The sequence below is a fragment of the Paramormyrops kingsleyae genome, chromosome 14 (assembly GCF_048594095.1).
Source record: "Paramormyrops kingsleyae isolate MSU_618 chromosome 14, PKINGS_0.4, whole genome shotgun sequence".
NCBI lineage: Eukaryota > Metazoa > Chordata > Actinopteri > Osteoglossiformes > Mormyridae > Paramormyrops > Paramormyrops kingsleyae.
Window position 1 is genome coordinate 3153328 of NC_132810.1, and position 123641 is coordinate 3276968.

Sequence of the window (123641 nt, forward strand, 5' to 3'; positions counted from 1 at the left end):
TATATTAACTAAATTTTTGCCGTTTTTTCTGCTGCAGTTTATTAACAGTTACAGGATCAAGTCAACAATGCAGTGTTTTAAACGCTTTTAAACTGTCATTGTCTCTCTGTTGCAATGGTCTCCTTTTTTGTTTGTTTATTGTATTTTTTTAAACCAGGCATATAATTGCTTTCTCTCTAGTGCCTCTAAAGGTCACTTACATCTTAAAATATTTGCTCTGTGTTCCTTCTGCTGTCTCCACTGCATGCATACATGATACCATATTTTTCTGGACAATTTCCTGTGTCTTATTTTATGCAGTCATCACATGACAGGTGGCACTGAATCAATGTTTTTGTTTTAAGGTTAAGGTCATGGTGTATCCCCGGTAGCACTGCTGTTTCATATTTCCAGGGTTGGGGGTTTAAATTCCACCCTTGCATGCCCTCTGTGTATTTTGGGGGCTCCCTCCAGGTGCCCCAGTTTCCAACTGCAATGGTAACAATGGATAAGAGTCTCATTCAGACTGTACTCCTGCTATGTGCTCTACGCTGCCTGAATTGTAAATGCAACATTCATTCTATGTTTACTCTAGGCCAGTTTGGTGAGCGTCATATTCGGTTAAACATTCAATAAAAATGCTCTTATTTTTAGACTAAACACTCACCGTGGCCCAGTACTACATAAGTAGTTTGGAAAATGGGTAGATTGCCCAGTCAATGTCGATTAGGTTACTAAATGTTACTTGGGTTATGCATCATTATCATTAACATATATTTAACAGATGCTTTTATCCAAATGGATGAAAAAGTGAGGCATATAGCACATTACAAACATGCTGTGGTGGAGTGGACTAGGCATAAGTGCAGCTAGGCTGAGCTTCCAGTGTATGCCCAGGTGGAAGTGTAAGCAGCACTGGAGCAGGAGTTACACATCATCCAAACAAAACAAGAAACTGATGACTACTATTACATTAGCAGAAAGTGCATCACTAAGAGCACTGAGGGAACACGGGGTAGTAACCAGCTAGTAGAGGTGTTACTGGAATAGATAAGGCTTGAAACATTTCTTGAAGGTGGAGAGGGAGTCTGAGGACCAGATTCGGTTTGGCAGCTCATTCCACCAACGGGGGACCACATGTGAGTAAAGTCTGCAATGCCACTTCTCACATGGTGAAGGGAGCTCCGAGCAGCATTGGACTGAGTTAGTTTATTCTGTTATTAATGCATATACATCAATATATCACTTTGCAAATAACATATGCAATTAAAAATTGTGAGGCTGTTTGCGTCATTTGTCACACTCAAAATTAAAATGAACAATAAATGCAATAGGTAATTCTAATTAAAAATGCATACTATCAGCCTAAAGAAAATATGTCTATTTTGTCTGTTTTCGATCATCAGAAATACACACTAGAAAATAGGCCCATTTCATACTGTACAACTATACATACTTCAAGTGAGATAATTTCTAGGATTCTTTTGCTAGTAAAGGGTTATTACGTGCCTCAAATATAGCCATATTACAACTCAGCTTTCATTTGCCATCCTTTGTACGTCGACGCGTGTGAGAAATCACCGAAACGCACTCCACTGACCATTACGCGGAGAACGCCGCGCGAAGGCGCGGGCATGTTGTTGATACACATGTGCACTAGCGAATGGGAGTGCGCGTTCGCTGAGCGTGCTGTTGCGAGGGGCTGAAGCGTTGTGAACGAGCGCGCGTGCAGGCTCTCTCTCTCTCTCTCTCGAGTAGTCAGTCACGTCACAGAGCTGCAGCGGGCGAGAGATGCTGAGGTGACAGAAGGAGAAAAGGGACGATTTTGTAGCCAATCATTTTTATATTCTTGCTTTATGACAAATGCCGGCGTAAACAATTTGGACGTCGTCTGCGAAGCCGCCACCTTGTAGAGACCGTATATGTTCATAATGGGATTAAAGAAGGCGCCTCGGTCTTTAATTAAGATACACATAAGGGATTCCTTTTAACCACACCCGGCTCCTTGTGGATCAAGGATTGGCGATATTAAGGTAGGGATACTACGCAATTAGGGTAGTGCACAGCATCAAAGAAACAAACATGGTTCCGCATGCGAAACCGGCGACGGCCAGCAGCATTTTCGAACTGGCATATTTTGGTAGCGTGACGCTGCCAAGGTCGTCATGTGGAGGCAGCTAGTTTCATGTCTCAGTGCGGCTTTTTTTCCCCAGGATTTGCAAGCCGTAACCTAGGGCAGCTAGTGTGCTTATAAACGCGATCCCAGGCGGTAAATCTGAGGACGTGGAAACCCGGGCCAGTAATAAAGCACGAGCCTTAAGTGTAGCGTCCAGAAGCGTAGTATCGGGCCCATTCAAGAGGCGTCTGTGTGCTAATTACCGGCGTGACATTTGCGGGTGAATTAAATGCTATTGCTTTGTTATCTGAGCAGTATATTGGGCTCATGTTTTGTAACTGTAATACCAAATCATTGACATACAAATAACAGAGCGCGGCTGATTTTCAATGAAGCAGTTACGATAAACGCCAGCGGCGTAAGGCTGCAAGCTGTTTAATTACTATTTATTTATGGGCAGGTATTTCATATTAATCTTAGGCGTAAATGGATTGAGGAATTACTGACGATAGGGAGAGCAAGTGCCAACCAATAATGGGGCAAGAAATATAAGCGCGCATATATATATATATATATATATATATATATATATATATATATATATATATAATTGTGCGTGCGCGCGTGTATATGTGTGTGTGTGTATATATGTAGTATGTATATGCTTATCACAATATGTATATATGTCATTTGTCATTTTCGTTCCCAGCCAAAGGAGCGAATAATTTCTACAATTATTATTTTGTTTTGTATCTATTTTATTAGACAGTCGGACTATAATTGACAGTGAATGTGTCCATCACTGTTTATTGAACATCAACGGAAATTAAATCCAGATGATTCCCTGCTGGACTTGGAATATGTGTATTTTAAGTTCATCCACCAGCTTCCACAACAATCACAAGTTGGTTCTGGAATTGTTTGGCTTGGGGTTAACAATTAATAGTGTTTGTTTGTGTGTTTGCTTATTGGTTCTGTGATCAGCGAAATTGATCAGTATCATTAGAAAAGTGTGATATTTAACTAGAGCATTTTCAGAAAACTTTGTGCATGATGCTATCCACATCTTCTATAATGTGTGTGCATTGTAATCCACAAATCCTTAAAACATATTTCTGTTGATCTGCTCATGCATTGTCAATATTAACTCATTTAGTTAGGGTTGCAGAATCAGTCCTGGGAAGTGTTTCTGGTACGGTAGGGTACACCCTGAGCATGGTGCTGACATCCGTAATACATTCAGCTACATAAAGGGGTATTTGTTCCTATGGACCTGCTTTATTCCCTGTGAATAGTGGGGTAACTCTAAAGCAATTAGAATAATCAAAATGTATTTAATTGTATGTTTATTTTGTCATAATTGAACAGCATCTAACTCAAAAGCATGAATAATTCTTGATTCAAAACTGGGAAATTGTATGTTGGAATATATTTTGTACCGACTGGTGTTTACACTGTCTAAAAGATCCAATAAGGTTCCGTCTTGGGTAGGGTTACATTTGAGTTATTTTGGGGGGGTATTATGTTGATAAGTGGTTAGTATTGTTTAATGTCCCCTCATCCTATACAGATTATGTGACAGAAGTATGATTAAAAATAGCAGTGGCAACACTGCCCTGCTGAACAAAATGTAAACATTACTCATCCGTAGTACTCTGGGAGGAGACAGCATTGGTTACATTTATTAAGTTAATGCGTTAAGACCAGCAATGTGAAGCCGATGGCTGCAGATCTCAGATGTGAATTCTTAGTACTGTCACTGTGACTACTGTACCTTGTGTAGTCGAGTTGCATCTCACTTTCGGGAAGTCAGGTAAACAATAAATAGGATGTACTCGGAAGTATATTACTTAGTATTCTTTTGTAATTAAGTTATGGGAAGTAAATAAATCCTTTCAGATACTTTCAAAACATTTTAATGGTTTCTCATAATTGATATGAGTAATAGAAACGCTACTAACTTAATATTTTTATCTTTATCTGAGAGAAAATAGCTTTGTATTTTTCTGTTTATGCCAGATGTAGACAGAAAGTGGGTCCTGCTATGGTAATCATGTCTCCTAATAAAATATTGTGTCTTATTCAGTGATGAGATGCACTGTATATGCAGTGATTGTTGGCTTCATACACTACAGACAATATGACACTGAAAAATTCCCACAATCTACCTGCAAACTTGTAACACTGTATAACCAGCCATATACTGTAGTTGTTGTACTCGAATAGCCCTTCTTTAGCTTCATGTTTAAATCAGCCACCAGTGTTTGTTTACATCCATTTCAGGATTATCCCAGTTCATTTAACCATATTGGGCAATGAGTCTTGATGAATACTAAATCGATCAATATGAAATCAAATGCACCTGATTGAATTATACCACAGACTTAATAAATTCCAGCTGATTTCTTTCTTTACCTGGCTAATACAGCGTAAACTTTTTTCATTTGGATTCAGTTACACAGCGAGGAACCCAAAACTACGGAATGACCTTTACCTCACATACATCAGTGCGTTTTGTCATGCTGCTAACTGGTAGTCACAAATTGTTATTTTTAAATAATCTCTGACGGCTTTGTCCTACAGGATGGGCTAGAGTCCTCTTGAGAATTTTTAAAAATGCAAAGGTATTCCTTTAGAAGGAGTGTCCGTTTGTGTGCAGCTGAGATGTGTTTCAGAGGAGGTTCCTATGGGGACAAACATGGCATGGAGTAACACGGGAAGGAACAAGGTTCGCATAATAAGCAGCTGCTTATTGGCACTTTTTAGATTCATCTTAGTGCAATATAACAGTGACTGCTGACATATACCATAAAGGTTTAAGTATGTTAAGTATTAATTACGTATAAGTACAGATGTTCAGGTGCTAAATTTGTTAAGTCTAGCTGTTAAGCGAGAGCTGGCTCAGTTAGCCTGCTGTGCTTATGAAGCAGTTGGGGATAAATGCTACAGGATTCGAACCTGTGGTCTTCCAGATGTGTGCATGGATCCCTGTGCGCTGAACTTTCTACAAATTTCACAAGTAGAACATTTTTGAGTTGATATTTTTGTGCTTGTAGGTTTCGTGCTGTAAAAAGATTACTTGAGAAATCTTACACAAATGAGCGTCATGCAGCCAGAGACTAAAATTTTAGTACAAACTGTCATTTTCCAACACACATTCATAAGTGTAGATCGCGAGCACAAAACGTGCCATGGACAAATTATTATTCATGAATATGGATTCTGATTAATGGACTCAAAATGCTTTGGCAGTCTTTCAATCATTCCTTCCCCTCCCACCCAAAAATTCTCTGTACTTGGCTGTTGAGTCATTGTTTGGTCATGGTTTGATAGTGCTAATCTGAAGTCCCTTTCAATCTTGCAAAGCCAATCCATTCTTGGTGTTTGTGTCCTTATGTTGGTGAGATCATCAGACATACATTAAGAAATGCATTCATATATTAAGAATACATTAAGAAATATGATCCATTAAAATAATCTTTTATTTAAGAAGTTTGTCATATGTACAGTAAAACAGTCAGTTACCCCATATAAGTAAGTGAAAATCTTACTCTGCATGTTCTGTCTGAGCACAGTTGACAAGTATCAAACATGAGATACAATATCAAAGACAGACAGAGTGCAGTGTAAACATAGAAACATAAAGTATGAGACAAATATACATGATACAGTATGTCAATGGGATATGAGGAAAAAGAAATTCCTCAAGTAGATGCAGTTGTGCGAAGTCTGCAGCGTTGTCCTGTGCGTGTGTGTGTGTGTGTGTCATGTTCATAGTGCTTGTGAGGTACATTTTCAACTAACGTTGTATAAGACCTTCTATGCTGTGTGATGTAATGCTTCCTGAAACATTCTGGTGCCAACGGGAAACAAATGAATAAAAAAAAATTCAAATATGGAGGTCTTGTACTAGACCAGTCAATATTAAGAATGTAAAGTAACCTAAATTGAATCTCACAAGAAAATAAAACAAGATGACGGTATTGCTGATTACTCGTGGAGTTCTGTATTTTATTGGGATAAGGAAAATCCTGATTATTCTACCTGATTTTTCGATAGCATTGAATATCTGCCCCCTTAAAACTCTTCACTTCTGGGTAATGACACACGACAGCAGTGATGTCAGTGCTGTACAACAACACAGGACATACTTAGGAGCAGATCCCTGTTACCCTGCACACCTATTCCAAACCAGTGCATCTGTGCAAAGAATGGCAATATAACAGGAGTGGAACGGACTGAAGGACTGAAGCTGTCAGTTTTCACTGCTGATATTATCAGAGGAACAGTTTGAGTTCTTGAGGGAATGTAAATTATGGTCTGATTTCTTCATTATGTATAACCTTCTCGTGAGATTTTAGGTGATTTGTGCCTATGCAGCAGTACGGAGGGTATTGTTGCGTGCTGCCTGTGTTGTAGGCTGAAATCTCACCACCGGTAAACATGCGCTCTCAGTGTATTCATAGGTTACTAACAACTCACTATTATTTCCCCTCACAGTTCAAAAACATGCAATTGAAGTGTATTGGCAACCATGAATGGTCTGTACACCTTTAGCCTACCTATTGTAGGATTAATTCTATATCACTGTAACCCTGATTAGCTATGCAGCAATTACTATATATAAAGATTTTACTACTGCAAGTGTGCAGAGCAGGGAAAGCAGTCTAATGCCTGATGTAGTATTAAGAATAAGGTGCTAATAATTTGTTTGAAAATAATTTACCTACTCATCCTAATGGGATCACTATTACCTTGGCAAGTTTCTGCACAATTCTACTGACTTTCCACTCAGCTGGGTCTTCAGTTTCTATTTGTTCTTTTTCCCTGGTGTGCATAGGTACGAAATTTAGTAACTTAGTAACAACTTTAAAACTGTTCGATTTTACTGCACTGTTTGTTGCAATACATCTGCCCTCTGCTGTACAACTTCAGATGGACCCTGTGTGCCCACGGATAAATGTAGTATGGATGCAAGAGTCCATGAGCCCAACCGTGGGTGGGACCGTAATTGCATATGGCAAAGTATAAACTAAGCTTAATACACCAGCAGTAACATTGCTAGGTGGTGATTTCCTTACACACGATTTCCGCAGCAAACTGCAAAAATATAACCAATCGATGACAATTTGTCGTCATCTATTTTTATTACTGATTATTATCGTTATCGATAATAATTATCAATTAGTTGTTGCAGTCCTACATATGAATTTAACAAGTTATATAAATTAACTGGTTTATGTGGAATTGCTTTCATGAGCTATTGACTTTTTTTTTTTTTACCTTTTGTTGTTTAAAATAAGTAACACTAGCTGGTTGAATCTGAACAAACAGAATATGCTTGTCTCTTCTGAATGGGGACCTGCTGGGGATAGACTTTCATTACTAAGCTGTAGCAAGGTTATGTCCTGGGGTGTGGCTGGTATGCCTTGACACCGTGTCCCGCGGGGCTCTAGTGTTCCCTGGCAGTGCGGAGAGCTGAAAGGAGAGCGGCTTGGCCAGACGACGCGACAGGTGCGGCAGCTGCAGTGGGCTGAGGCTAGAATCTCACAGGCTCTGCGTCAGTCCTGCAGTCCGTTCCATCTGTCCACGCTTTGACACTTATGTGTGCGGGTGCTTCAAAAGCAGGTGTTGCTGAACTGGTGGTGGTGGTGGTGTTGTTGTTTTATTCCAATTGTTTGACCTGATCCTTCCAAATTGCCATGACAGTGTGTGAATCAGGATGACTGTGCCTTTTTCTCCAGCTGTTTAAGGCAGGTAACTGTTGCTCATATCATCTGTAACTCTACTGTTGTTTATATTGCATTGCTTTGTAAATTCTAGGGTGATAAATGGATTACACGTCACACAGAAAATCAAATTATCTTGCCCTGTGATATAGGTCACATAAGATGCAAAATCTGTGTATAAATGCAACAAAAATCTATTATATATGAAGACCTTGCCAACTTATTACATTTTTTTGTTCTCTGTGCTAAAAGTACACTGGACACATTCTCATCTTTTTAGCCAGATTGAATGAACTTGATAAATTTATTCATTTATGATTCATGGAGACCCTATTTATTACTTGTTAGAGGATGGATGGATGCAAATATATTTTCTGAAAAAAAATGTTAGCTTTCTGAAAAGGTGGGCTGGTGAAACTGAGAATATTTTCAGGTGACCCATAGCTGGATCCTAACATGCTTGCAGTATCTTATGTAGTCCTTGAAATACAAATATGCATGACTGTCTCACAGATACCGCACTATACATGTGAGAGACAGACATTGCTGTACATGATTGTATTATAATCTGATATTTTACTGTTTTGAGGCTGGAAATTGACCAGAGGTGATACAAGCTTCATTGCCACTGTTTAGGAGTATTCCAGTTTCCATGATATATAACCCACCTTATTTCAAGAAATATGCAAAGCAAGATGAGTACACTTGGTCACACGGCGGTTTGCCTGGTGCCTGTCTGTTTTGGTCCAGGTAGCAATAAACATTTAATCCGTTAAACTCAATAACAATGATTTATTTTCATCATTTAGTGGGGCTGCACAATACAACATCACAGTATCACATTGCGATATTTGAACTATCCCTCAGTAATATTGTGCTATAATAAAACAAAAAGGAGATTTTTATGCTTTTAACAATAACTAGTAGCACATTGATTTGCAATCTTTGCAAAAACAAAGTTTTTAGAGGTGGAAGTAATGTTTAGTGGGAAATCCCACTAATCATAGCGCACGCAAATGTGCAAGACAATGCAAGCAATATGAAAACAGCAATGGATGACTTGGGAGTCGCTAGCTTGGGCTGTTTTGCGCAATCTCTGCAGCTGCTATCGCAGCGAAGTGTAAGTGATTCTGGTGCCAGTCGGAGAAACATTGTGGGGCATTTTAAGCATTCGCCACTTGCTCTTTATACTCACTTGGAAGATATTCAAACTGAACTGCAAATGCCTCAGAAGCGCTTAAAACAAGACGTATAAATGAGTTGGAACAGTACGTTATCTATGTTTCTCTTAGCTTAATTAAAGCTTTTTAGGGATGCATTTTTCATTTGTATTTACTAGTTTTTTTTTTTTTTTTTTTTTTTTAAATTGAGCTCTGGTACTCATCAGCCGACACCTCTCTTCAGGTATCAGGGATCGTAGCAGCACTGAAAAAGTGGCATTAAAGTAAAAAAAGCTTGTATTGGAATCGGATCAGAACTGAAAAAAATGTGGATGGGCCCGTGCCTAGTTATTGGCATAGATGGGTTTGTAGCTGGTCAAATGCTTCCTGTATGTTGCTCTAGGTCGGTAATTATGAAAGAAAATATGGAGTACGTAGTAGTTCAGTGTTTGGCGCTTTATACAGTTCCATATCTCTCTCTGTCTCTTTGTCTTTGGAAGTGTCTATAAAAGGGCCTTCATGCCTGGCCCTACCCTGCTTTGGACATCCTAGAGGAAGCACTCAGTGGACTCCGGGGTGGCAGGATGAATGGAGGGGTGGAGCAGGCTGATATTCTCACTGTGGCTATAGTCGTCAAGGAGCGATGGAAAGTGGTAAGTTCCTGGAACCTGCGTCCCGTCTGTCCCTCCTCCGTAACCCTTTGCGGAGCGTTTCCCCGTCTTCAGTCGGCTCTCCCGTCCTTTCATGCTCTTCACTGCACTCTCTGCTCCCACGCTGTCTTTGCCCATCAATCGGGTGGCTAACTGTCCCTCTTTATCTGCCTTAATATCCATGTCTTAGTGTCATGTTTATCTTATGTTCGTATGTCTCATTATTTATATTTTATTCAGTAATTCTCACTTGCACTATGACCAATGAGAACAGTATTTCACGTCAGTGTATGACGCATGAAATATCTGAAGCTGACAAAAAAAAAGATACTTTGACTTTGTCTTTCTTGTGACTTATTTCTAATGACATTTGCAGAAATGTTAACAGATAAATCATTTCTAGTGCCATGCCCATCAGCCATGCTCCTGAAGAGAGGTATTGAGTTGGTATCATGTATTGCATGAATTACTGTTCAGTAATTTAATGTTCAGCATTAAAAAAACTGGTTTCAGTGGTGTTTGGGATTTTAATATAATCAAGATGCTTGGGTAGGTTTCATGTAATTGCACAATTGCATTTTGTATTACATCCGGATACGATCTTTATTGACAATTGTCTTGTATAGAATAGTATCTAAAACCAGCTTAATAGGGGCTCTTTAGGACAAAGGCAGCATCCACAGAGGCTGTGTTTGCATTGTGCTGTGAGTAAAAAAATCTTGCCTCTGACTGAACTGTGTCACGGAGCTGTTCCACTACAGTGCCGAGGGTGACATTGCAGCGGCCGTCTCCGCGGCATTAAGCATGCCTCTGCGGGCTCTTGATTTAGATTGCAGCACGCTATTTGCGGTAATCCCCAACCCCGCCTCTTTCACTGCTGACAAAGTGCCGTGTGAGGTCGCTGTGTTCCTCTCCCATGGGGAAACATATTGTGCAACTCCAGCTATTGTTAATATTAGATAAAACGCTGCTTCTCTGGAGCAAAACTGGTCGAGGAGTGAGTGTTTCTTATAACAAACATAATAATTGATTTTTATTTTGTTTGTTTTTTTTCTGGCAGTGGAACAGTTCCGTGAAGAATTATTCGAAATCTAAATGCCATGACTGTACAGGTGTAGACAGGTCCCAAACCTGCTCTTTTCTTTTCAGCTGAAGAAAATTGGGGGCGGTGGCTTTGGGGAGATCTACGAGGCCCTGGACTTGCTGACGCGGGTCAACGTGGCGCTGAAGGTTGAGTCCGCCCAGCAGCCCAAGCAGGTTCTGAAGATGGAGGTGGCTGTGCTGAAGAAACTGCAAGGTGATTCCCGGGCTCGGTCACGATCATTCGCTGATTGTTCTGCTCTGGAGTAGCGCAATAAATACCTACAATAACACTTTGTTTTATGACATAGTAAACACTGATCCATCAATCTTCTAACCACTTATCCAGCTGGGTTGTAGGGAAGTCACTGGCAGCACAGGGCTGGGGTACACCCTGGACAGAATGCCAGTCCATTGCAGGGCACAAAGCAGAGACACCCTGGACAGAATGCCAGTCCATTGCAGGGCACAAAGCAGAGACTGCATGTTTTTGGATCGCAGGACAAGTGGAGTACCCAGTAAAGTATGACAGAACATGCAAACTGGGACGTAGTGGTGGACATTGTCATCTAGCTATTTTTCCCAGAAAGTAAAAATACAGACCAAGATTTTGTTTCAACCAACCAGTGGGAATTAAGGAGTCACAGAGTACTCAAGTGATTAGTTGGATCAAAATCTTGATCTGGATTTTTACTTTCTGGACTTGAAGTGTCCATCACTGTTGGGATGTGAACTCATAACCCTGCAGGTGTCAGGTGGCCGTGTTTCTCACTGAACCACCATGCAGCTTATGGTCGATACCTTTAAGGAAAAGCTATTAGAAAATGGGGAAAGTACAGAATGAATAAGCAAACAACCTATTATAAAACAAATTGCATTGACGTAACAGTTAAATGATTTTTGTTTATCTTCCAACCCCTTAATCCATTACAAAGTTTGTGGGTTTCAGTAATTTAGTAATTATAGAATATACCACTATTTGATGTGAATATTCCATCAGATTTTAAAATGTAAAGAACTGAAGTACCCTACACTAAAACAGTGCATGGATTCTCAGAGACTTGCAGCTTCTGTGACGGGCAAAGCTCTCATGTTAAAATGGAGCCAGGCGGGATGGAGAGGCCAGTAAACATGAAGCCAAGGAGGGACATGGAGCTGCTGAAATGCTCCTTCCTGATCTCCTGTTCTGGGCAGAGACTCAGCAAAACCCATTAGGAGATTTCCAGTGGGGGAATCGTTTTTCTTTTCTTTTTTTGCCTTTGCTCACTCCCCCCATCTCCCCTCCCCCTTCTGCTCCCTAACTGGCTGTGGAAAAATCAATACGCTGGGCTCGGGTTTGCTGGCTAATAGGGGCGGTGGTCCTGAAGGCAGCGGGCTGAAAGTTGAGAGTCCCTGTCCTGGACTAACCCTGGCTCTGTGTGGCAGGAGGATTCGGCTGAAGCAGCCTGTCTCCTTCACGTCGTCCCCTTCGTCAGAGGATGTGGCTTCCATGGCAGTAACCTACTTCTTGTTGGTATAAAAGCTCAGTGGAGGCCAGTCAACCTGCACATACTCTGTGGCCACGTTGTTGGGGTGTCCAACTCATCTAGCACATGACAGGGGCCCTCGAATATGTAAAATGAAATGGAAAATTATAGCTCATGGGACTTTTATTTGCACAAAAATAAAGGTGACATTTTGTGCCCAGAATTCCAAGGTATCTCGTAGGGTATACCTAAGTAGGACCATTTTCCGTTAATGTCTCTTATCAAGGAGATGTTTTCATTCTGTGTAAACTCTAGACACGGCGGCGTGTAAGAATCCCACAGAGGTGGCTATTTTTGACAGGATGGAACCACCGCATCTGCCACCGACAGTCACGCCACATTGAATATCGCTTAGATCGAGCATCTGAGCTCTTCTAGCGCTTAGCCAAACAGTAACTGAACCTTTTGCCTCGCTCTGTGCGTTTTCTGTACGGAGAAGCCTGCTGCTTGTGTTAACAAGCCTGTGTACTTAATAAGTTGGCTGCCAAGTGGAGGTTGTCAATAATCCTATGCTTTAAATAGTTTTTATGTGAAACCCTTTGAAATGCGTTGTTTAGTCAGCAAGTTCTGGCTTCTACCCCGTATTTAGTGTTTAAGGAGAAAAGCACATAAACAGCCATATACAATATTCTTACAATATAAAATGTTTTCTAGCAGATGCACAAATGTGATTAAGGGTAGTATTTCTAAATCCTGTCCTCTGGGACTCGCAGTCTGGCAGGGAGCTGGGAGGGAGCAAAAAACATGGACTGTCTGGGGGTCCCTGAATACCGGGTTGGGAAACACTGGTTAAGAGAGAAATTCCTTGTTTTGTGATCAATAAGATCTATGCAAAGTTGGCCCTTACGAAAGGTAACAAGGCTAAGCAGATAAAGGCATGTGTATATATACTAATTTATCCAGCAGTTTTTATAATTTAGGAAGTAAAATATTTTTTTTGATTGCTTACATGCCTTAATGGTTTGAATGTCCAGATTACTAGGCACACTAGATGACATCATCCACAGGAAATGGCATAACGTGGATGCGGGGGCCATAGATCTCTGTTTAAAATATCTGCCTTATTAGAGCTGAGTAGTTATTGTTGTGTGCTGGCGTGGGAAGCCTCACAGTGCTCAGTCGCTGGACTCAAGGGGGGAATTAAGCAGGGTGTAATTTGTTTGCCTGAGCTGAATAGCCAGACCACCTAAGATGGAGTAATGTATGACAGACTTCTGTACACGTCCCATATATTTTCTACAATCTCACTCTGTGGGCTTGTAGCATCAGCCAGATTGGACCTTGGAGAAAACTCCCTGCTACCCCTTCAGTTTCTCATTTGAATATGCCTGATTTAGGGCCTGATTTCAGGCCTGATTTAGGGCCTGATTTCAGGCCTGATTTAAGGCCATGTTGTCTGCGTTTGCACATCTTTCACCCTCTCCTTGTTATTGTGGTATGATGAGCTCCTTACCTCCCTTTCTGCTTCATTTCCCATTTTATAGCTTATTGGTTTTATTTTATATAAATGTTTTATAGTTCATTTTATAGTGTATGGTTTTTTTATTTATGCTTCTCGCTTTACATTCTATTGGCAACCGAGAATTATGAGGGCAGAGTGAGTGAGAGGGGCCCTTCCGTGGTCTCCATAGGGATTGGCGTGGAGACTGGCTGGCTGCCCTCTGGGTCCCTGAGGAGCTTTAAATACGGCCTGTAAATCTGCTGGGCGACAAGCAGGGGGGGTCCAGGCCGAATGGGGGAGGGGTGATGGGGGGGGAAGCATGCTATGGCCTCTGAAAGAAGTACATTTGTTGACAATGGATGCCCCGTTTCCCCTTCCCCAGGAAAGGACCACGTGTGCCGCTTCGTGGGCTGTGGCCGCAACGACCGCTTCAACTACGTGGTGATGGAGCTGCAGGTATGGCTCGCTGGCCCGGCTCCGTCCCTCGGTACCCCCATGTGGGCCCCCCCTTGTGTGGCTGAGTCTCCAGTCTAAGTGAGCTGCCGTCCGTCCATAGGGTCGGAACCTGGCGGACCTACGGCGGAGCATGGCCCGTGGCACCTTCACGGTGAGCACCACGCTGCGGCTGGGCCGGCAGATCCTGGAGGCCATCGAGAGTATCCACTCGGTGGGCTTTCTGCACAGAGACATCAAACCGGTGAGAGACGGGGTGTGATGCAGACGCACGAGGTGGATATGCAGGATCATGGCTCTGGTGCATTCATCTGTTGGTCTTCTTCTTCCCCTAGTCCAACTTTGCCATGGGCCGGTTCCCCAGCACGTGCCGGACCTGCTATATGCTGGACTTTGGCCTGGCACGTCAGTTCACCAACTCTTGTCAAGAAGTTCGGCCGGTCAGTGTCCCAGCTTCCACTCCTGTTTTTCTTCGTGGTCGTAGATCAGTGTTTCTCAAATCGGTCCCCCGAGATCCCCAGACAGTCCACGTCTTGCTTCTTACCAGGGACTGAGAGGGAGCAAAAATGTGGATTGTCTGGCTGGGAGGTGGGGCGGAGCAAAAACGTGGACCGTCTGGGGTCCCCAAGGACCGGGTTGGGATAAACCGATATAGATGGTTTGTGTCGCGTGTGTAGAGCTGTTACTGGACAGCGGGTTAGGGCACTGGGCCAGTCACCAATTCAAATTCGCAGTTGGGCTGTTTAGCAAGACCCTAACCCATCAAATGCTCCAGGAATTGCCTGACCCTACTTTCAGTTGCATGTTTAGATAATTGTAATTGTAATTGTAATTGTAATTATCTTCCTTGCTGATCTGGTCTGTATTTTGTTCCCTTGTAGCCTCGCCCTGTGGCCGGGTTCAGGGGGACTGTGCGCTATGCATCCGTCAACGCTCACCAGAACAGGGTACGCTCATGCACTCATCCCTCTCCCACGCTCATGCACTCATCCCTCTCCCACGCTCATGCACTCATCCCTCTCCCACGCTCATGCACTCATCCCTCTCCCACGCTCAGGCACTCATCCCTCTCCCACGCTCATGCACTCATCCCTCTCCCACGCTCATGCACTCATCCCTCTCCCACGCTCATGCACTCATCCCTCTCCCACGCTCATGCACTCATCCCTCTCCCACGCTCATGCACTCATCCCTCTCCCACGCTCATGCACTCATCCCTCTCCCACGCTCAGGCACTCATCCCTCTCCCACGCTCATGCACTCATCCCTCTCCCACGCTCAGGCACTCATCCCTCTCCCACGCTCAGGCACTCATCCCTCTCCCACGCTCAGGCACTCATCCCTCTCCCACGCTCATGCACTCATCCCTCTCCCACGCTCATGCACTCATCCCTCTCCCACACTCCTGCTTCCACGCTGCTGCTTCCACGCTCCTGCTTCCACGCTGCTACTTCTCAAACTATTCTTCAGCTATTTTCACCTGCCCTGTGCTGACATGTTCCTGGCGGTGGGGCTTTATCTCTCCAGGAAATGGGTCGGCATGACGATCTCTGGTCCCTCTTCTACATGTTAGTAGAGTTCATAGTCGGCCAGCTGCCTTGGAGGAAGATCAAGGACAAAGTAAGTTCTGAGGACACTCCTGTGATGATGGCTGTCTGGAGACGTTAATTAAGGTGATCCGTGTGCGTGTGTGGGTGCGAATCCCTGATTCTGTTACTCCCGCAGGAGCAAGTTGGCAAGCTGAAAGAGACCTACGACCATCGGCTCATGCTGAAACATCTGCCTTTGGAGTTCAGTGTATTCCTGGACCATATCTGTAGCCTAGACTACTTTACTAAACCTGACTATCAGGTAAAAGGTTTAGTTGATGCTTATATCCCATAATAATTTTTCCGACGCAAACCGCCACATCTGCGCCACTAATGTCTGTTAGTGCTGTATTTGTGAACAGGTCTGGGACACTCTTAACTGATTGTAACTGGTTTGTTGCAGCTATTGATGTCAGTGTTTGAGAACAGCATGAAGACCTACAATGTGGTAGAGAACGACCCATATGACTGGGAGAGGAGCACGTCGGATGGGACCTTGACCATCAACACCACGGCAACCACACCGCAGCACCACACCCGGCTCACGCCAGCGCACATGGGGTATGACGTCATCAGCACCCCAGTCCCCAACAGCCTTGGGGTTTCCTCCTGCTCTGCTAAGCTTATCAGAAGATTGTTAAATATGCCGAGATTTACATTTCTCAACAAATCACATCGTTGGGCATAGTTTTCAAAACTGAAAATAAAATATAATTTATCACCCTATTAGAAATAATCTCCATGATGGTACCAGCATGCAAATTATCATAAATGAACTATACCTATGTTGTCTGTTAGACCCAATGGATACTTTATGTGAGAGATTAAAGGGCACCAGACTTTACAGAAGCAATTATTCCACATCAGATTAGCTTCTCTACAAAAGTGCAACCACGAATTAGAAGCAAGACTGAGCCCCAAACCATTATGTGACCAGCAAAATTTTGACCCTACAGTAATGGTGATGTTTTGTCCCTGTGCAGGATGGCAAATGCATCCTTAGTCCCAGGAGACCTGCAGAGGGAGAACACAGATGAGGTTCTGCAAGATGAGCAGCTGAGCGATGGGGACAACAACTGTCTCCCTGACAAGCAGGTGGGCCTGCCCCTGTGCCCCCAGGAGGCCGACGTATGGGAGGAACGGGACCGTAACCGCAACCGGATCCGCCCCATCGTCTGGAAGGTACAACCCGCTTGCATCCGTGACCAAGAGAAATACAATAACTCAACATTGACTTTTGCGTCAACGACCTTCCCTTGTCACTTTGGGACATGACATGGTAAAATGTAAATATGAATAGCATAAATAGCAAAAGCTTTCTGTTTGGAACATGCTGTCTCCTTCCCATCACAGGCGTTGTTTAACCCAGAGGTTTCCAGACTGGGGGCCGTGAAATTACCACGGCGGGGGCTCATCCCGACAGCTGAATCATCATTCATTTCACTGACAAAAACTATGACGAAAATTCATTGACAAAAGATTTTTCAACGACAGAAATGAGATAATATACAATTATATTATGGCAAAATGTACTGATACTTTCATCAACAAATAAAAACAAGATGAAACCTGCAACGGGGAACCTGGTAGACAGACAAAGTCTGAGAACCACTGACTTCACCTCTGACCACCTCCTTTGCTTTTCTCCCCCAGGCAGCGACGGAAGAAGAGCATAGCCAGAACCAAGGCAACCAGAGCCCGTATGCCGGGCCCAGCCTGGGTTCTCCCGTGCGGGTGAGGTCTGAGGTGGTGCCGTCGGATCTGGACGCGCCACTGCTTAGGAAACTGCGTAACATCCACAGCTTCGAGCTGGAGCGGATGCTGACTCTGGAACCCAAACCCAGCACCGATCGCTTCCTGGAGACATGGTCAGTCCCAGTCAGCACCCCAATCCGTTATGGCTTAGGCATTGAGTATTAATCATGTCTGTTTTGTTGCTGCTTTTTTCCTTGCTTTGTCCCTTAGCAGATTTAGCTCACAGTTATCCACATTAGTCTTTAATTCCACTATGAATTATTCCTAAATAATTTCAGAGGTTACAATAAGAAGGCCTTAGGTCTCGAACTTCACTCTACCCTAATATTAAAAGCCTGCATTCCTAGCCCAGAACATTATGCACTGCTCTTAAAATGCTCGAGTGGGTTCAGAAAAACCTGCTATGTTTAATAAGTTGTCAATAATTACAAAAACCATCTTTATTTTGAATCTAAATGCTTCTAGGAAATGCACCCTTAGGATGATCTGAATATAGTAATGTAATTCATAAATATTAAGTATCTTAGCCCTGATTTATTAATGTGAGATCTATTATTAATGTCAAAAAACAACTCTTTATGGTAGAAGTTACTCAACAGAAGGCCATTTAGTCTCAACAAGCTGTATCACCATGTTCTTCATTATTTTTGCATTATTTTTGGGAACGTTTGGAAAAGTTGAATTTCACCTGATCAGAGCCTTTGACTGCTACTTAAAAAAGCAGCTTTTCTGTATGTTAACTCCGACGCTTGCTTTACGTTCCACCTTCTCCCTCTGCTTCTGTCACCCGGCCAGTTTAGGGAAGCCGCAGGATAGAGACAGTCAGGCTGGGTTGGGTCTGACTGTTCCCGGCACGCGCGGGGAACACGTGTGGCATTACGACGAGGAGTTCGTGTCAGGGGGGGGCTCCCCCAAGCCTGGCTCTCTGGGCTCACTGGAGCAAGGAGAGGGAGCGGCTAGCAGTGGCTTTGTGGCTGTGAATCTGAGCTCGGGCCAGCAGGATGTGGATTCCCGGGAGTGGGTGGTGATCGAGCGCGGACGGGACCTCCAGGATTTTGGGTCCAGCGGGACCGGCCACCCCAACGGCATCAGGGTCTCCAGCAGCCCCTCAGAGGAGGAGCCAGAAATATTACAACCAGGCAAAGACACATCTAGTGGGGGTAGGGGTAGCAATGGCTCTGCCCCAGTACCCATAACCACCTCTAGAGGCGGAGCCAAAGTGGAGAGGCTGGACCTGAGCATGATGCACCCTGGGAACCTGCCTGCTGTGACCCCCACTAGCCCAGCGGAGGCCATGGCTGAGGGCATCCTCACCCAGGTAAGGGCCAGATCTATGACCGGAGCCACGAGATTTAGTGGGCCTGGTTTGAGTTCTGCGGCGAGATCTGTAAAGTTCACAATGGAGTGGATTCTGGTTACGTACATGCTTCTCTAAGCCTTTGAGCAGAGCAATATGTAGTTGCTTATACATTCCAAGTGGTATAGCGAGTACAGAACATTAATACAGGTCTGGTCAGTACTGCTTGTTAAAATCATAATATCTTTAGGTGTTATGGGGATATCTGGGTACAGTAGATATTTATTGACATCTGTATTATTTGGGCAGCCTTTGAATTGAGAGTGTCAGTGAAGGTTTCAGTGCTAGAAAACGTGGCGTCTTTGCTAGCCAAGGTCTCTAGTTCCAGAATATTCAGTTAGGTTGGGTTCTTGGGCCCTCGGGTGGATTTTTCATAAATCTGGGGCATCTGTGGTATTTAAGTACAGTATGTGACCAAACTCAGCGGTGGTGGAATGTTACTATTGTTGGATTTTGCTGCCACCGATTCCCTGAACTGAGTGTTTTTTTGAACGTTTTAAGCTATATGCTTTATTACTTCATACTTTGTTGCTGCGATTTCTCTGCTTTTTCTTTTATCGCTGATTTTAAAAGACATTTTTCATGCTCTTAGGACTCCTTACCAACCCCTTATCAAATCCAATCATCAGATGCCCGAAAAAGAACACATTATATGCTTCAAAAGGTTATTCTCCATATTTACGTTTTCTGATCTTGTTTACATATTGCATATTTATTTATATAAAGCATATCAACTGAATAGTGTTAATATTAACACTAAAGTATAATAGTATTATGACTTGTTAACATTATTAAAAGCAGATAGGCTTCACTGATTCATATCTGTTTAAACAGCAATGACAGCTGCATACTCTAGACTGTATGAAAAATGCCTTTAATTCAGCTTATATTGCTGATGGGTCTGCTAAATCTCTTTATTTAACATTGCTTGAGCATTTGCTTTTCAACAAACCATCGCCTTGCTTTTATCGTGACATTCTCAAAATCAAAGCCTTCCTCAGTCTGCGTATCTAGCTGTGTCGACTCTGTCGAGGATGATCTTTCCGCGTCTCTGAAACCTCCTGCAATATGCTTCTATGCACCAGTATATTAACAGTTATAAGCAATAAGATTTTATATGCTAGTTTACGTGATATTGCAGAGGTGAGACCACACATTAATTCTACATTAAGCGAAAACAGATTAAAAAGATATTAGACATGTCAGATGCTTGTAGATACAGTCCTAGCTAAATTTGGGACGCTGTAGGCCTTCAGTAAGTCAGTACAGACCAGCCCTGAGCTCTGAGTTACTCTCTCCATCAGCTAAAACATTCCGTCCTGTTCCTTGAGGGCGCGATGAGGGAGATGAAAGGTGACTCCATCCTTCTCAGGGACATGCACTTGATGCAGATCCACCTGAATATTAATGTCACTCAGCTCCTGCTGAAAATACGACGGATCCAGATGCCGGTGCATCGCTATCTGGTCTCAGAAGAGTAACGCCTCCTAGAGCTTGGGCATAAAATCTAGCAGGGTGGGGGATTTATGATTATGTTGTTAGGAAATTTTAGCTTTTGCCTAATTTGGGGGGAGGGGGCCAGTTTAGCGTTGTGGACCACCTCCTGCACACAGCTACTTTCCCGCGGTACGCCCCCTTCCAGTCATCCCATTAAGAGCCTAAATGTCTGCTGCTATCTTCCCACCGCTTTTCCCCAAACCCCCCCCACCCCCGCCCGCCACAGCTCCCCACCTCTCCCCGGTCCCTCCCCGAGGAGCTGGTCGCCCGGACCTCCAGCCCCCTGTTCCTCCGCTCCCCCAGCCCACACACCCTCCTGACCACCCTGTCGGACCCTCTGCACCAGCGTGCCGGCAGCCTGCGGCGCAGCCAATCAGCCGAGCAGCAGCGTTCCCCCCCCGGCCGTAGGAGGCTGCCCGCCTTACCTGCGGCCGTGGCCAGCGCCAAGCTCCCCTCTGTCATTCGCATCACTCGGGCTCAGCTGCAGCAGGTGAACACCACCTCCTCCACCACCCTCCCCTCCTGTTTTCTCACCCCCCCCATTTCACTGTGCTTTTGAACGGCTGCAGGAAACATGCGACCCTCTTTGACATGCTGAGCATGCTGCCATGTTAATGGTGTTTCTCCCTCAGGCTTGTGTAGGATCGGTGCACAGGGCCCCCACACACATGGCTGTGTATAATGTGTGCGGTCGTGGTTATGGAAATCATGGTGACTCCTCTCATGTATTGATTGCCCCTCTGGTTTCCCTCCTGTTTCTATACTCCTCTTCTTCTTTGGTGTGGTTTTCTGCCTGCTTGAGATCCGATTCTCTCATTGGTCTGTCCTTTCATCTTTGCTGTACATTTCATATTTATTGGGAGTTCGTTTGGTCATTAGTTACTAATTCTGTCTGTTGCTAGTCATGGGTCTGTATGTGATCATTTCGTATTCTTTGCTGTGGTTTTGTAAATGGCGTTAAAGGTGATTTCATAATGCGAGCGAGCTGTGTGACTTGTTTGGTTGTATTTTATGGTTTCTCCTGCGAATGCTGTGTCTCATCATTTGAGTGTCTTCTGCTTGGTCTTCTCCGTGTGCTTCAGTGGTCCAAAGGTCCAGGAGCGCTGAGGAGCGCTTTATTTCTCAAACCCCTTACCGGAGTGGCTATGCCTGCTTTTCGTTCTCCTTCCTCCTCCTCCTACAGCTGACGGTGCCGCGTCCCTCTGTGCTGTCCTCCCAGTCTGCCTCTGACAGTGTGCCACAGTGCCTCCTGCTGGAAAAACGACACACTGACCTCCAGCCCCTAGACAGCACAGCTGACCTGCACTCCCCCCAAGAGCGCCCACCCACCCAGCCTGGGAGCCCCAGCGACCCCCTTGGGGACAAGCTCTTGAATGGAGACGCCTTCCAGAAGGCGGGCAGCCCTGTGCTGAGCCTGGCCTCCTCCCCCCGCTCCCCCCGTTCTCCCCGCTCCTCCCGATCTCCCCGGTCTCCGCAGTCGCCACGCAGCCCCATCTTTGCCAACGGCCATCTGTCGCCCCCAGTGGCGCCGGAGCTGAAGGACCCTGAGAGTGACTCTGGGTATCCTGACCGCTCCACGGAGCCCAATCCACAAACGCTGGAGGAGGTGGATCGAGGCGGAGTGGAGAACACCGGGCAGAACCTGTCGCCCCCGCCGCTGATGGCACGCAGAGACCCCGCCCGGCGGCTGAGTCGCATTCCCATCCTGGAGCCGGGCAGCCTGCTGGACTCCCCCCCCCCTGGCTCTGCCAAGGAGAAGCTCCTACAGAAGAAGGCCCACCACCACGGCACTACGCCTTCCTCACCTTCACCCTCTCCATCCCTTTCCTCCGACAAGCGCCCCCCTGTGGCCACGCTGCCACGGGACCCGCTGTCCTCCACGTCTGACCGTTCCCAAGATGACGAGTCTTACCTGGGGTCTCGCTCTGACCGCCAGGGGGACGACGCCCCTTCTCTCTCCTCCTCATCCAGTCCGCTGTCCCGCAAAAGCAAGATCCCGCGGCCCGTGGCCCCCCTGCCGGTGCCGGAGCGTTTTTCTGCCCAGTTCTTCCCCCGCCCCCCCCCAGGGAAGCCCCCCAGCCGGTCTGTTGTCGATGGCAGGTGAGTCTGCTCCTCGCACTTACTCTGCAAATGTACTGCAAGTAGCCAGACACTGTCACATGACATGAGTGAAATGACGGTGGCAGCTGATTGTGTCAGTCAGAGAGAGGGATGATTAGATCACCCATTATCACACTGTTCTACGCGGTGTGAGGTCACGTTAAGCCACTGTGCCACGATACTGATAAATATGATAGCTAGTGTCTGTGCGGCAATTTTAATATTTTGGGTTTTTTTTAGTATATAATTTCATCACTCTTAATTTCTCTGTAGATTTCATTTTAATTTGAATATATTTATAGATGGCAGTTTGCACCAAGAAATCTCTAATTTTCTGCTCACTTAGAGCAGAACATAAAGTAATTTAAGCTCTGCTCAGTGCTCCTCCTCGTCCCTCACATGGTGGGTTAGTTTGATGGTGATTTGTGCTGGTGTTGGAATATAGGAACATGCAAGTGCTAAACTGACTTAAGTCAGTTTTGTTCCTGGTCCATTTTACCACTATTTTCCCGTGGTATTATTATTAAAAATACCCCTCGTCTCACTTCATCCGTGTTAGGCAAAGCCGGCACTGTCTTCTCTGGGGCTTTACTGCTGAGGCCTCTTCCAAGAAAACTGGTGGCCATTTCACTTCCTCCACAATGCCAGTGGATCAGGGGTCGTGTTCAACTGCCTGTTCTGCTTGCAGCAAGACCCCTGATGTTAGGAGTTTTGGATTATGGCCACTTATCTTATGCTCTGAGAGCTAGTTTTAGCTAAGTTTTACACGCCGTCGTCGACTTACGACCTCGATCGGTTCCGACCGACAGGACACAAGTCGGCCCTTTATTAAATACGCAAAAATTATAAGTAATAAAATTATACTCTGCATTGTCTTTGGGTTATATTGTTTGGTGTTTTTTAAACTTTTTGTTGCCATTTTCTTAGTTGGTTGCTGCCAGCAGTTAGGGCAGGATTTGTCATACAGTGAGGCTGGACAGCACTCGCCCTGCCAGACGCGCTGCAGTGACGGGCTCGGGTTTGCCGTCTCAAAACGATCGATCAGTCATAAGTTGCATAGGTCGTGCTTTTAAATGAGGGAAACAACGTCCCCTTTTGTTATTGTGTCTCAGTGTGTGTATAACTCTGCTCCGGCCAGAAGCTGGAGCGCCATAGCGGGGGTGGAAGTTAGGACAGTTCCGAGCCCCCCTGAGTTACACGGGTCCTAGATGTTTTGGAACATAATCAGATTGCTCTTAAGTTGGGGGTCCAATTTGATACGCTTTCATAGGACCCAGAATGTCTCGCAGCACCCTTGGCCACAGGTACTGTAATCAGCATTTCGCTTCCCTCTTTCTGCCGTCTCTCCTCCAGGCTACGGCGGTACCGCATCCGTGCCGGTAGCACCAGTGATTCTGATCTCCTCACCTGTCTGGCCCAGCTGATGCATAATGGTTCTCCAGTGCGAGGATCCTACTACGGCCGCTCGTCACTGCACGGTGGCTTCCGGGGCCCCTACAGTGGGCCGTGCGCTCCCCAGCGCAGCGCCAGTGCCTCCCCGCGCGGCTCCTTCTCCCTCCAGCGCTCCTCCAGCTCCTCCCCCTCCCGACACGAGCTGCGGGGGGGCGGGATGGGAGGCGGGCCCGGCGGCTGCTTGAGCCGAAGCCGTTCGCCGCCCAGCTTCTCGGGGTCGCCGCCGCTGCGCCGGGCCTACCCTCAGGAGGGCTGCTGTGGCCGGCAGGCGCGCTCAGGGTCCTGCTACAGCCCCCGGGGCAAGAGCTGCAGCCGTGAGGGCAAGTGCCCCAGCAAGCTCAGCAGATAGTGCCCCCACCGCAGTGCCGTCGAAGCGGAGGATGGGAACAATAATGCTGATGTCTGTGTTGGGGGGGGGGGGACCATGGCTTTTATTGAAGCCAGTCTTGATGGATGTTATCAGAACATTTTAGAGGTTTTCTCACCTTTCTCCTTACATCACAAATAATGACTGCATCTCTTTCTGCTCTTCCTGTTCTGCTGATGTCTCCTTTGGCATTCCTTTGTTTTCTGGGATTCCTTCATCTCCTACATGCTCTTATTTAAAACCTTGCTTGAGTGAAAGCTTGGTAACACTTTACTTAAAGCACTCATTTATAATGCATTTTAGATACCTTCGTAACGCATTATAATGCATTCATAAAGTATTATACACATGGCTATAACTATTTATAAAAAGGCATAACATATTATAGCCATGTTTATTGTATGCTCTATGAAGCTCTCATCTTCCTCACCTGACTGGCCCAGCTGATTCATAATGGTTCTCCTGTCCGAGGAATGTATAATTCACTATATCTTCATAATGCATTATAATGCCTTATGCTAACCATTATAATGCATTACGAAGGTGGTATGAATGCATTATAATGCATTATTTAAGTATTTATAATGCATTATGATGACTGCTTTAAGTAAAGTGTTACCAAAAGTTTTTCTGTTTGCAAACAAAGCTGTATATCCTGGCTTCTTGATCCACATTTTATTTATTATGCATACACTATTTTGTAAGTGACATACCTGTTTGAGATAGCAGGGACAGACAGGCTCTGAAGCAATTTGGGCGTTAAGTATTGGGCAGCCTCTCCAAAGTGACTCAGAGTGAAGTTCCCCCTAATAGGGCCTGAGCATGGGCAGGGCGTCTGGGGTCGCTACCATACTCACATGATATACTACCATACTCATATGGTATACTACCATACTCACTTAATATAGATGCATATATAGGCATAGAAATCTGATTTAGCTCAGACCTCAGTTCTACCGTAGGATGCAAGTGAATATGTATTTATTGAACTGTATGTATAATGCATTGTCAAATGTATAAAAACATTTAGGTATTTACTGACTGCATGCTGTACTGGTAGCGTTCATCACATTCAGTTAGTCTGCTAATGTGTTGTCAGGCAGTGAGTGCATGGGCATGAGTGACCGGGGGCAGAAATCCACCTTAAACACCTTGTTTGTAGATCCCTGCTCCTTGCTTATGTAGGCATTTGGACATTGGACATCACCTTTATGTTCTGAGGACCTGTGCAAAGAGGCTGAAGGTAGTTAGGGCTTATTTTGCCCACTAGGACAGAACTGGGCTCCATGCTGCTCCCATGTAAGAAATAATGGGGCTTCACTCTGAGTGCTGTGCGGTTTAGAGGCCTTAGATATTAGACACAATGTATTCCATGTAATGATTCATAGGTATCAAAATAAAAGTCTCTTACAATATTTTATGCAGAATTTTATTTACATGTGTGACTTCTGTCTAGGACAGGGGAAAAGTGGAATCCAAATTATTTGGAGTCTCAGATCCGCCTTGTGCTGGCGCCTGCCCAGGGTTGGGTCCCGCCTGCGCCCATTGTTCCCAGGATAGGTTCTGGTCCCCCCCGCGACCCCAGTTGGGATTAAGCGGTTTCAGAAAATGGAAGGATGGCTGCAGTCTCAGACTTGTTGTATTGCTTTCAATTAAAATGATCACTGTCGACACAGAGTAAAACTATTTGTTTGTAGCTGTTTTTCTTTCCAGAGCTAAAGTTTTTTTGGTTCTCTTTGTCCCTAATTTAAAAAGACCGGAAGACATTTGAATACTGACTTCCTTTTGGAATTACTGCTTTTTTATCTTTTACTGTAAATGTGTAATTTACACTTGAAGCCATTAAGAAGCTACTGTAAGAGTTTACTTAAGAAACATCACGTTTATAATGAGGTGGAGCTCAAATGGAAAACACTAATTTTCAAAGTAGAATTTTTGTAAAGACTGATAGTACAACATGCCATGTGTTTCAAGGAAAGGCTAAAACCAGAATTTTGAAGGCCTTATTATTGATTTTCGGATAAATATTAAGTTAAAACAGGGTGGAAATCTGCTTCCTTTAAGAGAGCTGCAGTTTGGTTTGCATTGCGAATGGTGCAGCATTTGAGTGTTATGGGCCTCTTACCTGCTCAGATGTGATTCTGTTGTACTTGCACTATAAAGAGGCGTTTTTGCTTTTTCTTCCTTTTTAATTTTCTTATTTTAGTCACATCGAGACAATTCATTAGCAAAATGATAGTTTTCAGAGAAATGTCCACCTACTCATAAACCTGTACCCTGTACATGTAAGATACTGTAATATATATTCTGCTAGTTACTCCTACTCTTTGCATGCTCTACACATAAAGAAAAATAATACAACATGCCAGTCTTCATATGCTTCATCCATTTTGAGTGTAAGTTAGGAAAGCATTCATATATATGTAGACACTGTTATTTTAAGTAACATAGTTACTTTTAGTTTCTGATTGGTCAGTTCTTCCAATCACGTGATTGATTAGTATCTCCCACTACTTTTCCTCCACTTTCTCGCTGTACATCTCACTCCGCACTTTTCCCCAGTTGTAGCTGTGTCCCTTTCAGGTTTTCCTGTGGTGTGCATCAAAGCAAAACTCCAGGGCTTGTACTCTGCTTAAAACGGCGATAGATTTTGCACTAACCGAATTCATGTATGGTAAACATTTGGGATACCTTCATACCTTAAAAATACAACGCAAGAATGATCATTTTATTAGCATTAATCCAATACTGTGTGAAACTTACATGAACTGAATATAATTCTTTGTAACTTAGAAGTTAGATTGTATTATATCTATTGGAATGAGCTGGACTTTAAGACTTCAAGAGGTGACTCAAAACCAGCAGACCTCTGTGGTTTTTGAGGACTGCAGTTTGCCCTGAGGATTTGTGTACTGTAGTGGATATTGGGTTTTGTAGTCCATTATGCAGTTTGCTGCTTTACTCGGCATTAAACGGTGTAGTGACACATTTACAGAGAATGGCATCGCCTCTGTAAAACAGTTAACATATAGTCCCAGTGAGATGAAAATGCTTCTTTGATCTTTTGGTTACTGTGTTCAAAGAACTTTTCCTGGAAATTTGGAGTGAAATGTACTACTTCAATGAGCACTGTGACATGGTTGTTCTCTGCAACTATACCAACAATTCCAGGTTTTCGGAGATGGTGACAGAAAGGAGTGAAGTACTGGTAGTTTTCTGTCACCTGTAGTCCAACGTCAACATGGACACAGTTTGATAGAGTTGTGAATTGGAATGTGTTTTATATTTATGAATAACTAAATAAGAGTAATCATAGTACAACACAGTGCTAAAAGGAAAGGAAATGTCTGAAAAGGGGAATTTACAGCATATGATATTTTATCTATTAAATATTTCTGGACTGTGTTGTCAGTCACTTGCATACTTTTACATAACAACTTGATTATTGTTATTAATTAAACAGAAACTCGATTATGTGTTTCATTCAGGTCATAAAAGTATCCCACCATCTATGTAATAGTTGGGAGTTACAATGACATCCCGTTTTAGAATTTTTTGTATTTATAAAGGTTACATTTCCTCTGATTTTTCTCTCGAATTGTGATCTTAGCAGCCTTAGATTTTGTAGCTGTAGTCTCTTAATGAAAAGAAAGGAGTGTACTGTATGTGTGTGTCACTGAGAAAATGAATACCCACTGAAAAATGTATTTTTGAAATCTGAAAGCCTGGTGGTCAATTTCCATTGCGTGTTTTTAACCAAATTCCATTCAGTCCCATTCACAATTGGTATGATTCTGAGCACTTTGGCTATTTGTGCTCTAAACGGCAGGTCTATAGCCACAGTGTAGTCTGCTTCCTACACATCTTCACTGGAGACCATAATAATGGTCCACGTTCCAGGCCCATTTTGGGAGAAAATACCTCTTGTATTATTCTATTGATAACAATTGTATCTTTTAATGTAATATTTACTAATGATCCATCAGTATACCTACTGCCTGTATTAGTTAGACCTGTATTAATTTGATTAATTTCCTATAATGGTAGTATTGTTTTGAGTCATGTTACAATGTTACAATGATAAAATGTAACTGTACAGCTATAAGGTAGGAATGTAACAAGCTGAGGAACTACAGTGTACATAACTGTAATTATTTATGTTTATTTTTCATCTGTATCATATCAATGCCTTGTACAGTGGTTTTGTTTGTTTTCAAATTATTTTGTATTTTATTTTTATAAACTGGTTATAAATAAAAATATTCATTCCGCATGCTGACAAAATCGTCTACATTTACTCTTTGTATTCTTAATTTAGTACATTAATTCAGCACGAAATAGACCATCGCTATTTTTATTAATATCCCAAAACTGTCTGGTGATCTAGTTATCTTAGATTCTTTCTAAGAAGTAGCTGATCGTGTGATCGCTTCTCTTTCACCGATGCATGGCTGCTGTCTTTATCAGGAAAATGCTCCATTCAATTTCTGCCTGGCGTTTTTAACCAGAAACGCTCATCCGAAGATCTTTAGCTAGAAACTATTTGAATGGGATGGATGTTAGTCGTTGTTAATACACGAGGAATGCAATGTATTTATTTCAGAATATCTATTGCGATGGGAAACCCTACTAACAATCTTTCCTACAGTATCTACATGAAACCTAAGGACGTGTTAATGTTGGCCTACTGTAATACCCGGGTTTTTAATTTGACAGTTACGTAAAATTTTCCACGGAAAAAGATATGCTGAACATTATAAGGAATAGTCATATACAATAATTTGGGACCTATATAGGAACAAGAGTAGTAGAAATCGAGCAGTGGACAATGTCGTGCACTTGATTCTGTATTAGAAATGATCTGTGTAAATTTATCGCGTTTACAATCGCGGGCAAGCGTTTTAATATTACATCCATTATTTTACGTAAGCTGTAACTCGCATATAGGGAGCCCAAACGCATCGACAGTGAAGCGCGCTGCCGAGTGCATTGCGGCAGCGTATAGCGTGCGCGCTCCCGACCGCGGCTCCGGCCCTGTCAGCCCCAGTCACGGCGGCGCGTGCTCAGTACAGAATGGCGGCTCTTTTGGAATCGCTGCTACAAAAGAAGGTGGAGGCGGAGGAGGCCGTGCGGTGGCTCAGGCACGGTCAGGTCAGTAAGGGAGCCGCGGGGTCGCCGGGGACGCTCAGCTGTGTCTCGCTGACAGTACTGCGAGAAAAATAGGAAGTGACATGTATATTAACGACATGCACTTCTGTGCTATAGATTGCCATGTCCAGTTTGAGAGATGGCTAAAGCCTGATTAGCTAGCTTGGAGCTGGTTAGGTTATCTATTTAGCTTTCGTCTTAACAAGTTGTGGGCATAACAGCTAATTAATAAAATAGCATCATGCATTGAAAACAGAATACCACGAGTTCGGATAAATATACACCTCCGCTTCTGAATTGATCTTAGTTGCAACACACGTATAACTTGCTACTAACTGAAGTATTTAATGTTCTGTTTTCTGGCGTTTCTCCCTTTTAACTTACAGTACGAATGAGTATTCGGATACAATGATGCCTCGCTGAATTAAACTAGTACAGCTTACTTATATACGGAATACGGAAATGTTGATTTTCTGATCGTTTCGATTCTAAAAAGTGACATGACACTATCTCAAAGCGTTTTTCATCATTTGCGGCGTAAGGAGTACAAGGTATCAAGGAGGTACAGCAGAACGCCTAGTTAGCAAATCTTTGCAGAGATGGGGCCACAAAAATGTCTCGTTTGTTTGGTACATTTGTTTTAAGAAAGGTGAACCCTGTCTGAGTGTGTTTAGGGTCCTGCGTGTGCATGTACTTTATTTATTGTGTGTGTTTTGGCAGCAGGGTGAAGAACTCTCCCGGTGTAAGGCCCTGGTGATAGAAAGGCTGCAGAGACAAGAGTTTGTACCGTTTCTTTTGAACTTCCTGAGGGAGCAGAGCAGTCATGCCCTGGCCAATGGGCCAGCCACCCCTGCAAAGATGCCAGGCTCCTGCCCCATTCGTACCCAAGGTTTCTCCAGTGAGCGTAGGGGATGCAAGATTGGCACCGGCTCTGGACTCCGTAGTACCAGCCGGGTACAGCTGTTTTCTCCAACTCCCTCGCTTTCCCCCGGGAGTGGCACCGAGGGGGATAATCCACAGGGGGCCCTTAGTGGCATCAGTGCCATGAGCAGTCCATCCTTCAGCTCGGGATGGAGTCCTGGCCCCAGAGCGCCCCCTTCAGAGCGCCGCTCAGAGCAACGGCCCAGCCTGGGCGACTTTATGCTGTCGCCGCCAGAGGTGCAGGGTCACATGTCACAGCGGCGTGGACGGCGGAGAAGCAGCGGGACAGTGGCCCACCAGGGGCGGCAGTCGGGGGGGCGTGGCTGGTCTGATGATGCGGGGAGGAGGAGTGCTGGCGGGGCGGGGGGCAAGATGAACACCTCGTTGTCGCCTACGATTGTCCAGTTGAACTTCAACAACCTGGAGGATTTCCCGCCGGTTGGAGCATCTACTCCCTCGCCAGTGTGAGTAAATACACATTATTTCTATACTTGTATCATTCTGATTTACTTACACTGCATGCTCTTGTATTAGACACTAGAGCTGTAATAGTGCACATACTCGTCATGTACGGTACGCACAATGAAGTGAATGAATATGTTTATTGACACGTGGGCGGGTCCTAAATTCACACTAGATTTTCAGCACAGAAATAATCATGCTAATTGTGGCGGTGAGTTGTTTACAGTCGCTCATTATCGGCAGTTAGTGGACATTTTAGTTTCCCAATAAATTATACTGACATTGGATGGAGAGTAGCTGACAAGACTGTCTGTTGGCTCTGTTATACTGAACTCGGATATGTTGCACCCAGTGTGAGAACTTATTTGTGCATACAACCAAAGTAAAGGCAGAAGCTGCGTCTGCAAATCGGTGTTCCCTTGGCATTTAATGCACATTTGCCAGAAAATTAAGACCAGGCTAAAAAAAAAAAATTTAAATCACGACAATAGTGGTGTTTATTGCTACAGATACGCAAAGATACTCGGTAGCAGAGAACACAGGATTTAGTTCATTGTAATGATGATGTTATATTTGTGATGTTTTTCTTTATTTCACATATTTATTTTTGCAATGTGTGAATAAGCATCACTTAGGTTTCGTTATTCAGACGCGTTGACATTGCCTTTGGTTTGCAGCTTTATAATTGTATTTGCAGTTTTAATAATAAATAACTTTGCAACAAATTCTGTTTTCCCTGCTGTAATGAAATTGCACTGAACTGCGAACCCAAAACTGAGGTTTGTACTGAATCGTCAATATTGTCGACCGTTACGCCCCTAATAGACACATTATGTTAATAATAATTAAGCTGCTGGTGATTGTGTTTGTTTCTCCCAGGTTAATCAAACCATCTCGCCGCATCAATCCCACCCCAGTCAGCGGAGAGCGTCCGCTCTCCAAGCCCAAGAACTGCTTCACCTCCACCCCCTTCAGAGAGCCGTCCATCCCTGCCACCGTCCCGGGGGGAGCAGAGGCAGCGACGCAGGTTGCTGGGGGGCTACACAGCCTGGAGGAAGAACGGGAGCTGCTCAGGAGAGAGAAGTACATGACGTGCCGGGCTGGGGGGGGGCCTCATGCGTACGCCCTGTGTTCAGTCTCCGCAGGGTCGTGTGCATAATGCTTTTCAGTCATTGCCCCTGTTTGGTCGCTCCAATCCTTTGCATGTTCACTCTCCATAGTTTTTAAAATTTACACCAAACTCAGGTGTTATATATAATTTTATAGGACACGAATGCACCAATACCAGTTAAAGCACTTTGGGACAGCAAGTGGTTGACTGTAAATGTGCTATATAAATAAACTTGAACTTCATAAGATAATGCTGAAAACATAACCTCTCGATGTACTTATTTAGGGTTACTTAATTAGGATTATGATCTAGCTGAAAAGTCATTTTCAGTAGGTGTGTCCAGACTTTTGACTGGTGCTATATAAGAATGAATATTATTAACATCATAACGTAATGTGTTATAACCACTGTCCAGCACCGTCATCTTGCAGCCTTCTGTATTTATATGCAAATTTTGATTGTCTAAACTAGATCTTGTTCATTTTGCTCATTTGACTTCCTCTGCCGGCCCCTGGATGCTGGACCCCCCCCCCCCCCCCCCCAATGAGTCTGGTTCCTCCTGGGGTTTCTTCCTAAAAGGCAGTTTTTCCTTGCCACTCACCTCTGGCTTGCTCACTGGGGGCTTTGGGCAGGGATAACGTAACGTGCTTTGAGACAATGTAATGTTGTGAAAATGCACTATACAAATGACGTTAAATTGCATTTAATTGAATAATTCATAATAATCCACAATATAAAAACTACAATATTTTGCATTATTTTATAATTTTTTAAGTAATCTTGTCAGTGTGATTAAATGTATACTTTGTTTACTTTGTAAGAGGTTAGGGTGGAAGTCTGCTTATATGTTTATTTTGTTTCTCCTAGATGCAGATTGTGTGTGCTGTTCCTGTCTCTCTCCTTTACGCTTTACTTGTTTTTGCACTTTATCCCAGATCTAAAATCGCTCAGCAGGCCTGCTCCCCTGTCAAGTCAGCCCCAGATCCCTGTACCCCCACTAAACCAGGGGTCAAGCCCAGGGCATCCCCTGATGTGCAGGTCACACCTGATCCCTCCAAGGTGACCTTCATGCCTGAGCTTGACCTGCTGGCCCAGCTGTACTGCGTCTGCATTTCAGGTGGGGATCATCGTTGGGGAACCAACCGTTGCTTCCACTGGTGCCATTGCAAATCGCGCAGGTGTAAGAGGGAGGTTTGGGTCACTTCCACTTCACCAGTATTCGTCTCCTTACCAGAATGGTAGTGAAGGCAGTTATATTTTTCTGTACTGGAGACAGAGAGGAATGGGGAAGCAAGATACCATCATAGCTGTGTGAGGACTGAGTATAGGCATTTATGACCGATACCTATTGACCGTGCATTGAGCACTGGGATGATGGTCATGGTCTGTGTGCATTTTTCACAGAGAATTTGGTGCCTAATGTATTCCTGGAGCTGTTCTTCCTCCTCCAGCTGCTAACCTCACGGACTCAGCCCGTCGCTGAGACGGAAGAGGAGGGTCCCCAAGCGACAGGTGCCTGTACAGGTGAGGGACTCTCATCTGCAGCTGTCCTGCTCGTCTGCTCTTGTTGGGTTCTTCAGTTCAACCCTGTAGAAGCTCCATTGTCCATTGGTTTTATTTTGTAGATGTGCTTGAGATCCGCTACCTTGGAAGTCTGCACAATTGTGTCTACTTTGCTGTGAAGGTACTGGAGAACCAGTTTGAGTGAGTCTAACCCCTTTGATTTTTTTTCGATATTTTCGTTTACGCTTTGCCACCATTATGGGTCTTGAGTTTTGATACTAGAATTTTGATTTGAAGACCAACTTCATGAATATAATAATATTTTTCAGCTAAATAATATACTAAAAATGCTGCTGGCAATAATAATTTGACATTATGGTTTCAGCCAAAATTTATGTGGGAAAACAACACATCATTCACCTCAGTAAGATAATAAAACTTAATTATGTGAAATTTTACATTATTTGGAATAATTGAGGGTTTTGTGTTGGGCTGGAAGCACATTTTTAATTTTTCTCATGTAAAATAATGGATATAGGTTTCCGGATTTTTTTTCTTTTGCAGTACAATAGTTTTTCAAGAACAATTGCAGCCCCACATTAGAAGGGTTTCCGCAGCCTGTGGTCTGCACGCAGTGAGCCTGTGTTTTGTTACATTTCAGGCTTGTGTGTCACCTGGACAAGGGCACCCTGCGGCTGCTGGCAGAGAACGAAAGGCTGGGCTCCTTCTCCCCCAGCCTGCGTGAGCGGCTGACGCAGGCCCAGGAGACCCGCAGAGCCAAGGTGCAGCCCAAGGACACCAGCACTCTGCATACCCACTTTAGCAACATGCGCTAAACCGAACAAAACTCCAGTTCTCCAGAGAGTTAAGCTCGGATGAAAACCATCAAGGACTGGAAACCTTCATAGTTTCATGAAATGGATCGCGCATAATTTCTCTCTAATTTGAGCCGCTTTGTGTCCTAATGACCGTTGGTGTAGCTCACCTTCCACGGGGCAGTCACGATCCAGTGAACACTCACTGCAGTCTTCTGCCTTGTAGCAGCAGAATTCCTGGCTATAGCATTAGAAGAGAAAATGGTGGCTTTTCTCATGTACTGTGCTGTGCAGGAAATCTGTTGCCAAACATTAATGGGACGGTGCCCAAGCAGCATTGGTCAGCAAAATTTCCTGGCAACATTGCTCAAAAAAGTTACCCTTAGGCAGTCAAGAAAAATGTTTAAAGCAGCTTATCCTGGTAGTAAGTGTATATTTCTTCTGGAAAACACTATTTCACATTAGAATATATATAGATAATTAACGCAATAAAGAATAATGACCATTTCTTCTGTTCTCGAGGCAAATACTGGATGGCTACACGAACATTGCTTCAGTTTCCAAACCTCCACTCAGGCATCGAAGCCATTACGAGTTTTCACCTCCAGCTCAATTCCCTTAATTAAAAAACTTGATGTGGTATCGATTAGCCGATCGCGGTATGCTAGAAGTTGAGTCGGAAAATTTGTGGGTATATTGGATGGTGACTGCGAATTCCAGAGTGACTTTAGGAAGGGTTTTGAAATGACTAGGATCATACATGTTGACATTATCGTATGAGTTATAATATTATAGTTTTTCACTGGCATGAAGATCATTTAAACATAATTGACGCACCAATAAGTAACACCTATGAGTGTGGTGAAAAATGTCTCTCTGTCCCCTCAATCTGCAGGCGGCTCCCACACTTCCTCCATTCATGCAGTCAGTGTCCTTCCAGCCAGCGACAGATAATCGCTCCAACTTCAGCAGCGATAAGGCCTTCCACACCTTCAAGAAGCAGAGGTGCTTCAGCTACCAACGGGCTGGACTGACATGGGTCCGGCGTTTGCAGTCTAACACTGGTGTGGTGCTGTGGCTCTTGCAGGGACGTATTCTACGAGCTGCTGCGGGAGTGGGAGGATAATCACCAGGAACCAGGCTGGGAGTTTGAGCGAGTGCTCGGCAGGAAAGTCAGGTAAGCTTGGTACTACAGTAGCGGAATTGGACTGATGGGTTTTTTGGTAGCACTTTACTTAAGGCCACCTTTTTAGTAATTAAACACATTCATAATGCATTATAATGGATTCATAAAGCATTATAAACATGACTATAAATATTCATCAAAAGGCACAACACAGTCTATGAAGCTTTCATCTATAATGCACTATAGATACCTTCATAAGGAATTATAATGGTTGGTATAAGCATTAAGGATCCTTTGTACTGCATTATAAAGCTATTTAGATGAGAGCTTCATAAGGCAGTCATAATGCATAAAAACATGCCTATAATGTGTTATGCCTGTTTATAAATATTTATTTATAAACATATTTGTAATGCTTTATGAATCCATTATAATGCATTATGAATGTGTTAAATTAATAAAATCATGGCCTTAAGTTTTTTTTTTTGTACCATTAATGTTTTTCATTGTTGATGCCCCTAACCCTAACCCTTCCTAATTTCAGGGAGATGGTCAGCCAGATGTCTGTGGCAGGGAATCATTCTCATTTTGCCCGGCTCTTCCAAAAGCAGCTGGTTCAGGTAATGACAGCACTCGCCTCCATGCGTGTGCATAAGCCATGCTGGCTTCCTAATGCACCTGCACTTACCTGCTGCTGTTTGGCCCTCGCCAAGATGTGCAAGGCCCAGCAGGTGACGGGATCCCCGGGGGACGCCCCTGGCCCCGACCTCCTGGGCATCCTTGGAGCGGACAGCCTTGGCCGCCTGAAGCGCTTGCAGGAGCGCCTCATCCAGCCCCAGGGGCTCACCGGACCCTGTCCCCCACCTTCCTTTCCTGGCCACCAAGAATTCTTCCGGGACTTCCTGCGGACAGCTGGCAGGTAGGATCTCAGGACAGCTCGTTTCAGCAAAGATCTTTAGGTGAAATTTTCAAAGTGAATGAAAATGTCTTCCCAGGTTTTTGAGTGACTTTATTAATGTAACTCCGAATTATTCATTTTTATTTGTTTGTTGTTGTACATTATATTACATTATATATATTTATCTTTTGCTTTTGTCCAAAGCAACATATACCACAATTCATAAAGCAGAGTCAAGTAGTATCTTGGGGAAATTGGAAGTAAGGGCCTAGCTCAAGGGCCCAACTCTGCCAACAACAGGATTTGAACTGAGAACCTTCCGGTCATGGATCAGTAATAAACCCAAAGAGCTATATACTGCCCCATACAATAGTACATACATACATGTATTCTAGTATAGCCTTAGTATCATATATGGCTTATTTTTTGAATATGCTGTTACTGTCAGAAATATTGGAATTTAATATTTTTTCAATTGCTGCTGGTAGATGACCCATCCATTTGTGTGCCCCCCCCCAGCTGCCAGCTTAACCAGCACCTGACAGACAGCCTGTGTCAGCAGCTGCTTCAGTTGGATGAAGTTGCCATCCTGGATCTGGGTGGAACGGAAGAGGAGGGGGAAGGTGAAGGAGACATGGAGCAGCAGGTAGGAGGGTTGAATGCACAGGTGCCGATATCCAGCGGGGCAACAAGTAGCATGATGCTTAAGGACACAGATATGGTGATCTGACATTCTGCCAGCTGGGGTCTAATGAGACCCCTGCTGTTTCACTCATGGCAAAGGTAGGTAATGTGAATTGCATTATTTAAAATGTTCAGGTGCAAAAATGGGTTGAGAAAGTTTAGTATAAAGGCAAAGACTATATTAATGTGAACAGCAATAATATTATCGTTGAATTGAGAAGTATAAATGAGCCCTAATTCTATGTTTTTGCTTGTTTGTTTATTATTTACAGGACGAGAAGCAGAGGTTTTCCTCTGTTCTCCTTACTGCCCGACTCTTGGCCAAGTTCCTTGGCTTCATCACCTTCCTACCTTATCAGACTACTGAGCCTCCAGCAAGAGAGGTCCAGGAGGCTGCCATAGCCCTGCGCAACAATGTATGTAACTAGGATCTGCCGAGAGCAATGTTTACGTCCCTGTGTGGAGAGAGAGAGAGAGACAGAGCAATGTTTACGTCCCTGTGTGGAGAGAGAGAGAGAGACAGAGCAATGTTTACGTCCCTGTGTGGAGAGAGAGAGAGAGAGAGAGACAGAGCAATGTTTACGTCCCTGTGTGGAGAGAGAGAGAGAGAGAGAGACAGAGCAATGTTTACGTCCCTGTGTGGAGAGAGAGAGAGAGAGAGAGAGAGACAGAGCAATGTTTACGTCCCTGTGTGGAGAGAGAGAGAGAGAGAGAGCAATGTTTACGTCCCTGTGTGGAGAGAGAGAGAGAGACAGAGCAATGTTTACGTCCCTGTGTGGAGAGAGAGAGAGAGAGACAGAGCAATGTTTACGTCCCTGTGTGGAGAGAGAGAGAGAGACAGAGCAATGTTTACGTCCCTGTGTGGAGAGAGAGAGAGAGACAGAGCAATGTTTACGTCCCTGTGTGGAGAGAGAGAGAGAGACAGAGCAATGTTTACGTCCCTGTGTGGAGAGAGAGAGAGAGACAGAGCAATGTTTACGTCCCTGTGTGGAGAGAGAGAGAGAGACAGAGCAATGTTTACGTCCCTGTGTGGAGAGAGAGAGAGAGACAGAGCAATGTTTACGTCCCTGTGTGGAGAGAGAGAGAGAGACAGAGCAATGTTTACGTCCCTGTGTGGAGAGAGAGAGAGAGAGAGAGAGAGAGAGCAATGTTTACGTCCCTGTGTGGAGAGACTGAGAGAGACAGAGCAATGTTTACGTCCCTGTGTGGAGAGACTGAGAGAGAGACAGAGCAATGTTTACGTCCCTGTGTGGAGAGAGAGAGAGAGACAGAGCAATGTTTACGTCCCTGTGTGGAGAGACTGAGAGAGACAGAGCAATGTTTACGTCCCTGTGTGGAGAGACAGAGAGAGACAGAGCAATGTTTACGTCCCTGTGTGGAGAGACAGAGAGAGACAGAGCAATGTTTACGTCCCTGTGTGGAGAGAGAGAGAGAGAGAGAGAGAGAGAGACAGAGCAATGTTTACATCCCTGTGTGGAGAGAGAGAGAGAGACAGAGCAATGTTTACGTCCCTGTGTGGAGAGAGAGAGAGAGAGACAGAGCAATGTTTACGTCCCTGTGTGGAGAGAGAGAGAGACACAGAGCAATGTTTACGTCCCTGTGTGGAGAGAGAGAGAGACACAGAGCAATGTTTACGTCCCTGTGTGGAGAGAGAGAGAGAGAGAGAGAGAGAGAGAGAGAGAGACAGAGCAATGTTTACGTCCCTGTGTGGAGAGAGAGAGAGAGAGACAGAGCAATGTTTACGTCCCTGTCTAAACCAAGACCGTTTTATTCTTCTTGAGAGTTCATGCAATATAGGAATCTTAATATGCTTGATTAGGAAAGGTAGGAAATGATGTGGTGGACAGTAAAATTTTAAACCTGCTGATATTAGAATAAGAGGACAGAGTAACATTTGCTGACAGTGCAGCTGCAGATATGGAATAACTTGCTCTTTCTGAAGGACTTTTTCCAGAATGTTATTGACTTCATTTTCATTCATCTCAATTTTCCAGTTAAGACCTCAGACGCCTATTAGTCTGGTTGCCACTGATAATACCAAAGGGGGTAAAAAAATGTAAAAAAAATTAAAAAAGATCTAATACTGTAAATCTTCAGCTTTAATATTTGGTATGGCATATTGTCATTTAGTCTAAAGATTGCTGAAGTTCACCTTTTCTAATGTAGTGTATTTTGTTTTGCAGCATTTAATATTCAATTCTTATTTAATCCTTGGACCTTTCTGAAAATGCCTTAAGTAAACATGTATAAATGCTACAATGAAAGTAGATAAGACATGAGCCCCATTCTGGTGAACTTTGGAGCAGCTGGTATGTTTATGTAGGTTTATTGTGCCCAGGTAAGACAGAAGCGTAATTCATCTTCTGCCCATGGAGTTCCTCTTTGTTTCGGGTAGGTTGCCAGGGGCAACAGGGACCCCTGAAGTGTAGGCAGAATTGTGACATTTTCCACTGGGGTAAAAAGACTCCAAGATTTCTTAGTACTGTGGATAAAGTGAGCTAAAGACTGTATGAATTTGGAATACTGATCAGGATCCAAATAAAGGCTGTCATTCTTTTCCATTACAGAAGAAGCGTTTCCCTCTGTTTTGAGAGCAGAGGTCAGGTTATGGGCGAAACAATAGATAACTCTCCAGAGGCGTGAGATTTGTGTTTTTGGCTGGCAAGCCCCAGGTCAGAATTTGTCTTTACCCAGCTGACGCACATGTCCTCAAAATCCAAACACACACACACACACCCACAGGCACACACACAAACACACACACACACACACGCACACAAAAAGCTGTTGCCTTATACCTTTAGGGTTGGGGGTTAAAAAATTCCCTACTTGTTCTGCGCGTGTGGAACATGTTTTCGTTTGTGTTTTCCACTTTTCAAGCATAGTCCAAAAATCTGCGTTTAGCAAATCAGTGTTTGTGCAAATTGTCAGTGAGGAGAGAGTCGGCTGCTCGGTCAGATTTCATTGGCTGAGGTGATTTACTCACTTTATGTTCCGTGAGAGTAGAACAGTGGTAGGATAATCCCACCTGGTTTTTTCTCTCCTCACGGTATCTCCCGAGTGCATTAAGTGTCCCACAGCGAGAGCGACGAGTAGAACACAGAGAGCCCATTGTCTGCCCGCTGGCCAGTTTTGCTTTCACACAATTTCATGGGGATACGTCAGTGCTGCCGGTCCGTGGTGCTGAAATCTAAGCAGTGAAAAGCAGACACCGTCCCGTTGCAGAATCCCCTGGATATTCCAGTTCCCTCCCAGGTGAATCGGTTCTTGAAATTGCCCATAGTGTGTTAGTGTCTGGCCTGTGATGGACTGGCGTCCATTGTGCTCTGTGCAGACTCCTAATTCACTGTTTACTCGATAAATGGTTATGGAAGATCGGTGGATAAATCTATACTATCATCATGATCGGTCACCTCAGGTTGTACTAATATCCTATTGAGGGTCTTTCCAAACTAACATGTGTGAATTGTATAATAAAGTGTACAGAAATTACAACGCGCCCTAAGTCTCTTAAAAGGTTGTACTAAGCTATGCAACTGTTGCAAAATTAAATAATCACTATTTAAGGAAACTTCAGTAACCAATCTGGAAGAGCCATCACTTAAATGAAAGATGTGTAATAGATTTTATTTTATATTTAAAAGAACAGTATTTCAATATTGTTCCATTTGCCATTTTATGTAGAGCACAAACAGGATAAGGCCTTGTCTCACATTTCGCAGAGGTGTCCAGTGCTGGATGTCTGCGCAGTGCTGCGCAGGTCTGTGCGCAGCCGACGCCTGGTGCTAACGGTTCCGTGGCTGGTGGAGTTCCTGTCCATGCTGGACTTCTGTGGACCTTTCCTGCAGTGCTACAGGACTGTGCTGGGCATGTTGCTGCATATCTACAGGTGAGCCGACCGATTCGCGACGCACAGATTTTGTCACTGGTAATACATGATTACACTGACCCTGGTTGCGTTTACTGCTGTTGAGATTAACATGCTCTGGCGTCCGTCTGACAGGCGTTTTCCCGTGACAGATGCACTAAGGAGTGTGAGATGGTTTTTATGCTTTAAAAAAACTGCGTGGCTTTGTTTACTCAGGCGACAGGCATTGGCGCAGCGAGGAAACATGTGTTACCTGAATCAGCTACTGCTTGTGGCTGTCCTGGGCTGGCTCTTCCAGGTGAGGATTATGAAATATGAGGGTTAGGGCCAGGAGGGGGTACAGCAGGCTGGTAGCTGTGGAAATGACGCTGATTGACCATAGAGGCAACTCTGACTGGCTCTTCCCCTGTCCGATGTAAGATTCCAGTGTTCCCAGAGGACCTGTTTTTCCGCAGTGACTTTGAGGTGGTGATGGAGGATGGCGCCACTGCTCAGGGACTGGTGAGTAGGTGCTCGGAGCTTCCGCGTCTGGGGTACTGGGACGCTACCTTATGCAGTCTTGGGCATTTGGCCTGTACTGCTGTAGTTCACTTGAAATGCTGAGTGTTTATGTATTTTGTCCTACAGGATGGTCTTCCTTTAGTGGACCAGCAGATCCTCTACACCTGCTGCCCCTATCTTAGTAAGTACTAATCCTCACAAGTCTGGATTTTAGGTATATTTCGCTCTAGTGCCATGATATGACCGCCTTGTTCGACGTCTCCCCCCTATGCTTCTGTTAGGCGAGTTTCGCAAACTTCTGGCTGCTTTTGTGGCCGGAAGCATGGCCAAGAGCGGGGGCCTGATCCGAAAAATCACCCCCACCTCTGCAGAGCCTCGGGGGCCCCCAGCCGTGCGTTCGCAGCAGAAGCTACAGGTAACCTCAAGAGCTGGGGAATGCGTCTCTCAGGATGAGAGTGAAGCGGGCGTCTGGTGTATCTTTCGCGTGTTCGTCTTCCCGTCCAGGCAGAGCTCGAGCAGGCCTTCTTCCACAACCAGCCCCCGTCTCTCCGCCGGACTGTGCAGTTCGTAGCCGAGAGAGTGGGATCCAACTGTGTCAAGCACATCAAGTCAGTCCAACTGTTCTCTGTTTGTCTGTGTGGCCTGTGTTTACCCGCGTGCTCACTCACGCTCTGCTGAGGCTCCTTCCTGTACTTACCGTTGCCGTGCAGAGCCACACTGGTTCTGGAGCTGGTCCAAAGCGGGGAGAAGATGCTGAGGGAGAAGCTGGGGGCCGGTGACGCCGCTGCGGCGGCTGCACTGAAGCTGAGCGACGCTGTGTGTGCGCAGCTGTGCGACGCGGGGATGCAGGCGCTAGAACGTGCCACCAGGTACCAGGAAGCCCTTTTGCAAGGCCAGGCACGATTTTGAGTCTTAAGTCTTTTTTTCCATGGAAATGTGTCCTGAAGGACAGATGCAGCAGCGTGAACCTGGAACTGGGTGCCTCTGAGCTGCCAGTCAAAATCAGAATCAATATCTGGCATGGTCTGCTTTTAATGGAAATTCATAATGCATGAGTAGCAAATTAGAAACATTTTATAGGAAATACAGCAGACGATGTAACTATAGCTCGGTTCAGTCTTGTTACCACACAGCTTTAGACTCTTGCATACGTGTTACTTTAGTGCTTCTTGTGGGTTGTTCAGGTTTTGCAGTGACAAAGGTCCGGAAGCGATCCGGATCCTTCTGCCCGAAGACACCTCCCCTGCAGTGAGTGTGGTTTTCTTCCCCTTTGCTGAGCAACTTGGTTGAGAGATTTCTGCAATTGCGTGTAAGGTACTCTTCAGGGAATGTTCCGCACTCTCTGATGAGGCCTGCGTCTGCTTAGGTTCTCGCCACGTCGGAGCACGTCACAGTACGCCTGGCCACTGAGAAGGCCTGCAGCTGGCTGTCCAGCAACATAGCAGGTAGGGTTCACTTCATGGGTAGCACTACTGGAAGATGCATGGGTATATTTTGGATACACATTTATACTCATGAATGGGGATGAGTCACTAAGGCTACTGTTCAACTGCGGGAGCTCTCAAATTAGGCCTGTGTCTGAAATGTGTGAAATTGTATAGTTGGAGCTTCCACTTGTCATACACTATATGGGCAAAACTGTGGAGACCAGCTTGTCCAAAATCTCGTTCCAAAACCAAGGGAATTTATATATAGTTGGTCTAACCTTTGCCGCTCCTCTTCTGGGAAGGTGTTGAAATTTTGCCTCGCAGCTGAATTGTTCCCAAATGTTCCCACATCACAATCAGTTTCATTTGCGGTTGCGCAGGGCAGAAATGCAGTGAACTGACTTGTGGGAAAGGTAGCATCCTGTGATGATGCTTAGTGGAAAGTCACTAACCTGTGCAGTCATCCATTCTGCTGCTGGTGTTCATTGCTAGAGATGCCGTGGCCGTGTGCTTTACTGGATATCTGTGTCAGCATTGGCTGTGGCTTAATTAGACAGTTCCTCTAATTAATAGGGGCGTCCACACGCTTTTAGCCCTATAGCGTAGTATCAAATAGCCTTTGGCACTGTGCGCTTATGTGTTAGTAGAAATGGTGACTTTCTTGGCTGTGTGCGTCTTCGACCCCCAATGCAGCCTTAATCAAGCGAGAGTGGAAGAGCGCGTTCCAGCGGATCATGAAGGCCCAGCCGTCTTCGCCTACAGCACAGGGTGAAGCAGCTGTGGTCTGGGAACAGCCACCTTTTCATGGAGCAGATACCAAAAAGCACATGGCTTCTCACTGCCCTGTCGGCTGTACTCACAAAGCCTCTCTTCCATCAGATATTATCATTGAGATGAAGGTACCATCTGACAGATGCTTTGATGGCAAATGTATTAGTTGTTACTCTATATATTTTTCTTCGACAGTATCACTCCAAATTCTTCTGATACTATCCCATGTTCATCTTTCTCAGCATGAGCAGGCTTGCGAGGCATTAGCACAGTTCAGTCTCGCTACGCTCTCTGCCTATCAGGCAGTAATGGGGAGCCTTCAGGCTCCTGCTATCTGCTAACAGCCGCATCCTTCGCAGGAAGCCCTGAGCATCGCTGTGGGCCCTAGGTACGAGGGAGAGCATCTGAGCCACCAAGCGCTCCAGGACCTGCTGCAGAGGGTCGGCAAGACCCTGAGCTGCAGGGAGGTATGGAGGGCGACATTGCTATAAGCTAACTGCAAGCCTTCATGGTGCTCAGCGTGGGCTCCAGTGCTTAAAAGTAAAAACCGGCCTCAACAGAAAGATGAAATCGGCTTATTTCCGTCTCACGCAGTTCCTGACCCCAGTGTCCGAACAAATGATTCTGCACTGTAGCGTCCTGCTGGCCTGCAAGCTGGGTAAGAAGTGGCCGTTACCTTGGGGAAATAATGAGATGATGTAGGGGTATTTCTTACAGGGTCATATCTGTGAAATCTTAGAGAATAAACATTAATTGTGCATAGTGGGACATACATACCCCTCAATTTGATGGATAAAAGCATCAGGATCCAAGTCCAATGGTGCCACTGGTTTCTAGGTGGTTTTCCGATACACATGTACTGTTATCTGCTCAAATGGCACAAATATTAACTCAATTTCCATTATTTCTTATGGAGGATATAATAATTAGTTCTAGGTCCATCCAAGTACCCCAATTAATCTCCCCAAAATATCCCCATGAATCAAAAATGCCTATTTCAGCATGATAAAGAACACTTTGTACACCAGTTAACAAATGAACATCTTATAAGGTAATGAGCATGGATATCTGTGGTTTGTATGCAGTCTTCTATTCCCGTACCACAGGATATGTTTCACAGTAACAGCGACAGGAGTTTAAAACACCTTCATTTAAAAAGAAAGAAAAAAATATATTTTATTCTTTATATTGTTTTTGGATCTACTGCAATTGGATGTTACAGTAATGATTTGGTATTGAGAATATATACTTGGATAGCGATACAGGTTTCAATAGCTCAAATACTAGAGTATATAGGTATATTTAAATAGGTTTATCTTTAAACTGAACACTCAAGCTGCTGGAAACAATTCTGATTTGGTTCTGACTCTATCACAACAGTAAATAAGAAATTATTTACTATAGTGAATTGTAGCTTTGCAGACATCCAGAGGCGTCCCTTTGTGATACTCAAAATTAGAAAAAGAATGAAATTAGGAAATGTTTTTTTATGGTGTCTTGTCCCATATTTTGTGGACAGATATTTAGTCTCCTTCTGTTTTTCGCAGTGTCTGGCGAGTTGCCCTTAAGCGCCCGGCTGACAGTACCTGAGCCTGATGAGACCAGTGAGCAGAGTCTCAGTCCTGTCTGTGCCTTGCTGCAGCAGTTAGTTGACCTGTGGAGACGAGATCCATGTCCCCCGACCCCCTGTCACACTCTGTTCACAGAGACCGTAATTACCAAAGTCTTGAGTGCCGGAGAAACAAACGTAAGTCATGTTTAACACTGCTAAGATTAACGTTAAAATAAATTCTCTGACTTTTCAGGTAGAGGGGAGGCATAAGAAGGGCCATGATTTATACAGAGGGAACCAAGCTGATTAGCCAATGATATGTGTTGAATTGGTAGATGACAATGGAGGGAGCGCTTCAGGAGCCAATCAGCTTTCAGCTAGGACCAGTGTCTCTGTGGCCCCGCCCCTGTATAGACCCCTGCTGTGTCTCTTACACTTGAAGAGTGTAAATCGATATGGTTAAATTGGTCGAGGAAGTGTGCACGTTGCATGCTATTGGAATTATAATATTGGGGATTAGAGAACTATTAGAATGTGTGTTATAATCTGCACAAATAATGTTTTGTTCTTATTCTTTACTATATCCTTACAGTGGCATGCCTTCAAGTTCCTTGCTAGGCGGTTGCTGGAGAGCCGGTTGTTGAGTGAAGAAACACTGTCCCGTTGGGAGAAGCTGTCAAAACTACCATGGCCATCTGTGAGAGTCCAGTCACACACGCACACGTCAAGATTTTAACAGAGAAGCTTTACACGTCTGCGCTTCCTGTTTTGCTTACGTTTAATTTCATTATATTTTAGGACTCTATGAAGAAGATTGAAGAATTGGCCTCAGTTCTTTCTGTCCTGTCACTGCAGAGCCGCCAAGACACAATGCACTGCCCTGAGTAGCCAGCAGATGGCGCTACCTACCAGAGTTCAAGGGATGCTGCAGTTCCTTTATTAGTCGATGCATAGCGCTATTGTCCGTCCACGCATTTTCCACTGAGAGCACCTTTCACATATCATCCATAAATACTATGTTGCAGGTAAATATCACAGGCATTTTCAATCCTATATCCTTTTCCTCATTTACTTGAGATTAGGTTGAGGATCTTTGTGTGGAAGCTTTATCCAGATGAAACTTATTTTCCAGGAGACTGAATGATCGCACTGGTTTTATTATGATATATACACAACGTTTAGCTTTTGGATTCCTGATGGAGTGTGCCTTGTAACAAATACCCTCCCCGAATCATAATACAACGCTGTTGAAAAATAATGACCTTTACCTTTGCATCGACCTGCTGATCTTTCTGCTGCCTGTGTTTTTCTGTTTGTCTGTTTTTCATGAATGCAATTTGAATGCATTTGTGATGGGCTTTTATAGTTCATATTGGACTTTGTAAATTGTACCGATTTTAAACTGTTAAATGTTGATTATGTACAATAAATATAATAAAGACATTTTAGAATTCTGAATGCCACTTCGACTCATTTTTAATATTTTTTCTGAATATAGAGCCCACTACTGTATAGGACAAGAGGTATAAAAGATCAGTGAATCTAGAGGCATGCAATGTGAATTTTATAAAAGTTTTAGCCATGAAAAGCCAAACAGGCAAGTCTTCACGCATCCACTGGGTACCAGTTTGTAACAGCACACACACTGGTACTCAAAGATACCAATCCACTTAGATCACGTTTTTAGACTAGGAGGGATTTATAGATAATGTGGGAACACGCGTAACCTAAACACAGTGTTGTGGCTTGTCAATAGAACAATATACTGAGACCCACTGACAAATAGCTGGTTTTATTCAACCTTATCTAATGAGTCAATTGGGGAAGCATATGAATGACAAGAGAATGTCAACATATAGAAATCTTACACACTAATGAATGGAAATATTATGACCACCCCATGAGAAGCATTTAATGCTGGCCTGTAAAAACAGTGTGTACCAAGGTCTGGGATATATTACACAATAAGCTAATATTTGGTACTTGTTTAATAAAGAAGAATTGGGTAGGGGTAAAGATCTGAGTGACTTTACTGTGTCAAGACACTGTACATTGAGCCCTGTGGTGTGTGAAGCTACGTAGCTGTGGATCGGACTTCTTGGTCCAGCATATCCCACAGATGTCCAACACATACCTTCCCGTCCACATGATGAAACGGGACTAACCAGACAAGGCCGCTCCAAGGTCCAGTTCTGACGCTCATGCACCCACTGTAGGCACTGTCAGCTATGGACAGAGGTCAGCATCAGCACTCTGGCCTGCGGCTACACAGCCCCATATGCAACAGGGCTAATGTAGTGTGCTGTGACACATCATCATTGGTCATCATCAAAATCATTTGCCATATGTAAAAAATGAAAATAATTATCACCCCTCCGAGGAGCTTTGTTCAATCAGTGCTTTGCCCAACGACTGATGTTTTCCCAACTGGCAATTTTATGGATAGAATATACGTTCGAAAAAAAATACGCGCTACACCCTTGACATATGAACGTCCACATGGACCCGTAAACAACGCCAGGGAAGCGAAGCTGGCAGCGAGGCCGCGTTTCCGTGGCCCCGCCTCGGTCTCCTCCCGTCCCCTCGCCGCTGCCCCGGCAGCAAGTTTTTCCGCAGGCGCATGGAGAAGGCGGCGGACCTGACTGATGGGGACAGAAGTTTACTTTTGTCCCCGTTTGATTAGCCTGCGTGACGTTGTTTGTAGGTTTTTATATCTGAATATCATAATTTTGTCGTTTTCTTTCGGTGCATCGAAACGCAGTTGCTTATACCCAATAAAGAAAAATGTCAAACGTTCAAGTAGCGATTCGGGTTCGCCCACTTAACGCAAGGTAAGGGTCATTTTGGTTTGATATTTTGTGAATTTGATATTACGTGTGCATGTGGTTATTGCTATAATTACTTATTAATTGTGCAGAGTGGAGTTTTGCAGGATATTCTGTTAGCAAAGTTCGTGTGCCGGAGGGAGGCGTGTTTAGTGTTTGTGCCGCTTAAAGGACGATCATGTTGGGCAGTATTATCCTTGCTCGATTTATAAAAATGAAAGCGAATTTAAGCAAAGCTAATGTATCTTAGTTTTATGAAAGCAGAAGTGGACGAGTTTTCTTCTGGGGCACAGAGAATGCGCAGTTCTCACAGAAACCCAGTGCGACCGTTAAAAGTACCAGTAAGAAATTAACTTGATCAGATTCTTGGCTTTATATGCGCATTCATTAATTCATGAATGACCTCATATCACAGCAAGGACTAGAATTATAATTTTAAATTAAATCTACGATAGTCATTACTTGTTCGAGTGTTATTGGGAGCTGTGTGTAGCTTGTGGTTTATGGATCTCTGCCTATTGTCCGGAAGGTGGTGGGTTCAAGTCCCAAGGCCGGCAGAGTAATCATATCACCATTGGTCCCTTGAATAATACTTTTAACCCCATTTGCTTCAGTGATGTTGACTGTGTCCCTGCTCTCTGATCGTCTTGTACCTCGATTTGGACAATAACGTCCATTTATGCAAAGCTCTCCTATGGCTGTATCCTATTGCATCGCACATGACTTGCAATAGTATATATAGCTGAATTTTAGCAATAAAGTGTAAACTGCTGATGTTAATATTTTAGCGGCCTGTTCAGGTTTACATTAGTTTCTTTTATAAATTTATGATGGCTTGCAGTTAAACAGAAAGACATATTTTTGCTGTTAGTTTTGGTGTCCATTGTATGCTGTGCTTTCTAAACCATTTGTTGACTAGTTAGCTGACAGTCTAGCACTGTTTATTGTAGTATCATATAAATAGTTCTTGGAACTTCTAAGGCAGTGTTGTGGTCGATAGCATGTGCCTGAAGTGCCCCCCTAAGACGCATACTCCACCCACTACGATTAACCAAAATTACAACAGCATGTTGAAACTCTCTGGGGGTCTGTGGGGGAAGCTGGAAGGTAAGGAGGGGCATTATGTCAAGTTGTGATATCACCAGAATTTGGTTTGTTTGCCACGGCAAAATGGGGTTTGCAGCTCTTGCTGCTGCTGGGCTGTTAATGTAGAGAGAGAGAGAGAGAGAGAGAGAGAGATCCAGCACTCAGCATACATATGCAGACCTTGCTCTATATCAGGATATACTTCAGGGTTTTAGTCAGAATTTACTGACTGTATACGTAATCTGGCCCGCTTCCACCAAACGGCTGGAAAACTAACCCTCCCCGACCATAGTCAAGCACTGCTGCAGCACTTCCAAGTTAAAGTGGCTGCTTTAGAGTTTGTTTCCCAGAGTTCTGCTGTCCAAGCTTGGATTTCACTACATTGCGTCAGAAGGGCCTGGAATCCGCAGCTGGAATACATAGATTGTCCCACTTTCACACAAACCTTTGCTCCACAGACCTACATATAATAATGCCGGGAAGTCTGACACTGTCAAAGACATAGAGTTATGTGGGAAAGATTTGTGTGAGAAACTTAATTTGGCAGTGCCATGTAGTATGATTTATTTTTGTAGTCAGGGTAAGGAGTGATGTATTGCAGTCTTGAAATCTGTTGAACCATTTAAAAAACCACCATACACAATAGTTGAAAGGATATAGGCTCTAATAATACGACTTTGATTTACCATAAACTTTGGGTGTGGTATCATTCAGGCTTTGCCAATTTTCTTTTTTGATTATACGTGAGAATTATCAAAATAAGCCAGGAAAATATAATTGGGGATTTCCCGATCCAGTCTTACAGAGCCGATTAAAGCATACTTTGATAAACTGATATCAAATTAAATCTGATCAAATTATGATGTATTTTAATTTGTTTTAGGTAAATTAGTTTTCTTTGTTTATGCTGTCACCTAGATGTTATGTAAATGGACATCTAACACTTTACCTAAGGAGGCACAAGTAACTTAGTAACTCAGTTACTACTCAAGTACAAATCATGAACAAATACAGTAAGGTAACTACATGAAATACATTAACTGTTATGATTGATTAATTATGAATGAACACGGGGTCAGTATGTAAGTAACACTTAATTTCTGGTTAATTAATACATTAAATAAGAGTGTACTACTCCTTATTTCTGCCCGAAGTACAGTGTTACCCAGTTTTCAAGATTTTTTGGAATACAGCATGGTCGCACAGTGATCAGTCAGACAGACGTTTAAACAGGAAACATACAGCATTTTCAAAAGAAGAATAAAATTATGTTGTGACAGAGACATGGCAAAAAAAACTTGCAGGGAGCATACTTGAACTTCTTGCCTTAGATCCATGTCTCCCAGTCTGGCCTTCAGGGGGCCAAGAGCTGGTCCATGTTTTTGCTCCCTGCCAGACAGTCCACATTTTTGCTCCCTCCCAGCTCCCAGCAGGGTGCTTGGGGACCGGATTGGGAAAACACTGCCTTAGATGAATGGCCCAGGTCAGTGCTACAGAATGTAGGCTTCTACTCACTTACAGAACTTATGTAGCCCAGCTTCATCCTTCCCTCTCATCATTGCTTTACAGGCATTACCATAGTGGAGCTTTACAAGGTTTGTAACCACGTATCAAATTGCCGTGCGGGTGTGACTGCCATCAGTTTTATGACTATATTTGGAATTCATATGTTTGCCCGATGTTGCTTAGCCTTGATGCACGCTGAATTGCCTCAGGTTTAATTAAAAACGTGCATTATTGCATTCTAGTAAGTTCTGTGGGTCTCATAGAGTCAAGTAACACAGGCTATCAAGAAGATGTTAAGCAACAGATTCATGTAAGTTTTACTAATTTTAGTGTAAACCTATTTGAAGTCTCTAGGAAGTTTTACAGAAATATTAGGGAGTAAAAAATCTGGATCGGGATGCCAGTATTCTGCTATCTTGGTTCTGTTTGATATTTAGATGAATTTGTAGGTTTCTCAATGCAGTCATTTGTTCATGCAATGACTTTGTCTCATGATCACAGACGTTATGTATCCATCATGCTTCTTGTTTCTTGACCTTCAACACATAGAGTCTCATGGTACTCTTGCATATTTACTCAACTAGACTAGTTCAATAGAATAGTTGATTGTTCTTTGAAATACTGTGTGTCCGATAAAATATGCAATAGCGATCCGTATTCGTATATCTTTCTTTTTATATTGTTACATCTAATGAAATTATTTTGTTGTTTTGGTCTGTGTTTCATTCTGTGGTATTTGGGAAATACCGTCTTGACCTAATTCTCAAAGAAAGTTAGGATGTTTCTAGTTGTGAAGGATTCAAAGCTTCCTGCTGCCCTCATTGGACTTTAGTAGCTCATGACCCAAAACAGAATTAACATCTTTACTTGTGTTCAAGATGCATGTCTAATGCCTGCATCAGGAGTCCCATAAGGACTGGCTCATTTCTCATGAGCAAATTCATATTGCTGATTCCTCTATGTACAAGAGTTGTACCGTCTAATTTGGCCTTTTTAATACTGGGGCAATATGCATCTTCTCAGGATGAATGCATGTTGATGTGTTTAAGCCTTTTATTTAATATACGCTGATGTCGTTGCTTTAGGGAGACGGCGGATGGGGCACGGATAGCGCTGCAAGTGGAGGACAAGATAGTTAGGATAAAGAACATGAAGGTAAGTACTTTACATACTTTAAACATTTTAAATGACTAGGTCTTCAAAATTGGAAAGGACTATGTATCCTTTATATATTCTCAGTAACTTTAAATATTTGATTGTCAAATATCTAGATTAGCTAATAAAACAGCATGATTGTATAGAAAGCATTAGTTATTTGGTTACAGTCGATGGCCGGTGCGCGTTCTGGGTATGGGGGTGGTTAACCGAATGGGATGTTTACAGTAAGGGATGTTCAGTTCTTGCTTCAGTGCCACATTGTTTACTGTAAGCACTCAGATCCCTTGCATACACACATGGAAACACACACAGATGCAGGGGTCTCTGGGTATTACCTAGTTAGTTTGTCTCAGGGGCAGACAATACAGGCACCACGCTAACGCAGCTTAAAAAGTCAGCAAAAGTTAGCATGTTTTACGTCATTAAAATTAATAGTGTTAGCTTTTTGTTAGGAAAACAATCCTGTGGGGTTTATTTAAGGCTTTACAAAGTCTCTTGTTGATATACTTCACTTCATAATCCTTCAGGGGGACACTGACCTGTAATGCTTTTGAAAAGAGGCGCAGTCACACTGCTTCAGAAACTCAAATAAACTACGTCATTACCATTAATACATACACTGTATAACTTTCAAGTTCTTTATGATCTGAGAAGGATTTATATCCTGTTGTACTTCACACTTTGCCGGTGTCTTAAGACTCATAAGGGGCAGGAAATTAAAAGAAGTATTATCAATTGTCTGATGCTGAACCACGTGGAGTGTCCTGTTGCTGAAGGAGTTTGGATTAATATTTTGTAGTTTAGACATTTCCCATGATGTTTCAAAGTGGTTAACTGAGGTTAGATTAGATTTGGTTAGTATACATTGGGAAATATTATTGTGGGAGGGTCTTGGATAATGTAAAAGGAGGCTTAAGGCTAATAGAGGTAAGAGAGAGACCGTAAATTTTATTTCTTGTTGAACTATATCCTCCTGAGACCCCACCCATTAATTTATGTCCATTGTAGTGGACATTTTTATTTTTGCATCTATCTTTTCACTGATGTAAGGAAACGTATTTATTCCCGTTGTACACTAAAGAGACATGCTGTGAAATTAAAAATAGCAAGAAATTTGAAAAAAGACGTCTTATTTACTCTAAAGACAAATAACCTAAAATTAAAGGACACTTTTTTCCTTGGGTCTCAGGAGGATAAATTGCTTGGCTTTTCTGTTTGGTTAGATTTTCAGGTCTAATTCTTCATTGGTTGTTATTATGTTACAGTATATTTTTTTTCTGTTGAGTAGAAATTTGTTTGGTTTTAATGTACACTGTGTAGATGGTTTAAGAGCACTTAGTAAGACACAGTATTCAGGGAAAGATGCGGTGAGAGGTAATGCAGAGATCAACCTTGTGGTTTAAGTAAGCAGAGCTCCACACAAACACCACAGATCCATTTCTGAGCCATTAATTCCAGCTCTGGGTTTTTATAACAACAGGACTTGTGGGCTTTGTATCCAGCCGGCGGCTTTTACAAAATGAGCTTTTCAGGTTGGCTGCAGTACCTTGCTGTATAAAAGGAGGGTTTATTTTGGCAGGCATGTATTGAACAGGGGTCAGTCAAATGTGTTTCTGTTTCATAATGGTTTTAGCTTCTTTATAACCGTGTGACTAATGGGTATCCCAGGCTCTATTGTAATTTTCTTTGATGCAATCTCCACTGCAGGGATTTTGACAATAGCGTGTGTTTTATGTATTTCTGTGGTGTCTACAAACAGTGTCACCGCTGGTAAAGTCAGGACGTTCAGACATGCTGGTACTTGCCTGACCCTTGTCAATTAGCGTTGTTGCGAAATTAAATGTAGTTGTATTCTAAATAAATAAATAAGGTGAAATTTAGTCATTTGGTTTTGTGCCTAGGGCATTATTTAAAATCAGCATAATCAATCACAAATGTAATTTTTACTCATTAAAAGAACCATTTAGTAAGTAATAATTTCGGTATCCTTACAGCAAATGTGGCCTGTATCTTGATGAATATGACTGTTACTTTTGTATTGTTTGCAACCACATAGCAAAATGTCCGTTTGCTTTGCTATGTAAAAACTGCTTGTATACTATTGTGAAGAACAATTTTTTTGTTATGACTCTTCATGTGCAGTTTAGGTGGTGTTAGTGATTAATGATGTGGCAGAGGAATACTAGAGCAAAGTGCTGTGTTTACAAGCTAAGGAAAAACTACTCAAGGCTGAATAGGGATATAATTGCATGGAAAATTGACAGGTCTGGGGACTGACATAAAACCAGTATCCTGGTTACGGGGCAACACAAAAAAGAATATACATACACACACACACACGACAGACAGGTGTAAGTAATTAATTTGAATAACCCCAGTCACCACACCTTTCCAGTTATGGTAGTAAGAGGTGAATTCAGTGATTCAAATCTGTGGATTCAGCACTTCTGCCTTGCTAAAAGTATTTAGATGCCATTCAGCAAATTCAGATCTTTAGCGGTAGTGTTACTTGATGCTATGTTGTACAGTGAGTCAGATTTACAGACCGCCAAACTGACATCATCCATTCATCTTTCAACGGTTTATCGTCTACGTGGTTTCAGGTGGGCTTGGAGCCAATCCCAGTGTTCTCTGTGCATAAGGCTGGATCACACCTGCCATGCTGACACCATTCATGTGAAACATTGAGCACCGATACTATCAATGACACTTTCATAGTGTAGAAGACCTGCAAAAGCACAAATTAACCGTTTATTCTATAAGCATTAATTGACATGGAAGCTTGTGTTTCTGCAGCTTGATGGTCGTCCTGATGCACACGGGGACTCCAGAGAGAAAGTGATGGAGTTTGGGTTTGACTACTGCTACTGGTCTGTGGACCCTGAAGGCCCTGACCATGCGTCGCAGGAGGAGGTGAGGCCAGTATTGCCCGATACACCCATCGTTCATCTGCTGCTCTACTGGTCGTCTCATCCTTATGGAGAACACTGCACCCCCCATGAAAAGTCACCTCAAACTCATGGTGCTCTGCTGTTACAGGACTATGTCGTCTACAGAGTGAAACTCGATTTTGTAATTATGTTGATATACAATGCCTACCGTAAAGCCATCATATTTAAATCATATTTATAATTTCAGTTAAACGCCATGGTTCGTGATTACAGACGCACACACTACTTTGTGACGCTCATTAAAACACCGTGTGGGTTCAGTGGTCCATCGGCTCGAGGTACAGTGAAGTACAGTGTGTAGCTACATTAATTATTACTGTATAATAATAATTATTATTATGCAACGTATTATTATTGTTCTGGCTAACCCACGAATTAGGCTTTAAGACAGATTTAGTTACCGGATCTTGTTCGTACCCTGGGGGCTGCCTGTGTTGTATTGCTGTCACTATGGTCGGTATGCGGGGGGCATAGTGACCCAGTGGGTTCTACTGTCGCCTCACACGTTTTGTGTGGGTGGATCTTGCATATTGTTATCATGGTCAATAGACATCCAGTTAGCTGGTTGTGTGTGTCTGTGTGTATCGTGTATATGTCAATTACATAACACAAGAATGGACATAAGAAAATAGTATCCTTATGAAGAATCATGCTGAGCTGAAGCCTGGAGAGAATATGACCTTTCATCACCAAGCAGAACCGGAATGATTTTCTGTATATACCGGTTCAGCGATATCGACCTGCTGGTCCTTACACTCCGACTGGCCAACATCTGATAAGACCTATGTTGTTTTCTGGTGGTACAACCCATCCTGTTGGCTAACAAGGGAGAAAACCCCCCTACAATCGGTGTGAGTGATGTAAGCCCTGTTTTCCTGCTTTGGAGTGGGGAGAAATAAATAATTATTGTCAGTGATTCAGGAATGAATTCATATGTTGTTCTCATTGGTTCGACAGAAAGTTTGAAAGTGGCCTTTTTCTAAGCTCTTTGTGAGAAAAACGTTTCTTTTTTCCTGTTGTCTGTTTGTATGTGCTGCCTGAATGTTATCAATGCTTGGTTATGAGCCTTTTCTCGACCAGCTACATCCATATACCCCGGGAGGGGTATATTAGACCCCCTTTTGTGCTTTCTGAGAGACACACTGCTGCACTTGAGACCCACGCTCAGAGACGGCACTCAGTAATTTCGCACTGTGTCTGCCAGTTCTGCACTGTCAGAGGCTTGTTGGGACGCTAATGGCATTCCATATGCCGCACTGGCATGGTAGGGTCAGCACCGAAGAATCGGGCCTCTGTTCCAAGGCTGAAATTTTGAATGTAGTTCAACCTATTGTCTTCCGGATCCTGGACAGAAGAAGACAGACGTCAGGCAAAGTGTGAGAGCTGACAGAAAGAGTCCGGAGAATTCAGTACGTTTAAAGAATAGAGAACCTTATAAAGAAGGTCATTCTGATAGTTTTGACCTTCTTTGCATATCTTGCCTTTAGCTAAATTGTTATTCATCATTTATACCTTATAAAGTTACTGTCTGGGATGCTTTCGATTGCTCGATTTATTTCTAATACAGACAAAGGGGAACAGTCATGCGGGGACTGAAAATCACTGTCCTGGTTTTTCTCATTTTAAGCTGTTTTGTACTTGCAGTACGTTTACACTCCACCAATAGTTAGGCATTCTTAGTAAATCAAAAGTATTACAATGTTATTGTTTTATTCCCAAGGTAGACTGAACCGTTCCAGTGCTCTGCATTAGCCTGTAGACAGAGTCAGTCCAGCACAGTGCGAGTAGGCGGAGCAATCCCAGCTGCATTTCCTGTGGAGTCCAGGGGGAAAATCCATCACTGTCCCAGTCATGATGGGGGAGGTTTAATTCTCTGCCCTCTGAGATGGTGGGGGGAGGGGGGGTTATCGAAGTTCACACAAAACCTTTTACCCATGTTTTTTTTTTTTAAATCCTTACTGGAGTTCTGCAGTGAGATGGCAGGGCTCCATGTAGACATGTGTGTGATTCTGTACACATTCCAGAGCAGGCTGGCCCAGAGGGCCGGGGGGGTAGGAGTTAGAGACATAGGTCAAAAAGCTCTAAAGACAAAGAGTGGTAATTGGACCTGGCTGTTGGATTGGGGGCGGGGTGATAATTCTTACCATTCGCATATATCCTTGTAGACCTATAGAATTTAAATGCGGGGTGATGATACATTGAAGCCAAGAGAGGAACTGAGAACCTTAATACATTTCCACACAATGTATCGCTAATGGGCTCCAGTGACTATGCAAACGAAACAGTCGAATCAAAGTATTAGACGTTTAGAAGCAGAGAGACAAGCGCCAGAGCAGGCGCAAGCCGTAGGGTGGGTACAGTGTGGAGGGGGAGGGGAGGGGAGGGGAGGGGAGGGGGGGGGGGCTGCCATAGCTGCAGAACAGCTGCAGAAGTTAAAGGGCTCCTTGGCTTTTTTCATGGTGAGATTTCGCTCTAAGGGAAACACACAATGCTGCTTCTTATATCCAAAGGAAGCTGGAGGGTTTTTTTTCTGAATACTGTACTGAACTATTTACTGTCTTATAGATTTCTGTGTCAAACGCTTAACGTGTTTGATTCTATTTTGTGTTTTGTATGTATTTGCAGAATCATGTAGTCAATTTTTTTTTGTATCTGAAGTCTGAGCGTATCAGTTCAGTACGGAAACTTCTGAGGTTTTTACTTTCCTTTGCACTTCATTAATAAACAGTGCAGGGTGAGCATCATGCTGAAGCAAAACAGAACTTGCCAATTTAGGGAGGTGGTTTATCATTTCAAAATGTCTGGAAAGTTGGCTTTGTTCCTGTAGCAGAAGAGTGCAGCTCTTCAAAAAATAATATTAACCATTATCCTGTGTAGTTACAGTAGTGTCACTAAGTGAATACATAGATTTATGATGAATTTGCCACAAAGTTTCACATTTTTGTCTGGAATTGTAATTGAAGTGTTTTCCCTAGACAGATATTTTTATTTCAACATCTGGAAAAATATTATTAGAAAAACTTCTTTTAGAGACAGTAAACAGATGCCAAATGTGCCTGAAATTCCTCTTCTGTATGTTGCAGTAATTCTCATCTACAAGATCTTAATCACTCCAGGACATTAAAAGTTAACATGTAGCATTTCAGATGTTCTCCACAGTGCAGCCTGTGCTTCACTGACCAGTTTCTCCTGCAGGTTCAGTGCAGTGAGTGTGCATACAGGCATGCGCACAAAATATGGAGAGCAGTGTCTATTCGGCCTTCAGACACCACTTCCCTCCCCCCTCCATTTGACCTACAAATTCTGTAAAAGATGACAAACAAAAGTTGAGACAAGAGTTGGACTTATGCCCGGGAACTTCCTCGTCCCCGCCTCGATCCCTAAACTCTTTCTCTGTATGTTGCTTTCTGTCCGTCCTTATCCTTATATATTATTTCGCCACAGAGGAATCACACCAGAGCAGTTCTTCTAAAACGCAGCTCAGTGACTTTGCAGTGTTTGTATTACCCGACGACAAACCGTGGGGAGAAGCTCGTCGTGACCCAGTGTGGCAACGGCTCCCCTTTTACACACTTGGTGCTTCTCACAGACCAGCGGATTACATTACTGTGGAGCAATGCCATTTCAAAGATCTGAGCGTGCGTTTTTCAGTCAACGGAGACCTCGGGACCGTTTCTAATAAAGAGCGTTTGTGCCGCGTCAAAGGCGATCCTCACCACGATCTGCCCAGAACTGCACTGGCGTCACTGCAAAATCCAGAGACCGTGAGCTGACCAGGGCTGGTGCAGTGTGACCCACTTGAAACAAACCCAGCCAAAACATCCTTTGCAGCCTCTAATTATATGGGGGTTTCTCTGTATGCTCGTCGAAGCCTGATTTAGGGCCGCTTAAGAGGGGGAGGTTCTGTCATAATGAGTGCTAAGTGATGATACTATGTGATAATGCAGAGGGTACTTGAAAAACACAGCCTCTCATTGGGTCTTTGAGCAGACCTGTGGTTACTATTGCCCAGCTCTTTTCAGCATTAGTGCAGTAATTCATCGATTAAGTGGACATGCTGCTGTAGAGTTTCTTTTTGTTAGACATAATCATCACACTTGATGTGAAGGACATCACCTAAAACATAATACCTTTATGAAGTATGAATAAAAGTGTGTTTATTTGTCTGTTTTTAAGCTGCATATAGAGTTCATAAACAGTGTTATGTAGACAAACAGAGTTTTATGTGCTGTTTATGTAATAAACTGAGTAACTTGACTAATGTGTTTTTATTGATTTAACAACAAATTGATCCCTCCTTGCTTTTTTCGCAGGAAGTACTGAAATGGTGTAATGTTAAGATTTTTTTGTTCTTTTAGTCATTTTTCTTCTTTTAATACTTCACGACATTAGCTTTCTGATAGCCGTTGTTTAATTTGGTAGGCTACGTCTAATCCATCTTTTAAAAAAGCAGTGCTTAATTTGGTTTACTCTGAATGGGGGGATATACGTTTTTAAGTATAGCTTTGGTATTTAAAAATATCATGGTTTGAAAGTAACAACCAAAAAAAAATACTGTTTTGTGTGGTTGTGTGAGTGTCTGTTGAAAAGGTTTGTAACTGGATCTTTACCAGACAGTCTTGCAACATTTGTTTTGCTGAGGTCTAGCCCCAGGTCATTTAACTATTATATAAATAAGTAATATCAAGGATCTGAAGAGGGTACCATATTAGTTAGGCCTGAGTGTCTATGGCATATTAAATTCATAAGCAGTAATGATCCATAGTGATAATCATCTTTCAATAAACTTACCTTGGTGCCTGATACCCTGAGAGTTAATGTTAAAATCCTGCCCACGTCCTGGATATGACTTTACCTGATCTACCTGTTTTGCGCTTCATTCCTCCAGGGACTACTTCTGCAGGCCAAAGATGTGCAGTTAAGTGATTTGGCACTGGGGTGTGTGTGTGTGTGTGTGTGTGTGTGTGTTGTCCAGGTATGCATTATGTGGGGACTGAATGTGGCATTATGTGGGGCCCCCACACTGTGATTAAAATCCTTTTTATTTTGACGTTGTGGGGACCATTTTTTCCCCAACAAGGGGAAACCCAATTTTATAAAAATCTGTGACCGCAATCAAAAAAACTCAAACTATCAAAAGTCTTGGTTACTTATGGTTAAAGGGCTGGGTGGTTGTTGTTGGGATTAGGGTTTTTCCCCTATAAATGAATGGAGAGTCCCCACAAAGATGTGAATAAAAACGTGTGTCTGTGTGGGTGTGGGTGGTCTGTGGTGGACTATCATCCCCTATTTGGATGTCTGTACCCCGTGCTGACTGGGATGAGCACCAGGCTCCCACACTCCCAAGACTGACCTACGACTCCATAGCTGATTGGAAAATAAGTGAATAAGTGCATGGAAACAAATCCACCCTAATATCTCACCACACATGTGCGAAACTTCACTAAGCTCTCATTAGAAATGGTCTTTGTTTTTCTCCCATGAAAATTGTGTTTCTTATCCTTATTGGCTGAGACTTGGGCATTACTGACTTCTGGTGATAACACTCCCTAGTTTTGTACCTTCCTGTTGTATGTCGGTTGATGGTATTGACCTTAATATCAAGTAGATTTTTTCTCTCTCTATTTTTATGCCTTTGTTTTTTCCTGTTTTTTCTCCATTGTTTTCGGAGTTTCCTCTGGGCTGACGGAACAGTAGATACTTGTTCCAGCTTCCATGCAAAGACATACACAAACAGACCTCATCCTGGAAGCTTTCTGAATGTTTCTTGATCAAAGTTTCTATCTCTTGGGACATCACTTAGGGCCAGTTGCTGTGGAAAAAGCAGACATTGGTCTGGAGTCAGAACCTTAGTGCAAATCAGCATAATCTAAATCACGATAAATATTTTATAAGAAATGTTGTTTCAGCTTAATATTATTTTATATTGGTGTATTTAGAGTTCAGTGTGTTCAGAATATGGACTGGTTTACAGTTGAAGGTTTAGAGGTAGTTGGTGGAGTTCATGAGAGAACCTGCTCAGCACCGGCGATACAGTATGTGGGCTTGCGGGGCTCAGGGCTGGACACATTGTCTTTGTCATTGTATTGCCAGAAAGGGCTCTCGGTTCGTCTGGCTTATTTCACTGTCGGGTTATTCAAAGTACACACTTCGTCTTTGATTCCAGATCCCTCACATCGTAGCTGCAACCGACTCACTTGTAATGTTTGAGCTCTATGGAGATGTTGGTCTTAAACAGTAAATAAGTACATTTGTAACATATGCTGTTGAATTTAATGACAGGAATTTTAAAGTAACTTTATAGGAATCGGAACCCTTCCCATCCCGGATATGCCCTAGCCTTGTGCCTTGTGCTGCCCAGGATAGGTTCTAGGCCCCCTGCAGAAAATGATGGATGGATGGAAATTGAAACCATTGTCTAAGATGAAAATCTTCAACCTATCACAGATACTGTCAAAGAAGAAATCAACTAGTGATTTACTTTGGAAAAGTTTTTTTTTTTTTTTTGCTAACATTCTCGGATTTCCCATTCCATTCATCTGTTGTCCTAACAAACAAAGTATGACATGACAATACACAATGGTCCCTATTCATTCCATTCAATGCATTTATATTTTCATTTCGTTATCCTCTTTATTGATATTGTTGTTTTGTGTGATTTTATCTGTGAGGTTTGAACAGGGACGGACTAACCTCTCGGGGGACCTAGGCTGGCATGGGTAAAGACCATCTCGGGGGGCCGAGGCTGGCATGGGTAGGGGCCCTTTCGGGGGGTGGCGGAGGCTGGCATGGGTAAAGACCCTCTCGGGGGGCCGAGACTGGCATGGGTAGGGGCCCTTTCGGGGGGTGGCCGAGGCTGGCATGGGTAGGGGCCCTTTCGGGGGGAGGCCTAGGCTGGCATGGGTAGGGGCCCTCTCGGGGGGGGGGGCCGAGGCTGGCATGGGTAGGGGCCCCCAGATGGGCCACATTAGCATTTTTTTGGAGCCAAACAAGAATTGAGAGGGAATTAAAAGCAATGGAACATCAAAAAAATGCCAGTCAAAGTGCAGGCTGCCAGTGGTAAAGTTTACCGACTACGGTGGGGATGAGACTTGTATTGCCAGGGGTGGGGGGGCTGGTTCGCACCATCGGATCAATAGGACAGTATTAAGAAGTTTAGCTGTTCCCTCTTTTGCTGTGGTCCTAGGCTGTGTCCTAGGCTGTGTCCTAGGCTGTGGTCCTAGGCTGTGGTCCTAGGCTGTGTCCTAGGCTGTGTCCTAGGCTGTGTCTTACTCCGCCCCAGCGGCTAAGGTTAGTCTAGAATTTTTGACAGCGTTCGTTTAATTGTGTTCTCTCCACATTCATTCACGATTTGCCCGGCACTCTAGCGGGATCCCGGTGATGTAATGGTAGCCTTGTATCTTTGTGCTGTTGTTGTCTGTTAGGCTACTTTGTGCCAGTAGCCTACCACTGGACTCCAGTGTGAACAGAAAGCTGGGTAGCATGAAGTCTCAAAGTAGGAATAGTCCATTACAGCTGGGATGGAGGGCAACTTTGTTTATCTTAACAATGTAAATAAGCGATATATTGCTATAATTGACATGATCATATTATCTAATATCCTTAAATGTAACCTCAGGAAAGTCTGTCCTCATGGGTCCCCTGCCTGCACTTCCTTGTGCTAAGTCCCCCCTGGGTTTGAAGTCAGTGATGACTTCACCAATTTCTTTCTCCTCCAGGTGTTCCAGGACCTTGGTGTGTCTGTACTGACAGGTGCATCTGAGGGCTACAACGTTTGCCTTTTTGCTTATGGCCAGACAGGCTCAGGGAAGACCTACACCATGATTGGGACCCCCGTAAGTAAGGCCTGTGTTTGTGGGCTGTCCGTGACATATCCAGCACTATTCAGGCTTACAGCTCAGACAGCTTGCATTACCACCAGTACAGGATTAAGGCTGGGATATATGAAGTATTGTTCAGGAGCAATTTTATTCAGCTATAGCATCTGTAATCCATTACTATGTCATAGAGCTGACCACTACAGAATTGTAGTGTCCTTATAAAAACCACAAGCCTTCCTAATCAGCAGTTATCTAATTATGTTTGTTGTATGTCTCTGATTCTTGGTTTGGCTGTTTCCTTTAGGCTTCCATTGGGCTCACGCCAAGAATCTGTCAGGTACAAACAGCACAAAATGTCTTCTGGTGAAGCAAACATTGTTGTAAATTGGTGATGCCTAACTGTGTATGTATCTGTGATTTGGGGATGGTTATGTTAGTGTTGTGTTGGCACAAACCCGGTTTCGGTTTGTACAGGGATTATTTAGGGCAGATGGCAGCTTTCCTGAAGGACAGAGCTCTTGCAGAGTGGAAATCAGGTGTGTTACAAAGCCGTGTAATTTTTCTCATTTAGTGCATCATATTAATAACGTAATTCCGTGTCATTCGTATCAGATTGCCCCACTGTTATTCTTCTGGTTATCTTATTCCTTCTTCCCTCCACTCCAACCTGCATTTCGTAGCTTTTTGGAGATCTACAACGAGCGCGTGCGAGACCTGCTGAGGCACTCGAAGCAGAAGAAGCCCACCACACTGCGAGTTCGAGAGCACCCAGAGAAAGGGCCCTATGTGCAGGGTGAGCCGGGGGGGGGGGCAGGTCTCAAGCGGGAGGGAAGCAGTAAGTCCATCAGAGTCCATTGGGCTGGCATGATCCATTATTCATATTGATTGAATGCTGCATACCAGCCTTTGTACCTTTAATCCCATACAAGACAGTAGTAGGACAAGTGCATTTGCCTGCTCACTTTCTTATTGATTTTGCAATGCAGCAAGACTTACGTACTCCTGAGTCTAAAAGCAGTCAGAATAACTTTATAAGAGGCCGAGAGCTGTATAAGGTAGGCTTCTCTGGTTTGGTGTCTCTGGTTTAAAAATATAGCAAATCTTTTTGGAGAGATTATTTATGGCAGTGTATTTTAGCGAAGTCTCTATGGAAAAAATAACGGATCGCGTTTCTTGTGTGAGCTATAAAATTAGTACTGATTTCTAGAGGAAGAATTAAAGAGTTAGAGTTAGAGTTAGTCCTGCCTCTCTTTCCTTAGTCTCTGTGGCTGGCCCCACCCCCATTTCTTTACCCTACATCCACCATTTGTTTCTATCAGGAAAATGGCTAATACAGGAAGTGACGTCACTATCATTAAAATAGCCAATAGTTGCCTCTGTTCTTCCCCCCTTCCGATTGGGGGGTGTATTTCAGCCATATTTCTTGGACTGCACTGTACCACATGCATTGAAATCCTTTAGTACTGGAGAAAGAGGAACAGAAATCACGTGAAATTTCACGGGCTGCTGTAGGGCATCGCTAATTTCCGATCCTGTGTGTTCTTAAAATTTGTGTCCCTCACTTTGTTTATCCTCCAGCTGTGTTTAAAAGTAAACAGGTGTTAACCCCTCACACTCCGCTTCTGCCACGTGCTAGCGCTCGGCGGTAGGAAGGTCCAGGCGGAGCCATTGCTGATGTAGCAGTGCAGCTGCCCCCTTGCTCGGCTCCTTCAGGCATATTAGGGCACAGGGTGCTGCCGTCCCTCAAAAGGGACCAGGGTTGTGGCTCCGCCCACGTGGTTGATAATCTTCAGTGGAGCCCCCTGGGGAGCGCCGGTGCTTCGTAAACAATGACTTTGAACATGTCATCTTTCTCCTCCCTCTCCGAGTCCTGCCTGCATCATTGAAAGTACAAAGCTTAAGGCTTGGTGCTCGTCATTCACACTCTTTTGATGTTTCTCGTTGTCGCTGAATGCCAGGGCTCTGATTCCCTCTCTTCCCTCCCTCATATAGGTCTGTCACAGTACGTGGTGTCTGACTACAAGCAAGCCGTCGACCTTCTAGAGATGGGCATCGCCAATCGCATCACTGCTGCCACACACGTGCACGATGCCAGCAGCCGTTCACACGCCATCTTCAGCATTCAGTACACTCAGGTCACGCTCCGCACTCCGGAAACGCCATCCTCTTCATCTCAGACAATGCTGCTTTTCCATTCGCTAACTGAGTTTGGTTAACTACCTTTTTGTTTTGACATCAAATAGCAGTATGTATGCACATTTCTTACTCAAATAGTCCTTTTTGTTCATGCATACAGGCTATACTTGAGAACAATCTCCCTTCAGAGATTGTCAGCAAGATCAATCTGGTTGACCTTGCTGGCAGGTAAGGAAAATTTGCCGGAAATGTTTCTTTTTTTGCGCATTTTAAGCATAAACCATTTAGGGTAATTTTGTAATTTTCATTGTAACAATTTTTGCATCAGCATTTCATAGTGGCCTTTAACTATGGGCATTTTCTACCTCAGTAACTATAGTAACACTGCGTGGGATCATATTTTTAAGCTACAACATTTACATATTCTGTTACGTCACTGCGCAGCTTAAATTGTATTAGCTTGCCTTTGTTCAAATTGAACATATATGATTTCTCATTATTTGTACAGCTTTACTTTAATGTGTACATTATATAGAAGGGATATGTGAAAGCCTAAGTGTTTCTGGGTACCCATGCTGGTACATATAGCAAATAAAGATTGTTATTATTATTATTATTATTATTATACAAAGCATAAAATTAATGTGCTCTATTGTGTTATATTTCAGTTCTGTGACCAGTTTGCCCCCTAGTGGTTATTTTGTGCATTGCACATAGAGGATTACTTGGCAGTCTCTGGCATGAGACCCAGACTAAGTTTAAATTTTCTGTCTGTGTATAATATTTTACTTAGGTTTGATGACTAAATACTAATTTGTCAACATTTCTTTCTGCCTCATTTTTGTGTAATGCTTGTCATCTCCTTCCTTTCTGGTGTGTAGCGAAAGAGCGGATCCACACTACTGCCGGGATAGAATCACAGAAGGATCCAATATCAACAAATCCCTGGTGACCCTAGGAATCGTCATCTCTGCTCTTGGTGAGTGTGACACGTGTAGCTGGGGAGTGACTGGAATGATATGACAGCAGAAGCTGCTGGCCGAAGAACTTCTGTTGGTGGAAAAGGGGGATTTGATGTCAAAACGTCAGTTATTATGAATTATCATAATAGTTAATAGGGAGCCTGTTTGTTTTAAAATCACATCACTTTGTCACCTCACGTGACATGTGGTAAAGTGTAAGTCAGTGAACGACGTGTGCAAAGTCCACAACAGCAGTGATAAAATGTGCAAATGTTGGTATATAAAAACGGTAAATATACAGCATAGTAATGATACAAGTTGTGCAGATAAGAAACAAATAAATACAATGAATAGTAGCACAGTAATTACTACTGCTGGATGCAGTGAGAGATGCACATCCTCTATGACCAATGTAGTGTGGTAACATAGCCATAGGAATAGGGGTATGAATGTGACACACATGGATGACACTGAATGGGTTCATTGATCCAGTTCAGCATTCTGATGGTCCGGTGGAGACTCCCAGAACCTGCTGCCTTAGGACCTAATTACTGCAATGCGAACGGTTTGCGGATTTATTTGTTCTGTTTTGTCTCTTTGCAGCCCAGAACTCTCAGATGTTCAGCAGCTGTCAGAGCATTAACAGCACGGCCAGTGAGGGCGAGTGCAGTGTCGCGGGTAGCCAGTGCAGCTCGTACTCGGGGGGCGGCAGACGGCAGTGCTTCATTCCCTACAGAGACTCCATTCTTACATGGCTGCTCAAAGACAGCTTAGGGGGCAACTCTAAGACCGTCATGATCGCCAGTAAGGATCCATGCCTGATTACTGATAACAGCTGCTGCTTATACTACAGCTGCTGCTGCAGTTCCAGTTGTCGTAATTTCTGTTTGCTTTTTCCAGCTATTTCTCCTTCATGCAGTAGCTACAGTGAAACGCTCAGCACCCTGCGCTATGCTGCACACGCGAGAAACATTGTCAACAAGCCGCGCGTCAATGAGGTATGACGTCATTTTGTGTGTGTGCGTGTATAATTTTGTTTGGTAACATTCTCAGATTATTTAAATCTGGTATGAAAGAGTGGCATTATTCTGAGGGGACTATTAGTGCTATTGCCCAAATGTCGTTACTGTGCTGTGGTAAAATGGTGTGATCTGGATCAGAGCTGCTTCCTCTTTTGTTAATAGGATTCCAGTGTGAAGCTGATCAGGGAATTGAGAGAGGAGATCAATCGGCTGAAGAGCATGTTGCTGAGCTTCAAAATGGTACTCAACTGTTTAGTGCCGGAACAGAAATGTGACTGGAGACTGGAACATCTGTCTATTTGGGTCTTATCTTTCCATCAAGTCATAGAACATCTTGAGTTTGATAAAAGTGAAGTGATAGACTTTCATCTTTATATGAAAAGTAGCAAATATCACAGCTAGCTTTTTCTCCTGTTTATCTCTGTAGCAGCGTAACCCAAGTCCATCTCTGAGTGAAGACAGGGATGGAAACCTCTCTGACATTGTCCTTCAAAATGAGCTGAAGGTTAGTGTTTCCAGTCGGTGGTATCAAACACATCATTTTAGCTACATTCTCCTTTTTTGCGACCAGCTTGTTATCTTGGCATCATCTCCATCTCATAGGTTGAGCAACTGACAAAGGACTGGACCGACCACTGGCATGACAAGAAGGAGCTGCTAGAGCAGTACAGCGTGGACATCAACCGCGATCGGGCCGGGTTCCTGATCCGTTCTCTCTTGCCACACCTCATTGCCCTGGATCGGGACGTCTTGAGCACAGGAGTCATCTTCTATCACCTCAGGGTACCGTTCCACACTCTGGCACATAACTGAGCACTAGGGGAGGGACACCAATTGCGGACATTCTGTTCTGTACCTTGTACAACTCCCTTCTGCGACATACTTTTTATGAAAGGCATCTTACTTCTTGTGTCTGATTTTTTATTTTGTTAATTTGACTAATTCAATAGTACATCCCCTTTGTTCATATTCAGTGTATGTAGAATATTTGGTTTATGTAATTCTCTTGTGTAGTATTAGCATTCCAACACTCTGTCTGATTGCTAACTGAAGTGCTGTGTCTTTCCTGTGTTTTAACTAGAACTTTCCTTCTTGTCCTCTTTCCACAACTTGCTCTGTTCACAAAAGTGTTCAGGTATGATGCACATGAGTAAAGGCTCTCAATTTGGGCATTAACTTTGACTTTCCTTCTGAATGCTTCTCCTCTTTCTCCAGCGTTTGTTTTGTTTTTGATTTCGCTTTGGAAACACATTTAGCAGTCTGATTGAAGTGAAAAGACAAAGACAAAAGAGATTTCACTCGCTGCTGCAAAACCTAAGGCAGTAATGTCATGATTGAAATCGATAGCAAGCACAGTGTTTTGCAGTTCTGGGAGTTATTTATAATGTATATTTCTCAAACAGTTTTCTGGACAAACATTGTATGTCTAATGAGTACTATCCTCTTTAACTCTTAATATTAAGTAAATGGCCAATCCATGCCTGTACACACCGTGCTTGATTGCTGTTGGGTTTTCTATTAACATTTAAATCTGAAACTTAGTACCAATTTTACCACAGGAAGGGGTAACTAAGATCGGACCACAAGACCAACAAGAGGAACCTCAAATAGGTTGGCCTCACTTTTTCGTTCTGAATTCCAACTAGTATGTTCTCTGTGTTTCATGCTTCATTTCTGCACAGAGTTCCCTGATAGTGTCCCTTGTTGCTCTCTTAGTCCTGCAGGGTGAAGCCCAATGTGAGATTGTGAACCAGCATGGGGTGGTGACACTGAGACCGTTCCCTGGGAGCGTCTGCATGGTGAACGGGCGCGAGGTGACGGAACCCTGCCAACTAGCACAAGGTGACGACATGATCTCTGCTCAGCTGTTACCTTCCTCGGGGACCCACAGTCCGTCCATGTTTTTGCTCCCTCCCAGCTTTTTCTTCAGATGGTCTACATTTTTGCTCCCTGCCGGCTCTCAATAGGTGGGGGGGAGCAAAAACGTGGCCTGTCTGTGGGGACCCAAGGACCGGATTGGGAAACACTGCCTTAAAGTGTATTTTTTGTACATATAAGCAATGTAACATAATATAAGTTATCTTATAGCATTATTTATACCATAATGTAATGGGGTGAGAATCAGTTACATTAACAGAATTCTGTAGCTAAATAAAAAAACGAATTAATGGGTGTCTGTCTAAATTTCAGGGGCAGTGATCACTTTGGGGGAGGTCCACAAATTTCGTTTCAACCACCCCGCTGAGGCAGCCATCCTAAGAGAGCGAAGACGGGTGAGTGACCCGCTTTGGGGTCCAGGGTCACACAAGGTTCTGTGGTCCAGCCAGCACCAGTGTTGTTATAGTTTACAATTTTTCATTTAGTTTTTATTTGTCCATTTTCAGTTTTCATTAGAAGTCCAGTTTAGTTTTTGTTAATTATTATTAATGTCATTACATACTGTTAAAAACCGGCAATGAAAAGTATTGCGTGTTTGCTTTTATTTTATTTCGTTTTAGTTAGTTTGAGAAGCGATATTTATAGTTTTTATTTTTTTAATTTCTGTATTTGTATTTTACTTTCGCATCGCAGTTAATTTGTTTGCATAAATGCTGTCTTATTGTTTTACTTTTTCCAGTCTGCAGTTACTAACAGCTCTGTCCCCTCTGTGCAGGCCAGTGAGGGAGCGCTGAGCTGCAGCATGTCTGACCTCAGCTGCCTCGTACCACGACCAAGGTAAACACCTCAGTCACTGCATGTTATCCAGTGTACAGACATGGTCCACTTATTAAAAAGGAGAACTGCTGAACATGAATGTAGTTCTACTGTTTGAAATTCTGCTCCCACTTAGTTTTAAAAAGCTTGGGGGATAGCAGATAGATAGCAGATGGATAGCAGATGGATAGCAGACGGATAGCAGATAGATAGCAGACGGATAGCAGATGGATAGCAGACGGATAGCAGACGGATAGCAGATGGATAGCAGACGGATAGCAGATGGATAGCAGACGGATAGCAGATGGATAGCAGACGGATAGCAGATGGATAGCAGACGGATAGCAGATGGATAGCAGACGGATAGCAGATAGATAGCAGACGGATAGCAGACGGATAGCAGATAGATAGCAGACGGATAGCAGATAGATAGCAGACGGATAGCAGATGGATATCAAGTAGTTTTGCAGGCGTTTTATGGTTTTGTCCTTTTCATAATTGTGTTTTTACTTTATACATTTAAATTGAAATTAGGCTACTCTTGCACCTCATCTGCTACAGACAGCAGTTCATAAATGACCAACTATTTTTTGCAGTAGTATAGTGAACATGTGACTTTATGTTTATATTCTGACCAGAACTAAGCATCTTAGCAGGCCATTTACCCTCTACACAGATACAGCTCAAGTAAAAGTAGCATAGATCTAAGTGAATATAGAAGCCTCAGCCCTGTTGGAAATCACTGACTCTGCCTCTAGGCCCTCGAGGGCCCCCGTGTTATTTTTAAATACGTCTTAGTCCGTTGCTAGGCTACAGCAGGGACGCTGCCTCAAACGCATCATGCACTCAAAGCCTTTTGCTTCAGGAAGCCTGCTTGTGCATCTCTCAGTTTTAACAGTGTGCACAAGTACCAGGATTTTTAATCAGGTAAAAGACAGGAATAGTATCAAAAGATGTTTGTAATTCTGTATATAGCGATATTTATTATGTGCTTGATTATGACTTGGTGGTATATATTTTGATGCTTATTACTGTTAAAGCCTTGCGTTGTGAAGGAGCTGTTGAACTCTTTGATGCTTTTTCATGTTTTCTTGGGTTTGATGGAATCTGTGCGTCTCTATGTGTCTCTGTGTCTCCGTGTCTTTGCCCGTCTCTGCAGCGAGATAGAGGAGGAGCGCTGGGAGCAGGGCGGGGGTGAGAAAGGGGCTGTTCCCCGGCAGCGGGTGCAGGAGCAGCAGAGGTACGTGAGGAGCCTCCGGGAGGAAATCCAGGTGGAGCAGCAGCGGGCCGAGCGGGACCTGGAGAGGGAGCAGGCATACCTGAGGCAGCAGCAAAGAGAGAGTGAGCCCTGCTTCATATGTCACTTCCTGAAAGAGTTACGTGTGAAAGCTAAGAGAAATATATCGTGTGGATGTGTATGCTGCGGTGTTTCCCAACCCGGCCCTCGGGGGCCCACAGATGGTGCATGTTTTTGCTCCCTCCCAGCTCCCTGCCAGACAGCCCACGTTTTTGCTCCTGGGAGGGAACAAAAACGCGGAGGGAACAAAAACGTGGGCTGTCTGGGGGTCCCTAAGCCTGGGTTGGAAAACACTGATATACAGCATAAAGAAATAGGTGAGCCACGATGTTCTACCTGTCGAAATGCTATATTTCTGTGGTTAAAGCTGCGTATTTTTATAGTATCTAAAATGTTGTGTTATGAATTATTTTTCCGTCTCTCTACAGTTCAGCAGTGGGCTCTCCAGGAGAAGCAGCGTCTCTCAGCTAATGAGAGAAACACAGAAGAATCTGAAGCGCAGACCGATCTCGTGTTTAAGGTTCTCAAAGGAGGTGTCAGAGACACGGTGGTCGGAGACAGAAAGAGGGTGGTGCAGGAGGAGCTGCTGCGGCACCACGCACTGCGCCGGGCCGAGAACCGGGTCCGGCGCAAGCGGCTGCACTACCAGCTGGGGAGGATTGCTCAGAAGCGCCTCCTGCTGGAGGCCAAAGGGGAGCTGCAGTGCCTGGAGTGTGCCCTTTCTCCTGAAGGTTCCACGTCATCGGAGCCTGGCTTGCCCGTGAAGACAAAAGGAAGCTCAAATGTCCTCAGAAGGCATTCGTTCTCTGTAGACCTCCTGTCACGTCTCTATCCTAAACACAGCCCTCTGTTTAGGTCAGTTTGCGTTCCCGCGTGCAGATTGGAATGAACGTCAGTGTATTATTGTTATTGCTATATTTACAGTATTAATGTAAATGATTTTCTGAGATACCTTGAAAATCTGAAATTTTCATTACAAACGACAATCTTAAAAGAGGAATACTTGAGTTAGAATGAATATTCACAAATTTACTAGTTTGTTAGATGAGAAATAAATAGTGGGGAAGCATTTGTGAATTTCAGTTAATTTATTCAGTTAATAAATTAGCAATAAAATTTCAGTTAACAATTAATTTCGAGTGCCATGGTTACCATGGCAACCCCCCCCCCCCCCACAGTCTCTGCTATGGCTCTGTGTGTGGAGTTTGCATGTTTCCCCCCCCCACAGTCCAAATGCATACTAAGGTCAGTTGGAGTTGCCAGATTGTCCGTAGGTGTGAATGGTGTCCTGGGTTATTCCCACTCTGGGCCCCCGTGACCTTGCATAGGATGGATGTGGAAAATTAATGAATTAGCAATTAATTTGAAAGACTACACACATACATCTGCTGCTGCTTTCATATGTTAGTTGCACTATAACAACAATATTTACAAATGATAATTTTGTTTTTTTTTTAGCCATATTATTAGAAGAAACAAGAGAATGAGAAATCGTGCCAATACATTGCCTACAGGAAACAGAAGCTTGGAGGGCAAAACCAGATCTTTGGAAAGCCTAAAGGCAGGATTACTACGTCCTGATCAGCTAAACGGTGGACCGAATAAAAGAATGCCGTCATTCACCGACATTAATGTCATCAAAAGTGGAAAGGAAGAACTACAGCAAACTGGTTCTTCAGAACTGCATGGGATGGACAACAAGAAAGCATCTTCAACACAACTCAACACTCCTTATAGCCCACCCAAAATTTGCAAGTCATCATCCAAGGGCAGCAAAAGTCTGGAGAGAATACGGAAGGTCTTCTCCCAATCGGCTGGGCCCGGAATCCGGACTGCATTGTCGAAATTCTTTCGCAAGCCACCATCAGGGTTTGTGGGTAATAAAGGTAATCAGCCAACCAGTACTTCTCAGTTCCAAGGAAATAAAGGAGACGTGAACCTGGATGCAAAGACTGAACAGTGGCCGTTGAGTATAAGTTTGGGGCAAGGGGGCGGGCATAGTGAGGAAGCTGTGAATAAGGCATCAGTGGAACAGGCCGGGGAGAAACCACCGCATGAGGGATCGCTGGACAATAGGAAGGGAGAGGAGGAAGAGGACTCTTCAGATTGTGACAGCTCATTCTCTTTGGACTCACTGTCATCAGCTTACACCAAAGCTCTGGCTGAACAGCTAAGGCATGAGGAATTTGAAGGTGGGAACAACAGTGAGCCAGAAAGTGTAAACAGTCAGATATCCCAGGATTCATTGGTGATGGAAAACAGCAGTAAAGCAAATACAATGAGGCTGAATTCTAAGGAGTCACTGTCTAGTCACTGCTATTCTCAGGTGAATGAGAAGAAGTTCCTGACTGAGGAGATTAATAATGAAATGTTTTCCTCCCTTGAGCCCCGTGCATGTGATGAGATGCCAGCAGAAGCATTCTGGAATCTCAAAGGTTTTCACATGGCAAAAGCTGGAAATGAAAAGGAATCCAAAACGGAGTTACTCAGTGAGCCTCAATCAAAGGCAAAATCTGCAGCTCTCTTATTAGAATCTAAAGGTGCTGAAGAGCAGGAGGGAGGACCACAACTATTAGCCAACAGTTCTAGTCACCTTTCCTGGTCAGGTGCCAAAGAAAATGAGAATCTGTGTGTGCTTACAGATGCCTGGTCTTCTACTGAGCCACCTGACAGTCCCAGTATCTACAGTGGCTCAATCGCAATTAGCCAGTCAGTAGAAATACATCCAGTATGTAGCATCAGCCTTCAAAACAGCACAGATATCACTGAAAGCGTTAGTGGCTCTGAAACCCCAACCATTCACATGAATGACAGTAAAGATGCAACATTATTTCAACAAGAATACTGGGATTCTGAAAGTGAGAATTCCCAGGTGGTTGGAATGCTGGAAGATCACAAGACAACTTCTTCAATAGCTGCCATAAACAGTACTATAAAAGAATCTGTTTATTCTGGAAGTGGCAATCTTGAGGAATGTTCAGAATTTGTATCAGGTATGAAAGGAGTAGTAGAAGACTCTGCAACACTGGAAAAATCAGGCATGCAAAAGAATGATGATGAAAAGGAACATTTAAGCTTTAAGACAAGTATGTGTAAACATGTAGTTGTTGCACCTCTTTTATGTAAAAGCAACTGTTTCCCTTCTGAAGGTGAGCCTAGGACTTTTAACAGCATGGAGACATTTCCAAATGACCTATCATTAGACATGGAGTGTGTCGGTGCTGATAAGTCTGTAAGTCGGGGCAGTGCTTCAGGCTTTCTTTGCAATAATACCTACTCTACTTCTGAAGACAAATTTTTAAATGTCAAAAATGCTGGAGCAGAAGAACAACAAATGGATGGTATTGATTCTGCAGTAGGAAGTCAGTCAGTCATCATGTCTGCATGTGATACAGACAGATCAGGCTGTCATGAAATTACTGTGCCATCCAACTTACCTTTGTCTACAAAGTTATATAGTGATCCTTTTCCAAAACGCATTATTGATTTTAATGAGGCTTCTGTCGTAAACACATTGGGACTACCTTTTAGTAAAGTACTTGAAGATACTTTGTTAAATGAATCAGAACTTAAAGGCTCAAGCAGATACAGCTGTCAAGCTATGGGAAATACCACTGAAGATATAAAAGTGAAGAAGGCTACAATTCTGAAAACCCAAGATAGTGACACAATGCTAAATGAAAGCCAGGGAACAAGTCAGACTTTGCTGAGTACAGAAACCGTCTTTGAATCAAAAAACCTTAAGGTGCAAAGTATGAACCCAAAAGAAACTCTTAATTTTCCTGTCTCTTCTGGGTGTTATTGGAATGAAGGCAAATGTACAGGAAGTATTGCTGAGGGTCTTTCTGCTGACAGGTCGTGCAGTGAGTCTGATCATCAGATATACCTGAAAGGGAAGCAGTGGGCAGTTGTTTGTGATGAGACCAAAGATTATTCAGTGAAAACCACTAGCAAGGGATACAAGCTTGGTGTAATAACCAAGTGCTTAAACCAAGGCATTAGTCAAAAGGTCTACTCCTTAAAGGTACATAAAACTCTCCAGACCGGTTATAGATGCAAGGATTTCAAGAGAAGGAAACTCAAACTAGGATTTTGCTACACTACAACAAAATACCGTAGGAAGAAAAAGGCACAAAACAAGGCATGCATTTATCAGGAAAAAATTGGAAAGCAAAAGAGCTTCCAGAAAACCCAAAGCAACCACCTTCCATTTTCTGAGTTCTTTGAAGTTAGCACCCCTACTCACCAAAATCCTACAAACCTTGTTGATATCAAAAAAGCTAACCATATATCTGTTATGTACAGTGGTTTGAAAAATTGTAAGAAATGCATTTCTGCTGAGAGTGTAGATGTTTCAGTAGGTAAGGATGAGGAACCTGCACATAATAGAGAGACAGTGACTGTAAAACAAACAGCTGATATTCAAGAAAGAATTAAGGAGCTCTTGGAATACTCAGGAAGAGGCAACACAGAAGAGAGTGATCCCAGTCCAGTAGATCAGAAGATCTCTGAAGTAGTAAAAGAACATATGGAGGTAACCCTTAAAGAGTTTGAGGAAAGCTCAAACAGTGATGAATTAGTCTATGAAGCAACGACTGCTGAAATGGAAATGGATCAGAAGAAAAGTTTATTGCTAGAACAAATGTCCCTCAAAGATATGGATAAGTCATTTTTTGCTGTGAACATAGCAACAAGCCCTTCTAAAAGCATTTCATTAACGTCTACAAACTGCAATAAAACCGAAGCAACAAGTGTAATGTCAGATACCTCACAGAAGAATGCCTTAACCCAAATTCAACACTGTAGTCCAGACCGAGAGGTAGACAGACCTGGCACGAACTCTGGTGCCTCTGTGCATAATATAATGAAACACAAATGCACTGTTATGGTGGTTACAGATGGCAGGCAAACAGTTTCAGAGTCAAACAAAACTTCCAGTTCATCAGAACTGAGCAATCCTGCAAATGATCCTGTAATAGATGTCTTCAGAAACCAGCAGGTAGAGAAACACCATGAAGCCAATCACGTTCAGGAAGAGGTCACACTGGAGTGCTGCACAGCTGAGTGTCAGTCCATAAGCAGGCATAAAATTGACTTAGCTAGAACAGGTCTATGCCTGGACAGTGTTAACCAAGCAGGCTCAAAACAGAATGTAGAGAAGCATAATATACGCTCATCTACATGTCTGTTTGAAAACTGCCATGAGAATGATTTGTCCAGGCAGGTTCACTTCAGCAAGCCAGCAATACAAACAGAGGGTGATAATTTAAGAAATACTTACGCCTCAACTGTAGGGTCACCCATTACTCAACTGAAGGATGATCAAAGGAGTACCTCTTTTCATCATGCAGAACACACCAGTAAAAGCTGTTTGAAGAGAAGTCAAAGCAGGCTAAATGGCCCCGGTACTGAAGACTGTGATGTTCTGCCTAAGTCACACAAGCAAGCCCAACAGTCACACACAAATATGGATATTCACATCAAGCCCTTGTTGCCATCTGCTAAAATGTCTAATGCAAAAATGAATTTGCATGAAAATGTCTCTAGTATCGACTCTCAAAATTTAGACAGACAAATCACTAAAAACTGCAGATTAAATTTTCTGGAAGAGCAGTTATGCAGTGAAGATTCTCCCCAAAAAGTCTCTTCAAAGTATTTATGTTCAGCTGACAGTCAGTCTAAGGTTGGCTCAGAAATCATTCTTAGTAAAGAAATCTCAGATGAGGGAAATAAAAAATTTCATAAAAGATCATGCAAGCTTGTAGATTTTACCAAAGCCTTCAAACAGGAGCAAATACAGGAATGTCTTGCAGAAAGTAAGGAGAGTGGAGAGGGGTCTTTCCAAAGACTTTATCTGAAAAGTGAAGATTCTAAAGAAGAAACCTACAAAGTTGGTACTAATTCACCAACCCCTGCACTTCAGGCTACACAAGAGGACACTATTCATCAAACAAAAGAGTTTGAATTCCATTTAAATTTTCTGCAAAGTTACCCATCACCACCAAACAGATGTACTCAACTGACATCAGTTTACACGGGATCTGATTGCTGTATGGAAGTTAACAATGAGAGCAAACCACTCTCCAGTTTTGCCACATGTACTCTCAGCCAAGATTATTATCAACAGGATTCTGATATTTTTGACATGCCAAAAGATGCGGATAGTAGCTTGGACGATATCAACCCTAGTGGCAAGACCTCAACCTCATCTTCTGATTTAAAGGATTCGTGGAAGCAGTTACAGGACAATAAAACATGCCAAGCAAAACCTCGGCAAAAAGGAAAGTTAAAGAAATTATCTCGATTAAATGCAAGAGCAGCTACCACTTCCTCTTCTGATTCTTCAGCTAACTTTTCTTCAGAAGAAGTGGCAGACAGGCCTGCAAGACACAAAACCATGCCCGATAATCAGATCCAGTGTAAACAAGATGTATCAGTTAAAAACAAGAACACATGCAAAGACCACTCAAAAGACTGGACTGCACACTCCTCTTCACCTTCCCTGTCCTTCCTACAAAATGATGGAACTAAAAAAGAATTAGGAGAAACTCTGAACCACAAATCTAGTACTTTATGCACCAAGACAAAAGATAGAGATATTAGTAAAAGAAGAGATGGAGAAAAAGGATTCCAAGAGGAAGATACTGAAAAAAAGAAACTCGCAGAGGTGTCCAAAAGTGATTGTATACAAAAAAATGTCTTTCGTTATACACAAAAAACCCCAAAACACTTCAGTTCCCTCCTTGCACCAAAAGCAATGGTACAAGATCTGCAGAACTTTAAAAAAATGGATACGACAATTCACTTTACCTCGAGTGATGTTAATCCTTTTATCCATTCATGGCAAGATACAGCAACTCAAAGGCAGCGTAAGGTTTTTGGAAGTGCTGCCGATATCTCTAACAAAACAGCTGAGCTTGATGGTGCTGGCAATAGATCAGGCAGGTGCTGCAGTGTTGATAATGGACTGAATGTTCAAAGCTGCCCTTTTTACTCCCATCTCAGTACATTTGCCAATAACAAAACACTATCCAGCACTCTAAGTAGCATTGAAGGTTGCAAGGAGCAAGGCTCTTCAGAATGTCAGTACGCTTCTAATCCTCTCCTCAAAGTGCATATGGGATCCTATGATTCTTACTGCAGTGACATCTCTAGAAACCTGGGCAACAGCTCTGGTCAAGTAGATGAAATAATGTTGGTTTGCCCTTCTGAACAAGAGTCCTCAGGTGCTGTACATAAAGAATACTCAGTGTTGACTTGTAACCGGTGCACCCAGACAACTGTACCACATAAAAAGCACAAAAATATAAACCATCAGCGAAGGAGCAGAACTGAAACACAAAGGAGCAGCATGGGTGCTGAGGACACAGACGTGGTCTCTACATTAGCAAACCTTCAGAACATGTCTCTACATCTTTCGCAGTTGATCTACAATACCTCAGATCTTTTAGGGAACATGGAAGCCATGGATACAACTCATGTCACAGTAAATAATAAAACCTCATCTTCAAGCAAATGCAGCAAGAGAGACTGCTCGACTCAAACAGCCGTTGACGTAGCGATCCAAACAGACAGCATTATAAAGCCAGTTTGCAGCAAAAATATGCAGAAAGAACAACAAACAAAGGAAAAAGCTCAGGAAGTTAATGTGACTGTCAGAGTTGTTGGTGTTGAGACTCTTAGTATTTCTCCAGAGAAGGAAGACATTGCTTTGCCCTTACAGGGAAGGACCTTTAAGAAAAACACTGCTCAGGAAATGCCGACTTTGCCTAATCTAAGTGGATGCTCTGAGGGGTCACAGACTGCAATGGAGATAGGTCTTCCAGAAGTTAAAGCTTCTACTTCATCCTTAAAAGATGAAGTCGTTTTTCAGAGTTTCTCCCACTTAAAGTCTCTGGCAAGTCCCATTTTCTCTTCTGATCACGTACCCAGACAGTCGTTCGGTACCAGCATTGGAGGCACCAAAATGAGAGGTAGTCTTTTACAGACAACTGCACTGAAAACTCAGACCCCAAGGAAGGACAATGCTTTTCATCGTGTTGCAAAAGGAGTTTATGTTACAGATCGTGCTTCTTCTCCTATTCTAACTGTAGAAGCTGGAGTTACCCAGATGCTCAAGAGTAAATCTAGTCAGAGCTTAGGTAATGGCCAGATGACTGGACTGCAGGAACCCACGAAGGAACTGGTTTTGGAACACATGAACAGTCTATCTTCTACGGCCTATAAATTACAGAAACTGAAAGAACAGTGTTTCTCATACAAGCAAGCAAAAATTTTAGGAGAAAGATCTCAATATGGTGATCAGCCAATTGAATCTTCTGGCAATAGATACATCAGTAGTGTTTCCCTGGAAAATGTCAGAAGTTTGAATTATACCCCTTTAAATAAGAAAATTTTACAAAATGATAGTTGTGACAGAATCAAGGATCAGCTGGTAAATGTAAGATCTGGAGTTCCTAAGCCCCTGAGTATGCAATCGGCAGCCCAAGGTCCTAGATCGTCCCATTTGTCCAAAATTCATCAGGCTTCCTCTGCAATACCTACATATAGAAATGATCCACTTTTTGACTGTAAACTAGAGGAATCTGATAATAGACAGCAAGTTTACATTCTTGACAAGGAGTTAAGCTTTGACAACCATACCCTTGAAAACCACCAGAAAGAAGTTCATTATACAGGAAATGCCTTGAGGAAGCCAGAACCTTTTGTTAGGGAGGAAACCGTTCAGCTTCAGGAAGATGATGCTGTATCATTGATGGCAAGTGAATGTAATACGGACATACTCATCAACACGAGACCCCTTGTGGGTGAAACGGAAAAAGAATATCTGAGAATCCCTGAAGATCTGCCATTGCACAATAAATTCACTAACTGGTCAGGTGTCAACTGTTGGCCCCCTTCAAGTCCAAGCAGCAGCTTAAGACAATTATCCCAAGTTACCTCCAGGCAAGAAATGAAGGGTAGCCATTCAGACCTTGGTTGTTCAGAAAGCCCTAAAACAGAAACAGCGATGCTAACTGACAGCAGGCTAAGGGAGATTGAAAGATTGAGGCAGGAGAGAGAGCAGGTGATGGCAACTGTTCGACTGGATATGAACCATCGTCAGCTAACTGTAGAATTAACAGAAGCCAAGCTCCACTATGGTTTGGGGGAAACGGATGCATTACTGAAGCTAATGAAGTCTGGCTCTATTGAAGAAGCTTGTGATGTCCCCACAAAGCAGCAACTATATGACAGGTAAGACTTTCAGCTTTCTTTATCAACCGATGGCCATTGAAAAATAAATAGTTTGCAGAGAAGTTACCATGTAACCCCTTTGTTCCTTAGCGAGACTCAGTTAGTAGCACTGTTACATCACAAATCCAGGGACTCAAACTAGAGTCATGCGATAACTGATGTCTATGTATTGTCCATAATGTATAATTGTGTACATGCCTTGAAACGCCAGGGATAGGCTCCTGATGACCCAAACAAGGAGAACAGATGGTTATTTTTGCCTTACTTTGAACAGTACATACATCGTGACTCAATAGCCTTATAGTTAGGTTTAAGTATATGATGTTTGTGTAAGTAATGTTTGTAATCTGGCACATATGCTTCCCATCTCATTAATTCTGCTGTTTTTTTAGATATTAAAAATTGAAATTGTCCATTTCGTTTCTTATTTAAATTCCATATATAAAGCACTTTGATAAGAACATAAGAAATTTACAAACGAAAGGAGGCCATTCGGCCCATCAAGCTTGTTTGATCTGCATTTCTTGTATGAAAAGTGCTATTTAAATAATGGTTGTTGTAAATTTGAATCGTTTAATTATTTATTAAATATTAAGAAAACAATTCAGCTGCAGACCGACTAGTGAGCCACGCTACGTTATATCAGACATCATATGTAATGTTCTGTTTGGCTTTGACGACCCCGCCATGGACCTGACCCTCCGCAGACACCGGCGGAGCATCGAGGGCTTGCGGCACGAAAGAGAAGCACGGCTCCAAAGTTGCAGACGGCCACGTAGTCTGAGCCCCAGCAAGCCGACCCCTGGAAGAAGGTCTGAGCTTCCTGCTGGAGCCACTGAATTGCCCAGTCAGCAACGGCAGCACTTGCAGAAGCTCCGCCAGGCAGTGGTGACAGACACCAGGTACAGTAGGCTTGGTTAAGAGGCACTTATGGGATCATCTTTAGATTTATAAGCAGCTCAGTTATTTGCCTGACTATGAATATAAATTGTGATTATGTGAACGGTTATTCTGATTCTGGATATTTGTCCCACCACAAGGGATTAACTTTCCAGGCAGTGTTGTGATTACCTTCCACATTTACCTACTGCTCTGTGAAATCCCACTGTTCTCAGCAATGAGTTCACCGTTTGATGCTCCCTGTACCAGCTCATTTTCAGTACTTTTTACTACCTAGCAAACTTGCAAGTCTTGTGAAAACTGTAGGCCGGATAAAAATTGCACTGAACTATAGCCAAAATATTAAAAAAAAACGTATATGAAAATTGTAATCAGTATGATTTCATCATTTAACTTGGAATCGCACTGGAATTGGGTTTCTCCAGCTTGACAGTCCCGCTGAGACAGACAGGAGAGTGCCCCTCTGAGATAGAGCTGCTGTTAAAGGACTATGGGCGTGCCCGTGAGGTCGCCAAGAGCGAGATCGCCCGGGCCCGTGATCGGCTTCGTGAGAGGACTCAGCAAGAAAAGAGGCGACTCCATCAGCAAGCTCTGTCTCAGCTGGTGAAGGTCAGTGCATGGACTTGCACGCATGCACTTTCATCACGTCCGTCCTAATAAGTGTTCATGTAGTTTTGCTGCTTCTTGCATCAGGATGACCTGCGGTTTCGAACTCGTGTTAGCAGTAGTACCTTGTGTACTGGGTCAAGCCTCAGCCTGTCCTCTGGGCCGACCTCTGGCTACAACAGCAGCAACACTGCCCGAGTCAAAGAGGGCAGCAGACCTTCATGTCCATTGCAGGTATTGTTCCTGGATAACCTTGTTCTCCGTGTGACCTAGCAAATATCACCTTTTGTCAAAAATGTGTTGAACTTGCATTTCTTTAATGTCTTAATTAGGTAAACTTTATTTTTTGAAAGCATTTTAGGTCAGAGAGGTAAACAGAATTATGTTAGATGGGGCTGCAATGTCTTTTTGGGGAAAAGTATTGTCCATTTCAGGAGCAACTGAAATCAGGTAGAGATGGCCAGTCCCCTCTTTTCTAGAGATGGCCAGTCCCCCATCTTTTCTAGAGATGGCCAGTTCCCCATCTTTTCTAGAGAGGGCCAGTCCCCCATCTTTTCTAGAGATGGCCAGTCCCCCATCTTTTCTAGAGATGGCCAGTTCCCCATCTTTTCTAGAGATGGCCAGTCCCCCATCTTTTCTAGAGATGGCCAGTCCCCTATGTTCTTCCACTCACTTTTATCCTGCTTACCACTTATTCTTTTGTTAGATCTGTGAGCCCTCAGAAGATGGCAGAGTAAAATTCAGAGGCTGTCCTCCCAAAAGTGCTTCATTGGACGTGGATCCTCACCGTTCATGGGCGTCTGCTGAAGGTGAGCCTTGGAAAAGTGTATTAACCTGCATTCCAGCCGTCTGCATGGAGCAGCTCTCTCTTATCTGGCATTACCTTGGTGTTGCTGGAGCTGACTTGCATGAGTGATGCCCAGCCATAGTTCTTGTGACACAGCTATTTAATTAAGCCTGATAGAAATATTAATGCACAATTTAATATCACATGATAGAATTTGATAGTTTTCAATCCCATTAATAACCTTTTTAAAACAATTGAGATGCATTTGCACTGCTAAACTACATTCAGTTACATTGCATGTGCAGCCATCTTCAGTAATTAATGATTATATGAATATTATTGCATAAAAAATTTAACTCTTACTATTTTTTTACTCAGATTTTATGCATATGGTGGAGTGTTCTTTATTAAATTATTTTTTGGGGCATGACCGCCTACCCTAAAGCAGCCCGATAGGTAATACTAATCCACTTCTCTGTTTTGTCTTAGATGTTCGTGTGGAGGCCACAGTCAACAAGAGTGACCCTCAGCTCCTGTCCACTTCACATCCACGTGGGCATCACCGTAGTTTGTCTTTCAACTCGATGCCTTCCATACCCCCAGCATACCAGGACATCGCTGCCGGCGCTCTGTCTTCCGCCATTGCGGAGGTAATCCTTGCTGCGAATCTAAGTCTTTTCATTTAATTCCTTGATGATCTTTTACCTGTTAAATTATGTTGCATATTTTTTAAGTAAAGGTTATGAGTAAATTAGCTATAGTGGATATGCTGGCTTTAATTTTTAATTAGATTATTTCTTTAGTTATAACTGTTTAAAGTAGGCAATATCAATATTTGGGCTTTCTCATATAATCTCTATTCAAGAAAAAATTTCAAACTGAAATTCTTGGCTTCTTAGACTTGGCAAATATCCGTAACTGTGTTTTACATTTAGATATATTCTGCTGGTAATGGAGACTTGATGAACTTACTGGCAGGAAAGGCCTCAAGTGGTTGGAGGTGAGTTCGGTGTAGGTGACTCGCAGTATCCTATGCCGTACTAGGGGGCATTCGAGACCCCCTGAGCCTTGGTATAATGGGTGTGTCTTGTCCCTCTTCGCAGATACCAGGGAGCAGAGCGAGGTGTGCACGCCTTCTATAAGCCCTGCTCAAGCCCCTCCGTGCACAGCTTCCTGGGGGCCGCAGAGCTGCAGAGGCCTCTGCCCAGCCTGTGGTGCATGATCCGCGACCTCTCCAAGGCGCACCTGTACCATGGCTCTGTGCATTCCACCTGGACCCGCCCGCTGGATAGCAGCACTAAGCTGGGTGAGTGTTTGAACATCCACCAACCATGACAAAGACCACTTATGTATACCTGAATACCAAGTCATTGTTTAATTTTTTTACCTGTTTTTGAAATGATCCTGGTATACGTTCTAATTCAAGAACACGTGGCCACAGTTTGTAACTAGAGGGGGAACACTTTCATTTGGATCTGACTAAAAACTTCTTGTTGCAACGTGTGATTAGAATGTGGAATAGTCTGTCCAATCTAAGACCCTAGATTCCTTCAAATCTGAACTTGACAAGGTCCTGCCAACTTTAAATGATTAGTTTAATTCCCTCCAAGCGAGCTCAATGGGCCAGATGGCCTCCTCTGACTTGTAACTTGATGTTCTTATGTTCTTTTGGCCCTGTTCCCCAAACCCAGTCTACCTGCTGACAGATGTCTCTAGTTGCCGTCTTGTTCAGCCACTAGACTTCTGCTGCATCAGCAAAGAATCTAAACAGGTCAGTAAGGTCTTATTGGACATTAGGACACTATGCCTAACATCTGCTTTGCTGGAACATTGGAGAACCTCTTTCCTCATGTTTAGGATGGGGAATGGGTCCTGGCAGTACGCTCTCTGTGTGAGAAGTCCCTTCTGCCATCCAGTGCAGAGGCTGTGCGTGGAGAGCTGTTCCCCAGCGCCTGGCTCCTGCAGCCCAGCCAGCAGGAGGGTAGGGAGGTCGTCAGGATGTTTTACTTGCTGCAGGTTCGTCTAAAGCTCGACTGTGTTGTTCATGTATATCCTGACCTTCCTCTCTTCTCTGTATCCCTTCATGTATCCAACCACATCTGTTGTGACTTGGATTTGTCTGCATCTAACGCTCTTTTAACTGTTAAACATGTTTTGATGTATTGCCATTTTTTTAAAACTCCTTTCAGTGTATTTATTTTTTTTATCAAAAACTTTTGACTTTTTGTAACTATTTTGAATAATTCGTGACGTTTTACCGTTTTTAATTGTTCAGTCTGTTTTACTGTCCATTTGCTCACATTAAAAGTCAACATAGCTAACGAACTTGGATTACTTCTACAATTGTATGCATTTCGCTTGTGACTCATTGTCTTCCTACAGCTTGCATGTGAACAGTTAGAAAAATAGAAACTGGATATATAATCTCCTTCTGCCCACTTATATTATCATGCCTATATTTTAACATGTATTGAAATCTTTCTTCGATCCATTGGTGTTTTTCCCCTGGTAGGTGGACTTGAAAACTGCGGCCCTCTCTCCAAGGCTCCTGAGCTCAGTGGCTAAGAAGCAGGCGGCAGTCATTTCTGAGCTGGATGATTTCTTCTCCCTCTGACTCCGGAGGAACTTCCTCTGTTGTAAACAAAAAAAAAGCACTTACAGTTTATATGAAGTTTAATCATTTCTATTTGCACTTTTCCACCATTTTTAAAGAAGTTGACTTGATTTTTTTTTTACTGATTAATAGCACTGGTGAGATTATTTTGATGAAAAAAATACAGGATTTTAAGCTTTATATTTTAAAATAATCCAAAAAGTCTGTGTGTATAAGCTAGCTAAGCCTCCTTGTGCCAAAGATGGGTAGGTCAACGTAGGAACCAAACCCTTTGTCTGGACTGCTTATTGTGATATGTTGAAGCCCACATTAAATCAGTGAACCATCCCAGTGAAAACAGAATATCTTGGTCAGGTGCACTACTCATCCAAACATCTGAGAATATTCTAGTTAAATAGGAACATTATTCAGTCACATTTAGTTGAATGCAAATGAGTTAAGATGTAATCCATATGAACCGCTGGAGATAACTAACATTGTTCTGTTCATTGTTATGTTAGTAACCAGTTTGTTAACAAATTAAAACTTGAGGTTGACTACTCAAGGTACAACAGGTATGTTTTTTATGTTTCAAAATGAATACGTACATCCATCCATATTCATGACAGTTTTGGTATGAAGAATTGCCTTTGGATATTGATTCTTGTCAAGGTTAACAAGAAACTAATTTATTGGTTGGTGAACTATATCTAAGTGTCAGGTTTTTTCTCTTTAATTGCAGTTTTGGTCTAGTTATGAAATATCTCCACTACAATAAGATGTATCCAAAATGCAGGCTTTCTTTGCATAACTGTGTGTGAATGTCTGCTGTACTGACAGTTGAAATATAATTTATTACTCACCTTATTTTTCATTTTAAGGGTAGAACACAAGAGTCTGCTGCCTGTTGTAAATGTCTTTATGTCCAGGCAACCTTTGCTATAGCGCTGTTGGGTCATAAGGCCGTGGATCTGTGGTTTTCGTAAACCAGGAGCTTTTATGTACAGATTTTAAAAATATATATTTTATAAGTATATGTGATATATCTCTGTTTCTTAAATGTTTGTCAAATTATTTATGGTATTTATCATTTTTACTCAACTGTAATTTTTGTTTTATCCCTGTGACATTTTTTCACATAATTTTAAATCCTTCTATGATTGTTACTAAATGTATTCATGACTTTGTATTATTTTTTAAAATACATTTGACATTTATATGTAACCCTGTCTTGGTGTTATTTTAACATCTTTAACTCTTCTATCATTATACTATCATTAAGTAGGTTTATGTTAAATAATATTTTTTATTATTATTTATTATGTTCATTATGACTTGTCATTTCATTGGTCGTGCTGTTTATTTCTTGAATCTGTTGAGAACAACTTTTCATATATTCTTATGTCATCCATTTTCCAACAACTAATCCAGGGGAGGGCTGGAGTAACACAGGGCACCTGCCCCCCCTGGATGGGGCCCAGGTCACTGCATGGCACACGCACACACAAGTACTCCATGTGGGCAACTTAAGCTACTTCATGTCAGCATTCAGGATTCAAACACTGTCGGTGTAACACAGGAGTATCTCACACTGAGTCACTGTGCTTCGCTGCTTCCTGACATGTCATTCATATATGCATTTCGTTATATCTAGTGTTCTGAAACAATAAACAGGGTGAGTCAACAGAATGGAACCGCCCAAATACTTCAAAGCTGCTTAATAGTGGTGTAACGGTATACTCAGCCCACGAGACGAGACACGATATTGGGTTCACGAGACGATATTTTAACAATATTTTAAGGAAAACTTCAAAGAGGAAATATATTACTGGAAAGCAGCCTTTTAGTTGATTAATTTGAAAGACGAAAAAATGCTAAATAATGCAGATGTGTATAGCCATGAGACCGGTTTCCCGTGCTTCACTCGTGTACGTTCATTCGAAGAGGAAAACTTCCACAGGACTCCGACGTGAAAAGATATAAACAAATTTTTATTCCACGGGTTAATCTTCTTACAAGAGTAAGTTATCCTCAACAACAAACATACTACGGTAGGAAAACCGTGCGACTCTATCCTCCTCAGCTGCAGCGTCTTGCCTCCGCTATACTAACCTTTTTCTTTTCCGGGTGTACATAAATCTGCGATGCCGAGTTTTAAAGACCTTAAAGGCAAACAAACGTATTCACAGTTTCTCTTAACCAAGTCAACACAAATACAATAAAATAATTTTAGTTCAATTATAACCATGAATTTACTTATTAAATTACGAACTACACAAAATAAATTTAACAGCAAATATAAACAGTGAAATATATAAACTATATTAACTTGGCTCCCACACAGATGTATGGTGAAATGTGTTAAATAATCATCATCATCATATACTACGGAGCCCCTAAAGTCCCATAGACTGATTGTTTTTTAATTGTGTAAGAAAATAACAAGTTAATTTACTTGAGGCTGACAGAAATATTCACACAGCTTATAATGGACAGGATTCAGCTGATTAAGTTTTATTTTAACCTTGGGATGTCGTACAATGAAATTCTAGCTGTTATTGCACATAGACATGGAATTATCATCAGCAGGACTCAGTTCATGCGTATTCTGAAAGACAACAGACTGAACAGATTTATTTTTTTTGGGGGGGGGGGGGTGAAAAATAGAATCTCCACACTAACTTTGGAAATGCTTTATTATGGTTCAACACATAACCTGAAGCTATATACTGTGTGCTGTAGCCTAAGCTATATAAACATTTCTTATACAACGTTCTTCATGCATTTATATTGAAACTTGTGCTCTGATGAGCTGGCAGACTTCCACATGTTCAACGTGAACTTTATTATTTACTGATGCAGTGCATTGTGGTCTATTTAGTCAGCCAAAGAATGTTTCCATGCAGTTTTTACCATAGTCTGGATAAAGTGCATATTAAGCAAGCTGCACTTGGTGTATTTCTGGAAAGGGACACCCTAGATTACTTGCGCTAGGTGCATTAACACACCAAGTGTGGTAGTGTGTGAGATCACTTTTCCACTGCACTAGATCCCATATGTTTGGTCCTAAAAATTCAGTACTTTCCCTTTTCCATGGATTTCTGGTCAGGTACCAGTATCAAAAGTACCTGACCAGCTGAGGTACTTTTTTGGTACTTTGGGGCCGGACTTGCAAATTTGTTTATTGTCAGTTGCTCGTGAAAATAACCTGCCTCACGAAAGCAAAAAAACATCCACCATCCTGAAAAAGACTAGTCATGACCTCAAAAAACAACAATAAGCGTAGTAAAAAATAAGTAATAAAAACAGATCCGTGGACAAATGAAGACATGCAAGCATTAATTGCAATCTGGTCGGAATCAACGAGATGTGGGTGGCACAACAAGAAATAAAAAAGCATTTCTGTAATATGCCAGGGCTGCATGATATTGGCGAAATGTCAAATATTGTGATGTGATTTTGTTGCAATATGTACTGGGATATATATAAAGCAAAAAAATGAGTTCAAAATAAATGAATTTTTCACAAATCCATCTAGGAATGATTTAAACGCAAGAATGAAAATGGATTTTGATTGGCTGATAGAGCAATGCAGAGATCATGCAAATGCAGTGGCGGTATAATTTTTTAAACATATACTGGATAATTTTGAAGAGGAACAATCATTAAAACTGCAAAGCTTGCTAAGTCTAGTTTCCTATGACAGAGTAAAAACGTTTTAGTGAGACTTAGATCCCATGTGCTGTAATGTCCGGACAGCATGAAAAAGCCTGATCTCAACCCAGCTGACTATCACGTCCCTTGAGAAATACAGCCATGTTTCGAATTCAGTATAAAATACCCTGCCGTATGCTGGGATGATGTGCTGTGACCCTGGGTAGTAAATTAGTTTTGTGACACTGCTGTTGGTTGAGTCAATCAGATGCGAAATGCCCCCGGCATTATTCATTAAAGTTTTCAGATCATTGGAGTCTTCAGTATTATTGTAAGGAGAAATCAACCCATGGAAACGGTGGATCACAGCCCCCTCCTGTCAGCCCTCTTTACTGCACCACCGGATTAACTCCTCAGTAGCAGTACTGCCTCCTCCCTTTTGGTGTTCATGATGCACCTGCCACCTTTCTGAGGTTTATGGACATTGTACTTTGCCCTCACCACAGGCATGTGGCGGCCTACCTAGACGATGTTTCCTGCATGCTGACAGCTGGGGAAAGCAAGTCCTTGGAGGGTGTTAGCCTGGAAGGCAGGACTCGCAGCCAACCCTGCCAAGTGCTGCCTGCAATCCCAAAAAAATGGCGGATATATAGTTCCCTGGGCATTGGATAGTTCGACATGGATTAATTGAGTGTCAAGCTTTAACCACCGGTAATTTTTACCTCTGTGGATATTTAAGGAGCATAGTGTACCTTTACGTTTCATTAATTTAGCAGACACTTTTATCCAAAGCAATCTATGTTTTTGAAAAGCAAGGTTTCCCCGTCCGCGGAGCAACTGAGGTTAAGGGCCTTGCTGAAGGGTCCGACAGCGAAATCACTCTGTCAGCCCTAGGATTTGAACTGCATATAACAAAGATTTGGAATTTGGACCATTTCAAGGAACATGTCACTGAAGCTTGCATCCAACATGGTTAGACTCGCAGAGAACAATGTCTAAAACCGTGTCTTGCTGAAAATTGACAGCACTTTGAACATTCAACTAATGTATGGCTAAACATTCAGCATGCTTGCTTAATGTCTGTGCTGTGACAGGTCAACCTTCACAATTAATAAAGATATCAAAAATCTGTCTTTTGAAAATTTAAACATGCTAGAGTGGTCGCATAGCCCCCTTACCTGACCTGAATCCAAGATGGCCCCCGTCAAGGGTATTCATGCATACCTCACAGATACACAGGTAGGCCTATGTATTTATTTATGATAAATGTCTTTTTGTATGTATGTATTTTTGTTATTAGGTGTTCTGACGCATTTCTCTCCTGGCAACCATAAGTTTACTCCTTGATGGACAGACACATATTACTCTCCAAGAAAAAAACATGTTAATTAAGCTGACTGTCCGCTGCCGGTTATAACACGGTGTGCTATTTTCTTGGTTCCTAGAGTAGATCGTATTAAAAATAACATAGAACAACGCGCATTAACTTACATACAGTAGTTTACATCTACCAAGCCATGCAAAAACAAACACATGTCGTTCCCACTGAACAGTACTGGAGACTGACGTTAAAAAAAACAAGAAATATTTTTGGGTCCTAACGATAATGTGTGCATATTTTTATGTTAAAGTTACGTTCGATTACCGCATCCTTTATTTTCTGATCAGCTAGATAACCTCGTATATGTATAAACTTGTGCGAATAGCAGTGAAGCGACTTTTGTGAGACCGGCGGGTGTTGGTGCGCAGCTTGCTGGGAGGGGGGCAGGGGCTGCTGCGGGTGTGCCTGCCATTTAAAGTCACGGTCTCTCTAGCGGAATGCACGTCCCCGGCGCAGCAGGACAGTGTTCTCACTGTATATACTTTATTTTTAACAGGCGGGGTGGGTCGGACGCGGGTTGGGGGGGATGGAGCGCGCGCGGCGGCTGTCCCTCTATCTGTGCGGCCGCAGCCGGGGGCCCCGCCCATCGCGACACTCAGTCCGCTCAGTCTGGTGCTGCGACTCTGCCGGACCGCGCCAGTCGCGATGGGAATGTAACTGGCGAAGTTAATAAATATATATATATATGTAATAATCCAAGGAGATTCAAATAAATCAAAGGAACTGCCAAGGAGGAAGATAGGCTACTTTCATTTGTAGGAGTTCATTCTGTTTGCTTGTAAGTGGTAACGTTATATTTTTCTTTTTTCGTAAATGCATGATTAATTTGTTTATTTACCCAGTGTGAATCCGCGTATCGTTTCGCGACAATTACGGATATTTAACTAGAGATGGTGTAAAAGGGTGTTTAAATATTTTGGTTTATTTATACTTGTCACTAAATTCAGTGATGAGTTGCTTGTTAGTGTCTTTAGATATTTACAAATATGTATTTTAGGTTTATACTAAACTGATGGTAAGTTATTTCTGACGCTTTTCTGTTACTTGGGGTGTTGTTTTTATGTAGGCTTATTTTTTTCTGAGAACTAACATTGAAGTTAACTCTTGTAACTTCCAATGAATTATTTTTTCAGTAAACTAGGGGCTCCTGGGTTAACTCGGGCAGCAGATATTTAGAAGTATTTATTTCGTTCCGTCGAAACTTAAAAAAGTTCATTTTAAATTAATATTTTGTGGTTTTTACAGAAACATAGCGGTTTTGTATTGTTTTAAGTTGTAATACCGTTGCAGTGTACCTATTTTTATAAAATGCCCACCTGTCGCACGCATGAAATATGAAGGACATTTACTTAATAGGCTATGTAGTATTATGGAATTGTATTATTACTGAAATTTGTATCATTGGTTAAGATATGAGTTGAAGCGTTCAACTCATGAGTTGAGTTGAGTATGAGTTAAAGCGTATTTTTTGATATTTCACTTTGAAATCTGTTCACAGATAGAGGTTACGAAGAATACACCGTCTTGTTAGATTATATTTCGGTATTTATTATATGTTTTAGAACAATTACTTATTTTTACACTTCACAAAATTTGGTAAGATATTCAGTGTTATGTCATTGATAAATATCGTTATGCTTGTGGCGTATCAAACAGTCCTTACTAGTAAATATTTTTTGTGTAAGTTTTGTCTGTATCGTAAATATGTTGGTATTAATAAATGAGTACAGAGCAGATCCTGGAAATGAAGTTGATTGCTTATAATATAATCAGCTAGCAACCCAGATTATAAACGGGTCCTTGTGCTTAAGGGCTGGAGGTCAAGGTGGTCAGACACTGGGTGTTTGGAGAAGAATGTTCCTATCGAGGCGACATTCAGCGTTACAGAGAGCTTTATAGGGGCAATAATAGTGATACGTGCATTTAATAACAACAGCAGCAACAATAATAATAATAATAGTAAAGTTTTATTGTTGTACTCAGTATTTTTCTGGATCATACAGTGAATATGTTCAACAAAAGAATAACATTTATTTAATATATCCTTCCATTACTTATTTCATTTACCATTTTACATTGTTTGAATGGATTGCTAAGTTTTGAATATCAGTATCGTGCATCATAATTTATGTAACAACCTTAAGGCCCAAAAAGGGAAACCCCTTTGCCTGCCTGGTGGCACCTTTAACGCCACCTGCCCTGGCTGTGGGTCTCCATATCCTATTAGTCATCTAGAAAAACTAGCCCGCATTCTGATGGTCTTGTTCATAACATAGAGCAGTGTGAAAGGAGAGCGGCAGCCTTCTAGATGAACTTCACTTCTGTGGTACATTCAAAGTGGAATTCTGGAAGAGGTTTCACTTTATTCTACTGACTACTGATCAATTTGGCCGTCGCTCTTTTGCTGATATATAATCAGTGCCTGTTTTCATCCGTAGGGTGTGTCTTTCTCTTGTGTTTCTCTTGTTTAGCCCAAGATAGAACCGTAGTGAATTAAAAGCTGAAGTTTAAAATACTTTTGTATATAGTGACCTATATTTTAACTTTTACTTAAGTGTTTTCCTACAGAAATATTTTCCCCTTGAGCACTAACATTGTATTATTATTGTGACTTTATCATCAGGCTTATGGTTTTGCTGTTCTTCAGCCTTATGGTCGGTGTTTGCTCTAATGTATGTATTTTGTAGCTTTGTCAGCATTGCACACTGATGTGTATATGGCTTTGGCTCATGGTGCGAAGACACTGGCCCTTGTCACTCTCTGAAGTACAATACCTCTGCAGATCACTGTGAGACCCTGGTTCTTAAAAATCCTGGCTTATGATGTGCTGTATAAAGGAAGCTGCAGTTGCATTTTTGGAAACCGTAGTAACATATTTACATGTTCCTCAATTGACATTGGATTTTGCCTTTTGACTGTTGTTTATGCTGAAGAATATTAATTGAGGTAGGACTTGACGGTTAGATGGTGTCTGGTTTTTCTTCAGCTCTCAGTTCCATTTAATAAACCCTGCCGGAGAAGTAATATTTATTTTACAAGCTACTTCAACTGTGTCTGTTAAACCTGTGTTATTCCGACAGTATATGAATCCATTTATCGAGTACTTGTAAGAATGTCTGAAAAGTTCTTCTTGGTCTTGCGGGATCAGCGTATAATGCGTGTGTGGTTTTGTGGTAATGTGCTAATCTTTGGTGTGTTTGAGTACGTATATGTGTAATACAGAGAATTAGGCCACGGTGCTGCATCCCAAGTGTGTCATGTGCATGCTGATAAGAGGATTCCCAGTTGTGGGTGGAGCTCGGGGAATGGGGTCCTTCTCAGATAACACCCCCTCTGCACTGGGCAGATACTGAGGGAGACCCTGGCTGCTTGTGGAGTACGTGTCACTGGGACTTCGTTAGCCTCACTGCGTTCCCCCTGTTTCCCAACCTGCAGACGCAAATTATGTGTCACCTGGCAATTTAGTTGGATAACTTCATCAGCCACAACACCATCTTTTAGCTTTTATTGTTTTTAAAAAAAAAAAAAAAAAAAAACACGTGGCCACTGTATTTCACTGCCATTGAGGTATTTTTTGAGTCTGAACTCCAGACAAGAACTTAGAAGAATTTAAATGTCATCATGCCATTCTTTATAGGTAACAGTTACTTCCAAAATCTATAGTGAAGTACCAACACACCATTATCAGTGGAGATGCATGGACTAGACCATTTGTGGTATTGTTCAGACAGTCACCAGTAGGGGACAACACTGAGAAAGGTCTTGACTGAACTATTTTAAAGCCAGGCCATTGTTTAAAGTGGACAATCATCCAGTAATTTCCTACTTTAAGACCTGTGTTGAATTCTGATCTATAGATTAGTTAAAGATTATTTGATGTGGCTTGCTTTTTCTATCCTGGAAAAATAGCGGTTCACCCCAGAATTTTAGAACTTTCAGTTTGTTGATGGTAGGGAGTCCCAGAGGAGAAGCGCAATCGTCTGCGCTGAGGGATAGCCCAGCCCAGGGGCAAACCGATAAGAAAGAGCGGTAGTAGCATGCTATGCAGAGATACGGCTATCACAGTGACTAACCACGGCTCACAAATGCACCACACTGTCTCTGGTATGACACCTGGACTCTGCGTAGGTCCTGTTCAGATGCTGCTGTTTGCAATAGTTTTGAGAACCTACCCTGAAATAAATGTACCTTTTCAGGCTGCATATCTAAAGACAGATTCAGAGAATGTTTACTGGCGTTTTGAAGTGAAAGTGATTAATTGCCAAGACACCACAACAAAATGTGTTCTTTGCGTTTAACCCATGCGTGACCCTGCTAATTCAGCACCCAGGGAGTAGGGCTTTGGGGCTGTACTTCAGCAGTCAGGGATTCAAACCAACAACCTTTTGATCACAAACACACTTCCCTAACCATTCAGCCACCACTTCACTGACTAAAATTGCTCTGCTTCTCTTGTGTTTCAAAAATGTTACCTTGAAAATCATTGAGGAATGAATGCTATTGCTAATCAGAAGCCTTCTGCGTTTTAGCCTGTGTTTCAGGTGCTGTGTCTCGCCTCTATAGACCATCGCACCTACAGCCTGAAGACTGTGCCCTGCTGTAGTCATGACCTCCACCACAGACTACGACAATGTGGAGATCACACAGCAGTACAGCCACGTCAATATGCGTTTTGAGCTTTCTGATGAGGAGCTGGACAACGACCACTCTTCAGCTCGCCGCTTTGAGCGCTCGCGCATCAAGGCCCTCGCAGGTGAGAGCGCTACTTTGTGGCTGCGCAAACGGGCTGTGGCTGCGCAAATGGGCAGGGGGAGAATGACAGTGACTTTCTCGTTTGCCATCAATATTTCCAAGAATTGTGGTATTTTTCAATTAGGTGGGTCTTCTCATAAGTCCTAAAAATATTTGTATACAAAAAGAAGGAGTGAATTTATCAAATGCACATTCCCAGTCCTTCCTTAAGGACTCCATAATATAGTTAGAAAGAGCTAGTTCTTAATTTTTTAAATCTGGTTCATTTTCATCTTCTTCCATTGGAGCAGTGTTTTCAAACCCGGTCCTCTGGGACCCCGCAACCGGTCCACGTTATTGCTCCCTCCCAGGGAGCAAAAATAGGAGCAAAAATGTGGACTGTTTGGCAGGGAGCTCGGGGGGAGCGAAAACGTGGACCGGCTGCGGGTCCCAGAGGACTGGATTCGCACTGCATTAGTGTTTATCCTGTTGTTTACAGAACTGACAACAATATAACAGTCATGTAATGACTTTTACAGTGTTCTGGTGGGTCAGGGGGGCATGGCCCAACCCAGGCGATTAACCTTAATACACTTTCCTTGCATGCAAATGCTGAAGGCTTGACCAGAAATCTCCTTCCTTTCTTCCTGCTTGTACCCTTTTCTCCTCTGCACCTATATTCTGCCTTCATTAAGGTCATGTGAATATTCTCATTAGAGAGCAGAACTAAAAATATTATTTTTTAGAGCATAATAGAGTTTTTACTGCATTTAATCTGCCCTTGACAGATTTCTCACTTGTCATGTATACGTGTACTTCAGAGATGGGTAATTCAGGTCCAGAGAGTAAAAGTCCAGAACAAGATTTTGTTTCAACCAACCAGTTGAGCAAAAAGAGTCACAGTTACAGACTACTCAACTGGCTGGTTGAAACAATATCTTGTTCTGGACTTTTACTCTGTGGACCTGAATTACCCAACTCTGATGTACCTCTGTGTTCCCCATCTGCCACAGATGTCTAGCGACACTGTATCCCTTTCCTCTCTCGGTGGGACGGATGGGAACATTCGGACATTCCCAGAATACTTATCTGACAGATCTGGGCAGCTGCCCCCTTGCCCGATGTGTAACTGAGTTCCTGGGATATCTATTGGAGCCTCTGACCTCTAACTGGCATGGGGGTCATTTGTCAAGTCTTTAAATAGTTTCAGCTCAGGGTTTGATGAAGGGATATGTAGTTCTCAAAGCCAAGCAGAGTACTGTACTGGGGTATACACTATTCCTTAAAACAACCATCTTAGTAACTATTAGCAAGAATTGTGGTCTTTAGTACCCTGTCTAGTGCTTTTTTCTCTTTAAATGATTTGGGTTCCTCTGTGTAGGAGTTGCTATTCAAGGTTTGCCGGCATGCTGGTGTCTCTGCAGTGCAGTCTGTGCTTCCTTTCTGAAGTGCAGGCAGACTTTTTTTTTCTTACATCACTTGTTAGGCACGCATGCATGTATACATATAAGTTCACAGATGCCCGCGCTCTCTCTCAGTCTCACAGTCTCACACAGTCGCACAGATGGCCTGCGGCACTCTTACAAATGCAGAAGCCGCAATGCCAGAGACAAGGCGCGCATATCGACGGACACTCGCATGCAAAGTGCATCCCACACAAACGGGTACCCACACAGCCTGCCCGCGTGTAGTGAAGAGCATCTTCACCTTCCTGCGCTCCAGCGTAATGGTGACGACGCAGAGCCGGAGGGAGTGGGCTGAGTGGTTTTCTGAGGGATGCACGTGTTCAGCGACATATTCTATGCATGGCTGGGGCGGTGAGGAGAGCAGTGCATTGACTGGAAGGCGGAAAGGAGGAGCAGCGCTTCATCACGGGAGTAAGGAGAGCGAGCGCGTGCAGGAGGGAGTGTGAAGGGGACAGACGTAGAGCAGAGGAGAGGAGGAAGGATGCCGCATACCGCCAGCTCCACACAGCCACATCTGTGGGTGAGGATGAGCAGCCACTGCCTGTATCGCGCTCCCGTCTGCCAAGATCGGCCACAGGAGGTCAAGTTCTGCTTGAAGACTGGGCGAGAGGAGCTTGGGAGAGCTGCTGGAGGTGATGGGGAGCAGGCCGGCTGTCCCCGTGCTAATGGCAAGGCACCTACAGGCTGGGTTAGGTTGGGGAACCGGAGTAGGAGCTCGCCCCCTATCCACAGGGCCCGGCAGTGCAGCCCATACGCCAGGCTACAGCCAGAACAACAACCTGAGAGGAATGGCACATTCCAAACAATGCCTTCGTCAGGGGCTGCAGGGATCCCCTCCCTTTCCTCTTCTCCGTTCTCCTCTTCCTGCTGCGCCCCAGGACATCATAGGCCACCAACACCGATGTCGGACTTGCCTCGAAACATGAGGCGGGCTCACTGGATGAGCTGCAGTACCTCCAGCATTTCCTTCCCCTCCATTCTGGATGGTCGCTTCAGGCAGCTGCAAGGTACTATCCACCTCAGGTGGAATGCTGGTCTCCCCGTCCAGGGCTGTTTGTGATGGAGGGATACGAGAGCTTAGGGAGTGTTCATTCTGTTCTTTTAAGAGACAGAGGGCCAGCAAAGTACAGTGGAATGCTGGTCTCCCCATCCAGGGCTGTTTGTGATGGAGGGATACGAGAGCTTAGGGAGTGTTCATTCTGTTCTTTTAAGAGACAGAGGGCCAGCAAAGTACAGTGGTGCTTTTAAATACATTTGTCATGTATTTACACTGGTGACCGAAATTGTGGAAACACTTCCAGTTAATAGAGGTTGCAGAACTTTATTCTAGTTACTCCAGTTACTTATTTAACATTGCACGATTGTTTATAAACATTGCTGCCAATATTTTTGTAGTCATCTCCGAAGAATATGCTGGGAGTTTCCGCAATTTTGGCCACTAGTGTATTTGTTTGGAAACAGGAGTACCCCAAATTTTCACTAAGTTCACTAAATTTTCAAACATCTCAAACTGCTTTGCTACTGTGTCCCATCTCATTGAAAGAGAGGAGGCTGATATTCTGTTCATCGTTCAATAATTTTTAATTATAAAATTAAATGAGAAATGACAGTATTGGCAGGTTAGCGGTGTAATAGCATCTTAATTTTTGCTTGGGATACTAGTTTAAAAGCAGTATATTATTGTCTTCCACATCCTCTTGTCCAGTTCTTTGGAAGATTCAGTGTTGTGTTAGTTGAGTGTTCTATGTTATTTTGTAAATATCATCCTGAGCGCCATTTAAAAACTTAATATTAATAACGACCAACCAGATCTATATATGCACAGTGTAACTTCAGCTTTTCTAACTTTGGGAAGTTTTTCTTTGGAGTACGGCTATCTTTCATTATATGCTTGCGTTAAATGACGCGCACGCCAGCGCACCCTGGTGGCTCTCTGGCCAGAACTGTCACTGAATATATTTTCCGACAACCGTGCAGCTTCTTGTTCCAGAAGTTTGCATTTAAAAGGAATCTTGTGAAATATCTCAAGGGCCTTGACTTTTCTTGTACGTTCGAGTACGTTTAGGAGTGAACACTCCGTCTGGGATGTAAACAGAGCGTTTGTGTATCTCACTGAGGATCGTTTCTTACCCCATTGATTCTGAGAGGTGATTTTCTGTTACTCAGAGAAAGGACTTCAAGGTGACTTCATGTTTTCTGCTGTCGTCCACCCCCCAATTTTATAATGCCTTATTGTCTATCTACTATACCAGTGTTTCTCAATCCGGTTCTTTGGAACCCACAGACGGTCCACATTTTTGCTGCCTTCCAGCTCCCGATAAAACGTGGACTGCGTGCGGGTGCCTGAAACACTGTCCTATACCATATCCAGTACGGGGTCACGGTGAGCCTGGGGCCTGTCCCCAGTGGTTCAGGGCGTGGGGAAGGGGGCAGCCTAAATGGGACGCCAGGCCAAGTCATGTCAGCACAAGCTTTTGGGTTCCAGAACGAGAACAGAGTCCGAGGAGAAAGCACACTAAGGACACACTAAGGAGGGACACTCTGAGCCAGCATTAGACCAGGTCCTTCATGTTCTGTTATCAGTAGAATCCTAGGCAACCCCACCTTTCCTTTTAACCTCCAATGCTTACATTTTTATGTAATCTAAATATTCATCTTCTCATTAATCCAGGGATTCTTACCTCTTACCAAATTAAGACTCAAAATTCAAACCTGTTATGTCATTCACTCAACCTTGCTTTGTCCCTCAAGCCTTTTGCTTACATTCTCATTATGCTGTCCTTATCTTGTTAAGCAGATATTTGATCCTTATTATGTCACTTCAGGAATTCTACTCTCTTCTCATATCTATCCAACTGACTAGAGCTGACTTGGAAAATACAGGGAAAACCTATCAGTACGAATGATCTGGTTGGTAAGTCACGGTTGCTGGGTCTTAAAATGAGCTTGACAACATGCCGTGAGACTATTAGTAAACCTCAGTACCAGAGCTGCTGCTAAATATGTCATATTATTCAGGATACATAGCTAAATATTTTACAGGCTGTTCTTTGAGGAGTCCTGAACAGCCTGATTGTCAGTTGTCAGGGACATGCATGGGTGACTTCAAGGCTAATGAACTCCAATTTGAGAATATTCTGAATGACAATTAAGACAAATTATTTAGACTTATTCGAAGTAACATTTCATTCTTCTGAAAAGTGCAGCACATCAATAGACTGCATTGTTCTTTATTTAGAATAATACATGGGAGTTGTTAGTAATAAGGGCCATTCAGTTTAAAAACAAGAAATGTTTCTGATATTATCCCCTGTCCCAGCAGACCAGGCCTAAAAGTGTACATCCTTCATCCTCTTGGGCTCTCCCTCGCTCCCTCCCTCCCTCACTCCCTCCCTCTTTCTCTTTTACTCTGCAGCTTTATGCTGTGAATCATTTATTTTAGAATTCATTAAAGATGCACAATTTTGCATCTGTATTTTGGGGATGGGGATAAATTTTACAACATCAGGCATTATAAAGGAATCTGAGCAGGAGGAAAGCTTGTCATACCCTTTCATGCCAGAATGGACACGCACACGCGTGTGTGCATGTGCACACACACTACATATTACTGGCGGTACTCATGTACGCAGCCTTGTCATCTGCTAGGAATGTCCAGCACCGCAGGCAAACTGAAATGTAAATAAAATGTATGAACCAAAACACATTCATATGCATGTGCAGTTCCTATGACGATACTTATCTATTATTTTCAGTGGATCTTGATACCCATACAGGGACAGTAAAATACCAAAGAGGGGGCAAACAGAAGCTGGGAAGCATCGCCTTTATCCTTGTATGATGATTTAAAAATCAGACCTTCATTTCACAGTATTATTTTACAGTAGCACTCTTTGGGGATAGGGTTAGGGTTAGGGTTAGCTGTTTCATTGGGTGGCACTATTGCTGGGGGTTCTCATCACGTCTTTGCTCTGTCTGTGAGGAGTTGGCATGCTGTTCTTGTGTCATACAAGTTCCCTCCGGGTACCATGGTTTCCTCCTGCAGTCCAGAGACCATGCTGGTGTCTTTTAAGTTGCCTGTAGCTTGAGCCTTGTGATGAAGTGATATATTGTCCAGGTTGTACCTTCGCCTGATGCACTGTTAGCTTAGACCAGGGGTAGGCAGCCCTGATGCTGCAGTCCCAGTATCCAGCAGCTTCTCTATCCTACCTGATGAGATACTGTCTGAGATTAGGTGTGGTCCCTTAGAGACCTGGTTGGACGGAGCATTTGCCCGATACTGGCACTCCAAGATCTGGGTTGCCTACCCCTGCGTTAGACTGTTGACTATTTTTTCGATTGATCGACTAATCTAATGATTATTTTCCTGTTTTAATGAGAAGTGACAAATACCCATGTGCTATTGGGGGTAATATTAACCAGCTAGGCTAGTTGCTAGTTATAAGCACATCTCCACTATCAGCGGAAGCAGGTCCTTTCATTTTAAATATTCATTGATCATCGATGTACTTGAAACACCATCTTTGCGTTGCATATGCTGCACTGTAGCATGGTTGCAGTTTTCCATAATCATCGTTGACTTTGCAGACTAATGGTTGTAGCTCTACCTAGGCTAGGTGGTTTGAAGATGAACGGATGATCTGTTGTTTACACAGCCAGTGTTCTGGTGGGACTGAGAGATAAACTTCGTGGCAGATGCTTATCTGTGTCCTCTTAATTCAGGTTCTGAATGGTGCTTAATTTGCATCGTCTACTTCTCTATGTATTTTAAAGATTTCTTCCTTACATGGGCAGAAAGAAAGAGCGATAGCGATAGACAACCCAGAAATATCCACAAAACAAAACACAAAGAACCGCAAAAAGGTTCAGGTTTATGCAGATACCCACATCATGGCAAATGACAAGCAACAATACAGAGTTATGGAAGCCTTACAGAATTCCATGTACAGTAAAGGGGCCGTAGGCTGGACTCCTCCACGTAGACAGTCCACATAACTAGATGATATCAGAGACGCAGATAGGAACAAGATTTACAAGAGGCTAGATCAGAGAAGAGCGCAGGCATGAATACAGTCATTTCCCTAGAGAAGCTGTTGGTGCCTATGAAATATTGTGGCTTAATAGAAAAAAATGTGAGAGCAAGAACACATGCTGCATGTTTTATGTTACATATAATAAAGAAGTGTTCCCTCTTTTATTTAAGAAGATATGTGCTTAATCTCATTATGTCCTTAAAGATTGCCATTAATCATTGTTAATTATCTGTAGTTTTTCCTTTCAGTGCTGTCTCTTCACCCTTTCTTTGGTTTTCAGTTTTAATACGTGCATAACCTATATAAAGAAACTGCAGATGAAACGTGCCCCCTTGTTCCAGTTTGTAATATATGCTTATGAAGCTTAAATAAAGCTAGAACACGTCTGATTGGTTTATTTATCTATTTATTTATTCTACCCCTGGGTAATTGTTTTTTTTAATTAGGCATTGAACAAAGTCTAAAATAATTATTTTTTTTTTAGCTCCAGATGTTTAAATAAAGCTGTTCATTTCGGATTTTTAAAGTTGGATATAAATTCCATAGATACTACATAAGTATGTTGTCACTATACAGTATTTGGCTTCAGTTTGGGTTAAACTGCCATAAAAAAAATATATATATATATATTTTTTTTTTAAATAAAATATTTATTTTATTTTAAGGGGATGTATGAATCTCTGTTTATTATGCACCTATGATAGAAATAAAACCATATTGTTTTTGGGCCCTATTAGACGAGCGAGAGGTAGTCCAGAAGAAGACCTTTACAAAATGGGTGAATTCAATCCTTTCACGAGTAAACTGCCGGATCTCAGACTTGTACCACGATCTGCGGGATGGGCGCATGCTGATCAAGCTTCTGGAAGTTCTCTCCGGGGAGTATCTGGCAAGTGCCTGTGCCTTATTCTCCAGCCTCACCGCCTGATCTCTACCTGCGCTTCTGTCGTCATGCTGAACCTCGTTTCTCTCATTCAGCCGAAGCCAACGAAGGGCCGCATGCGGATCCACTGCCTGGAGAACGTGGACAAAGCGCTGCAGTTCCTCAAGGAGCAGAGGGTGCACCTGGAGAACATGGGCTCCCACGACATCGTCGACGGCAACCACCGTCTCATCCTGGGCCTCATCTGGACCATTATCCTGCGTTTCCAGGTCAGGCAGCTGAGACAGTGCTGAATCCGCTCCTGGGCTGATTGTTATTGCTCTCGCCCCTGGAACAATATTATCGCATACAAGCACCAAGCTGTGGGTATTTTTAGATTCATTCCTAGAGGTTGGGGGACCATGTTTATTTTTATACCATCATTTGACTGAGTTCTTTATTTTTAGCCTTTTTCTGTAGTGTGCTTGCATTATTTAAGCTTTTAGAAATTCCAGGGTGAAAATGCCTTCTCCTCCTTTAGTTCTCACATGAAACAGTATATATGCATCAGAAAAATCCTACCCTATACTTAATGATGAACACAATGTGGAAATATAAGTGTTGTGTTCATTTAATTATGTCGAACACGTCTCTGGGGATTGTCCCACTTGTCCGTCTTGTGTTAGATGTGATCCTTTTTGATGTCATTATAAAAACCTCTGTTGCTGTTTCGTTCACAGATTCAGGACATCGTAGTGCAGGCAGATCACAAGGAAACACGCTCAGCAAAGGATGCTCTGTTGCTGTGGTGCCAGATGAAGACAGCAGGGTGATTTGGATTTTAAAATTATCATCGTTTTAATAGTGACTGGGGAGGTTGATTAGCAGCAGAGGTTCAGTGTCGTTGGCTAAAAATAGACACACAAATGTTGATCAGCCGGTATATTTGTTCATCATCTTTTTTCACAGATACCCTAATGTCAACATCACCAACTTCACAACCAGCTGGAAAGATGGGATGGCATTTAATGCCCTAATTCACAAACACAGGTGAGGTGCAAAAGGCAGGGTATGCCTGCATATATATAGTAGGTATCTTATTCATCTTCTCCATCTTCTCTCATTTGCTTTCTTCCCTGTTTCTTGTGCTTACAATATTCAGGCCAGACGTAGTGGACTATCCCAAACTCAAGGTTTCCAACCCCATTCACAATCTGCAGCAGGCCTTCAATGTGGCTGAGCAGAAACTGGGAATAACTAAACTTCTCGACCCAGAAGGTACGCAACATTCTCCAAGGATGCCCGAGAGCGCTGACATCATTGTTAAATGACCGGTTTGTCGAAAACAAGTAACAAATCATTTTTCTTGCAATTCTCATTTCTGACGGCCTTCCTCACAGATGTATTTACTGAGAATCCTGACGAAAAGTCCATCATTACCTATGTTGTGGCTTTCTACCATTATTTCTCCAAGATGAAAGCACTGGCAGTAGAAGGGAAGAGGGCAGGGAAGGTAAGGACATCAGTTAAAATTAAATCAATGTGGGGAAAAAAAATCCACTGCGGAATCTTTTATTGAAGAAACAGTAATGCCAGCTGCTAGTATGAGCTAGTATGAGCTTTGAGGTTAACCAAGACCTTTGTAAACAAAACTTCATGTTGCCCTGACTAATGTCTTGTATTTTCTTGCAGGTGCTTGACAGTGCAATTGAGACAGAGAAAATGATTCACAAATATGAAAGTCTAACATCTGATCTTCTGACATGGATTGAGCAAACTATAATTGTTCTGAACAACCGCAAGCTTGCCAACTCTTTGACTGGTGTCCAACAGCAGCTGCAAGCATTCAATTCATATCGCACAGTGGAAAAACCCCCGAAGTAGGTGCATCTGGCCTGGACAGTTCATACAGTTATATTCATCTCCCAATACATATTCTGCTTATTTTAATATTTCAGATTAACTTTACATGGCGGTGCAAGCCATTTGATGTTTGAACCATTTGGAATTCTGTCTGTCTTGAACAATTGAGACAATACATTGCAAACCTTTACAAAGTAACAAATCGAACTCTAACATTTTTAATGCATGCACTGAAAGAATCCATGTTAAGTTCCCCAGAAAAAAACAGGAATGTTCCGAAAGGGCCAGCTTGAGAGTTGGGTTACATTCATAGTTTTCTTGGTGATACACAATGAATTTATACACAAAGGATTATGAGCAATAGGTTTCCGTAGACTTCTGCTCCCATTTCACACTTCAGTTAACTTCATATCCAGTCAAAAACAGGTAGCGATTGTCTTTACCTTCAGAGGAAATAGACGATATTCTAACAGGCTTATATATCCTGGGCCTGCAAACAGCATGTCATAAGTTTTTCAGTTAACGGGGCTTTTAAATTCTTTTATATTTCAAAATAATGGGCTTCCTTACATACTCTATGAAATAGTTGGCTGATGGGTAAATAAACAGGCTGGAACACAACAAAGGTTGAACAATTTCTTATAGGCTATCTGACCTGAAATGTCTAGGTTCCAGGAGAAGGGCAACCTGGAGGTACTACTGTTCACCATCCAGAGTCGCATGAGGGCAAACAACCAGAGAGTGTACACACCACGAGAAGGAGCACTGGTGGCTGACATTAACAGGGTAATGGATACTGCAGTCACCCCGTGGTCTGTTGCAGTATGTAAATGTTATTGTGTTCTCATATATGGCTGGTAACCCTGTCATGTTCCCATCTATGTGTTTATGTAGGCATGGGAACGTTTGGAGCGAGCCGAGAATGAACGGGAACGGGTCCTGAGGGAAGAACTTATCCGGCAGGAGAAACTGGAGCAGATGGCAAGGCGTTTTGACAGGAAGGCAGCCATGAGGGAGACTTGGCTAATTGAGAACCAGCGTCTAGTGTCACAGGTAGTGATTTCCATCTCTGTGTATGTGCTGTATTGCGGAGGTATCATCTACAGTCTAAGTGCAGGGTTCCCCTATTATTTTTTCTCGAGGGGGAAACGTTCCATCAGCAACACAAAGCCAAGATTGAATGCAGGGGGGGAGGGTTGATCATGCAGTTGGGATTAAATTGTTTTTCATTCCCGACGTGGACCGGTATTCGCCTATTGAGTATCCCGGATCTAATGCACTAGTGACACTCATACACGTTGACAAATAAGAATATGTAAATTTACATGCAAGTTAAAATTAGCTTGGATGTTATGGAGGATATTACATTTTTATGTCTCATGCCATCAAAACATCTGCTCTGAAACACGCATCCTTCTACTCTCAAGGACAACTTTGGGTATGACCTGCCTGCTGTGGAGGCAGCAAAGAAGAAGCACGACGCAATTGAGACCGACATCAAAGCGTATCAGGAGCGTGTGCAGGGGCTGGTGGCCATGTCCCAAGCTCTGGAGTCTGCCGGCTACCACGATACCAAGCGCATTGATGCACGCAAGGACAATATCCTGCGGCTCTGGGACTATCTGCAGGAGCTTCTTATTGCTAGGCGAGGACGTCTAGAGAAGAATCTCACCTTACAGAAGATATTTCAGGAGATGCTCCACGTCATTAGTTGGATGGATGAAGTAAAGGTATAAACCTCATTGTTGCTTTTATGGTTACATTACCAGCATCGATACCACAGCTTTGGAACATACTGTTTTCGTATTGGTCCAGAGACGTCACATGGGTGTTGATTATTTTCGTATAAACCCACAGGTAGTTCCGGTAGCCTAATAACAATTTTATTGCGTTCTAATGTTTTACTAAACATGTTAATATAAAAACCAGTGCGACTTTTTACTCATAAATAAGCAGTTATTTTTATGAGCATAATTTTCCTTGGTTTTCAAAATGCAAGCGCCTGACAGTTTCTATGATAACTTAGCAGACCTGCCGCTTCCAGGGAGCAGCCGACCAGATGTTCTATCCTTATAGGGACTGTATTCTTAAGAGCGCATTGGTACATTATTAAATGCTAATTGAAATAATTTTCATCTTAACTGGAACTAGTTTATTCTATTATTATTTTTAGCTTGTTAGCTGTGGTTTAAGCAGGATAAAGTACTTCAACGTGTGCGGTAAATCACGCACTTGGTTAAACTTGGTTAGCATTACAACAGTTGTCGTCGATTATTTTCGTATATCCGCACACCTTGTCCTGGTTTATCCCTAATATATCATGCTTAGAAGCACCAGAGCCTAGGCCCTTACTTTCTTCTGCCATTTTCCGTGGTTGGCGCCTAGACTCGCCTCCTCTCGCCAGATTTCGGTAAGCATTTGCTCGAAGTGGAGGACCTTCTGCAGAAGCACGCGCTTGTGGAAGCTGATATTGCCATGCAGGCTGAGAGAGTGAGTTCTGCCAGTGCGGCAGCACTCAAGTTTGCCAACGGAGACAGTAAGTAAAGGGCATCTTGAATCCCAAAATAAAATATAACGTAACTATTAAATACTTCTATTTCATACAATAATCTATGCATCTATATCACTCCTGTCCCCCAGGCTACAAGCCATGCGACCCACAGGTAATCCGAGACCGGGTACAACATTTGGAATTGTGCTATCAAGAACTTTGTGCTCTTGCGGCCCAGCGCAAAGCCCGTCTACATCAATCCAGACGTCTGTGGAACTTCTTTTGGGAAACGGCGGAGCTCGAGAGTTGGATCAAAGAGAAGGAGCATATCTTCTCTTCGATGGATTATGGCAAGGATCTAACAGGTGTGCTGGTGCTCCAGAATAAACATAATGCCTTTGAGGATGAACTGGGAGCGAGACGTGCCCACCTGCAGCAGGTCATGGATGAAGGAGACAAGATGGTCCAGGCTAGACACTTTGGGACACCTGGAATCCAACAACGTATGGCTGACGTGCACAGACAATGGCAACAGCTAGAAGATTTGGCTGCATTCCGGAAAAGAAACCTGCAGGACACACAGAAATTCTTCCAGATCCAAGGTGACGCAGATGACCTCAAGACGTGCCTGCTAGATGGTCGGAGGCAAATGATGAGTAGCGATCTAGGTCACGATGAATATACCACCCAGAGGCTGTTTCGGAAACACCGAAGCCTACAGGATGAGTTGACAAAGAATGCCGCTACTATCGATACACTTTTTAAGCAGGCTAACAGCCTTCCAGAGGAACTACGCAACACACCAGATATCCAGAGACGACTGACGGATATCCGGGACCTGTACATGGAGCTCCTTTCACTGTCCGATCTACGCAAGAAAAAGCTGGAAGACGCCATGGCTCTGTACACCATCTTCAGTGAGTCAGATGCTTGTGAGCTTTGGATGAGTCAGAAGGAGACATGGCTGGTGGGACTGGAGACCCCAGAGAAGCTGGAAGATCTTGAAGTTGTGCAAAACAGGTATGATAAATAGAAACATAATAATAGTTTCGGCTTTCATTTTTGTTAGTGAATACTGAAAATGATCTTCCCTTTGATTCTTTATCACATAAATACAGAAAGTTATGATTGTTTGTATTAACTCATGTCAGATGATGTTCCGTTATCCGCAAATTCTACAGATTGAGTATCCTTGCTCAAGAGATGGGCAATGTCCAGTCACGCGTAGATGGTGTGAATAATGCTGCCCAGCAGTTGGAAGATAGCAGACACCCCAGCATGAAGGAGGTCAAGGAATGCCAGGCACATCTCAACAATAGGTGAGGAGCATTTTCTGTTTGGGGTGGACGAGTCTTTGTGAAATATATTACAACTCAATAACGCTGAGAGTGCTCTGCACCTTTTCTCAGGTGGGATGCCTTCAAAGCAATGGTAGAGGACAAGAAACAGAGAGTGGACTCTGCTCTCAGCCTTCACAACTATGGACTAGAATGTGACGAGACAAAAGCCTGGATCAAAGACAAGACACGTGTCATTGAGTCCACACAGGACCTTGGCAATGACCTTGCTGCAGTGATGACCATCCAAAGGAAGCTGTATGGGATGGAAAGGGACTTAGCAGCCATTGAGGACAAGCTTGTCTTCCTGCAGGGTGAAGCCAGCTTGCTAGCCAAGGACCACCCTGAGAATGCAGATGACATTTTCGGCAGACTGCAGACATTGGGCCAAGCTTGGGATGAGCTGAAGGCTACACTGAAGGGCCGGGAAGAGTCCCTGGGTGAAGTTAGCAAACTGCAGACCTTCCTGCAGGATCTGGACGACTTCCAGTCTTGGCTGTTTAAGACTCAGAAGGCAATAGCGTCAGACGAGATGCCAACCACGCTTCCAGAGGCGGAGCAGCTGTTGGATTTACACGCAGCTGCACAAACTGATATGTACAATCATGAGGAAGACTACCACCGTTTGAAAGACACGGGGATAACAGTGACACAGGATAAGACAGATCCACAATATCAGCAGCTGGAGCAGAGGCTGAAGGGCTTGGATACTGGCTGGGGGGAACTACATAAAATATGGGACAGTCGCAAGAACTTTCTGGAACAGGGCTTGGGCTTTCAGCAGTTTATGAGGGATGCCAAGCAGTCTGAGGCCATCCTTAACAATCAGGTACACATTCACGAACATTGTCAAGCCATTGGCAGTGCCTTTGTACTTATGTTGTTGCAGTCACATGAATATATTGCCCTTCTAGTTGGAAGTAGGCTATTTAGTGACTCATGAGAAAAACTGAGAAACTAAAGAACACTAATTTAGGCTTACATACAAAGACAAAATTTGGGTTGTAAACTTGAAGTACATTATGACGCTTTAACAGAGCATGTTTTCATTATTTGAAGTTCTGTGTTAGTATTAATCTGTGCCTGTTATTAACCTATTTTCTAACATCACCTTACCTTGCCGTACTGTGTCACTTACCCAAACTGACACCAGGAGTACACGCTGGCCCACGCGGAGCATCCAGACACCCTTGATGGAGCAGAGCAAGTTCTTCGAAAGCATGAGGACTTTGTTACCACGATGGATGCAAACAGAGAAAAGATCTTGAACACTTTGGAAGGTGGACAGAAATTAGTGGAGAGTGGCAACCTCTATTCCGAGAGAATCAAAAACAAGATGGAATCTATTGAGGACAGGTTGGTCTATTATTTTAATTATTTTATGATTTGGTATTTTGAGATATTTTGATCGTGATTTTGAGATGTGAGATTTAAAATGAAAGTAACACATAGGATCTCCATAACGGCAAATTGCAGTGATTTTTATTTATCGGTTGAAGCTACTAATACTACATATTATGTATATATTACTTTGAAAAAATCTTAGGCAGTCAAAGAAAAAGTTTGAAACTGTTTTTCTGGGTAGTAAGTGTATATTTGCACAGAAAAAAAACACAATTCACCAACAGAATATATGCAAATAATTCAAGTATTGCAATAAAAATAAAGAAATTCTTCTTTTTAGGGGGCTAGAACAACACCACTTTGGTTCCCAAACCACACCACAGTGACACGCCAGCCATTACATTCATTACATTTCACTAATAGTGCACTTAATTAGTTAACTTAAATAGCTACATTATTTCATGGGGTATTGATTAGGCAAACATGATTTACTAATAATCAAGTCAACAAATACATGGGTGTATTAGATAGACACTGGGGTGACTTTAAGAGAGGTTTGAAATGGCTGAACTTTGACAGACATAATGTTATAATTATTATTCATTATTGGTAGCCAATATGTGTACGTGTGTGTGTGCGTGTGTGTGTGCGTGTGTGTGTGCGTGTGTTTGTTGAAAAAAAGAAAAAATACATATAGACATATATAGCTGGAAGAGCCAGCTAGTTGCTTACCTTTCTTTATAGTATGCGCACTGTTTTCTTTCCAACCTTAAATGGCTTGGAATGGCTGAATTGTCCTGTCAGAATATCATAACTTGTTTTTTTATGTGAAATAGGGACTTTATATGGTATTATTATAACATTGTCTTATTGCACCAAGCCAGGTATTACCAGGGTAAGAGTAGGTGACTAGCATTCACTTGACAATGCTGTCAGATGCCTCTGCTTTTTCCGTTTGAGCTCTCTGGTCCCATTGTGCTGCTAGACAGATGCTCTTTTGATAGATATTGATCGGAAAGTGCTCTTAGATAAGCAGCCTGGCGTGTCTGAGGGGAGTTATGCTCGCTAATAGTGTAATTCCTTGCAGTGCAGTGCTAGTGATATGAGTACTGCTAGTGCATCTTCATTTTAGACCTACACACCGATATGGTCCCAGTGTGTGGCATTAGTATTGGCTCTGATATGTGTATTTAAACTCTGTAGATACAACACAAACCAGGGGAAGGCTAGGGAGGTGTCCCAGAAGCTGAAGGACAATCGTGATCTTCAGCACTTTCTGCAGAACACTCAGGATGTAAGTTCTGTTTTCTATGCTCCAAGTCTTTTTCTTGTATCTCAAATAACCACCTACCCATTTGAAATCTATGTGTTCGTGTTTCTACTATCTTTCGCACTTCCTCTGATGCCGCAGCTCACGCTGTGGATAAACGAGAAGATGCTGACCGCTCAGGATGCCTCGTACGACGAAGCGAGGAACCTCCACAGCAAATGGCAGAAACACCAGGCCTTTATGGCGGAACTGGCGTCCAACAAGGACTGGTTAAACAAAATCGATCAGGTGGGAGAAAAATAAATCGGTATGGGGAGTCCAAGAGGAGAATAGCCAGTGAGGAACACTCTAACAATTTGTGGTGTTTAGTCTGAAATCAGCTAAGTGCTTTACTTCTTTACATATTCACTTATACTTTCAGTTTTGTTTTATGTTGTCGCCCTATTTCATTGTGTTGAAGACCCCAGACAGTAATGGTTTTATAGCAATTTGTATACACTCTGCATTAATGATACTGATTCGCCCACATGCATGTCTAGGAGGGACACGAACTGATGCAGGCGAAGCCAGAATTTGAGCCTGTGGTGAAGGAACGTCTCTTAAAACTGCACAAGCTATGGAACGAACTGGAATCCACTACGCAGGAAAAGGCCCGTCTCCTTTTTGACGCCAATCGATCCGAGCTTTTCGACCAGAGCCTATCTGACCTTAAGAACTGGCTGACAGTCCTACAACAGCAGCTGCAGGCCGATGAGGACGTTAAGGATCTGATCAGTGCCAACATCTTGCTCAAGAAGCATCAGGTGTGTATATTTAAATATGCATGTATCAATGATTATGTGCTTCAAAATTCTGTCCAGAACAGTGTTGGAGACTCTGTTAGAGAAACTCATAAAAGTCATTCTTTATTCCGAAGTTTTGTTTCAACCAGACAGTTAAGTATAAAGAGTCACAGTCACTGAGTACTCAACTGGCTGGTTGAAACAAAACCAGGTCTGGATTTGTACGTTCTGGACCTGAACTTTCTACCTCTGTCTTTAATGGATTACTTTTGTGAGCAACTTCCCCAGCACTGGTCCGGAAGCATCCCAGTAATATGTGATCACCTTAGGGACAAGCAGTCAAAATCTTTTGAATTATAAATTATGTTAAAGAAAAACAACCAAGACAAAAAAAATAACAAACCAGTGTCTGTCTCTCTTAATGCTTCTTTCTGATGTCCTACTCAGATGACAGAGAACCAGATTAGGGACAGAGGACGTGAGCTGGAGGAGCTACAGGAGGCAGTGCAGAGCATGAGGGAGGATCGTCCCGGGATGGAGGTGGAGCTGCAGACCCTGCAGCAGCAGTTCCAGCATGTTCTCACCCCACTGGCAGAGCGGCGAGGGAAGCTGGAAGCTTCCATGGCTGTCCATCAGTTCTTCCGGGACTTAGCTGATGAGATCGTAGGAGCTCTTTTGCCTTTTTGCCGTGTAAATCTAAACCACATCTCCGTGTTATAAAAGAACATTGTAATTCTTATGGTGTCTCTCTTGGCAGCTATGGGTGGAAGAGAGGTTGCCGCTAGCAACATCAGAAGAACATGGAAACAATCTCCAGTCAGTCCAGATGCTTCTCAAGAAAAACCAGGTAAAATAAACCACCATGACAATATGAAAGAAACATCCATCCACTTTCTGAAATCACTTGTCCTATTCCGGGTCATGGGGTGTCCTGAGCCTATCCTGGAGGCTATAGGCACAAGGCAGGGAACAAGCCAGGGTAGGGCGCCAACCCATCACAGGGCACAAGGCAGGGAACAAGCCAGGGTAGGGCGCCAACCCATCACAGGGCACAAGGCAGGGAACAACCCAGGATGGGGCACCAACCCATCACAGGGCACAAGGCAGGGAACAAGCCAGGGTGGGGCACCAACCCATCACAGGGCACACAGACACACAGACACACCAGTCACCCACACATATACAAAGCTTGGTAACTCCAATCACCCTCAGCATGTGGACTGGGGGGAAAACCAGAACACTGGGAGGAAACCCCAAAATGACAGGGAGAACATGAGAACTCCACACACTGGGAACCCTGGTGGAGACTGGAACCCAGGTCCCAGAGGTGCAAGGTGACAGTGCTCACCACTGCCCCACCGTGTCACCCGTCAAAGAACTACCTATACATAGATATTTACTGAAGTGGTGTTATATCTATAATCATCAATAATCGTAAATAATGCTGAACCCCTAACCTCCCTCATTGGCTCCTCATCCCAGACCTTACAGAAGGAGATCGATGGCCACCAACCACGGATTGACGAGATCCTGGAACGTGGTTCTCGCATGAGGGCAGCAGAGAGCCCCAAGCCTGTGAGGATTGAGGAGCAAATGAAGGAGCTGCAGGACATGTGGACACGACTGCAGGAGGAGACCAGCAAACGCAGAGACCGGCTGAACGCCTCCAAGCTGGCCCAGCAATACTATAACGACGCGGATGAAGCAGAGGCCTGGACTGGAGAGCAGGAGCTCTATATGATTGCTGATGAGATGGCTAAGGTGACTGGTGCATTAACTAAACCTTTCTCTGAATCTAATAAACAGATTAATCGGTATGCATTAGAGACGAAATTGTATGAAGGTTTAATATCATGATTATAGTGACCAGAATTATCACAATTATCAGTATTATCACGGCATTGTTAAAATGTGCTGAAAATGTTCTAAAAGTACTGATACGCAAACTGAACTAATTTCACCAAGTTTTCCATTGAATATCACAAATAAAATTAGCAGCATTTTGTTTGCACAAATATAAAAATAATCACATAGCCAATACCTTACGTAAAGATGAAGGACATTATCATTAACATGAAAAATCTTCGGAGTACCATCGATGCCAATGGGCAAAATTCCTTCCGTCTTACTGTAGGATGAGCAGAATGCAGCGTTATTGTTGAAGAGGCATTCGACCCTGAAGCAGAACGTGGACGAATATGCAGAGTCCATCCAGCAGCTTGCTGACCGAGCCCAGAAGATGTTGGCTGAGGATCATCCTGATGGGTGCGTAATGTCTTTAAGTATCACATCTGCATTGATTTGTCTATTATCAGTTCCTCTTGCCCAATCAGAGTTACAACTGTATAGAACCTGTTCTGGTAAGTATAGGCATAAGGCAGTGGAACATTACCTATAATAATGTCTCTCTTAAACTTCTGGCAGGGAGGCTATTATTCGACGGCAAGGTCAAGTGGATAAGCAGTATGCCAGTCTAAAGGACTTAGCCGAAGAACGGAAGAAAAAACTAGACCACACTTGTCACCACTTCCAGTTGTGTCGTGAGGTGGAGGACCTGGAGCAATGGATTGCAGAGCGTGATGTCGTGGCATCGTCGCAGGAGATGGGCCAGGATTTAGACCACGTCACGGTACACAAACAGATTCTATGTAGTAATGCAAAATCGATTGTCTTCATTCAAGTGCTATCGCTCCCATAAATTCTGAGCAGCATTTTTTTTGTTTTGTTTTTTTTTTTTTATGAAAGTAGATCTTGCGTGATAAGTTCCGGGAATTTGCTCGCGAAACTGGGACTCATGGCCAGGAGCGAGTGGATGCTTTCAATCAGATCATCGATGTGCTGATTGAAGCCGGTCACAGCGAAGCGGCTACCATGGCTGAATGGAAGGACAGTATCAATGAGAGCTGGGCGGACTTGCTGGAACTCATCGACACCCGTGCTCAGCTTCTCACTGCCTCGTATGACCTGCTGAAGTAAGTCAGATGAAGGACAGTTTGCTTTTGCTATGTAACATGTGTAGATATTTGTTCTTTCAAGCAGCTAACATGGATAGTAGTGAGGCTGAATAACTGCAGATTTGTAAAGTCCTGGGTGATATATCGATAAAATACCGCATCACGATTATGAACATTCATATCATCCTTAATTTGAATGAGTATCGTGATATAGCCTAAACACTTGTTTTTTTTGAATAGTTACCAGTTACAATGCACTATTTTTACACCAATTCCATCAAGGTATGAGTCTGTTGCTGGTGTGATCTGTCATTGTACCTGTCACATGCTCCGCAACTATTAGTAAAAATTATGGTCATTATAATGAGAAAAACCTGTCAATTTTAAAATATTGTGACAAATATCAATATTGAGAAAGTCTCTGAAAATATCATGGTATCATTTTTAGGACATATCTCCCAGCCCTATTTATGCACTTGACTCTTTTTTTTTCTTCCCCTGTGCATTTTAGGTACTTCTACGATGGAAAGGAACTTGTGGCCCAGATCCGAGAGAAGCAAACTCAGCTGCCTGATGACGTGGGTGAGGATTTCAGCAAGGCTGAGTCCTTCCATCGCATGCACGCTGCCTTCGAGAGGGATATCAGTACCCTGGGAAAGCAGGTACAGATATGCAGCAGTACCAGACAGGGCACGCTCAGAACTTTACATATCACTTTTATCATTTGCCCTCTTGTATTTGATTTTCTTGCTTTCTTTGCTAGGTCTTTGATTAGAGTACCATTGCAGGCAGGCAGTCCTCAGGTTACGAACGAGATCCGTTCCCTAAGTCTGTCTTTAAGTTTAATTTGTAGTTAAGTCTTGAAAATAGTAATGCAATACGTAATAATAATAATTATACAGTAACAATAAAAGTAACCGCATACTGTACTATACTGTGCCTAAAGCCGATGAACTACTGAAGCCACACAATGTTTTCACGAGCTTCACAAAGTAGTGAGTGCATTCATTATTGTGAAGCATTATATTTATCCCACATTATTATAGCCTATATGGGAGTCCGTTCGTAAGTATGAGCTGTGTGTAAGTCGAGCATTTAATCTTGGGACTGTCTATACCTTCTGTATATGTCTATTGTGTTAAGTATGACATCATTTGAACAAGTGGACAAAGTTTCAGACCTTCTTCATCTCAAATTCACACTCCCCTGGTTCTGTAGGTCCAGCAATTCCAGGAGACAGCGACCCGGCTACGTGCCCAGTATGCAGGAGAACAGGCCACCGCCATCCAGACCACAGAGCGTGAGGTGGTGGAAGCCTGGAAGACCCTGCTTGATGCCTGTGACGGGCGGCGGTCCCACCTGGTGGACACGGCGGACAAGTTCCGTTTCTTCACTACGGTGAGGGACCTGCTGGCCTGGATGGAGAGCATCATCCAGCAGATTGAGACGCAAGAGAAACCCCGGTGAGAAGTCAAGATGAAACACACATATATAACCAGAGGAAGAACGGGAATAGAGCAAGTGGCTGATTATGTGATGTGTACCTTCTCCCCTGCTTAGGGATGTCTCCTCAGTGGAGCTATTGATGAAATACCACCAGGGAATCCGCTCAGAGATCGACACCAGAAACCCCAAATATAATGCCTGTGTGGAGCTGGGACGTTCCCTCCTGGTGCGGCAGCATCGCGACTCCGCTGAGGTGAGGTTTTTGAAGGTCACGGGTCAAAGCTGCTTTGAATATGAATCTTGTGAATCTCGGTGGGGCTTAATTACGATCGTCTGTTTGCACAGATCAGAGATAAACTGGATCAGCTACTAGAAAAGAATAAAGAGATGATGACAAAGTGGGATGAGAGATGGGACTGGCTCAGACTCTGTGAGTTCTATACCGACTTTTACACATTTCTTTGTAGTTTCTCCAGATTTAGAACTTTGAGTCCGTAGAACTCAATAATATACACTTAGCGGCCAGCTGTGTAGCTGTACCTACAAGCTAATGCAGATAGGCTGCTCCTCCAAACAGTGAATCTTGTGGTTGCAACTGAATACAGCAGGCAGACTGGGTCAAGGGATTCATTTACTGTCCAGCTAAGCATTAGACTGGCATTAGACATCCGATCTAAGCAATTTTGAATGTGGTATGATTGTTGGCATCACAGATGGTGGTTCCAGTATCTCAGAAACTGCCAACCACCCGGGATTTTACAGAATGGCATGATGAGTGAAAAAGTCACAGCGTTTAATGTGGCTGAAAAAAACTTGTTTATGAGAGGTCACAGGAGGCTGGCCAGACTCATTAAAGCCAACAGGAAGGACACGAATGCGAAAGTAACAGTAGTATACAGACAGACGTCTCTGAACACACACATGCGCTGCACTCTCAGAAAAAAGGGTAAAAATTTGTACCTTTCCTTGTCACTGGGGCTGTAATTGTACCTTTTAAGGTACAGAAAGGGACTTAGAGAAACATCCCAAAGGTACGAACAGCATTAATGTACCATCAATGGTACAGAAATGTTCCTCGGAGTCCATTTCTGTACCTTAAAAGATACAGTTACTTACAGCTAAGGGTTCAGTTGGCAGGCGCTTGAGGGTACAGTCCCAGTGACAAGAAAAGGTACAAATTTTTACCCTTTTTTCTGAGAGTGTACCCTTGAAGCAGTTCTGGAGGCAGTAGTGAATGCAACACAGTATTAGCTAGGTGTACCTAATAAAATGGCCACTGAGTGTATAATGCTTCATAAAGGTTCTATCACTCGCCTCTGTGTTCTTCCCCAGTGCTGGAAGTGTGCCAGTTTGCACGAGATGCCTCCGTGGCAGAGGCTTGGTTGATTGCACAGGAGCCACATGTAGTGAGTAAGGAGGTTGGCCAGACTGTTGACGAAGTGGAGAAGTTGTTGAAGAGACATGAGGCCTTTGAAAAGTCCTCCGCCACGTGGGAGGAGCGTTTCGCCGCACTGGAACGCCTCACCACGGTCCGTGCGTGTTCTGTGTGTGCCAGTGTGACGGTTGTTCCTCATTTCAGCCATTCACAGCTGTGTGATCTAGAGTTGTATTGCCCTCCAGACTGTGCTATCTTTTGTGTGCATAAATTTTTGACTGCACCCCTTGGCTGCCTGTGTGTCTTAAAATATAACTGCATTTGTACGATACCCATACTGTTCTATATTTGTCCGCACATGTCAAATCTAGTAATCTTAGTGATTATCTGTGCATGATCTTCTGACATTCTCTGTGTAGTTCCCTGATTGTCTATATGGATGTGCACGCTTATTCATGAGATCTGTTGGGTCTCTCCAGTTGTGTGGTGTACTCGCTATTTGTGTGTGTGTGTGTGTGTGTGTGTGTGTGTGTGTGTATGATCTCTTGACTGTTTTTTTGTTGGTTAATGGTTTTTTGTGCATTCTCAGCTGGAACTGCTGGAGCTAAGAAAGCAGCAGCTAGACATGCAGAGTCAGCTGCAGGACAGCAGGTCAGCCCCCCCCCCCCCCAAAGAACACTCCATTCATGCACTTTCATCTTTGCCGTCTTGGTGGTGCTTTGTTTAGAAAAGAATTAGTTATGTGCAGTAACAGGGGTGGATTGTTCAGGTCCAGAAAGTAAAAATCCAGACCAAGATTTTGTTTCAACCAACCAGTTGAGTACTCTGTGACTGTGACTCTTTATGCTCAACTGGTTGGTTGAAATGAAACCTTGGTATGGATTTTTACTTTCTGGACCTGAACTATTCAGCTCTTCAACAGTGAGTTTACAGTTTGTAGCAGTGACGCGACAGTTTAATGCAAGGATGGGCCATCTTATCTAGAAAGGGCTGTTTTGTATGCAGGTTTTCGTTGCAACTCCCTAATTAGATTACTAATTAGAGGACTGATTTACTGAAGAGTCCTCACACCTGGGTTTGAACTGCTGACCTCAAGGTTATTCCTAAAACCTGCACACACACTGGTCCTTTGCGGATAAGACTGTCCATCATTGGTTTAATGGCGAAAACACGTTAAATTTAGAGGTATGCTCAGTATGATATATTGAAAGGCCGTACATTGCTTCTAGTAAGTTATATTTTATTTATTTTCTAAAGTTTTTTCAGTTCATTTAGCAGGATTTTTGCAGGCTTTGTTTTAGTTTGGTTGCATTTATTTTTCACTGCATTATATCCCATGCAAAAGAATTCACACTCTAAACATTGACTGCCCCCCCAGGAGAGAAGATACAGGGTTTGTGGAGGAGTCCTCCCCAATGGATACTGTGGAGGAGCCATCTCTGGTCAGTCCTGTGTTGTGTTTGGTGTTTTCATATGAACCTTGCTACAATGCATTATGTAATTATGCCGTATTATGTAATAACTTGACAAAATGTAACAAATTTTCACTTCGTTATGTACTATCACCCACATTATGTAATTATCTTTTGCATTTTACAATAGACAGCTTTAATGTCATATGTAATACATTTATGTAAAACATGGTGACCTTTACCTAGAATTCAGTGCGAACAGACCCTGCAGGCTCTGTTGAGTACATTTTTAAATTTGCAATCTTGAAGATTCACTAAGCTGATTCATAATACTCTTTTTGTTAACACAAATGACTTGATATTCTTTCCAAAAACGTCTGTAATTGTTACTTTGTGCCCCTGTCATGGTATCAGCTACTGTACCTTAGACCATGACCCTAATATTATATGATTTTATTCAAACTATGATGGATTTCTTTGTGGGTGAAATCAGAAATGTCTCCACATAAGTATTGATACAATTCATCTAGCTGACTTTATATACATAATAAACTTTATTACAAATTAATTTTTTTGGTAAATATTCATTATATGCGATATAAATTAAACTCGGTAATGTTCACAAAAGTTAAATTCCATACTGTGTGAAATGCACATTTATTTTCATTATTACTAACCAAAGTCAAGTGTGGGGCTTTGTCAAATAATTCAAATTAAAAATGTTAAATTGTCCAAATGACAGAATTAGGCCTTTTTTATAGCCAGTTCTTAGCTTAAATATAGTGCTACTTATGAAAACGATAAAGAAATCTAGATTTTGTGAAGACAACATTTATAATTGAAAGGTATTTGCGTGCATTGTCACTTACTGTACGTTTGTGTCTGTCACCAGTTTGCCCCAGTAGAACCCAGTCCTAGCCAGCGGGAGGGATCTGCTGAGGACACGACGGCAGCAGTGGTGTTGGAGGTCGACGAGAGCAGCCCTGGAGAAGAGCTTCAGAAGCTGACCAAGGAGACCAAGGAGGCGGCCACCCTCCCCGCAGGAGCACCGAAAGGCCAGGCCGTGATTTTGGAGGGGACCCTGGGCCGCAAGCATGAACTGGAGGCGACTGGAAAGAAAGCTTCCAACAGGTCTGAGTTCAGATTTTAGTGCTGTTTTCCTTAATATCAATGCTGTTATATTTGAGTGACCCAAGAGCAACTGCTGTGAACTACTTTTCTGTTTTTATTTCAAATATGGATGATACAGAATCTGAAGAGTTGACACATGAACACATTTAAGTCCGTTTTATATTAACATATATTAACAATTAGATAAACATGTGCTGGCATTTTATAGCAGGTGTAACAAAAAATACAAAATGATGTCGTTGTATAGATGATGTGTATTTGGGCAGTACAGCTGAATGCACGTCCAGGGCTGAAGGTTTGATTTCTGTCCTTAGCATTGTGTATATGGACTTACTCCCTTGTTTCCCAAGTTTCCCAAAACAAACCAGGCGAATCCCTAAATGGCGTGATTATGTGTGATGGTGTGGCCATGTGGCATCCCATCTAGAGTGTCCTTTGCCTCATGCTCCAGGTTCATCACAACCCTGATCTGTGGTTATGGGAAATAGATGAATATATTATACTAGGGCCGTGGGAATCGGGGGGGGGGGGGACAGGGGGGGGGACGTAGTACATGTGCCCCCCCAGTATATAATTTGGCTTCAGACGTCATCCCCCCCAGCATATAAAGACCTTGGTATTTAAATGATTACATTTGTCTGCCCCAATATCAAACTCCTTCCTAAGTCGTTATATTGTGCATTTACACACATATTACACACATTTATGTCAAAGGGCAATAGAATCTCTGGGGAATTTCATGCTACTGATGGTAGCTTAGAAGTTACTGACGAATTAACGTGTTTTTTATGTGTGTTTTTCAATCTGCTAGGTCCTGGAACAACTTACACTGCGTGCTGAAGCCGGGACAGTTGTCCGTCTACAAGGACGTTAAGAGCTTTGGTGTTGGTGTCACCTACCATGGGGAAGAACCCCTGACTCTCAGCAATGCCATTTGCGAGGTTCTGACCAGTTACAAGAAGAAGAAGCTGGTGTTCAAGCTGCGGTAAGAATCCAGCGTGAGAACCGAATGGAAATCCAACGATATCCATTCGTTTTCCGCAAGTAAATTTTTCATCTTGGTTTCCCTTTTACAGTTTAGCAGATGGGAGTGAGTATCTGTTTCAGTGTAAAGATGAGGTGAGTACACCTGACAATAATGCATGTTGGGGTGAAAGTAACACTAGCGTGACTGTGAGATGCTTTACCTGAATGAGATGGCAGCAGCCAACGATCGTCTCAGTGCAAAGCTCAGTTACACCTAGGTCACCACGAGTAACTGTTTCACTAAATGACCTGGGGTGAGTTTCCCAAAGCCTTCTTAACGCTACGTCGTTCGTTAGTTCTATCTTTTAACACAGAACTTAAGAACGACGTAGCGTTAAGAACGCTTCGGGAAACTCACCCCTGGTCATTGAATGGAATTCAGTCGTTAAACAAGGAATGGATGTACTGTATAGGGTAACAAACTATGATAAAAGTGTGCATTATTTTTTAGTTTTATTATTTAAGTGAGCATGAATACTAACAAAAACATAAACATTTAACATGAGCTGCAGGCATTAATAGTAGCATCTACATAGAAGGTGGATTTTTCTGGTTCTCTTGCAGGAAGATCTCCTGAGCTGGACCCAGGCAATCGAAGGAGCAGTGATGCCTCAGGAGGAGGACGAGGACGCAGGGCCATCAGATGCGCTGACAGGCAGCCTGCCGCTTCCGTCTTCCTCCACACTCCAGGAACCCAGCTCTGACAAAAAAGACAAGGAGAAGAGATTTCGCCTTTTCGCCAAAAAGAAATGAGACAAGGGATGTTCATACGATGGCTTGGTCACCCAAGATGATCTGGATAATGTTCATACGATGGCCTGGTCACCCAAGATGATCTGGATATCTGGGCAGCAAAAGACAAAAAGCTGTTTATCACCAGGTCATTCATTCTGTCCCCACCTTTATTCATGGTAACAATTATAAAGCTTTAAGAAAACAAAAATGGCATTAATTGGGAATGAATAGCACACTATTCTTGTCTGCACTGAGGTATGCCTGATGCTGTGGTACACCTGATATGTCTTTTTTAATTACATGCAGTAATTTACTTTGTAACCAAAAAAATATATATTATTAACCAAAGAATGTTTATAGATTTTTTTTTGTTTTTTTTTTTTTGCTTCTGTTCTATTTTGGCATGCTTCAAGTTGTTTATAATATGTGTTAGAAACTTAGGACATTTTGTTTTGTTTATTTTCCTTCTTCATATAAAGCAGGGTTCTTCAACTCTGGACCTCGATTCCAAATCCAGGCCTTGTTTTCAGTTCCCCGCAGGTAGTTGTTTAATAATTACTGATTCTGATTGGTCAGAGGCTTCACACCTGACTGACAGGTAAAGGAAGGCTGGAAAACCAGCAGTGCTCGGACCTCGAGGACCGTGAGTTGAATAACCCTGATATAAAGAAATGGTTGTGAATTATAATACTGTGCAGCTGGCATCAGAATATTTTATTACAGCCTGGGAGCTGGCTGAGATTTAGTTTTGTATATGCTGGTTTTAATTGGATGGTATAGTTTTGCTGATGGAGAGTTGACCCTGAAGCTGTATAGTACTGTATACTGCAGCCATAAACATGCAGGGTGATGGCTCTATGCAGGTGGCTGGGCTATTCACACTACCAAAACTGAGAATCACACTGTGATACTGAGATGATGCTGTTTTAAAATTGCATCATGAAAGATACCAAATAATGCCATAAATTAAATTACTAAAACCAAATAAGTATTTCGACAGCAATTGAAATAAATCCATAACTGGATCATCCTTTTTTAAAGACATTAAATACAGCACTCCTATTTTTGGGGAAAAAAATATGTATGCTTTGTCAAATATGGTGCTATTTTTGACGCTAAAAAAGTCAAAAACCTGTTTCCAGAGTGACATCTCTTTGGTTCTCGGTTGACTCTTTGCTTCAAAGCACCCATCCACCCAATCCCCCTCCCACCCAGCCAGCCAGACCTCTCTGTTAACCCGTATCCCAGAGAAATCAAACAGTATGCAAAGCAATCTGGATGTGAGGGTAACCTTGTAAAAAAGCTGTAAAAGGAAGGGATGGATGGATGTGACACTTTGTACATCTAGTATTTATTTTCCAAAATGTGATTTTAATGCTTGCACACTTAAATATTGTTTCTATGCTGAGAGAAACCATGCAGTGCAAATTCGCTTTTAGTCAGACTGAAATATATACATATATATAAGGAAATGGATTTTTATTAGTTTTGTTGTATTTATAATTATTTGCAAACTAAAGTATAGCTGATTTATTTTTCAGTTGTATAGGGCAGTTGTGTCCACCGGGTGTTCCCATTTCATCACTATGGTCGCCTTACTTCACTGTCACAAAATGCTATCGCCACCAATGTCTTTAAGCACAGTCAAGCCTTTAGATTTTCTTTGGCATGCATAAGGATGAGTACATTTTTGATGCCTTCAGCCATTTTATTTGCATATCTTTTCTTTGCGTAAGCTAATGATATTTTTATTAGTATTTTATACTCCATAGCTAGAAACAGACACTGGTCTGGCATTTTGAGAACTGATCCTGAAACAGAAACAATAAAACAAGCACTTGGGAGTAACTTTTGTTTTACCGTTTACCTGAAGCAATACCTGCCTTGTATTTCAAAAAGGCCTTTTGTTTAAACCTTTCACTTTCATTATAATTTGAATTGAGGCATATGCAAAAACAAACAAACAAAAAAACAAGTTCAAAGATTTCCCTTGATAACTGAAGTACTGGTTCCATATATTCAATGTTTTCTGTTCTTCATTCCTCAGTTATTGGACTGTCATACAAGCGAAAATCAATGGTCATTAATTCCCATCTGCATGGCAGATAAACTGTTCATCACTAATATAAAATACTTCAGGACATTAATTTATTGTAAAAAAGTAACAGGTTTTTAATTACCTGCAAAATACAGTGGGATAAGTGGAACAGAAAATACACGAGGAGATGTAGTTAGGTATTTTAAATTCTGTGAAATTAGGGGAACTCTGGAGCCTTGACTGCTTCCAGTTGCCCACAAAAAACATCCAGGCCAATTACTTTCAAAAATTTTTGTAAAGAGCAATCAATTACAAATGCAATAAACTCTTATTATTCAAGAAATTTCCAAATATACCCAAGTAATATGCAAGGATGAGATATTTAAGCCGAAAAAAAAACAATTTGAATACTTTATTAATATATTTAGAACTTTATACTTAACAAGGAGGCAGAAATGCTAATTTATAAAGTGAAGAAAAATTAAATATGAACAAACAGCTTATATAAAAACAATATTCACATACTGAATTCTAAAATGACCTAAATTACTTGCATCATATGCAAACTGCTGACATCGAGCACGTAATTACATAATTATGGCTAGTTATGGCTACTTCAATTGACAAATGGCTGTAAAAATTAAACAATTGGCATCTTTTACAATCAGCTGGCCCAAGATCAGATTATGTTT

The 123641-nt window shown here is 42.8% G+C and overlaps 4 protein-coding genes across 9 annotated transcripts; all 4 read left to right on the forward strand.

Annotated features, from left to right (window-relative positions):
- Positions 1 to 1710: 1710 nt before the first annotated feature.
- On the forward strand, positions 1711 to 28535 carry ttbk2a (tau tubulin kinase 2a). Of its 3 annotated transcripts, none has more exons than XM_023827423.2 (16): positions 1711 to 2012; positions 9485 to 9637; positions 10784 to 10931; positions 14064 to 14137; positions 14238 to 14378; positions 14470 to 14574; positions 15016 to 15081; positions 15662 to 15754; positions 15860 to 15985; positions 16127 to 16284; positions 16707 to 16905; positions 17377 to 17591; positions 18274 to 18796; positions 20559 to 20822; positions 21516 to 22432; positions 23786 to 28535. In XM_023827423.2, exons 2-16 carry the CDS (start codon positions 9569 to 9571, stop codon positions 24231 to 24233), a joined length of 3546 nt encoding a protein of 1181 aa, XP_023683191.2. In that variant the 5' UTR covers positions 1711 to 2012; positions 9485 to 9568; the 3' UTR covers positions 24234 to 28535. The 3 variants fall into 3 exon arrangements, with proteins under 3 accessions (XP_023683191.2, XP_023683193.2, XP_023683192.2); XM_023827424.2 differs by lacking the exon at positions 1711 to 2012 and adding an exon at positions 7540 to 7852; XM_023827425.2 differs by lacking the exon at positions 20559 to 20822 and having other exon boundaries at positions 1712 to 2012.
- Positions 28536 to 29218: 683 nt separating this feature from the next.
- cdan1 (codanin 1) lies at positions 29219 to 46496 on the forward strand. 2 transcript variants are annotated; one of them, XM_023827412.2, is made up of 28 exons: positions 29219 to 29402; positions 30120 to 30784; positions 31662 to 31865; positions 32829 to 33010; positions 33298 to 33417; positions 33519 to 33597; positions 34058 to 34178; positions 35107 to 35216; positions 35299 to 35388; positions 35882 to 35957; positions 36051 to 36256; positions 36755 to 36881; positions 37192 to 37335; positions 40642 to 40808; positions 41004 to 41085; positions 41208 to 41288; positions 41415 to 41469; positions 41570 to 41703; positions 41793 to 41896; positions 41999 to 42157; positions 42473 to 42536; positions 42655 to 42733; positions 43409 to 43614; positions 43846 to 43953; positions 44081 to 44144; positions 45034 to 45233; positions 45631 to 45735; positions 45837 to 46496. In XM_023827412.2, exons 1-28 carry the CDS (start codon positions 29325 to 29327, stop codon positions 45924 to 45926), a joined length of 3900 nt encoding a protein of 1299 aa, XP_023683180.1. In that variant the 5' UTR covers positions 29219 to 29324; the 3' UTR covers positions 45927 to 46496. The 2 variants fall into 2 exon arrangements, with proteins under 2 accessions (XP_023683180.1, XP_023683181.1); XM_023827413.2 differs by having other exon boundaries at positions 30123 to 30784.
- A 1043-nt stretch (positions 46497 to 47539) lies between these two features.
- stard9 (StAR-related lipid transfer (START) domain containing 9) lies at positions 47540 to 85842 on the forward strand. Of its 2 annotated transcripts, XM_023827409.2 has the most exons (33): positions 47540 to 47869; positions 51541 to 51610; positions 54410 to 54526; positions 62283 to 62399; positions 62689 to 62721; positions 62859 to 62920; positions 63065 to 63177; positions 64377 to 64519; positions 64681 to 64748; positions 65402 to 65499; positions 66086 to 66286; positions 66383 to 66480; positions 66667 to 66744; positions 66932 to 67009; positions 67108 to 67287; positions 67586 to 67639; positions 68064 to 68115; positions 68221 to 68346; positions 68695 to 68777; positions 69158 to 69219; positions 70358 to 70539; positions 70924 to 71350; positions 71954 to 79732; positions 80440 to 80634; positions 81058 to 81241; positions 81326 to 81472; positions 81945 to 82047; positions 82515 to 82675; positions 82961 to 83025; positions 83129 to 83331; positions 83717 to 83796; positions 83883 to 84041; positions 84538 to 85842. In XM_023827409.2, the coding sequence occupies exons 1-33, from the start codon at positions 47823 to 47825 to the stop codon at positions 84637 to 84639; spliced, it is 11667 nt and encodes a 3888-aa protein (XP_023683177.1). In that variant the 5' UTR covers positions 47540 to 47822; the 3' UTR covers positions 84640 to 85842. The 2 variants fall into 2 exon arrangements, with proteins under 2 accessions (XP_023683177.1, XP_023683178.1); XM_023827410.2 differs by lacking the exon at positions 67586 to 67639.
- Positions 85843 to 90202: 4360 nt separating this feature from the next.
- On the forward strand, positions 90203 to 122759 carry sptb (spectrin, beta, erythrocytic). Of its 2 annotated transcripts, XM_023827480.2 has the most exons (37): positions 90203 to 90431; positions 94183 to 94406; positions 101621 to 101772; positions 101862 to 102035; positions 102486 to 102574; positions 102715 to 102795; positions 102908 to 103023; positions 103146 to 103258; positions 103438 to 103625; positions 104277 to 104394; positions 104503 to 104661; positions 105036 to 105338; positions 105994 to 106144; positions 106249 to 107119; positions 107281 to 107418; positions 107509 to 108265; positions 108590 to 108792; positions 109984 to 110074; positions 110192 to 110338; positions 110590 to 110853; positions 111280 to 111495; positions 111590 to 111679; positions 112315 to 112593; positions 112967 to 113097; positions 113257 to 113461; positions 113581 to 113804; positions 114298 to 114448; positions 115005 to 115249; positions 115347 to 115485; positions 115578 to 115662; positions 116565 to 116761; positions 117197 to 117258; positions 117986 to 118049; positions 118912 to 119150; positions 119962 to 120135; positions 120227 to 120269; positions 120741 to 122759. In XM_023827480.2, exons 2-37 carry the CDS (start codon positions 94259 to 94261, stop codon positions 120927 to 120929), a joined length of 6996 nt encoding a protein of 2331 aa, XP_023683248.1. In that variant the 5' UTR covers positions 90203 to 90431; positions 94183 to 94258; the 3' UTR covers positions 120930 to 122759. The 2 variants fall into 2 exon arrangements, with proteins under 2 accessions (XP_023683248.1, XP_023683246.1); XM_023827478.2 differs by lacking the exons at positions 90203 to 90431; positions 94183 to 94406 and adding an exon at positions 95928 to 96857.
- Positions 122760 to 123641: the final 882 nt, after the last annotated feature.

Coding starts and splice junctions, on each gene's coding strand:
- ttbk2a (XM_023827423.2), top strand. CDS start 9,569: ATGAATGGAGGGGTGGAGCAGGCTGATATTCTCACTGTGGCTATAGTC. Junction 15,755..15,859: donor GGAGGAAGATCAAGGACAAA/GTAAGTTCTGAG, acceptor TTACTCCCGCAG/GAGCAAGTTGGCAAGCTGAA. Junction 20,823..21,515: donor CTCGGGCTCAGCTGCAGCAG/GTGAACACCACC, acceptor CTCCTCCTACAG/CTGACGGTGCCGCGTCCCTC.
- stard9 (XM_023827409.2), top strand. CDS start 47,823: ATGTCAAACGTTCAAGTAGCGATTCGGGTTCGCCCACTTAACGCAAG. Junction 62,921..63,064: donor TCTTGCAGAGTGGAAATCAG/GTGTGTTACAAA, acceptor TGCATTTCGTAG/CTTTTTGGAGATCTACAACG. Junction 80,635..81,057: donor GCAGTGGTGACAGACACCAG/GTACAGTAGGCT, acceptor GGGTTTCTCCAG/CTTGACAGTCCCGCTGAGAC.
- sptb (XM_023827478.2), top strand. CDS start 96,332: ATGCCGCATACCGCCAGCTCCACACAGCCACATCTGTGGGTGAGGATG. Junction 106,145..106,248: donor CAAGTTTGCCAACGGAGACA/GTAAGTAAAGGG, acceptor CCTGTCCCCCAG/GCTACAAGCCATGCGACCCA. Junction 110,339..110,589: donor GGTTAAACAAAATCGATCAG/GTGGGAGAAAAA, acceptor ATGCATGTCTAG/GAGGGACACGAACTGATGCA.
- cdan1 (XM_023827412.2), top strand. CDS start 29,325: ATGGCGGCTCTTTTGGAATCGCTGCTACAAAAGAAGGTGGAGGCGGAG. Junction 36,882..37,191: donor AAGGAGACATGGAGCAGCAG/GTAGGAGGGTTG, acceptor TATTATTTACAG/GACGAGAAGCAGAGGTTTTC. Junction 41,897..41,998: donor AACTGTGTCAAGCACATCAA/GTCAGTCCAACT, acceptor GTTGCCGTGCAG/AGCCACACTGGTTCTGGAGC.